Source organism: Adiantum capillus-veneris, chromosome 14 (genome assembly GCF_014529385.1).
Source record: "Adiantum capillus-veneris isolate H3 chromosome 14, ASM1452938v2, whole genome shotgun sequence".
In the NCBI taxonomy this organism is placed as follows: Eukaryota; Viridiplantae; Streptophyta; class Polypodiopsida; order Polypodiales; family Pteridaceae; genus Adiantum; species Adiantum capillus-veneris.
The window spans coordinates 34,346,724-34,490,902 of record NC_140944.1 but is presented as its reverse complement, the minus strand read 5'-3'; the positions used below and the strand labels follow the sequence as shown (position 1 = coordinate 34,490,902).

The following is a 144,179-nucleotide window of genomic DNA, read 5'->3' as shown; positions in this document are numbered from 1 at the left end:
ATACAAAGGCGCTACCATATACAGGCACTATGATCCGTTAAAATTGGTAGAAGCAGAAAAGGACACCTAAACACGGCAGACGAAGCTACCAGGCTCTCTACTAAGCTTGGGCCAATGGCAGAAACAGAGACGCCTTTTAAGACAGGTGAAGTTTCCTGGAAAATGAACAAGAATTGAGACAAGAAGCCACAGAAGAATCGTACCGTGCAGGCACAATATCTTTCCAGGCATCTTCAAGCATCGACCTCTTTGCAAAAGATTGGGGAGCAGCTAATTCCGAATAGCTGCCCTGGAACCGATGGAATCCTCTGCCGCCTGATTTTCCAGGAGTACCCCTGTTACTGCTTCCAGGGCTCTGCTTGAAGCTTCCCCAAGAGCGATTGCTGCCATGACTCTGCACACGGCTCTCATTCATCCCACCCACAGACCAAGGGGGTGACTGTGCTGAAAGACTGCCTCTCCCACCATTGTAATGTGAGAATGCAGGGGAGTTTGCATGGGAAGTCCCATTGTGACTGTAAGGTGCAGACCTGGGTCCGCAGGTTGCAACCATGCCAGAGTACGTGACGCACGCTGGGCTGATGATTAGGGCTATGCTTAGCAGGACTGCCAGGAGGGGTAGAATTAAGGTTAGGGTTCGAGTTAGGCGTCAGGAAAGCAGTGTGAATGGTACTACCTGGAGGGTACGGAGGCACAAAGCTTGGCTGCCGCAAGGGAGAAGCGAGAGGCTCACCAAAGAAAGATCTCGACTTCTTATTCTTCTGCGGACCACTGAAGGCCGTGCGAGGATCTGTGTAGAACTCGAAACATGGTGATGGCGGCTGGGAGGGATGTTGTAAATCGGGAAGAAGAGGAAACCCAAGAGATTTGGGGGTATCGTCAACCGATGAACTCCCTCCTTCATCTGCCAAGGACGCCTCCTCCCTCATGGCTCTGAGCCTCTCCCTCCTCTTTTCTGAGCTCTCTTCCATGCCTGCAAAAACCCTATTGCCACTCCAGTGGGGTGGTTACAAAAGCTTTAGTGAGATTTTGTTGGGGGTTTTATTCAGCCTTTAACACCGAGCTTTCCCTTGGTCGAAGAAAACCTTTTTCTCGAGGTATACTAGGGTGGGTTTACAATTGGGCGACGAAAGAGACAAAGGAGCGTCCAGGCGGAAGTATGCAGAGCAGGTTTCTTATCAAGCGACAAGTGTTACACTTGAATATGCATGGATAAAAGCATACTCAAATGATGACCAAGTGGAGGGTGAATACATGTGCACACCACATTTGAGAGAGAGAGAGAGAGAGAGAGAGAGAGAGAGAGAGGAATGACTTGGTCACTTGATAGCTAATCCAGGTTGATAACTTCAAATTCAGATGTCACATATCATATTTAGATGGAACGAATAGAATGAGAGTCCAAATGACTAGATGGAAAAGGTAGATAAACACCTTGATTGAAATAAAAAAATAAAGTTAGATGATAAGAATTGAGACATTTAGAATTCAAATATCCAGATTAATAACTTCATTGGTACAATTGATATTTCAATGAGTGTTGAATTACAAAGTAGTACAAGAGTTATAATGACTTGTGAATGATACAATAGAGCTCTACCAAAGACCCATTGATAGAAGAGATCTTCGAAATGCAAGTAGCAGGTCTACTTTATGGGCGTCGGTATTGGGTTATGATTGTTTGTATGACTATACGATTATTGACTAGTAATTACTATAACTATTTGTATATCCCTTATGTAGAAGCCACATTTAGGGGGAAGTTTATTGAGGGATGTTTGTCTCTCGAAGGAGATCAACGTAGAATCCATACCATTCGCCAAACTAAATGCTGCGGAGCTTGTGTGCATGTTTGAGAAACATTTTCCTACTACCATGCTAACCATTCAGGTGCATCTTCTTGTTCACATAGTTGATGAGGTGGAAATAGCTGGCATAGTTCATTCCAGATGGATGTTCTTCTTAGAACGTTTCATGAAAACGCTTAAGGGATATGTGCGTCAAAAGGCACGTCCGGAGGGTAGCATGGCAGAAGGTTGGTTGGTATCAGAGTCCCTAGTGTACATTGGAGAGTGGCTAGACGGATTTGATAAAGCCCGGGACACGCTATGGCAAACCATAGATGATGAGCGCATATCTGGGATTGTCATGTGCAATCTCGGTGTTGAGAAGAAGATGACGGAAGATCTAGAGGCTAAAATCAACCGATTTTTCATGCTTCACAATCCAGTGATGCAAAAGTGGATTTCAGAATATGAGGATGCAAAGCAAGAGCGACAGAGGGCACGAATCGAGTGGAGACGGGGAAGACGACCACCGATGCACTATCCGACGGGTCTGGAGAGCCTACCAACATTCATGAGCTTAAGATGGTTGCACAACCAATTGAAAAGCGCACAACAATGCGGTGACGCAGTGACTGAGGAAGAGTGGGAGTACTCTCGGGGTTGCGCGACCAATGTAAGTTTGCAATGTACGACTAGCTAGTGACTTTATTTCTAAACGTTTGAATGGCCACTCATAATCTTTGTTCGTTGTAGTATAAGTCATACACAACAGCATGGTGTAAAGGTCGACATTTTAGTGTGGAACGGATCGACAAAAAGCGTTTTACTCAAGATTGTGGAATCATGGCAAAATTTGAACAGTCTAGTCGACGACGTTCCTCTGATGCAGATCCTGTGGTGGCGGAACTCACTTACTTCGGCACGCTACAAGAGATTTTGAGGATCGATTACAGAGGATTTTTTGTCGACTTGTTCGACGTGCAATGGTTCAAGATAATCATGGAGGGTCGCAACGCTACTGTGCGTAGAGGAGAGTCACGTCTTCTTGAGGTGGATTCTACTAAGAAATGGACTGACCTAAGAGACACTTTCGTACTACCCGAGCATTGTGAACAAGTAAGTATGTTAATATTAATTTTCTTTGCATCATTGTCTACTCTATTCATTCAATATTAAGTTTAAATATTTGTGTGTTTAATGTAAGTATGGATGATGAGGAGTTTCTTTCTTCTTTGTCACCGAGCAGAGACAGTGGTACGTGGAGTGTCATCGCTCTGGCGCATCATCGCGCGTTCCTTCTCCATCCACATCTCCCTCTCTTTCGGAGCATTCGACGCGCTCCAAAGCTTTGGCGTCGACGAGAAGATCTTCACACTCGGCTAGACACCGGCGCTCTAGTGGTGGCGGTGGCGGTTGTTGTGGGGATTCCGCCGCCGATGCCTCCACACCGCCTCGTGTTCGACGAGGCTCTTTACCCTCCCCTTCTTTGCCCGCCCCCACACCAGCCACAACATCGCCATCTACGCCAGGTTTTGCGCGACTGACTGTTCCTAGCAGCTACACACCTCTACCTACTCCGCTAGGAGCCACCCCACTCGACACTCCTCGCTTCGGGGCCCAGACGCTGGTGGAGACACCTGACGTCCGTACCCCCATCGACACGCCCCTAGAGACCCCTGCCGGGACACCCAGGTTCACGCGTCATCGGCCAGAGGGCTTGCCTTACTCCGTCCACTTCAGCGGCGGCATCATCATGGATGATGACAGCAAGAAGGTGATCTCGCGCATGCGTGGTCTTTGCTCTCAGCTCTTTAGACACTACATACTAAAAAAATGGAGTGAAGTACCAAGTGATTTAAAAAACAGAGTCATCAGCATACTTCATGATGAGTTTCCCGTTCCAACACGGGATTAGTGCTTCAATGAAGACCTGATGAAGATTCGAATGCGCGAATACTGCAAACACAAGCGTTCCAAAGTGCAAAAAGCAATCAATCATGGGTGGAACAGGCCAGATTGGCTGGCCAAAGAAGATTGGAATAGTGCGAAGAAAGCAGCGCGCGAGAATCCCGACAAGTGGAAGCAACAAAAGGATGCAGCCAGAGCGCGAGTAGAGGCAGGGAGCTCGCACCACTTGGGGAGCGGTGGATGGACATCATTTGAGGCCGATTTTGTAAGTGTTTTCGCATTGCTCTTTATGTTCGATAGTTTAGGGTTTATGAGTTTTTTAATTCTAACATAATGAAATCTTTGTATGTTTTGACAGTGGTCGATGACAGGACGTGATCCCACACCGTACGAGCGCGAGTACGCAGGCAGGAAGGGCTTAAACGCCCTGATGGACATTCTCAGTTCTCGTGGCGGCATGGTTAGTATTAGGGTTTACTCTTTTCTATTTTTTGTATTGTTTTATAAATTTCGTTATATGTTTATACTTACTCAAAGCTGTCTTATTGTCTTTTTTTGCAGAATCCGACAGATACGCCGCTTGGACGCGATGAGACGTCTGACTAGACGACGTCAGTTTAGCCGTAGCTAGATAGCATTAGTTTAGGGTTTCTCATAGCTTATGTATCATGAGACGGATTTTATACGTTTTTTTGAACCATGTATATTATTACATTTGTCACCGCAGTTCATTTTGCCAATCAATTCTTTATGCCTATGATGTTGTACAATTGTCATTATTACATTTGCCAATCAATTCATTTTGCCTATGATGTGTACAATTGTCAATTTTACGCTTGTCACTTTTGCAAACAATGCGTCTTGTGGGTGACTATTTTGGGTCTATTATCTACCCTTGCACTTTTTTTAAAAAGTGAATCAAGTACCAAAAAAAAATTCTCTCAGGCATCGCTATAACCGTCGCTATTTATGGCTCTGTAGCGTCGCTATGAGCGTCGCTATAGACTTCTGTGTAAACGTCGCTATAACCGTCACTATGAGCGTTGCTATGAGCATCGCTATGAGCGTCTCTATATAGCGACGCATATAGTGACGCCTATAGCGACGCTCTCGTAGCGACGCTATTAGCGACGTCGGGGGTTATAAAAACCCAGTGTATTTCCGTCGCTAACAGCGTCACAAGAGCACACAACCTCTTGTAGTGTGTGTGCATGGTCAATGGAGAAGATGTGCAAACAAAGCTCACATAGAAGCATGGCAGTACTTGAGGATCATACCAACAAAGGCTGCCATAGATGAAGATGTTTCAAGTGAAGAGGAGATTGATGCACCTATGTATGTTGGCCATCATGATGATTTGAGTGATGCCTTACGAGTTGAAGATAACTTTGCAGTCAAAGCTGAGGAGGAAGACTCTAATTTTTATATACTGAGGTGTTGCACGGAGAAGAGGCTATCCTTTGAAACTTAGAAGGATGCATGGCACAATCAGATAAAGAAGAACTCCTTCTATGTTGAGGGACACTTTTACGATAAAGTTGAGGGACGATCCGATCTATTTGTGTTATTAGATGATAGGCCTCTTGCTTCCATGTACTCGCACGTAGTTTGATTCCTTAAGTTCCCCTTGAATCCTGAGAGAAATGAGCCCAGTATCTACACTTTGAGTGATACTGTGTATGAGCACATCTACAATAGCATGCCCTGTGATGCCAAGCCTATTTAAAACACATTGACCTCATAAAGTATAATTGGGAACCGCTTTCTTGTATTTGTTCCCGATAAACACTTTGATTGATACCGTGTATGAGCACATCTACAATAGCATGCCCTCTGATACCAAGCCTATTTAAAACACATTGACCTCATAAAGTATAATTGGGAACCGCTTTCTTGTATCTGTTCCTCATAAAAGCTTATGCTCCTCATCCAAAAATTGAAGCGTTTCTGACACTTTTTTATTCTTTTGAGTACATGTAGCTTACAACTTTCCATCCACTTGCAAGTTCTTTAAACTACCTTCAACTAGATTTTACAAAACTATCAAGCCCTTTAAGCCACCCAAAAGTTGTCAAGACACCCTTATATACGTAGTTTCACTATCATTGACCACCTACAAGTGCTATCTAAACCACTAGCAAGTGGTTCAAAACCTTTTCCAAACCACTTTCAAAGAACTTGCAAGTGGAGGAGAATACCTAACAAGTGATCTTGATGGCCTTTGCAAGTGCTTTGTAACCACTTTCTTGTATACATAGTGTCGATCTCATGGACCACCTGCAAGTGCTATCTAAACCACTAGCAAGTGACTCTGAACCAGTATCAAGTGCTATCTTAACCACTAGCAAGTGGTTCAGAACCACCTTTAAGTGCTATCTAAACCATTGGCAAGTGCTATCTTAACCACTGGCAAGTGGTTCAGAACCACCTTTAAGTGCTATCTAAACCACTAGCAAGTGGTTCTAAACCACTAGCAAGTGCTATCTTAACCATTAAAAAAAGGCTATCTTAACCACTAGCAAGTGGTTCTAAACCACTAGCAAGTGCGATCTTAACCATTAAAAAAAGGCTATCTTAACCACTGGAAGTGGTTCTGAACCACTGGCAAGAGGTTCTTAACCACTAGCAAGTGGTTCAAAACCATTGGCAAGTGCTATCTTAACCACTAGCAAAAGGTTCAGAACCACTGGGAAGTGCTATCTTAAGCACTAGCAAAAGGTTCAGAACCACTTTCAAAGTGCTTGCAAGTGGAGTAGAAGACCTAGCAAGTGGTCCATAAGGCCTTTGCAAGTGGTTCAAAACCTCTTTCAAGTGGTTCATGACAACTTGCTAGTGGCTACCAGTTTACATAATGCAAATGGATTTCAACCACTTGCATGTGGTCCACAGTTCACAAGTGGTATAGCTTGCACTGCTGCCCACTAGCCGCCGCTGATTTTTATCTTCTACAAAAGCCCTAAGAAGAACTGCTAAAACTAATTAAAATCAACTTATAATGAGAAATCTTGCAAGTCACACAACAAAATGTTCGATTAAATAGAAAATCATGTTCCTACATTAGAAATCGGTATTGAATTCTGCAATACAATGTCTGTTTTTTCTCCATCTTACAAAACAAAAGAAGTCCTCATCATGAGTTACACTATCAAACTCATCATGGGTATCTACATACATAATCACATGTACACAACTCTTAAGATTTATGTTGAGATCGGAGATCAGAAGGTGGCCTTTTATAACTTGGTTGTGGAGGCAGCACTGTGCCTTTGCTGCTTGATAATTTTTCCCTCACAGATTCAACTTTTTGAAGATTCTGCCACCCTCTTCTTCTAGCATCCAATTTACAAGTAGTGACTAGCTCCAATTAATTATCTGCTTTCTTCCACTCATAGACAAATGGAAAAACTTCATGATGCATAAACCTCTCCCATGGGTCTTCTGTCTAGTCCTCTAGAGAAGGCAAGAAGATAACATAGGAGTATTCATCGTTCAAGCAGCACCTGGGATGTCTGTCATCTAGCAGGAGGGTGTTATCTTTGTTGAATTGTGGAAACTCTTTCCAAAAATTTCCCAAGACTAGAAAGAGCATCTGTTTCCCTTACTCGTCAAGCCATGAGCTTCTACTGCATGCCTCCTTTTCAATCCACCCATTCAAGCACCCACGGGCCTGAGGCAAGCACAGTTCTAACCTCTTTTCCAAGTCTCGATAAGGGCTTGTGTTCAAGACATACACTTCAACAATCTGGCTAGCCCCAGGAACAAACCACTCTGCAAAATGGTGCACATATTGATTCAGATTGTTTTCCTTCTTCACCTTCCAAAAGTGCAGCATGTCCACGTTAGGCGGGCTTGGTCCCTCTCTCTTGTCGTGAGAGACAATAAGCAGATCATTAATATTAATGATCAAGGTAGGCCTATTATCCTTCGAAAGGTGAGGGACACGAAATTGAGTTACTAGGGGTGTCTCCCGATCAAGGTTCCCTACGTCTTCTTGAGCACAATGCCGGTGCCCAACATTACAAATCACTTGTATTTTTACTATTGCGCCCAAAAAACCACTCCTAGTAAATAGCACAAAAATCACATGGAACTTAAAGTTTTCGATGTGCGCGGGTTTTGGGGGGGTCTTGATTAGTACTTTTCTTTGGATCTGGATGATGCACTCCTTCCTTCTGCTGCCGCTTGCATTTCTTCCTCAAGGTATCTGCGAGGCTTAATCACAACCTTGTATCTTTTCAATCTTACCAACCAGCATCGTCGATTGACCACTTTAGTGCCTCTCTTGCTCAAGACTAGAGATTTACTATCATTTACAACCAAACCACCTTGACTTTAGTTCTCCACAAAGGCGGCATCTCTTAATGATTCAACTTCCTTCTCAGCTGCTACACACTCTTGGATGGTATCATCCTTTGATTCTCTTTCTTCTAATATGAAGTGGATGAGGTCTCCTCTTGTTTGTCACCTTTCTTGGAGAGCCCTCCCTCACCTGGTACTCCCAAACTATTATGAACCACCATTGCTTCAGTGCTTGATGCTACTTCCACTGTAGGTTCTACCTTCTTAGCTAGAATAGGTTGAGTTGTGGTGTATTCTAGACCAAATAACCATCCTTGTGGCCAAAAAAAAAGAGAGCACTACAAGTGAATCTCATTTTCTTGATTGCACTTAGTACTAGGGTAGTACTCATCATGTGTCAGCCTTCCTTGAGCTTGATTTGTTGGAAGGATCCTTCCTTTCTCTTCCAAGTGGGTTGTCAATCTTTCTAGTTGATTGACAATCTTCCTCAAGGTCCGATGATTTTCAGATGTTCCGTTGCACCTGTGATCCAGATGCAAACTCTCTAGGGTGCTGAATGCACAACCTTGCTCAACTTTCTTACTTGATGGTGTGGCCAAAATTTGTCGATTTTCCTCCATCCTTTGAGCTATTCTTTGCACCTCTTCAAATGTCCCAGGACATTTACTACACCTACTTTATCTTTGAAGGTAAGGTGCAAACCATCGAGGAGATAACCACTATCTACATCCTCCTCTCCTTTTTTGAATTTTGGCATGTTTGTAAAATTTCAAATTATTGGTCTAAACTCCATGCTTGCACTCAACACTTTCTTTGTTTGGGAATCTCTTCAGTTCAGCCTTTGGTATCTGCCGCTGCAAGAGATGGCTTGCCAGAGATAGTCACTCATATCAATGTTTTTTGGTATGGGCATTGGCCTCATACATCGATATAGCTGTCGATATTTGCATTGGTATAAATGTTGATAATTTGGTGCTTATATCAATGCTAAATCAACACAATGGAACCTCCAAATTTTTTAGATAGAGTGAAAGTTTCTCATTATAGGTGCTATTTATGACCTATTGACATCCATTTTTTATAGTTGTAACAAAAAACCCACAATCTATTCAAAAAAATTGAGTGACATCCAACTTTTGCTCTCACAATAACTTGATACTTATGGCATTGCGACAAAAAAAAACCATAAAAATTTTGCTAGCTAGTCTCAACAATTCCTGAATCAATTTGAAGGAAAAAAGTATACCATCATGCTACTTTAAGTAAATTACAAAAAAATTTGGTGATAGTTTGATTCAAAAACATGCCATGTCCTACAATAGACGGGAGCATAGAGGGCCTTCAAAATACAAGATATACCATTTTACGAGCAACACAACAACAAGTTTGTATACTTGAAAGATCGTGGGTATACATAATCCACACGAAGACTGATATGAGAGAGACAAAGATCAAGAGAGAGCATGATAGCATGTACAAGTGCACCTCCTAGAGCAGAGTGCTACACAGACACGTTGAGAGGAGAGGTGAGAGAGGAGAAGCAAGACATAGAGCACAAGGTGCAGCCAACCCCCCCCCCCCCCCCCCCCCGCGGGTGCAAGAGTGAGTATTTTTCTTTTGCAACTATTTATTTATTTATTGTTCAATGCCAAAAAAATAATTACAAATTGTCCACCCATACGTAAATTGACTATTGCTCATAAAGGGCACTTCAATAATGAAATATCCATAAATACTATCATATTTTATAATCTATAAGTAGGTCTTACTTTTCCATCTATCATCTGTAATAATTAATTTTAAATGCATCATAAATAAATCCCATTATATACCTCTCTGTAAGGAAGCAAGTGGCCTCAATTGCTATGTTATTATTTTGTAAACCATGCTTATAAAAGACAATGGTTAAAATTATGTGTTAAAATAAACACTCATAAACTTAATTAAATGAATATTTATTATGCCTACTACATCCACATATTATATATTCTTGTGTCCCATAGCATTAGAGTAGACAATATCTCATATCGTGATGTATTGGGATATCATTGGTCACACTCATCATTCAATAATCAATTCTCAAAAATTTCAAGTCCAATTCTATACCCAATGCAAATAACCAATTATCATAAACCAAATTCAAATCCAACTCCAATTCTAAATCCAAATCACTTTCATTATATACCCAAATAACAAAATCATATTAGGAACAGTGGTGCCAACCTTTGCAATATGATTTTGTGATCAGTGTTGCCTAAATCAGTGAATTGACACCAATGGGACATGCTACCTAAATCGACGGAGAATCTACACTTGTGCTACCTAAACCGTTAAATATGCACTTAATATTGTTTAAACTAGTGAATCTATTGTTTGTTAGTGTACTGCCTAAATCGAAAAATCTGGACTCGTACTGTCTGAATCAGTAGATCTGCACAATTAATTGGTGTTGCCCAAATTAATAAATGTACACTAGTATGAGTATTTACACACTACCTAAATTGGCGAATCTTTGTGCATACGACCAATGGACTGGGCATGGCATAAACGACAAAACATTTACTACCTCTTTGACACCAAATTGGAGTATAGTTGAGTAGCCAAGTGCTTACAAATTTTTGTTCACTAACCCAAAGCACCTCAGCTTACGTGAGTAGTTGTATAGAGCTCTTATAATCAAATAGTCTTAATAGCAATTCCATTCAATGCAAGTATAATCCATGACGTTAGAGATTGTTTATTTGATAGATTATAAGATAATGTAGGTAAGTAAAAGAGACTTGCCTTCTGAAAGTTTTTAGCGGATTCTAAATATGCTAGAATGGGGAATTGTCATATAAGAATATTTTGTAATTAGAGGTGGTGCAAAATTTGGAGATCTTAATATAAAGAAGGAAGTAGAATAAGCAACTAGGATGATATATTATACATGACATCTGGGCCTAAAGATACATAAAGAGATCCAAGTCATCAGAGATAATTAAAATGATCTTGTTAGATATATGTTATTATAATGCATCAAGAAATTGCATATCTAGAGGTTCTCTAAAGAAATATCTAGTAGTTAAACTGATAAGGAATCCATATAAGTTGATTTGGTATATCTTTGTTTTTGTCATTAAAGATGATCGGTAGATTCTTTGAGGAGTTTGACATGGTGGTACAACTAAAGTGAGACGATGCCAAGAAGAGAAAGAAGCGGGTCATGGGCATCTATAGGTGCATGCCTAAGGGATAAAGCATGTATAAAGATCAAGGGCACATAGGTGGATCCGGATGTGTATGCATATTAGGGCTATTTTGGCCAAAAGGGATCTACTATGGGGCTTTGCCAAGGAGGTTGTTTGGAGGGTCTAAAGTGAAAAAATGGAAGTGCAGCTGGTGGCTTTGATGGTGTTCTACACGCTTGTCCAAACGGCCTGTCAATAACAGGAGTATAGCTCGAGATATGGCAATTTTAAGGGAGGTGTGCTTTAAAAATACCAATCTAAATAGATCTGAAGTGATCAACATATAGACCATGTTAATCTTTTTGGATCGGCAATTGAAGTCCGCATGGTAACATATGAGCAACTGAAGGCCAGTTTTGCACCATTTTGACCACCCTGGTAAACATTCTCTTAGGTGTTTTTTCAAGTTTAGCATGGTTTACAAAGGTGATATGAAGCATTTGAAGCCATTTGGAAGTGACGGCTCATAAAAAAAACTTGCGAACACCAAGATACTAGAGTCTGAAGTTGGCACTAGACGGAGAAATGGCAGTTGCAAGTGACCTTTCCCCATTTTGAGGCACATTGTTCACAATCGTTGAGTTGCAAAAATGGGATGAGATCCTAAGGCTTCCAGGTTGGCAATATGGGCTTCTAGTGTTGATTTACAAGAGAAAAATCTTGACACTGGAGCAACAAGTGGAAGCAATTCCAAGGTGCATTGGAAAAAGTTTTTTTATCAAAGTTTTATGTGATTTTTGGGACCCTTGAAGGTATGCGCTTTGTGGAAGCGCCATGTGGTGGTCAAAAAGTCCCACATGCAAAAACTGGATGCTCGAGTGTGGGGTATAAAGCCTACAATGTAGAGTGCATTGGGGAATCTAAGAGGAAAAGAAAGAGAGCCATGGCTACCTCCCCCTCCTTGTCTGTGGGGTGTTGTGTGGGCGACTCTCCTTGCGCACGCACGACATTTGTCGCTGGTGCTGTGGCACCTGCTCATAGTGGTGGTCATCGGTGAGATAGCCTAGTGTCAGTGCTGATTGGCTGTGGTGGTGCCCAATCGAGGCAAGTTTACATGATGGGTCCCAAGGCGTTCCCCCTTTTTCATTGAGGAGCAAGAGGCTTTCCAAATTGGGACAAGGATAGGTGAATGCCCCCTTGCAAGTGGGGCGCCCCATGCAAACTCTCATGCAACAATTACTAGAGGGGGGCCAAACATGTGTCTAGTGGAAAAGACTTTACTAAAAAGGAAACATTTCCTCCTATAAGGGGACATGTTTTGAGCTGTCTGGGGGGTTATTCTTTTTTTGGGCTGCATGTGTGTAAGTTCTTGGTAAAGAAAGTAAGCAAGGAATGCCCCATTTCCATCTTTCATTCCTCGATGTTGATTCCCATTACCCCTCTTCTCTATTCTCTTCTGTGTGGTTAAATCGGTGGTGTGTGTGTGTGCGCTTGCCCCCCATGGTTCTTTGTGTTATACACACACACACACACACACACAGAGGTATTGAGTGCAATGGGAAGCAGGAAGCTAGGTATGTGTTAAGAGTTATTACTTATTAGTGTATTGCATGTGTTGATCTGTGTACAAACGTAAATTTGCAAGTGAGATTGTGTTCTTCAAAAGGTATTTTCTGAGGGGGAAGGGGTGTTGAGAGTAACCTGGGCTTTATAGGGGCCATTATTTGTGTTCTGATTGTGTTCTCTCTTCCCTCTTTCCATCTTGTGGTGCCCCCACTGAGGACCACACTAATCTCTTCTCGGTAGAAGTGCATTTTGTGGTGTTGCTTGACATGGCAAGATGGAGCTACGTGCCAATTTTCACTAGAGAAGAAGATCCAAACGAATGAATTGCAAACTCGAGATGTATATGTTATCACTGTGCGAATGCCAAATGTAGAAATCAAGATGAAAACTTTTACATTAATGATGCACGACGAAGCTAGGATATGGTTTGTGTTGTGGCCTTTACTCAACAATCTCCCACTTAAAGGCCAGTGTGGCCGTAAGTGGTGACTAAAGCTAGTATGTACAATCATGAAGCATAGAGCTTTACCCTTATACAAATCTGCTCACAGTCTACACCCATTAACTTGATGCAATGTGCAAACCACTCCGTAGCTAAGCTCTTTGTAAAAGCATTTGCACAATTGTCATCAATGTGGACCTTGACAAGCTCTAAGCACTTATCAGTCAACACATCCCAATGAGATGATACCTCACCTCAATGTGTTTTGACTTGGAATGAAACACAGAATTCCTTGCCAAAGCAATGGCACTCTGAATATCACAATGCAAAAGTGGAACCTGTTGGATGTCTAAATCTCCCAGTAAATGTGTCAACCATATAGCTTCCTTGCTGGTATCTGATACTGCAACATACTTATCCTCTATAGCGGAAGAAGATGTACAATCTTGGAGAGATGATATTCCAGAAATGGCTCCTTGTGCAAATATGAAAATGTAGCCAAACGCAAATCTTCTACTATCTAAGCAACCCTCATAATAAATCTTCTACTATCTAAGCAACCCTCATAATCTGCATCCGTGTAACCAACAATAGATGCATCACTATTGCCAAAGCGTAAACACTTGCTTGTTGTACCCTTCAAATATCTAAGGAAATGTTTCATCGCTATCAATGCTACTCGCCAGAATTAGCCATATACCGACTAACCACTCCCATTGCAAATGTAATGTCGGCACTGTAGCTACCATAGAATACATAAGAGTGCCTATAGCCGAAGAGTATGTCTTGCCATTAGGCTCTCTCATCATTTGACTTGGGAGAATCTTCCTTGCTAAGTTTCAAATATTATAGTAGTGGGGTACTCACTGCCTTCCCCTGTTGCATATTAAAATGTTGCAAGACTTTGTGGATAAGGATTCTTGAGATAAATCAAGAATGCCTCTTTTCCGGTCCCTCTTGATGCACATACCAAGAAAATGATTTAATTCGTCCAAAAATTTCATAGCAAAGTTTTTGCTCAACCTTTGCATCAATTTGGCAATCTCCTAAATGGAATTTCCTGTAATGAGTATGCCATCTACATATAAAATGAGAACGACCAAAGAACCATCACTGGGTTTCTTTGTATACAAGCAGTGATCCTCTTCACTCCTTCTAAAACTGTGGGACCACATAAAGGCATCGAGATTTTGATACCATTGCCTTGAACCTTGATTCAAGCCATAAAGTGCTTTCTTGAATTCGCATACAAGGTCCTCCCTGTTAGGCTATTCAAAACCTTCACGTTGCTGCATATAAACATCCTCTTCTAGATCCTTGTGAAGAAAGATTGACTTCACATCCATTTGGACAAGCTCCATGTCCTCTCTGGCTACTAGGTCAAGCAATGTACACAATGTAGTCATTTTGACCAGTGGCGAGAAGATTTTGTCAAAATCAACTTCCTTTTGCTAGCCTTGTACTTAGGCTTAGGATCATCAAATGTAAACTTCTACTTGTAAACCCATTTGCAAGGTAAGGCGTGCTTGCATTTTTGGCAATTCAACCAAGTACCATGTCTCATTATTTACAACCGAGTTGTACTCATATTGCATGGCCTGCTGCCACTTGATTTTGTCATCCATTTACATGGCTTCTTGATAACAAGATGGCTCACCGTAGTCAATCAACATAACATAATCCACCTTGGGTTGAAACCACTTAGGTGGATGTAAGGATCTAGTCGTCTCAAAGCCTGACTACTACTCTCTGGCCTGTCAATTGGATCACTGCTAGTGGAAGGTATATCACTAGGCTTTTGAGTTATCACAAATTCTGAGGCAATGTCCTCAAATGTGACCTTTCTGTATTCAAACTCTTCAATCGGTTTCTTATGCATCTTGGATTCATTGAAGATCACGTGTAAATTGAAAATTACTTTGCATGATTTTTGCTGCCATAGACGATGGGCCATCTCTCCATCTACAACATAATCAAGGAAATGCACTTATGTGACTTTGGGTCTAGCTTTTTCCAAATCTCTTTGGGCACATGTTCATATTTCTCGCATCCAAAGACACATAAGTGATCATAATGTGGCTTCTTGCTAGACCATAGCTCCTCTAGAATCTTGTAATCCAATGGTATGCTAGGTGACCTATTGATAATGTGTATCAATGTGAGTATTGCTTCTACCCAAAAACCTTGAGTCAGGTTTGCTATAGAAAGCATGGTTGTGAGTCACTCTTGAATAATTTGATTCATCCTTTTTGCAATTCCATTTTGATTAGGTCTGTAAGGTGTAGTAAGCTGCCTCTTAATGCCTCTTATATTGCAAAAATTCTCAAACTCCTTGGAGACGTATTCTCCACCATTGTCAGTCCTCAAGCATTTGGTCTTTGCAAGACTGATTCTCTACCAATGCTAAGAATTTTTGGAAAGTAGAGAAGACTGGATCCTTATGTCATAAAGGATAAACCCACACCTTCCTCATGGAATCATCTATAAAAGTCACAAAATAGCTAGCTCCCCCTAGAGACTTGGTCGGCATAGGACCCCAAACGTCACTATGGACAAGCTCTAGTGGCTACAAACACTTCCTATTTAGTGGACAAGCTCTAGTGGGATTAAACACTTTCTATTTAGTGGCGATGAGGTCATCCTAGTTTGCTTACCATAGAGTACAATGTTCACACATAGAAGAATTGGAATAACTTAACATCACAAGTACCCAAAACAAACTAGTGTTTTCATTTCCTTCTGATTCATATGGCCTAGCCGGCTATGCCACAACTCAGTAGACGACAGCTCGTCTACGAATATACAATCCTCTTTTACACACAAAACAAACATAGAGTAAAGTGTTCCATGTTTTTGACCCCTAAGAATCACAAGATTTCCCTTGCGTATTGACCATGAACCATTCCCAAAGGTTGTTGTGTAACCCAAATCTTTAAGCTGACCAGGAGATAACTTTTCACTAACTTGGGAACATGTCTGACATTTTTGACTATGAGTTTTGTGCCATTTTGGATGACTAGCTTGATGTCTCCCAGCACCATGTATCTCAAACTCATAGGCATCACCAAGCTTCACTTTTCCACTAGTTTGTGTGTATGAAGAGAAACATTCTCTATGAGGGGTTACATGGAAACTAGCTCCAAAATCTATAACCAAATTTTGATCAAAGCTAGCATCTCGTGCAATGAGAGCATCTGGACTAAGATCTGCTGTAAAAGTGAGAATGCCTGAGAAGCTATGGACCTCAAGCACATCTGCAATTTTAGGAGACTTTATCACATTGAGCTCCTCAATCTTAGCTTTTCCCTTGCTATCGATGTGAGACTTCTTGTTATCTTGAGACTTTTTCTTCTCTCTTTGCCATATGTGACAATATTCATTTCATATGTGACAATCTTTCTTTACATGTCCTTTCTTATGGAAATGGTAGCACTCAACATTGTGTAGAGAACATCTTTATTTGCTTCAAGAATTCCCACGATTTCTACTTTTGGCACGATTGTGAGTGCAACCTCGCTGACCTTTGCTACTAGCACAGGTGCAGAGTTGCTAATGGATGTGCAAAATATGTCCCATGAAGAGGGTAGAGAGCATAATAAGAATATAGACCACACTTCATTGTCAAATTCCAGTCCCTGGGATGTCAATTGATTGAAAAGTACACTAAAAGCATTTGAGTGCTCAAAGACTATTTCGCCTTCTTTCATAAAAAGCTCAAAAAGATTCTTCATCAAGTACACTTTGTTACTTGCACTCTTGCCCTCATACGTGTGTTACACAGCTTTTCCCACAAGGATTTGGCAGTAGGTTCATCGACTATGATGAGATAGAACAACTCAGCTAAGTGCAAGCGAATAATGGAGCTTGCTTTCGCATCCAACATTTTCCATTGTGCTTATGTATAGCCATCTCCCTCTACATGCTCAAAGGTTTGAAGCTTTGGAATGGGAGCCAAGGCAGGCATGGCCGGCTCTTCGTACAGATGCGATTTTTGCACCACTTTTTGAAGGAGGTGTATCCTGTTGATATGGATGCAAAATTAAAAGCTCTCAAGTAGGATGTAAGTGAAGATTTTGATGTTTTTCTTAATCATTTTGAGGCATGTTGGGCAGGTTTGGCAATGACTATGCAATTAGCCAATGATGAGTACTTCAAGATACAAGTTTATGGTGTGTGCTTGCATCCCAAGATGTGAGAATATGTGGATCTTAAAAGCCCAGAGAACAACAATAGTGTCCATCGTCTCGAGAGCTGAAGGATATTACGTGAGTGAACCTAGAAATCTGTTCAAAGCCAAACTCTCCTCCATCAAAAATCAAGCTTCGATGTTGTGACCAAACGAGCATATACTTTGACCAAAAAAATTGTAGATGTAGACGAGAGTCTAGCATCTATGATGCCATGGGTCTTGAAATCACAGAAGCTCATATCATAGGAGACCCATGGGATAGACAATATTAGGGCGACGATAATGCTATCTACAGCTTGACTTAGGGAATAATTTTTCATGTTTCACGGAGATACATAGAAAAATCTGTAGAAGGTTTACAGATGCAAATATCAATAGTGCTGCCCAAAGTGTGCCTTCACAATCTCAAAAGGTGAGACTAAACCAAATCCAAACAATTTTAAATTCTCATAATGGAGAAGGCTATATTGATCACTCTAGGAAGGGGGGAGCTGCAAATCCATGAAGATCAGCTCATGTACCAGGAACCACAATGATAGTTAGAAGCCCTAGAACTTCTAGCCAGCAGACCCCTTCAAAGAAGAAACCATTCAAAGATCATATGGATGTTGGAAGTTTCCAATTGATCCAGATTCCCTGAGAATCTATAGATAAATGTCTCTATGAAGATCATCAAGGACAGAAGTTTCAGCTGATCTCCATGAATCAAAGTCAAAAGCCGACAAATCCCATAGTGTTCAAACAATTGCATGAGACCAAGCTCTCATATGCATATCAAGATGCACATGGTAACCAAGATCAGCAAGATCATGACCTTGTACAAACCCCTATGGATGGTACGACTGAAATAGACTATTTGAAGATGATACAAAGACTCAAGCTACCAAAATAGGTGATAAAAGAGTATAGAAAAGTCAAAATCAATGAAAGCTAAAGTCCAAAAGGCTACACAAAGGTCACCACCAAAATCTCCTCCGAAGAGACAGATTCTGCCAGAAAGTACAGTGGATCTTCTAAGATCAAAATTTACTCAAATGAAGGCACACAATGATCAACAATTGCAGAAAGGTGCAATATTACGGCCAATGGAGCCAACATCGATTGAAGCAGGTGGTCAAAGCAAATAAAATGCAGATAAAGCTCAACTAGAGGACACAACCACTCTTGAGACGATCAAGTGCAACATTGTTGGTGAAAACGAAGAAAATCTGGCAAGTGAAGTAAAGCTAGATTTCGAGTTAGACAAGAACCTCATATCCTTTTGCACTTGGAAAAGATATGGCCAACCACAACTAGAAGATGCTCCTGGATTTGTGAGCATATCTGGAGACAAACAAGTAGAATGCTGGGGAATCATCTCCATCACCATTAAAGTAATTTCACAGATCATCATAGCTCAATTCCACATGATCACAACAAAATATATGCCAGAAGACATCATAATCGGAATGCCAATGGCCCAGAAGATGCTAGAGATATAGAATTCAAACATGACGGAGTCATCACAGACATCAAAGAACGAAGACCAAGACTGGTCACCCGAGGACGACATCACAAAGTCCTCAAGCACAATTAAAATGGAGACTTGTATCAAAGAAGATCTTATTAAAGATGATTCATCTCCATTGAATAGAACTTCAAAAGAGCTTAAAGAAAATCAGGCACTAACAAGAGCAGATCAAATAGAACAAAAAGAAGCCACGGAAGCTATTGAGCAGAGAATGCCACCAAAGCAAGAAGTTAAGAAGATCGAAATTCCAGAAAACCAGGAAGCAATAGGAAGTCCAAAGATTAATCACTCATTTCTAACTGAATCAACCGATGTAAATCAGATTGGAAGACAGAATCTCAAGTCACCCTCCATAGAGACACAGTTAGATCAAGATGAGACCATGGCAAAAGCAGGACATAAATCTTCAATAGAGCCAACAATGAGAATAGCTATAGTTCTTAGCAATACAAAGGGAGCAAGTGTCAGATGAAATTCTTTACTGGATAAAGAAGCAAATTGCAATATGGTTGCAGACAACATCCAGAGCATTCTAGAGATTACACAAGACAGGCGAGATAACAGAGAAATCATGGGTAGGGCTACAGGTCAAAAAAAGATGGTTGCTACCCTTAGCATCCAAAATCATGAAGATCAGGTAAAGTTTCAGGTGAAGGCTTCTATGAAAATGCTTACAGATGTCACCCTTGGACATCAGTGGTTAGACCATCACAAGGCCTCCAAAGAAGATAAAATACTAATACTCTCTTTTCCAAAAGGTAGCAAACAAAGCTTACAGGTACCATTAATGCTAGATTTAGAGTTGCAAAAGTCACAAGAATCAAAGAAAAATCTTGCAGACAAAGGTAAAGCAAAAGTGGAACTTCCACTAACTAGCAAAGAAGGTGTGACATCATGTGCCTCTACATCAAAGAACCCTCATGGATCATCTTCTCAATCAAGTCAGGCTTTCAAAACTTCAAGTCAACTACTCATCCAATTGAAACCTCTAAGGAGACACCCAACAAGTCCAAGGTATATCAGCCAAAGTACTCAAGAAAGCAAAGGAAAGTCAAGCAAGTGTTTGTGATGAGCTTTCCAATAGAGTTGAGAAGGAGACAGAGTCTTCTTTGCTTCACACATGAGATTGTGTGAGAGTGTGTGTGATAATTCCTTGACAAAATCAGCCCCCTCTCTCTCTTGGTCGACTGCTCTTGCAAATTACTCATGCTGGCACCCCGTTGGACCCTACAAAGCTTAGCCAATGAAAATTGAGAAGCAAAAGTGATAGCCTTGTTACAAGTGTCCCCCTCTCCCCTTTTTTGAGAGCTTTAGGTAATTAATTAATGCAATCAAAATCTCATTGGACCCCTTAGTCTTTTGGCCAATAGGAATCAGGCAAGCCATTGGGCTGTTGAATGCTCATTGGACCCTTGGAAGACTAGCCAATAGTCTTCTAGAGAGCTTAGTTCTTATTGGATCTTTTATTAAGTGTTTTTAAATGAATTAAACTAGATTTACTCTAGCCTAATTCTCATTGGTCCACCTCTATGGCCATCCAATAGGATTTGAATGCACCTTGTGGGCAATTGGCCTAGGGAGCTGACATGTGTCCACTATGCCCTTTGTGTAAAGGGGCTTGCATGAGTGTGTGTGTGTGTGTGTGTGTGTGTGTGTGTGTGTGTGTGTGTGTGTGTGTTTCTCTCTCATCCCCTACTAAAAGGGCTCGCCCCCTCCTATGTAGGAGCTTGCAAAGACTTTTTCGAACACTATAAAGCATCCAATTTTCGCTAGGGTTGGACCATTAGACTTTACATTGAATTTCGGAACCTTAGCTTTTTGGAAGTTAATATGACACTCTCATTGTGTGAAGTGCAAAGTGCAAGGGCCCCATATCCTTCTCCAAGCTTGTTGATAAGGTGAGAGCCTACACCAACACCCTTGGCTATGGAATGCAAATCCAACCAAGAGCCATGCTTCAATGCTTAGCTTGCCATCTTCTTCATCTTTGTTATTATGCGGTTATGCTATTGTAAGCAAGAAGAACATTTAATGGCCTAGTTACTCGTGTGTAGCGGAAAATAGCATAGACATGGTGAGCATTTCATTAGAATAGATTCCTAATGAGCATAGCAAGAGTGCTTGGATGGAGAGAGCAACAAAAAGCATAACACCTAGTTAGATAGGCATGAACAATACTTCAAAAGAGGGAGAAATTAAGCTATTAACATCAATTGAGGACCAGATTTATATGGAGCCCATCCCCCTTCAAAAGTCTTTGTATTATAGGTTTCACCCATCAAGGGAGACATTTTAGAATACAATACTTCGTGTTCCTTCAATATCTAGCTAGTGCAATAAAAAGGTGGAAGCTTCAAGCACTAAGGAAACACTTTAAAACACAACATCAATTCCCTAACGGTCTCATACCCAAGACCTCACACACCTTCGAAGATGGTGAGAGCCCGGGGCAGTCAATTATCAAAAGACCCCTATATCATGTGCGTTCAAGAGGTAATTAATAATACCCCAATATACATACTATACTTACACTGTGAGCCTATGTAAAAAACCCCCACCCCCCTCTCTATGTATACATTTTTATACATTTTGGTCTTTTAATAATCCTCTCCGGTTAATTCACGTGATATCATACACATTCTAAAAAGTGACCGCCCCGGGGGTGAGAGCTAGTAGGGTATGAGAGTAGATTGAGAGGAAGGAGTAGTCTTACGAGAAAGAAGTATATATCCTCTCATAATCACTCATAATATCTTAGCAGAGTTTATTAATTAGCATGGTAGAGGAAATGAGCATGCATTGAAGCTTGGCTCTTGGTTGGATTTGCATCACAAAGCCAAGAGCTGTTGGTGTAGGCCTCCCTTTTCACAAGCTTGGAGTAGGTGATGAGCTTTCCATTAAAGATTGAGAAGGAGAGAGAGTCTTCTTTGCTTCACACATGAAATTTTGTGAGAGTGTGTGTGACAATGGCTTGACAAAATCAGCCCCCTCTCTCTCTTGGTCGACCCCTCTTGCAAATTACTCATGCTGGTACCCTAGTGGACACTGCAAACTTTAGCCAATGAAAATTGAGAAGCAAAAGTGATAGCCTTGTGAAAAGTGTTCCCCTTTCCCCTTTTGTGAGAGATTTAGGTAATTAATTAATGCAATTAAACTCTCATTGGACCCCTTAGTCTTTTGGCCAATAGAAATCAGGCAAGCCATTGGAATGCTGAATGCTCATTGGACCCTTGGGAGAGTAGCCAATAGTCTTCTAGAGAGATTAATTCTTATTGGTTCTTTTATCAAGTGTTTCTTAAATGAATTAAACTAGATTTACTCTAGCCTAATTCTCATTGGTCCACCTCTATGGCCATCCAATAGGATTTGAATGCACCTTGTGGGCAATTGGCCTAGATAGCTAGCTGACATGTGTCCACTATGCCCTTTGTGTAAAGGAGCTTGCATGAGTGTGCGTGTGTATTTCTCTCTCATACCCTATTAAAGGGCTCGCCCTCTCCTATGTAGGAGCTTGCAAAGAATTTTCGGCACACTACAAAGCATCAAATTTTCCCTGGCGTTGGACCATTGGAATTTACATTGAATTTTGGAACCTTAGCATTGTGGAAGTCTTAATGGGCTGAACCTTAGTTTTGGAAGCCCATTGTCTGCACATTGCTCTTTTGCAGATGGCCCCCCCTTTGCATCCCTATTTTCCCTCCTTTGGATCCCTACTGTGGCCGATCTGCCAGCTTAACCAATATTCCAGCTTTTTCTCCCGTGGTACTTCCCCATAATAAATGATTAGTTTAATATGAGAAAATCATTTAGGAGAGTTACATATTAGTTAATATGACACTCTCATTGTGTGACGTGCAAAGTGCAAGAGCCCCATCTCCTTCTCCAAGCTTGTTGATAAGTTGAGAGCCTACACCAACATTCTTGGCTATGGAATGCAAATCCAACCAAGAGCCATGCTTCAATGCTTAAGCATGCCATCTTCTTCATCTTAATTATTATGCAATTATGCTATGCTAAGCAAGAAGAACATTTAGTGGCCTAGTTACTTGTGTGTAGCGGAAAATAGCATCGACATAGTGAGCATTTCATTAGAATAGATTCCTAATGAGCATAGCAAGAGTGCTTGGATGGAGAGAGCAACAAAAAGCATAACACCTAGTTAGATAGGCATGAACAATACTTCAAAAGAGAGAGAAATTAAGTTATTAACAACAGTTGAGGATCGGATTTATATGGAGTCGATCCACCTCCAAAAGTATTTGTATTATAGGTTTCCTCCATCAAGGGATACATTTTACAATACAATACTGTTAGGAAATAAGACGTAGCTAAATAGATAATTGAGTAGATTACTTAATGGAGAGAGACAGATTTATATACACGAGACTATAGAGTAGAGAGAGAGAGAGAGAGAGTACACACGATATACGTGGTTCACCCAATGTGGGCTACGTCCACGGGAAAGCAGCCACTCAATGGCTTTAGTACTTCAAAACAAGAAGTAGTTTACAAAGGGATTATACCCTTAATGGAGCTCCCGCCTTGCTTCACTCTCACCACCTCACACTCACTTTGTTGCATCAACTTCACACTATGAAATGTGTGTAGAAATGGCCTCCTTTTATAGGCCAAAAGGGCTGCCCTCTCTTATGAGAGACAGCCATGTGTAGCCGCCCTTGTGCGAATAAGTCTAAATCGGACCCTCCAATCCGACCATGTGTGGCTGCCCTTGAGAAGACAAGTCCGCTTTTGAATTCGGCCACCGGCCATTGACTTCCGACCACCGGCCATCGGCCATTGACTACCGGCCACCGACCAACCGACCGGTTGTTTTCCGACCACTTTTCGGCCGCCGTATGGCCATAATATTCCGGCGAAAAAGAATATTCCGGCGAAAAAAAAAGTCTCGAGGGCCTCCGCCCCCAAGGCCTTTAAAGTTGCCCCTGATTCTTGTCCGTGAAAATTTTGGTTTCCGGTGAGTGATTTTCGTTCACGCACGATGGCTTCTCCTCATAATGGGGGCCTTACAAATGTGCGCTTTTACCACAGAAAATTACAAGGGTAAATCAGGCTCCATACTTAACAATCTCCCACTTGGAGACTGATCTCCAAACCAAACCTGTGACTGCTTTCCATTCTGGCTTCTTATCCTTGAATGCCGATTGAAGATGAGCAAAAGCTCAACTTCTCCTTGTTGACCACCTTTGTAAACATGTCTGCAGGATTTTCACTTGTATGCACCTTTCCTAGCTTTAGCTGTCCATCTTTCAAAAGAGTGCGTATGAAGTGATATCTCACCTCAATGTGCTTTGTCCTTGAATGAAAGGCTGAGTTCTTCGCAAGATGGATAGCGCTTTGGCTATCACTGTACAAGACACAATTGTCTTGTTTGAATCCAAGCTCTTCTAAGAATCTGTGAAGCCACAGAATTTCTTTGCTTGCCTCCGGCATTGCTACATACTCTGCTTCCGTGGTAGAAAGTGAAACCACTTTCAGCAGCTTTGAAGCCCAGCTTACTGCTGTGCCTCCAACTGTGAACACATAGCCAGTAGTGCTTCTTCGAGTATCTTTGTCACCTGCCATATCTGCATCAGCATACCCTTCTAGAAAAATATCAATTCCTCCAAAATACAAAGCATTTGTTGTTGTCCCTTTTAGATACCTAAGTATCCACTTCACAGCTTGCCAATGCTCTTTACCTGGGTTTTCCATGAACCTACTCACAACTCCCACTGCATGTGCAATGTCTGGCCTTGTCCAGACCATAGCATACATTAGAGAACCTACCGCTGCAGCATATGGAACTTTAGACATATAGGCTATCTCCTCTTGTGTCTTCGGACACATATCCTTCGTTAGTTTAAAATGACCAGCCAAAGGTGTAGAAACTGGTTTTGCATTTTGCATTGCAAACCTTTCTAGTACCTTCTTGATGTAATCTTCTTGAGATAGCTTTATTGTCTTCTTCGTCCTGTCCCTTGATATTTTCATACCAAGTATCCTCTTTGCAGCACCTAAATCTTTCATTGAAAAAGATTTGGACAGCTCCTCTTTTAGGTCTTTGATGTCCTGCATGTTAGCAGTTGCAATCAACATGTCATCAACATACAACATTAGGATGATGGATTTCCCATCTCCCAAATTCTTCGTGTAGACGCAGTGATCCGAGTTGCATCTTGTGAATCCATGGTCCAACATCCATCGATCAAACTTCAAGTACCATTGTCTTGATGCTTGCTTTAAACCATACAAGCTCTTCTTTAATCTGCAAACCATTTTCTCCTTACCTTTTACTTCATACCCCTTTGGTTGAAGCATGTAGATTTCCTCCTCTAAGTCACCGTGAGGAAATGCCGTATTTACATCCATTTGCTCGAGATTTAGATCATGAGTAGCCACAAGGCTTAAGACAAGCCTAATTGATTTCATTTTTACAACAGGAGAAAATATTTCATTGAAGTCAATACCTTTCTTTTGAGAAAAACCTTTTACCACAAGCCTAGACTTGTACCTTTTCTTCCCACCTTCTTCTTCCTTTAGCTTGTACACCCATTTGTTTTGAAGTGCCCGCTTACCTTTAGGCAACTCAACCAACTCCCATGTTTGGTTGTGATGTAGTGAGTCCATCTCCACTTGCATGCTCTTCGTCCATTCTTCTTTGGATTCATGTTGCATAGCTTCTTCATATGATTCCGGCTCTCCAGAATCTGAGATCAAGAGATGGTTGAAGGAAGGAACAAACCTTTCTGGAGGTCTACTTGCTCTTGTAGATCTTCGGGGAATAGGTTGAGGCTCCTCATTTGGTTGACGTTGTTGCACATTGTCACCGTTTGCAGTCCTTGAGTCTTCACCCTCCTCAAGCTCCATGTACTCATCACCTGTTTCTTTTGTTTGTTTTCTTTGCAAGTAATCTTTGTACATATTTTGTTCGTTAAAAATTACATCCCTACTCCTTAAGATTTTACCATCTTTAGGATTCCATAGGCGATACCCAAAGTCTCCTTCTCCATAGCCAATGAAGAAACACTTTTTGGACTTTGCATCTAGCTTTGATCTTAGGCTTCTATCTATGTGCATGAAAGCCTCACACCCAAACACTTTGAGAAATGCATAATTCACCGGTTTACCTGTCCATGCCTCTTCTGGAACTCCCCCATCCAATGCCGTTGAGGGTGACCGATTGATTAAGTACACAGACGTACTTACAGCTTCCGCCCAAAGCTCAAGCGGTAGGCCTGCATGTAGCCGCATGCTTCGTGCTCGTTCCATGATTGTCCTGTTCATCCTTTCTGAAATCCCATTTTGTTGAGGTGTCCTTGGGGTTGTCCTTTGCCTCCGAATTCCATTGCTAGCACAAAAGCTTTCAAAAGCTTGGCTGCAATATTCGCCTCCATTGTCGGATCTGAGGCATTTAACCTTGGTACCTGTTTCATTTTCCACAAAGGCTTTCCACCTTTGAAATATGGAAAATACATCGGATTTATTCTTCATGACATAAACCCATGTTTTTCTACTCGCATCGTCTATGAATGTTACATAGTACAATGAGCCACCAAGTGATGGTGTACTTGCAGGACCCCAAACATCAGAATGAACCAACTCAAGTTTTTTATTTTTTCTTTCATTTCCTGATTTTTGAAATTTTACCCTCTTTTGTTTACCATAAACACCATCTTCACAGAACTCTAAGTCCACTTCTTTCAAACCTGGTAGAAGCTTCTTTGTTTGAAGGATTTGCATTCCTTTGGCACTCATATGCCCAAGTCGGTAGTGCCACACCGCACTGTCAACTTCTGTAGTTGCTGCACAGGCTGAAGGTTGCGTGCTAACAGTACACAAGTAAAGTGTACCGACTTTTTCTCCCTTGGCAACCACCAAAGATCCCTTTGAGATCTTCCACCGCTATGCTAAGCAAGAAGAACATTTAGTGGCCTAGTTACTTGTGTGTAGCGGAAAATAGCATAGACATAGTGAGCATTTCATTAGAATAGATTCCTAATGAGAATAGCAAGAGTGCCTGGATAGAGAGAGCAACAAAAAGCATAACACCTAGTTAGATAGGCATGAAAAATACTTCAAATGAGAGAGAAATTAAGCTATTAACAACAGTTGAAGACTGTATTTATATGGAGTCGATCCACCTCCAAAAGTCTTTGTATTATAGGTTTCCCCCATCAAGGGAGACATTTTACAATACAATACTTCGTGTTCCTTCAATATCTAGCTAGTGCAATGAAAAAGTGGAAGCTTCAAGCACTAAGCAAACACTTTAAAACACAACGTCAATTCCCTCACGGTCTCAGACCCAAGACCTCACACACCTTCGAAGATGGTGAGAGCTAGTCGGGTATGAGAGTAGATTGAGAGGAAGGAGTAGTCTTATGAGAAATAAGTATATCTCTTCTCATAATCGCTCATAATAGCTTAGCAATATAGTTTATAAATTAGCACGGTAGAGGAAATGAGCATGCATTGAAGCTTGGCTCTTGGTTGGATTTGCATCACAAAGCCAAGAGTTGCTGGTGTAGGCCTCCCTTCTCACAAGCTTGGAGTAGGTGATGAGCTTTTCATTAAAGCTTGAGAAGGAGAGAGAGTCTTCTTTGCTTCACACATGAGATTGTGTGAGAGTGCGTGTGATAATGCCTTGACAAAATCAGCCCTCTCTCTCTCTCTTGGTCGACCGCTCTTGCAAATTACTCATGCTAGCACCCTATTTGGCCCTGCAAAGCTTAGCCAATGAAAATTGAGAAGCATAAGTGATAGCCTTCAGAAAAGTGTCCCCCTTGCCCCTTTTGTGAGAGCTTTAGGTAATTAATTAATGCAATTAAACTCTCATTGGACCCCTTAGTCTTTTGGCCAATAGGAATCATGCAAGCCATTGGGATGCTGAATGCTCATTGGACCCCTGGGAGACTAGCCAATATTCTTCTAGAGAGCTTAATTATTATTGGTTCTTTTATCAAGTTTTAAATGAATTAAACTAGATTTACTTTAGCCTAATTCTCATTGGTCTACCTCTATGGCCATCCAATAAGATTTGAATGCAGCTTGTGGGCAATTGGCCTAGAGAGCTGACAATTGTCCACTATTCCCTTTGTGTAAAGGGGCTTGCATGAGTGTGTGTGTGTGTTTCTCTCTCATCAACCTACTAAAAGGGATCGCCCCCTCCTATGTAGGATCTTGCAAAGACTTTTTGGCACACTACAAAGCATCCAATTTTCCCTAGGGTTGGACCATAGGACTTTACATTGAATTTTGGAACCTTAGCATTTTGGAAGTCTTAATGGGCTGAACCTTAGGTTCTTTGAAGCCCATTGTTTGCACATTGCTCTTTCGTAAATGGTCCCCCCTTTGGATTTGTATTTTCTCTCCTTTGGATTCCTACTGTGGCCGGTCTTTAGCAATATTCTAGCTTTTTCTCCCTTGGTACTTCCCCATATTAAATGATCAATTTAACATGAGAAAATCATTTAGGAGAATTAGATATTAGTTATTATGACATTATCTCTCTCTTGAAATCATAGTCGTCCTTGACTATGGGATAGAGAAGAAAAATCCTATTCATTAGTCCTCTTTCTAGTAGGTAGAGGATCCCTATCTTACCCTATGACATCGTTCCAAAATGGATGACTAATCCATTTGGTGCTTGAGAGCCTAAGGCTGCCGCAAGCATGTCTGCGTGTTAGTCCTATCAATCTTGCATAGTAGAGTGACAAGCTCTACTTGGTGTTTGGAAGACATCGTCTCCACAAACTTGATTCTAAGCATGCATACTACTTAACATTTGTGCACAAATAACAAAAAGAGAGTCTTATAAGACAAAACAAACTTTGTGTAGTTTAAACATTTGTACATTGCTTACTCTAGGGAAGCATTGTAAGCATTGACAAGGTTTAGGATATCCTTTAATTATATGCCTTGCATCCATATAGCATCTTCAAAAGGATAATTCTTAAACTTAGTAAGATACTATCCAATAGTCTTACCGCCTCTTAATACCTTGTCTTCATGTCGGAGAATGGACTTGGGCTGCAGCACCTCTTCTTGGTCCTCGATCTCTGGTGTGTCTTCAATAGTTGGTTTTGAGGTGGCTCTCCTTTGTAAGGCTTTAGTAGGCTCACATGGAAAGCATTGTGTATGAGCCAATGGCTGGGCAGATTGAGTTGATAGGCCATGTCATTGATTGGTCTAAGAATCTAGAAGGGACCATAGTAACTTTTTGCTAACTTAGCATAGTAATTTTGGTGTCCCATAGGATTATTTCCCGTGGTGTGCCTTAATCGAGCCTTGGGAAATTTAAGCAAGACCCAATCTTTTTCTTTAAAGACTTGGGCTCTTCTGTGCTTATTAGCAACAGCCTTTTGCCTTTGCTGTGAGATAGAGATAGCATCCTTAATCTTTTGGAAAGATTCTTGTAGGTTTCGGCTATACTCATCTGCAATGAAGACCTTCCCGTGTACTTTAAGTAGCAGGGGACTTTTGGATCTTCTCTCAATTACCTCGAAAGGTGCTTTTCTCGTGGAAGTATGTACAATGTTATTGTAGGCATACTCCATTAAAGGTAAGTACTTCTCCCATTGGGACCTTTGATCTACTTGCTTACATAGGCTTTTAAGGAGATCAAGAATTTCTAGGTTATCTATTTCACTTTGGCCATCCGTTTACGGGTGATAGGCCAAAGAGAAGTTTAGCCTTGTCCCTAAATTCGCAAAGATACCCTTCCAAAAATTACTGGTCATTCTAGGATTTCTATCCGACACTATGGACATCGGCAAGCCGAGGTACTTGAAGATTTAGGATATGAAGAGGGTTGATAGTCTTTTTGACAGGTATAAAATGAGCTTGTTTGCTGAAGCTGTCTACTATCGTCCATATTCACGTATTCCCATGGATAGACTTGGGCAATCCAAAGATAAAATCCATGGATATGCTCTCCCATGGTGAATTAGGTATTGGCAAGTGTTGAAGCAATCCAGGTTGCTTCCCTCTATCAAACTTTGTCTTTTGGCATACCACACATTTAGAAACGTACTCTTTGTTGGGGTATAAAGCCCAATGTGGTCGCCCAGGTAAGTGGGCGGGCCGCCAGGTATGCACACATATTATTTTGTAAAAACCTAATAAGAACTCACTATGCTCTACACATTACAGTAGAGGGAGTTCACCATATCATCGTGATCTTCTTCTCGCACTCTCTCTCGTGTCGCACTTCCGCTCATACTCCTTCAATTGGTATCAGAGCTCAGATCGAGGCTCGGGACAGCACTGCAGGAGGCTAGAGTCACCAACTCAGATTGGAGTGAAATTCGACAGGCGAAGACATGGCCCCAAATCTCGTTGTCAGAATTTCATTCTGAGGTCATCTCGGCCACCGTTCGGCTTCGACAAAGGTCTGCGCAGGCCATTTTTGACTACGTGGTCTCGACGGGTGCAGATCCGACTCTGCAAATTTGGGGTTTTCGGCCTACGAATGCAGGTGCTAAGGATATCGACACTCCCAGAGTGTTGATTTGTGGTTGTCTACACATCGAAGGACGGCTCACAGTTCTTGGAGGCGTGTCACATACGACACGGGCGCATCTACACACAAACTATAGACGACATCCACTAGTTCATCAGGTAGCTTGTGTTTGCTGCTTGATATTCCAGATTTCATCCTGACATTGCAGGTACTTCCACATGGGATGTATTGTCAGAGATGATGTATGTCTGTTGAGGGTTTGCTGGCTATGAGTCACGCAGCAAACAACCGCCGCAACGGTTACAGCATATAGTGGGAAATTTGTGGATGTATGACTTTGTGGGAAGTCTATGTACTGTCAGATTTACTGCAGCCTTTGTTGAGGGTCGAGTGAGGTTTTATTGAGCTGGGGGATTCTCGAATGTTGAGATCCTTTCGGTGATACAGGTCTTGGAGCGATCCCTCAAGCACCCTTAGATAGGCAGCTAGGATGTATTGACTGTGAGTTAGATAGTTGGGATTGCATATTTGCTTTACTACCATTGAGGCATTGTCGCAGTCTATGCTTATAGGACAGTGACAGGACAGTGAGAGACAGTACAGGTGCAGGACAAATTTACCCGCAGCTTACAGTGTCAGAGAGACAGTGTTTTTTGAGTTGTTTTTTGGTCTGTTTTTAGTACACCAGAGCCATTTTACAAAGGAGACTCTGCCTAAATTTCTGCAGAATCTGAAGCTTTCTTGGTTCATTTGACAGGTTGATATTGGTTCAGAGGTCAGTTTACAAGGGAAACTCTGCCGAATTTTTCCCTGAAAAGTAAACTACTGTGAAGCGTAGCTATGGCTGGATCACAGGACACTGCTCTTTACAATATCAAGAAGCTGGATGGAACCAATTTCCCATTGTGGAAGAAGCAGATTTGGCACGTGTTGGTACAAAAGAAGCAGATAAAACCTATAAAGCTCAAGGGGATAAACCAGAAGATATGGACGAAGATGAATGGAGTGAAATGGATGAATTGGCACTTTCTACCATTATGCTTACTTTGGCAGAAAGCGTTTACTTCAATGTAGCAGACGAGATGTCGGCTTATCAAGCATGGTTAAAGCTGAGTGATCTTTATGAGAAGCAGAGTGCAGCTTCACAGGTATACTGGCTTAAGAAGCTTGTTGACTTGAAGATGAAAGAAGGGACACCTATGTCCAATCATCTGAATGAATTCAACACAATCTATAGTTAGTTGTCAGCTCAAGGTGTCAAGTTTGATGAACCTGTTAGAGCTATGTTCCTGTTGATCACATTGCCGGAAAGTTGGGACACTTTTTGCACAGCTTTGAGTAATTCTGCACCTCCAGATGGTTTGAACATAGCAGGTGTAGCAGGAAGTTTGCTTACTGAAGAAACCAATAGAAAGACAATGGACAAAGGCAAAGGAACAGCCTTAGTTGTCAGGGGAAGGACCAAAGAAAAGTACAAAGGTGGAAAGAGGAATCAGTCTCGTAGCAAGTCCCGCAGTGCTAAAGGCAAGAGTGACATAGAATGCTACCATTGTGGCAAGAACGGTCACATGAAAAGAGATTGCAGAGAATGGAAAGCAGAAAAAGGCAAAGAGAAAGCTGAAGACCATGGTGAGAAGAACAAGTCCTCAGTGAAGATGCAAGAAATAAATGTGACAAACACTGTTGCAGAGGATGACAGTCTAGTGTCAGGAGACATCTACTTCTTGAAGAATACAATCGACTCAGCTCTTCTTACAGCATCTGATGGAAATGCACTGAGTGACTGGATTATAGACTCAAGGGCATCACTTCATGTGTCTCCAAACAAGGAGTGGTTTACTTCTTATGTGACCACTAAAGATCATGTTCGGCTAGGCAATGGGCAGACATGTGAGATCTTAGGTGTTGGAGATGTTCAATTGAAGTTTCAGAATGGCTCTTCTTTCACGCTGAAGAATGTGAGACATGTTCCCGCAATTACAAAGATCTTGATCAGCATAGGTTTACTTGATGATGCTGGCTATGTCACCACTTTTGGACAGAACATGTGGAAGATATCCAAGGGTTCTATGACAGTAGCACATGGAGTAAAGTCTGGAGGACTTTACATGATTTATGTATCAAATGTCTCTAAAAATGTAATCAATGTAACCGAGTAGCCAAACGTTTCTTTGTGGCATAGCCGGTTAGGACATATGTCCAAGAAGGGAATGGAAATCTTGTCTCGTTCTGGTTATTTGCCTGGCTTTTCATTTAATGATTTTGAATTCTGTGAACATTGTCTGTATGGTAAGCAAACATAGCAGCCACATAAGCATAGAAGCAGTAGAAGAGATACACAGTTGGCACTTGTTCATAGTGATTTGTGTGGACCTATGCCTAACCTATCGCTAGGGGCAGCTTCTTACTTTATGACATTTATAGATGATTACTCGAGGAAAGTATGGGTTTACTTTCTCAAGCACAAGGATGAAGCGTTTAGTGTTTTCAAAACGTTTGTGACACTTGTGGAGAATCAGAGTGGCAAGAAGCTTAAACGCTTACACATTGACAATGGTGGAGAGTATGTTTCAAAGGCCTTTCAGGACTTTTGTGAGTCAAAAGGTATAATACATGAACTTACTGCTCCTTACAATCCTCCTCAAAATGGTGTTGCTGAGAGGATGAATAGGACCATACAAGAGAAGGTCAGAAGTATGTTGTCTAATGCACAGTTGCCAAATGGGTTTTGGGCTGAAGCTGTATCAACAGCTGTTCATCTTGTAAATAGATCTCCTAGCAAGGTTTTGCAGAAGGATTCAGTGCCAGAGATGGTATGGTCAGGCAAAATGCCCTCATACAAGCATCTCAGAGTCTTTGGCTGTGAGGCATATACTCACGTTCCAAAGGAATTTAGGAACAAACTTGAGCCAAAGAGTAGAAAGTGCATCTTTCTAGGCTATGGTAATTCTGGTGAGATGGGGTACAGACTTTGGGATCCCGAATCCAGAAAGGTTGTCCGCAACAATGATGTTCACTTTAATGAATCCAAATATCATTCTAAACCAGAGAGGGTTGAGGAGATTAGAAGAGTTGTCTTCCAAGAAGATGGACCTGCACGTGCAAGACAAAATGTCAGGGCTCAAGAGGAGCAAGGATAGGATAGAGTGGAACCACAGGTTGTGGCTGAGCCTGAGCCACCTATTGTGCGTAGATCTGGACGTGTCACGCGACCTCCTGATAGGTTTGTTCCATCTATGAACTATGTCATGTTGACTGATTGCAATGAGCCTTCATGTTACAAGGAAGCAGTGCAAATGAAGGACTCCGGGAATTGGCAATTGGCCATGCAGTCAGAGATGACAGCTCTGCATAAAAACAAGACATGGAAGCTAGTTAAATTACCACAGGGCAAAAAGGCTCTACCTTGTAAATGGGTTTACAGGTATAAGATCACCGCTCATGATAGTCAGCCAAAGTACAAAGCAAGGCTTGTTGCCAAGGGATTTAAGCAAGAACAAGGCATTGACTTTGATGAAGTCTTCTCTCTAGTGGTCAAGATGACTACATTGAGATGCTTTCTTGCATTGGTTGCCATATTAGATTTGGTGTTGCACCAAATGGATGTCAAGACAGCGTTCTTGCATGGTGATTTAGATGTGGAAATTTACATGCAGCAGCCAGAAGGGTTTGTTGAGAAAGGCAAGGAAGATTGGGTATGCCAATTGTTAAAGAGTCTTTATGGCTTAAAACAATCACCGAGGGCATGGTACCATAAATTCCACAAGTTTATGCTTTCTCAAGGGTACAAACGTAGTGAGTTTGATCACTGTCTATATACAAAGAAGGATAAGGATGGCAGTTGGCTGATCCTTATTTGTATGTGGATGACATGCTGATTGCTGGCAAGCACTTGGAAGAAATTTCAGATTTGAAGTCAAAGATGGAAAAATCGTTTGACATGAAAGACATGGGTGAGGCAAGTCATATACTTGGTATGCGCATTGAGAGAGACAGATCAAAGAAGTTGATTTGGTTATCTCAAACAGAGTATATTGACAAGGTTTTGCAACATTTCAATATGGAGAAGGGAAAGGCATTGCGTGTTCCATTGCCACCATATGTGAAACTTAGCAAACAAGATTGTCCTGTGTCTGAGGAAGAACAGGCTGAAATGGATAAGATTCCATATGCGTCTGCAGTGGGTAGTTTGATGTATGAAATGATTGTTACTCGCCCAGACATTGCATTTGCAGTGGGAGTAGTAAGTCGATACATGTCAAACCAAGGCAAGAAACATTGTGAGGCAGTGAAAGGAATATTGAGATACCTGAAAGCTACAAAGAGTATGCGTATATGCTATGGGATTCAGGAGCTAAGTGTAAAGGGTTTTACAGACTCAAATTATGCAGGTGACTTAGACAACTGAAGGTCTACGTCAGGGTATGTCTTTACATTGGCTGGTGGAGCAGTATCATGGCGTTCTAGATTACAAGATTGTGTTACTCAGTCTACTACAGAGGCTGAATATGTTGCAGCATCAGAGGCATGCAAAGAATCAATTTGGCTTAATCAACTAGTAACAGATTTGGGAATCAAAGAAGAGATGCCTGTGTTATATTGTGATAGTCAAACTGCTATACAATTGGCTCGCAATCCAGTTTATCACTCAAAGACAAAGCATGTGGATGTGAAGTATCATTTCATCAGGGAAATGCTCGAGGATAAGAAAATTCATCTTGTCAAAGCTCACACCATAGAAAATCCCTCTGATCTACTTACAAAAGGACTTCCCTCAGAGAGCTTTGCGCATTTTCGCAAGCAGTTAGGTGTAGGGTAGTACATCACTTCTCTGCATCTCTTGTATATTAGCTTGTATAGTAGCTTCTCTCACACTTAAAGTGCCACATTGGACTTTAAGTGGGAGGTTGTTGGGGTATAAAGCCCAATGTGGTCGCCCAAGTAAGTGGGCGGGCCGCCAGGTATGTACACATATTCTTTTGTAAAAACCTAATAAGAACTCACTATGCTCTACACATTACAGTAGAGCGAGTTCACCATATCGTCGTGCTCTTCTTCTCGCACTCTCTCTCGCGTCGCACTTCTGCTCGTACTCCTTCACTCTTGTATGTTTGCTTTCATGGCAAGCCAATAGAAATATGTTTCAATCCCTTTAAGGGTAGACTAAATCCCTCTTTGCCCCGCATGAGGAGGAGCGTGAGATTCATACATTACTTTGTCACGTAGTGAGTTAATAACACATAGTCTATTTCCATAGAGAAGATAACCATCTTGTAAGGTAAATGGTTCCTCTTTCTTCCCTAGTGCAAGGGCTGAAATCACATCTCTAAAATCGGATCAATTGCATACTCATCAATCATAGAAGATAGATCATTGTGAGTTGCTATGGAAACCGCATGCACTCTTGGCCATCTTGAGAGTGCATCGGCTACTTGATTATGCTTGCCAGCAATGTGAGCATTATGAAAATGAAATTGCAAAAGAAAATTTGCCCACCTCATTTGTTTGTTGGAGAGCTTGGTCTATGTCATGAAGTACTTAAGGCTTTGGTGATCCGTCCGCAGAATGAAATGAGTTCCCAGTAAATAGTGCTTCCACGAGTCTAAGGCATGTAGAACTGTGAGGAGTTCCTTTTCATATATGCCTAAAGCTTGCTTAATAGGGTTGAGCCTTCGAATTTCATAACGAGAAAGAGTGTGAGTGTTGTGTCCGCGTGTGTTTGCCCGAGCCCCATCATCTTCTAGCGATCCCACTGGGGAACGATGTGTTTTTTTGTGTCGTAAAGCTCCCAGACAAGTCTTCTAGGGCAATTCCAAAGATAATGCCGATCGAGCTAAAGTTTTAAGCTGCCAAGTGGATGCAAATGGCACAGTCCAAGATCGACAGGTGGTTTAACAGAGCACCAGGGCAGAGAATCCGACCTTGGATATGGCTGGTGGAGCTAGAGATGGAGGAGTTGCATATGTGCACATATGAAGAAAAGGTAGATTATGTGTGGCAAGGGCTTCGTGAAGCCGCATGGAGGGTCTATTGCAACCTCTTAACAAAAGAGCAAAGGAGCTGGTACTAGATAAAGCTAGCCTTACTTATGGCCTTTTGTGACGATCAAAAGAGGTTTATGGGATCAGCAGCCGCAACAGAGGCAGTATCTGATGATGGAGAATAATCAACATCTGTTGATAGCGGATATATGGGCGAGTCCGAGGACAATGGTAGTGGTAGAAGCTCAGATAATAATGCCAAAGATGTGGGAACCTCGAGCAGGATTTTGGATGCAGTGACTGGTGGAGAGCATATTGTAGATGAGCAAGACAGTGAGGAGGATGGTGCATATTCTGATTGTGCACCCAGTTCAATTGAAGGCTTCCAAGGGATATTAGAAGCTAATCTATCAAAGCACGTTGGTGGACAGTCTGACCATGATCAACAACATGTGGAGGCGCGTCTGGTTCCAGAGTCGGTGTGTGGCCATGGAGAGCTGTCTCCGGTAGCAGAATTTGTGGAAGCTGATGGAGATGCAGCCTTGGAGTGCAGGCCATCATGTGTTAAGAACCAGGAGATTTTACCTCTGTCTAATGGTGATGCAGACTTGGAGTCTGAGAAGGTATGGAATGAATTCATGTCTTGCTTGGTTGATGAAGCGATGGCTGAGCAGGTGCTAGAGACTCTGCCGGAGCAAGGGGTTGGGCAATCGCCCAATATCGAAGAGCAAGTGGTGATCAAGGTCGAAGCAGAGGTGGAAGAGATCTCTGATGAAGAGGATGAAGTGTCAGTTCATGAGCTTGCCGATGAGGACTTGGCCGCTCTTATTGCAGATTTAGAAGCTTTGAATGTGGTCAATGGTGAGAAGGTTGTACCCATCAAAGAAGGCAGCAGTATGGGTGAGGATATGGCACAAGTAGGGAGTTCTTTTGATGATGGAGATGATGATATGGCTTTTATCAATAGTCTCTTATCAGGGGAGGTTGATTACGAGCCTGCACCTTCTCCCTTTGATGCTGATATGTTTGAAGACCTTACTTGTGAGTACCTAGATCGTTTTCTTGATGAGGACATGCCTCTTGAAGTGGTCACAGATGCTCTGAGGGAGTTTTCACCTTCTACTGATGCCTCTAATATCTTTAAGGGCTTTGTATGCCTCTTTGTAGGGAAGTATGCTTTGCAGTGCCTCTTGAAGGTAAATGCTCTTGGTGGTCATGATGTGACAAGTGTTTCCCAGACGTTGGATATGCTGGATGACAAAGAAGAGGTGGATGCAGATGATGATTGGGGTTTTGATGACCCTGATGTTTTGATGGATCCTTCCCAAGCTGTGTATGTCAACAAGGCTCTTGATAGGATCAAAGATACGAGAGCCCTCAACAGTGTTCGGGAGTCAGAGGATCAAGAGATGCAACATCCAATGCTAGAAGAAGCCTCTCTCACAAAGGAGGGTGGCAATTTAGAATGGTTTTATGACGGTGTGATAGCTACAGGTCTGGAGCTTCCGATGGATGGTATGGCCTGTCTGCACACCTTATCTGTATGCTTGTGTTCTTGTGTTGAGGCTTTATGTTCAAAATGCAAGCCTCGAGAGTATGTGCAGTTTCTTTGGGATCGAGGCGGGAGTCGGTCTTCAAGTAGGGAGGCTCAGAGCTTTCCCTATGATCCAGGTGGGATTTCAGTTCGAATATCCAGTAGGAGAAGGCAGTAGAGGGAGTGGTATCAAAGCGGCCTACAATGTATATATGTTTTTTTTTTCATGTTTTTAGAGCTCTCAAGCATATTGTATAGGTTTTTTGGCGGCACGTGCTCATAGTTCTCCAGTGAAGCTTGGCTTGAGCATTAATGCTCAACAAGAGGGTTGGGCAAAGATGATGAATTTCAAATTCTCCTCAATCACTGCATTCGAGAGCCGCACAACCTCATGATCGACCACTTCTGACATGTCTATGTAAGTGCTATAGTGGATGCATAAAGTCTTTCTATGTAGGCTTTGGAGGCCAAGCTCGCTAGGGACAATCCTTTGATTGTTAAAGATGGCAATCGAGCACGAAGAATTTTGGCCATCATCAAGCACGGCGATCAAACCACGGCAACTCGCCTATAAGTTTATGGAGAACCTTGCTTGACGAGAGGAGGGTGCTTCAAAGGGGTCACTCGAAAGAGGTTTTTCCAAAGTCATGGCCTTGAGAGGCTTTCTGTAGGTGGGAACCACCCCCTTGCTTCATAAAAATAAAAAAAACGTGATGTAGGGTTCTTTTGGAGTCGCCTGCAATCATGGCATTGCAAGTGGAGCCGCCGCCATGAAAGGAAGGTAGCGCTGGAGAAAAGCCACAAGCTTGCCAAAAAGAACATGAGGGTGCCTTCTGAGGGGCAGCCCATTATAACAAGGGGGGGGGGGGGGGGGTTTCAGAAGCTATTTACAAGAGGCCAGGGCTTGCCAGCAAGCAACCAAGGGAGGCGCTGCAGAAGTTTGAAAGGGAAGAGCCAGGGACTGCAGCTTGCACGTACCTGGGGAAGGGGTGGGAAGCTCCGAGAGCTCTGAAAGAGAATGAGACTCAAGAACCAGAGTCGGTAGGGGGCATCGGTCAATGAGGGACGCGCTACAGGAGCACATGCCTAGGTTCAAACAGAGAAGGGGCTGGCCAAGTATAGCTCTGGAGGGAGCGCCGTACAAAGGACAGAGAGAGTTGAGAGGCTTGAGAGTATCGGCCTACAACAAGGGCATGAGAAGGGGGGAGGCCACAATAGGAGTTTCTGGAGATAGCAGAAAAGGGGCAGCCAACATAGAGAGAGCTCGTTATGGGCATCAAGCAAGAGCTATGCTTAAGGCCTCCAGGGAGGGTGTTCAGAGTCAAAGCAGAAAGAGAGGGATCAGGTGAGTGTTGCAAGCTTGAGGTGGCCGAAATAGCTGAAAAGCAAGGCGGCTTGCAATCCTCTTGAGAGTGAAACAGCTTATATAAGAGCGTCCCACTGCAGTGTCCGTTGAGACCTGGTCTTGATATGCTTTGGGTTCTAGTACCAATGTTGTTTTGTATAAAGCTTGAGCATGAGGTCCATTGAGGTTTGCAGCCTGTGGGTGTGTTCTGTGTGAGAGAAAGAGAGAGAGAGAGAGAGATTTCCATCTATCTGTGCTCAGAGTGAGAGCTCATTTTCTGGATGGGTTTTCTTCTAGATGAGCCGGTCAGTGTGCGTGTTTAGGTTACGAGAAAGAGTGTGAGTGTTGTGTCTGGGTGTGTTTGCCCGAGCCCCATCAACGTGAGTGGCCTAATTTCCACTTTTATTAGAGCCAAGATCATCGGTGGGGCCGTGATCATCATCATCATCTTTCTTGTGAGATGGTTTCCTATCTAGATCCTCTACATTGTGCTTGCACTCATTGTCATAATCATTATATTTATCATCATCCTTATTTGAGAAACAATTCTCATGGAATGTCTCATTTGCTATGGTATTGGTGTATGGTGGAGCTCTTTTCCTCCAAAATCATCCTTGATGATTACCACCAAGTTTTGTGATTCCTCCAAATTTAAGGCTAGACCCAACTCAGAATTGCTTATGTCCACTGATGACTCATAAATGTATTTTCCCTACATTGATTGCTCTAGTACAATTGGAATGATTTGGTCACTTCTAACAACTATTCTAGCTTGAAGTGTTAGTCAGTTTAGATCAGGCAAGCAGACTTTAGATACAAGATTAGACAATGATTGAACTAGAAATGGGAACAAGAGACTGAGACTGGAACCGGAATATGTATTCATATAATGAGAGTAAAACTGGTATGAAGTACACTTATGAAAGCCAAGTAATGCCCAAAGCAATTATCAAAGAAAGTACAAGAGTAGAACTAGACTCTAGAGTCACAACTTTAATAACAATAAAAGCCTGCAAAATGAGTAATGGCCCTATATATAGGCACCGGACTGACCTCTAACTGACTATCTATTGCACAATTACTGTGGTAGTTGGACACAATAATTACCAGTTCCTACTACTGATTTGATTCCCGATTAGGGTCTGTTCCCATTGTCTACATTTTCTTACCCCCTTTCTTGAATTTTGGAATATTTCTTAAATTTTAGGTATTCTTCTAAAAATGACTGATATCCTTGGAAGAGTGGTCTGAATCAACTCACTTTACTTCTAGCTCACACTTTTGTGAGACTAATCTCAAGCTGTCCTCAACACACCATACTTCTTGCCACTTGAGCTGAGGCCTCTCAACTCTCTATGCTTGTGTAGTGGCGTGCATATACATACACTCTCTAGGGTGGCATCATTTCCTCTTATATGAAGCCTTCTTTATTGTAGGCTTTGGTTTCTCTTTTTTGTCTTCTTTGAGAACTATAGTTTGTGCAGTTAATTGATCAATCTTCCCCTACTAAATGGACATTATCTGTGCATCATTCTCTTGATCAATCTGAGGTTGTAGAATCAAATCCTTGCAAAAAAACATTTCCTTTTTGTATCCTTCATCTTGAGATCTGGCTTGTCTAGTTCTACCTTTGGAGTCACCATTTCACAAGTTGAAGTGGAACCCTAGACTTCCATCATCTAGCTGATAGCATTTACAATAGTGTTCCATCCTGCTTGGATTGTCCTTAGACATCTATCAATGATAGTGTCAAGGTCAGACTAATCAACTTCATACACTATGAGACACGTCTAGTAGGGAACCAAAAGCTGCTCAAGGGTCTCAATCACCTAATTACCTACCATATGCTTATTCTGAAATCTCTCTGGCCGATCTTATAGTGGGATGTCAAATAGAAGTATGGGAATACAAGAGTCTTCTCTGAAGCACTTGCTGGTACTTGATCCTTCCCCTTGTCTATAATAGTCTTTGTCTTCTTTTTTCTACAGTAGTCTCTGGTGGAGTACAAGGTAGTTTAATGGCCTTATCAGTTGAAGTCTCCTAGGTCTGTTCCCCTCTACATTGTGTTAGATTCAGACAAGTTGATGTTGTTATTTTTTTGATACTAGCTTTCAATTTTGGGATGTGAGGTTCCCGCTTTCAACTATTCTACTACTCTTTATAAACTTGAAGGAGTTGTGACTAGAACTAGCTCCTGTCCTTGACCCTCTTGTGTCTCTTGTTCATTTGTTTGAGTACCTTCAGTGCCTTCTACCTGGGCTTTCTTCCAAGAAACGGTAGCATTGATGTGTGGTGGAATTGAGGTAGTACAGTTTAGGAATTTCTATGCATACCATGCTTTAAACAAATTCTGAGTTTTCATGTTTGCAATTTTTGCATCAGACTATTATACAAAAAAGTGCTTAAATTGATATTAGCTTTGGGATTCTTGATTCTGGCTGACAACATACTAAAACGCTTCTTAGACACACATGTATGGTTGTTCTTCAAGCTTATAGCTTCCGCTACAAACATGTATGCCGATTTGAATTCCAGAGTTGAAATTAGAATCCCTTAGCTTCCAGTCTCTCTTGGCAAAGGAAACATGTTTTTGATTGTTTAAGCATTTAGTATCACGTAGTCCATGCAGACCCTAAATTTCTCGTTCTTTTTTGGAACTACCACCATAGGAAAAAACCAATCACTATTGCTACTTTAGTGATGCACCTTGCCTTTAATAGATTTTCAACTTCTTCCTTAATCTTCTTTGCATAATCTTGATTTATCCTATACCTCTAGAGTCATACTAGTCGTGCATTTGGTTTTATTGTATCCAATGTTGACATACCTTTGAATCAACACCTTCCAAATCTATATTTTCCTAGGCAAAAACATCTCAATACTTTTGAAATAGTTATGGGACATTTTTTTTATACTCTGTTCCAAATGTTTATTGGTCTTTGCTATCTTAGGATCTGATTTGGAACCTAGATTTCACTCATTAAGACATTTCAGAGGTCTTTTGGAGGATCTTTTAGAAGAGAAATAAAAAAGAGCTCCTCGAATGAGAGAAGGACCAATGTTTCTTAGAAAAATATGTTCATATTACCAAAAATATGAAAAGAGTGCCACCCACTCATTCAGTAATTCAATGGTCCTTGGCAACATTCATCTTTTCATTCAATGCGAGCGTCGTTTTCATGAGGTGGGTGTCGCTCATTCAATATTACTTTCATCATCATTAAAATGAAAATAATTGTGAATGAGGGGTAGAATTTGAAGCTTTTGACACTTCCATTGTGTTTGAAATGTCCAAAAACCTAAAAATGCCTATCTACTTGCCTCAATTTGACACCCAAAGAGGGAGAAAAGGCCTCAGAACCCCCACAAAGGGGTTTTTACCGAATGGCGTGCAGAGATGCGATGGACATACTCAATAAGTGCAAATGCATTTTAAAAAGAACTTCTAGAGAGAGAAATAGAATTTCTTACAAGGACATCTAAAAGACCTCCAAAATGTCCTAGCACCATTATTTGTTGATCATTTGGTAAAAACTGATCCACCTCTATTTTTTGTTAACGATTCAACTTCTTTCTCTGTGCATATGCCTACTTCACATTCAATGTAAGAATGATTTGTGATGGCTATGGGAAAGATGTTCAATTATGCCAACATCCCATATTTTCTACCTAAGTCTTCTTGTTGCATTGCTCTTGTCCAGATTGTTGTGTTGTTTGTCTTAATCTCAATTCTTCTATTAGTCCCTTGGATTGTAAATATTTGGCCTACTACTGGCAGGTCACCGTGATTGAACATTTGCAACATAGCTATTTGGCACTAACATACTGTCAATACTTAGGGAAGCGACTCAGATGGGGCACAGAGACTCTTTGAGGGTGTCAACCTCAAGGAGTGAACCTAGGAACATTAGCACTAGCAAATCTATCACTCTCTACTCAGGCAGTTTTCCTATGTCTTTTCTCACCCCCGCTCTACGTTATCATGCCATTTTGGCACTTGAACGAGCTTGAATTCCACGATAACTTTAGGAGGAGGTATAATAGGTCTAGGGGAACTATCCTACCAAGTTTGGTCGCAATTGAGCAAGGTACCAAAATCACGGTCCATCATGATCAAGGTCCTCAAACTGCAACAAAATTATCCGAAAAGGTCTCCCTATGGCCTAGGAACACTCTCCTACAATCAAAACGTAAAAAACCAACCATTTTAGCACTCAAACAACAACAAATTTAGCTCACAGATAGGTAGTCATGAACCATAGAAAAATTGAGAATGATTATACTTAACTTAAAGATCAAGAGACAGGAAACACACTGCACTTTGCGAAATTAAATTTTGATCACCAAACTTAGCTTGAGAAAAATGGATTACAAGGTGCTTCAGAGTAGCTCTCAGTCGTACGCTTCGAGCTCTTCAAAACTTTAGATAAGATAGAACTTTTGTTTTTCAAACTTGAAAATTTGAACTTTATACCTAGGGATCATTTGACTAGTGGTTGTCTTGTAAGGCTAAAAGATCAGGACAAAAAGACTACAACTCAAATTTTATAATGGTGTGGCTCGATAATCATCTGGCTCAATAATCATAACTCCTCTTTTTAACAAGGATTTCTCCTAAAAATAATAGGATCACAAAAAATAATGGCCCTGCGATGGTGTGGCCGACTAGGAGGGTGCCCGTTGGGTCCATCTGCTAACATTTCCCCTTTCTAATTGTTGCACATCCTCATGCAAGCTTTCACTTTAGCTCCAACAATCAAATGTTCTCTTCTCCAGGGTCTTTGTAATTCTTATGGACTTCTCTGCTCGAGCCACCATATATGCTTGAATGGCTAGATCTTTGAAAGGATTTCTGAGTATTATGCTCTAATATGCAGTATGGCATGCCTGCTGATCCTTTGTAAGTGGGTTGAAGACGGTTGAGTCCATCTCAAAGAACCTGGTCATGAATGCCTCTTCACATGTCTGCATATAGTGTGAGGGTAGAAACATGATCTGAGCATACATTCCCATGACCACATTCCTGTTTAGGACCTCTATCTCCAGATTCCATGCTATGCCTTGTGTGCCTTCAGGGAAGACTTGCCATGGGTGTTCTGATGCTTCAATGTCTTGAAATGCCTATATGCATCTAATCATCATCATAGCCGTCTTTGTGAGCATCTAGGAGGAAGATCAAGGATATCCAACATTTAAGTAATCACTACCTGCATGGTGTGCACCATGTATGAATTTGCCGGCTTGTAACTATTCATTGGCTTCAGCAATACCAGATAGTTTAGCACTAAAGGACACCAACTTCTCCATATGCCATAGCTCTCCCAAGATTCCCATGTGGGAATTGAATAGAAAGTAGGGTTGATCCTGAGGTGCTCAGGTGCATTGTGATACAGTGTTTCATCTTGTGACCTCTTCTCAAACCACTTCTTATGCTAGAGTGGTTGGTTCTCCAATATTGTGAACACTTGATCTATAGAGATGGAAACATCTTTGTAATCTCCTTGTTGATTCAACTTGAGAGCTGGTAAAAGCGTTTTCTTCCATAGTAGAGCCTCTTCCTTCATCAATGGAAGGGGGATCATCTCGTGGCCAAAATTTTTGACCAAATTATATAGCTTTATCATCAATAAGGCTACAAATCCAAGACCTTGAGCTCATATAACATGAATTCCTTGTGACAATGGTCTAGAATCTTTGCAATCCATTTCTTTATTTCTTTCCTTACATCTGCCTGCTTTGCAGCTTCTATAAATTTTGGTAGCCCACCCTCAGTAGATGTACTGGGTAGGTCCACTGGGGGAAGGTCTACTCTTGCAATTTTTGGTGCTGATACTATTACTTTCTAAGCAAGTACCACTTATTTTCACTTTAAGGGCATTGATTGCCAGCTCTTTATTTTGTAGCTCTTGTGCATGCCTTTTAGCTTGGGTGGCTAGATATGCTTGAGCCTTTGCCAACTATTCTTTTATATCATAGATTTCCTTATCTTTTTGACTCTGAATGGCCATATGGCTTGTTATCATTACTTGTCTACCATACCTTTCTTGTGCCAATTCTACCTTTAATGCTTTGATTTCTTCTAACATGGCTGGTTGTGTCTGAGAGGTGGAAGCCCGAGTACGCCTTTCTTGCATTTTCAGGAGCTTGAAAAGCGTATGGTTCACAACATCATATGAGTCACTCAAATTGGCATTTCTTTGCTGCTCTGCTGCTAGCTTCTCCTCCAATCCTTGTTGCTCCAGCTACATCTCAATACTGACTGCAATTATTGTAGATCTTGAGTGAGGATTATTCTGTGCTTCTTTTCTTGCTCAAATTCATCTCGTAGATTGCTTTGGTCCTCTTGGAGATTCTCTATCTTCTTGTGAAATCTTGCATTTTCCACTTTTTCCCTATTTGCCTTGTTTTTGGCATCTTGTGCATCTATCTCCCTAAGATGGGACACTACTCCACTGACATTTAAAATGGATTTTGGTTGCTTCGAGATGTTGATCTAAGTCATACTATTGGATCAGTCTATCCGCATCTTGAATCATTGCTCAGAAGTGTGGTGACACTGGGCCTCCTTCTTGAGTAGTCTATTGTTGGGAGGTCTCAGGCATTGCCTCATTTATTTCTTGTTGGTCTTGTGCATGGTCTTTCCCTCCTTCTTTTTGGTGTTGATCATCTTTCACAAAGTCTTGTTGCTTAGTTTGAGCCTACTGTTGACCATCTTGATTTTTTTCCATCTCTTCTTTCTCTTCAACCGCAGGAGATGGTGTTGCCGGCTTGGGTGAGACCTGTTGATCAGTCTCTATCTCAATGTTTGGTTTCTAATTAGAAACAATCTCCTCTCTTGGTGGTTCTTCTCGATTAGAGTGATGGCATTTGGGAGAGCTCATCAAAGACCCTAAATCATCTTTTTTTGTTCTTAGACTCTTTTGCTTCTTGCTGTTCTACTTTCGAGTCTTGAGCACATCATGGACGTGCTATCAAAATGTCCCGACAAGCTCTAGAACTTTAACAACTATTTTTTGTCTATATTGTTGGATCTTCTTCATTTTCTCTGTTTTTCTTTTCTCTAGATTTTTATCTAGCTTGAGATCATCCTCATCAGCTGCATCCGAGCCGCTTTATCTGTCTTTTTCTTTTCTTGAGCCATCTTCTTCAGTCTCTCTATTTGCAACCACCACTGAGCCTCTTCCATTGCTCTCTAAGTTTGTGTCGTAGGTATCTGCTCGGCAAGTTTGCAATCGTTTTTGACTACATGGATTGTGATATCATCCTCTTCCTCCTCTTTTGCTATGGACTAGAATTCTAAAGGGGTATCTCTATTTCTTGGTTTAATCTCTCCACTAGATTCCATATTCGACTCTATCGCTTCACTGTCAAGAGTCTTTGCTCTTAAGATCTATCCTCTTGTCCATTCTTTTGTAGGTGTGAAAGTGGATCCTCCAACTGAGCAGACCGCATGCTTGGGATTTGTGGAATAGATCCAATTCAGACTCTACTGGTGGCAGCTGGTCAATCATGCCAAGGGCCTGATTGCAATCCTAGTGAGCACTGGACATGCATTCATGTGCATTTTTTTTTTGTTGGTACCCTTCAAGTTTTTTATGACCAGATTTTCAAATATGTAATTCCTGAGGTCACATCGCATGACCCTTTGTTCTACCAGTCCCATGGCCATTACCGCTGCTATGTGCAAGTTTGGCTCATTATAACGGGGTGGCACCGTTTGTTGTATTGTTCTCATGAGCTCGTGGGCTCTCTAGAAGTTAGTGCCCCATGACAGAAGCCAAAAGAATGTGTCAAATTGAAAGCATCTAGACTCTTCAATCACCTTTCTTTGCTAGTATAAGGTCCACAAATCCCTTGGAAAGATGATCATCTTTACTTTGGTACCATCTACCGCTTGAAACTTGCCGATAAATACGTTTGCTAGAATCTTGGCCAGTTCTTTCTCTGAGATGTGTGCCTTATCATTAGAGGATATGTCAATGACTTCATAAGGGGCTGATTCCCACTCACTTTGAGCTCTTTTTTGAGGAATTTTGGTATAAAAAAACCAATTAATTAGCTATTGAAATTTGTTGAGAAGTGGTCAAGAAAGTCAAAAAAATGCAAACTTGACCATAAAATGAAAAATGAGAATACTTGACCAAAAAGGTCCAAATTTGACCAAACTTCACCAGTGCATCTAGGACGACTACCTACACTAAGTCATGTGGTTACATGTCAGATTTGTGTTAGACGTACATGGATCACGATCCTTGTTGGAACACATTTTGGACTTTTGATGATACCATATGATAAAGCATGATATGGGGATGCTCTGTTCCAAAACTTTTTGAATTTGGATCAGTGGTTTGAGATTTATTCCGATTCTTGAAAACTTTCCTTAGACTTAGAGAATTATGGCACTTTGGTTGAAGTTCTGAATCCAAAGGAGATGATACTTTGGGATTAGTCTTTAATTGGCAAAAATTAGGACCTGATGGTGAGATTTTGGTTTGGAAAAATGAAAAAGGTACATGGATTGATGTTTGGTAGCCTTTTGGGGTGAAACTTGGTACACATGTTCCTATAGCCTATCCTAGTACACTAGTGAAATCTTCTCAGATTTGGAAAAGTTTTTCCTAAGTTTAATCAATTTTTTAATTTATGGCCCAATGCGGTCTGACTTTGCCATATTTGGTTGTTGATCCCATCTTTGATCTCTCCTTTGGTTGTATTATACTAAAATTTTACAAATGTAACAATTTGAAGTTAAAGTTCAATCTCCACTCTATCTATCTGTCCAGTTTCACCATAGTTGGAGTTTGTTTGAACCTTCCAGGCCTGCTCGCAAGTTTGGCCCATTTTGCAAGCATCTTTTGCACTACTTATGATACTCTGAGCTTACCACTCTTCTTACTTGACAAAAATCATAGACTTTTGTATCTACACTTTGCAATTGCTTTACTTTGACCAAGGCTATATCAAACTGTGTGTGCATAGTTACCACTATATGGCATGGTGGGGGACGTGAGTCGTGATCCATCTTCAACAACATTTTTTGATTGTGATTAGATCAGTATTTAGGCGCTTTCAAGGGGAGTATTAAGCACAAGAAATCTTTGGCTTGGGAGGTGGTGGGACATGGATCCCGATCCATGTTCCACCACATTTTGCAACTGTTAGCAGCAAGCTAACCCATGTAACATTTTTTCGGAGCTTCATTGTAAAAGCACTTAATCTTTTGATAAATTGGGAATATTGTTACTCCTTTTTGATGAGTGGATATTGTAATCTATGAGCCGGAGCTATAAGCTTCTATACTGTATAAGTTAGGCCTTGGTTAGAGCTCCTAGATGATTAGTTTTTTACCTCAGAAACCTTGGCTAAGGTATAAAATCCAATTTTGTAAAGTTATTATTAAATTTTTGGATAAGAAATACACAGCGTGAGCTTACGGTGCTCTCCTCTCTCCTTCTGCTGCTTCTATCTCCCTTGTCGGTTGTCACATTGCAGTGTCGTCTTCTGCATTGCAACCACGTGTAAGAGCTCTAGGCATTAACATAAACATATCATGATAAATTGTAGCTAGCATTTGACGTTGCCGACCCGCAGACTAATTTCATCATAAGTAAGAATTTAAGCTAGGAAATCACAAAGTAAGTATAGGCAGGGTATTGGGGCATCATTGCTAAGCATTTAGATACATTTGGGGTCAAAAACGACTAGGTCAAGATCTCACTACTACTGTTAATAATTTCCTTTTTTGCCACTCATTGAAAGTGATATTTGAGACCATAAGCATGTGTGCTTAGGCTTTATACACTTGTGCTAGAAGTTTCATAGCATTCGAATGTCGTTTGATGCTGTAACGATCATGGTTTGCTTGCCGATTGGCGACTAGATTTTGATGACTTTGGTCGTTTGAGTGTAGCTTGTGTTAGATGCGATTTGTCTGTTGTGTTCCAAGAGATTGACACCCTCTTGTAGCCTCCATGCACTAGTCGAGTCAGCTTTGTCCCATGGATTGACTATTATGTTCGTGGTTCTTGCTATGTCTGCAATAAAATAAGAGCGAGGTCAGGAAATCCATCCACATTTGGCGTCGTTGTCGGGGACAAGTAGACCTAAACTAGCAAAAACAAGAGAATCTAGTATAGTTGTCCTTTAACTTCCTCTAGTATCACCTAGAGTTAAACTTTCTCTTTTAATCCATATAGCTTAAGAGTGTTGTCTTTTGCTGTGTAGAGGTAGCTTGGGATTAAATTGTACTTGCTAAGTACCTTGTAGGACTAGGTTGGGATTTTGAGAATGATTGATGGACAAGACAAGTCTTAAGATCAATGCTTAGGAAACCATAAAAAATAAGTAAACAAGTGTTTGTGGACACCTTCCACAACCCAATTGCAGTAGAACCTAGGAGTAGGGTAAGTAGAATCCAAGGTGGGATCTCAAATCATTGCTCACTCCAAAAGAATCATCTGTGAGTTGTTTATGTGAAGTTAAAAATTTCAGGTCTATGGATTGAAACAGCATCAAAAGACTATCAACCATTGAAACCGGCTGGAGATTATGCTCATAATAGTTGTATGAACCAGTGGGTAGGCATAAGGATGCATTTGAGGTAAATTTTCAAGAGTTGGAAAAAGCTCAGATTATTTACATTTTCTTGAGAGTTTAGGCCAAATTAAGTTTTGACTTGATTCAGAGGCTTAAAACATGTCACAAAAAGACGGCCTATTGCAAAAATTGTTCATTTTAGGCGAAAAGTAAATAATCGTGATTATTTGCATTTGGCTCAAATTGATCAAGGTTGATACTAGAGACTCTATGCATGATTACAAACATCTTTTTTGAAGTCTCATAGAGTTTGGATCACAAAACAAACCAAAAACTTGGAAAAAACTGAAGTCTGTACTGTTTGTCAAGAAATTGTATCTGACTTGGATAATTTGCTTCAATTTGTGTGAAACTTGACTTAGAGGCTTAGTTTAAAGAGTTTAACATGTATGTATACTCAGATGATAAAAAACATGCTTAAATTTGACAATTGTAAATAATCATGATTATTAACTTTTGTCCAATTTTCAAGTATTTTTGGCCAACCACGCATACCACAGGTTTTGTCGTGTTATATTGAACACTCATATTAAATTTGGATTTTTAAAGTGAAAATTGTGGCCAGTTTTGTAAAGACAGGTCTACAGACACTAAAATGTTGATAACTTGGACAAATCTTGTTCAAACACATTGAAACTTTGCTAGGGAGGTTAAGTTACGCTGCTTTACTTGTTTGTATCATCATCTTCACAAAAAAACGAAAAAAAATCTAGGAGTAAATAATCACGACTATTTACATCTGCCATAGATTTGAGAGTTTTTGCACAATTGAGTATGCCACATAGTTAAGCTTATCAAGTAGAATACTCATATCAAATTTGGTGAAATTTGGATCACAGAAAAGAGACTTAAGCCAGATTTTTGAAAACTGAGTCTGCGGACACTAAACAATTGGTTAATAACTTGGACAAATCTTATTCAAACTCAGTGAAACTTGTCCAGAGACTACAACAAGGTGTATATATGGCAAAGCAAGCCTAAAAAGTGAGAAAACTAAGAAAAATACAAAATCTAGATTATTTATTTTTGAGCCCCTTAGACAAGATTTTGGACTCTTGAATTTGTAGAGTGTTAGAGCAACATAATACAAGGTCACTGGTCAAGTTTGGGTTCCGTCAAATCCAAATTAATACACGTTAAATTAGTTTCCAGGATGCAGATTAGTCCTTTAGCTCTTTGCAAGGGTAGAATTTGAAAGTCTTATTTGCTGACTCATTTAGCTTAGATTGAGGTGATATACATAGACTAATCACAATAGTTAGCAAAACTTGTACAGTCTTTGAGAGAGAAAAACTAACTTGGTTAAAACTGACACAGGAACCACGTTGCAGGCAAAGAATTGAGAGCTTGACAAGAGTGGAATTCAAGTCAAGTGGAAAAACGGATAACAATCCAATCCGTCGGTAAGTACTCTATCAAGGGCTTAACAAGTCTATATGAGCCTTAGATCTGGTCGTACACTAGCAAATCAAGGCATGCTTGGAGAGACTGCTAGTAGGGTATCCATCGAAGAAAGAGTGAATCAAGGTGATCAATTGGGCACATCTTTGAAGAATCCCAGACCGACTCAACATCTAAAAAGTCTTCCTATTCAACTCAGTCAAGAACTAGAACAACAATGCAATATAAGCACATACTCGCCTTTTATAAGACTAACTTCCATGTAGCTCAGGTTTTACCTGGATCCCAATGAAGAGTATGCCATTTGCATTGATGACCATGACATAGAGTTTGGAGAGGAAATAAGAGCAAACAAACAAGGAAAAATGTATATGGATAAAAACGGGACTCAATATGTAAAAGTTGAAAATCTTGATGTGATAGACAAATGGGGCTAGGAAGTGAATACAATAATTCCAGATATGGCAGCAGAAGAAGGTCCACCGCCTTAGAATTCAAGGGATACAGTCAAACCTTTGAAACGGCTTAGCACTGATAATCCTAGGATTGGAGTTTATTGTTGGGAGGATAAGAACTCCAAGGATGTTTTATGGACCTCTCATACCATACCAGGGTAATTAACACCCATGAAGTTCATCTACATCTTCAAGATCAAGGACAAGGGTTCATTAGATCTACCATCTTACCTATTTAGGGATTTTTATAACAATAACTTTGTTATGATGAGTCCTGAGGAGGTAGAACATACCAGATACCAAGGGTACTCTATAAGAGATTGGATGGTGGGGCAAGGACTTGATCCTATTAAAAGAGAGGAACTCCGCAAGAAATCTTTTGGGAGAAATGTTAAAAAACCCAAACCTATCTCATCACGAAGAAAACCAAGTGACATTAGAGCCAGTGCAGGTCTACATGAGTCATTATTTCCAACAGATTGGTTTGCAGGACTCGAGACAAGACCAACTGCCAGAAGAGTTGGGGCTGAGTCAAACAGATGTGTCAGACCAGCTGATTTTCAAAAATGGGTCAAAAAATACAGTGGATATGGGGATCCATATGACCATTTAGCTAGCTTCAAGCAAGTGGTAAGAGCAGAACACATATTTGATTTGCACACTCAATTTGGAGAATTTATAATGACTTTAGAAGGAAAAGCTTTGACATGGTTCCAAAACATTCCACCAAGAGCAATCATGGATTTAAATACGTTAGCTCAGGGATTTGTAGCTGCATGTTCCAAAATTGGGATCAAATATAACATGGTAGCTCAAATCTATAGCTTCAGATAGAAACAAGGTGAGTTTGTTAGGGATTGTGCAACAAGGATTAAGCAATACATTGCCTTCATGCTATACTATATAGTAAGAAGAATACGACCCTATAAGAATGTATAAGATGCTATTGACCTGGGAGACAATTGTGATATTTTCAATGAAGAAGATGTCCCTAAGGATACTCAAAGTGAGAAAACAACATCCACAAAACCAACACAAGTGGGAACATCTGCTGCAGCACCACTTACATCCATAGAAGACATGCTCAAAAGGATGAACAAAATGATCAATAATATGAAGAAAGCTCCTATGAGAGGACCTGGGCAAGGAATACCTCAACAGGGACAACCAATTAGACCACAAAAATGGTATGCTATTGAGGGTAAATGGACAAACCATGAGACCAATGAGTGCTATTACCGACCAAAGTACGACGGAAATGTTCAATATATGCCTATGAAACCACAAGGACAACCCATGTACAGATATCAGCCTAATATGGCCCCAACACAAAGACCACCAAGATGGGTGGCTTCATTATTAAGACTATAGTTCCCAATGGTGAACCTCGAACTAAGTCCTTCTCAACCAAGATAATAGATCCTTGTCCCACTTACCCTATACCCTATTGCAATAAATAGGCCCAACCTTTCATGGAAAACTTAAGGACCTCTCTTCTTAAGCAAGAAAAGAGAAACCAATAGCTATGATACCAATGTAATGGAAATGGCCTATTAACTTTAAGAATAACGGAAATTAGGAGAATTAAAGAGAGCATTTTTGTGAGACTACTTTGAGAACATAGAGGGTGAGATTTTTTTGGCGGTAGCAACTTAACCATGATACTTAATTAACTTGGTCTAAACAATACACTACAAGGGATCACTTGGTTACTGATGCCATTTTTTCGACGTCGATGGCTTCCGCCAGTATAGTCATTGATAAAGATTAAGGGAGACATTGCTCAATTCAAAATTCAAATTTTAAATTCCATTGCATATACCGATGCCTATACCGACGCTCATACCAACACCTATATCAATGTTTTTTTAAATTGATTCATGCATCGATGTGCATAATGATGTCTATATCAGTGTCTGTATCAATGACCTACTGCTTTACAATATGCGAGAGCTTAGTTTTTGTGTTTTCTCTCTTCTCCACACCGCGGCTGCCCCCATAGCTCCTCCCCATCTCCTCCTCCCTCCTTGCAGACCTTCATGGAGTTGCCTCTTTCGACTTCTCATCTATGCTTCCACACATTTCTACACAAAGAAGGTACATTATTTTGTTGTATGTGTGTGAGAAAATTCGTTTTTGCGTGTGTGGATAACAAAATGTTTATGCTTTATTTTTGCACGTATTTTCTTGACCCTTTGTACTTTTCGCACACTCACATTCTTTAAATGTAAGTGCTCCTTCATTTTATTTCATGCACACACACACATACACATAAATATTTGTGTTTCTATGTGTGGGTAAAAATGTTTATGCTTTGTTTTTGCAAGTATTTGCTTGACTCTTTGTACTTCTCACACACTCACATTCTTTAAATGTGAGTGCTTCTTGTTTTTTCTTCATGCACATACACATACGCATAAATATACATGCATAACTATACACACACATAATCACTATTTATGATTATGATTAAGCTTGTGATGCACATAATGAAAATGTTTATGGTTCTAGCAATACCTTTATTGTTATGCTTATACTTATGGTTATGGTTTATTTTTTGCTATGTCACTAATAATGGTTATTGTTTATTTTTTATTATGCTAGCAACAATGGTTATGGTTTGGATAACTCTTTTATGGTTATGGCTATGTTTATGTTTATGTTTATGTTTATGCTTATGCTTATGCTTATGCTTATGATAGTGCCAACGGTTATGGTGTTAACAACGGTTTTGGATATGGTATTTATATGGTTATGTTAGTGGAAATGGTTATGGTTTTGAGACCCTTTTATGGTCATGCTTATGCTTACGTTTATGGTTATGATAGTGACAATGGTCATGATTTTATTTATGATTATGTCATTGGAATTGGTTAAGGTTATGTGTTGTTTATGGTTAAGTTAATCATTATGTTTAAATTTAAGGTTATGATTTTTCTTATGGTTATCATTATGGTTATACTTATAGTTTTGTGTTTATTTATGGCAATGGTAATTATGATTGTCATGGTTTTGATTATTGCAATTTCTAGTTTTGTATTTATGGCTGTTTGCTTAGCACTCCTTTATTTTTTTTATGATTCACTATCAATCTATCTAATGCAAAGTGCGATTATATTTTCCTTCTTCTTTTGAGTAGAGAGGTTGTGCCTTTGTTACTGCAACACATGTAGCAACAAATGTCACTACTCTCTGCTCAAAAAACAATTGCAGGTGCAAATGTCGGTATGTGCATCTGTACAGGTGTATCTATAGGCGTCAATATAGGTGTCTGTACAGGCACCTATACAATCACTTGTATAGGCATCGGTATGAGCATCGATATCAGCATCAATACAAGCATCGGTATACCGTTGATATAGAAAGTGACTATATCGACACGTATACCAACGATACAAGTCCGACGCGTATAGGGATGCTTATTCAATTTTCATGCGATGTGTTGTAGTGAATACTTTTGCAAGAGAGAGATTCTAGAGAACATTACAACAGTTGAGGACCGGATTTATGTGGAGCCGATTTCCCCTCCAGTAGGCTTTTGTATTATAGATTTTCCCATCAAGAGAGACTTCATACAATACAACCTTTGTGTTACTTGTGGCCTAGGTAATGCAATGAAGATGGAAAGATTCATGCATCACAAGCATAGCATAGACTTTGTAAAAAGCATTAACACTCCCAAGCCTCAGTTCCAAGGCCTCAAACACCTTCAAAGGTGGAGAGAGCTAACGGGGAATGAGGGTAGAGAAGAGGAAGAAGAAACATACATAGGAGAAATAAATAATTCCTCACTTATCATCAATCTTCTTGCTAGCATACATAATAGCATAGTAATGAAGATGGAGAATATCAAAAGATTAAACATTGAAGCATGGATCTTGGTTGGATTTGCATTTCATAGCCAAGAGTGTTGGTGTAGGCTCTCAACTTCTCTACTAGCTTGGAGAAGGAGATGGAGCTCTTGCACTTTGCACTCACAAGTGTATGTGTGTGTGTGGGGGGGGGGGAGTATACCCCCCAAGCTAGCCCTCTCCTTGCTTTGGCTGGCCCGCTGTTCTAGCCCTATCTCGAACTTGATTGGACCTCCTCAAGCCTAGCCAATCACCTGCCTAGTGCATATCAAGCAACAAGGGTAGCCTTGGGACAAGTGTCCCCTTTTCCCCTTTGAGAGAGAGGACTTGATATATGCATACACAATGAATTAATTTAGCTAAATTATCATTGGAAACCTTGGGAGGCTAACCAATAGGCTTTAGGAACACTATGAGCGAAACATGAGGAGGAGCTCGACAAGTGTCCTATTTGCTTTCTTTGTACGAAGATTTCCTTGTGTGAGGGTTTGTGTGTTCTCTCTCTATCCTCTACAAAGAGGGCTCGCCCCCTCATGAGGAGGGATCGTGCTAGAATTTGTGGAACACCTTACCTTCAAGAACCTTAGTCAAGGAGTTACTTAGCACCTTATTCATTAAGCACCTCAGGCACCTTAGTCAACAAGTACGACAAGCACCTCAAGCATGGGATGGGTTCCCACCTGAAGCACATCCCTAGCTTGCCTAAGGTCAAAGGACTTTTAAACTAACCTTTGGAGGTCTTTAATGACTCTAACCCTAAGGTCTTTAAACTCCATCATCTATTTGGCTCTGTGATAGAACATTTCTCATTTGGGCCCCTTTACCATTGACCCTATGTTGAGATAGATCTGTAAACACATTTCTATATTCTAACCCTTGTTCCCCTTTATTCTCCCACATTAAATGATCAGTTTAATATGAGATAATCATTTGGGTTGGTTAGATATTAGCTTTTATACCACAAAAATACAAGTTACAAGTTGAAAAACCATTCCTGAAGTTTGTTTGAAATTTTAACCCAAAAATCACAAGCAGACTTTGGAAACGGCTTGCTCACTTTCCATTTGTGACCACAAATGGAAAATGGACAATCCGTACCTAAAGTTAGTTAGTATTTTTTTGCCAAAAAAGCACAAACGTACGTCAAAAAATGGTTTGGTCACTTGCCATTTGTGATTAGCCATTTTATTGTACTTATGATAGAGAGCAAGGTAAAATTTTGACAATTCTCCATTCTTCATTTGGCAAAGCATACAACAAAGTAGGAGAATCGAGAATAAATTCAATAAAATATATAATTTTTTTAAAAAACAATAGCATCTTTTTGAAAATTTGAATTAGGTGAAAGAGACTCTTCAGAGCCATTTCTTGTTCTCATAAGCTCATTTTGGCTCTGGATCCTCTACTGCTAGCAACGTTGTTTTCAAGCAACATCTTGGCTTTTTGATCCATGACATTGATGGAAATCTATAACTTGACCAACATAGCTTTGATCTCAACTCAAATATCTTTCATATATAAACAATTTTTGATTACCTAATAGGAATTCAAGTTGTAGTGCCAAACACTATAAGTTCCTTGTGGAAGGCTGTTCTAGTTTACGGTTGACTACAACATCATTATTTGAAATCATGTATTCTAGAATTATTTCAAGAAACTGAATAGTACTTGGATGAGGGGGTTATTTAGAAGTATTATATTCATGCTAGCTTTTTATCTATTGTACCATCGTCCTTGATCCTACATAAAGCATCTGAAAATGTTCTAAATTCGAGTACGTAGTTTCATCATGCAAGTACTCTTGGATTTAATTATCCTTTTCCTTCCTCATGTCCTTGTTCATACTCAACAATTAAAAAGAGTAATAAAAATGTATTTGAGTCCAAATCTATCAAAATTCCTATCCCTTTTTCCAATCTCTGAACCTCTTGAGCACTTTGTTGTCTGGTGGATTGTTGCTAGTTCCGTTGTTGGGTATGATCCTTCTAATTTGGAGTCTGGTCCTCAACTTCATTAGGAAATTTCGGAGGTCATTTGGAGGGCCTTCTAAGAAAATGTATTTTTTTCACTCTCTCTCTAGAAAAAATGGCAAATAAATGAGCTGGATCTTTCATAGTAAAAGTTCAAAAAGTGTACTTTAAGTAGATTCCTTACTCTTCTGAACATTCGTTCGTAGTGATTGAGGGATAATCCTCTTTTTAGTTGCATTGAATGAACCTCGTCAATATGGAGGGAATGAGGCTAACATGGAGGGACGAAGGCACAGCCACTGAGAGCGGATTTTTTGAGATGGGGCTCAACTCAAGGCTCCCACCAGACAAACACTCCGTGAGACCCTACACACACATATTTCTTAGGGGCACCACCCTCTTTTATGGAGAAAGAAGGAAACCAAAACAAACCATATACAACACACACACACACACACACACACACACACACACACACACACACACACACACACACACTCACACCTTCCTTATGTGCTTCAACACAAAATGCCCTTCAACCATTCAACACACACTCCTTAAGCAATCCCTTTGAACACTGCACAAACTCACATGCAAAGATTGACCTTCACCATATTAGTGCTCATATACTTCTAAGAAAAGCAAGCACAAAACCTCAAAACTCAAAACACCATAATGCACAAATACTTGACAAGTCCTTTCCTTTCCCAAAAGAAGAGACTACTTACACACATAAGGCGGCATGCATAGAGAGCTCTTCTCCATCTATGCAGCCCCAAGACTTACTTACACACAACATAAGGAGAGAAGCCAAGCAAATAGACACCATGGTGCACAAAAACTTTCTCAACAAACAAGCAACCCAATGAGCACAAAATATGAGAAGCTGCCAAGATATGCTTACCAATTTTACATGCATTTAGAGCAAAAGTGTGACGACGACACCCCAATTGCAACAATTTGTTGATCAAACCATGAGATAGATCATTGAACTTGATATCCTTGCTCTCATATAGAATCTATAATCCTTATTTAGGGATGAGTATGGTAAGAGAAATGTTTGCAAGAGAATGGTAGCAATAGCATATTGATGCTCTCTCTATGGTGCCGCTTATGATAGCGGGCTTAGGAAATGGATAGGGAGACAAGAGGAGAGAGAGATTAGGGCTTTCCTAACCTTAGAGGAGATTCTTTGCAGCAATGGAGTAGGTATGTGTATTTTTGTGCTTGCCAAAGGGCCTTTTTATAGCTGTACAAGACCTTGGGTTAGGTTAAACTTGACTAGGGTAGGTAATTAACCATAGTTAGGTTCCCTTTTGACCATTCCTTCAATTATGCAAATAAGGGACTTATTTTTTCATTAAAAATAGCCTTTTAAGTCGTGGAGGCTCCATAAGGGTTGATAATGTATGTGGGCCCCACCATGATGTCCCTCCAGTGGCTCCTGCAGAGTGTCCCCATCTTGTTTGTTGTGTCTCTGGAAGCATCTTGAGCCGACCCCTCCACATGCAAGTGGTTTTTAGCTCCCCATTGGTATTTTAGAATGTTGGAGAAGTCAAGAAAACTTTTCACCTTTGTGGTTTACCTGATTGTAACTTTGACCTGCAGTAACAGTGTCCGCAGCACCTTGTTTTCACCATAACTTTCAGCCTGTAACTCAGAATTGGGTGCTGTAAAAGGAAAAGTTGACCTTCTCAAAGTGTTTAAGCTGATTTTGGAGTGTTCCTCAAGTATACCCACGAGCTAAGGCGTTCAAGATGCATCCAAAACACCTTTTGAACCAAGTCTCCTTGTAGGGGGCCCTTTAGCATGCATCCAAGGTGTAGCATGCTTTTTTCAAAAGAGAATCCACATTAAACAAATGAGATAGGCTCCGATAAAGTTTGATTTATTGGGGATATACATTATATTTAAGATTTGTTGACCAGCACAAGTAAATGATCCAAGAGTTGGATCACATAGTGGTGGGGAAGGGAAGGCCTACAAGGTTAACCCTACCCTTGAGAGAAGATGGGTAAGATAAGTGCCCATAAATTATTTATTTACAAATTATGGGATGTAGATAGCTATTTAAATTAGTAAAGGTAATTAGTTAAAAGAATATGCAGTAAAAAAACTAGGAGAGTAGAATTAAGTTTACTATTTACATTTAGCATGAAGAGAGAAATATGATGTAAATGCATAAAGATCTAAGAAGGGTAAGGTGTTTGTATGGAAAAAGGCTATTACGGAAAGAGAGAATGAACACTAAGTTAAAACTTTGATAAAAAATATATACATTTGAGTAGAAATGTAGTGCAAATTCAAGGTTACCATTTAACGCTACTCACCGCTATTCACTTTCCATTAAACCTGCACATTTGGCTAATGGCGCACTCCTCAAATGGCACAAATGTTACCCAGAAATGAGCCAAATATCACCTTCACATTGATTTGGACAATGAGTACCAACCATTGATTAAGCGCAGTAAAACAAACACACATATACCTCCCGCTTCCATAGACACGCTCAGAGCTCATTGAGCTAAACACATAGATATCTGGACGAGAGGCTCTCTCTACCCTAAGAATCCAATGACTAATGCGTCTCCACCGTTTGTCAATCCTACAAGCTTATTGACCTTTGCTGGTGATGGAGAAAAGGGCCTTCTGGGTTATTGTAAATCTCTTACAAGAGAAGCTGAAACTTACAAGAGCATTCTCCAAGCTCAACAACGTGAGATTGTTCGCCTTTCACATTTACATTCTACAGATCAGGTTACCATTTTGCAACATAAAACAGAGGTACAAGAACTGAAAGGAAAGGTGGGAAGTTGTCAAATGAAGGACACCATCTTGGGTGGTCGTATCCGAAAGAAGAAATTGCGCAATCTTGAAACATTGCAGGTTGCATCAGGAGGTCTCAAGAAAAGAATCCGAGCATTAAGGTGATGCTTCTTGGTTGGCTACATTGTCTTAGTTAAGTAATCTTTTTGTTTTTTCTTGTTATGCATTGTTTTCATGTGCCTAAATAGTGTTAGTGAAGCAAATTTTCTGTTATTGACTTATGCATTGTCTTCATGTAGAGATTCAATCTATCCTGACAAGGAAAACATTGACCCCAAAGCCAATATAGGAAAGAGATTGAAGCCACTTATAAGTAGAAGCCTGGCAGCAGATATAGTACATGACAAGAAGTTTAAGGTCCTACAACGAAATGTAGTGGACCACTTTATTTCAGAGAACTCAGTGCCTGCAAAAGAGATACAAGGCACACTTGATTCACTTGGTGTAAGCAAAAGAGGATATTCGGCTATCCAAAAGTCTGTCTCATCCATCTTTGTTAGGAAGGGTATAAAATCCAAACTTCTACCATCAACCTCAAGTGTTTGGAAAGAGAGGCTTCAGCTTAACGAGGCACAGGGAGACTATCTTGGACAGCCCTTTCATATTAAAGCAACTTACAGTGGCCATGGAGCAAACATGGCATATGATGAGTTCAACAATATTTTTATGGACCTGCGGATATTACAGAAGAGAATGGTGGAGTTTTACAACATCACATTTGAAGAGTCACGAGGGGTATTACATTTTGTGTTAAAACTGGATGAGTGTGAGCTTGTTAAAGAGAAAAAGCTAGAGCGTGTTACTATTACTTTGATGAATAGAGCCCTCTCAAAGTGTCCCAGTGATGATCCTTTATATTTTAGTGTTCAATCAGAATCTAACATATGGTGGCTTGGTGCGTTTGAGGTAAGCGAGATTCTTAGGTAAGCTCAAATGTTCACATCTACTTAAGTCTCATTTATTTTGTGTTGCAGGTAAAGAAAGAAGATCATGAGATTCTATATTGGGTGTTCCATCGAACTAATATTCCGGAGGTGATTGATCGACAGACTAACCAGGGAGAGGTACTACGTCTAGATGGAAGGGGAGACTTTCAAGTTCAGTGGCATCTTGCAGGTGACCTCAAAACATTAAAGTGCATGTATAATTGTGGAATGGGTGCAATGGCAAAGTCGCCGTGTTTGTTCTGCATGGAGCCTGCAAAGGTCATGGACCCAAAGTGGTGGAGAAAAGCTCCAACACGTCACATTGAGGATCCTGCTTTTCGACCGGTTTTGAAAATACCACTTGTGAATGTCCACATTTGTACAATGCATGCCCTTTGTAGAATTGTGGAGAAATTGGTCTACTTATACATCGGGTTTGCTTGGAAGATTAAGAACTCCGCAGAACGACAAGTAGCCCTGCAATGCTTAGAAATGGTACTGTCGGATATGGGGCTTCATGGTGGCAATGTGAAAATCCAGCGGGATGAAAAGAGATCAACTGCTGAGAAGGATGTCCCATGCAAACCATCCATCGGTGGGGTGAAGGCACGGAGGTTTTTATCTAAGCCCCAAGGTACAAGAGATCCGAAGCTAACAAAACATGGAAAAATATATAACACATCTTATGTTAGCAAGGTAGAGTATCAGAGCTGGAAAAAGCTACATATTGCAGTCAAAGACCACGAACCAACTACTCGTAACGCGAAGGCTGAGGTTTGGCGATCAATAGACATCCTATTTTTGATGTACGACAAAGATGACTGGTCACAAGGTGATATGAACAAGTTCAAGGAAAATCTCAACCTTCTGAAAAAATCATTCAAGACAGCATGGACAGACACCCAGATTACTCACTACATGGTATTATCATGTATTTCTTTCTCTCTTATGTGCAAATATGTGACTGTAAAACATTCTAACTAATCTGTTTTCATATCCAGCACATCATCTTCAATCATTTACCATATTTTATACAAAATTATGGGAACCCGGCAATATGGAATACCCAAGGGATGGAAAAGTCTCATTACATGGCGAGAAATGCTTATTTCAGGCACACATGACATGGTGGCTCTCGAATCAAGGCTAACAGTTTGAGAGAACTATTTGAATGGTTCTATCGAATGCAGGCAAAAGAAGTCTTAGCAAATTCAGCAATAGCACAAGCCATCAGACATTTACAACAACAAAAAGTTAAAAGATCAATGGCATACAACAACTCCGGAGCTCGTGAAAGTCAACGAAGGTGGAGAGAGACAATGGTGTATGTAAATCACAAGTGGAGAAAGATACTCTGAGTGGATGACATTGTACAAAATTTATGTAATACATGATCTTATACAATTGCTACTTGAAGTGTATCAAGATTTTGAAGGTTCAATTTTTTTTTTTGGCACGTCACCCTTGTAACGAATCATGAGATGTTTGCCATACTCTAAAAGTTCATCTGGGTTTTGTCTACCAAGAGCTAGTGCCATTGCTGTGTAGGTGTAGTAATACGCTGCCCGACCACCTGTATAGCCCTGGCAGTAACCAAAACAATCTCTAGCAAACACTTTGTCCACAAGAATGACTTTATCTGCACTTTTGGGCAGCACCGGTCCACCCAAGAAGCGTGATAGTGTCTTGAATGTGTAAGTTGCTATTGAACCCTCTCGTGACATGGAATTGTGAAAAACTACTATCGGCGACTCGCAAAGCTTTGAAAGGTACTGCGCTAGGGCCACATCCCTTCCTCGATACTCTCGAGTCCGGCGTCAAAGGAAGTCATCCTTGTCAGCAATCCAAGACTACACATACCATGTCAGAAGTGACACAAAGAGAGAGAGAGAGAGAGAGAGAGAGAGAGAGAGAGAGAGAGAGAGAGAGAGAGAGAGAGAGAGAGAGAGAGAGAGAGAGAGAGAGAGTTACCATGAAGCTCTCATCCTGCAGAAAGAGGTTTTCTTGCCACAGGTCTACAGATGTAGTTGACCCCTGACCTAAATGGTTAAACCAATCCTCCACTTCTTTGTTACTTGTTGATGGTCTTAGGCTTTGTCTTATTGCTTGGAAGGTGGCTTCATCAGGTAGTGTCTCCTTGTATTTTTCAGCTTTCTCAAAGCATCTTCGAAGGCATTCCATTGGATTGCTGGATGTTTCCATTGCCTCATCATCACTACTATCCTCTGAAACAAATCCACTCCTCTCCTCTTGGACTCTGGAAATAATAGCCAGGGAGAAATCCTCCCTTAAATAAAAGACACTTTGCACATCATGTAAGAAGATATAGGTCCTGTCTCCAATCCTGAAGTCAGGCACAACAGGCAACATCATCTAAGCATGCTTCTCAGTGAAGTTACTGACATCCAATGGAAGTTTGATTTCTGTGGTTTTCACAGAGAGCATCTTACTTCTTTGTACTTCAATTGCCTCAACCTCAAGGTCGACTGTGTCTTCAACCTCCTCGACTTCTTGTATATGAGTTGTCTCCTCGCATTCTTCATCTGGTGCTGCATCCTGCTCCTCTAACACCTCATCAGGATTCTGCATGAGGAATCCAAACAGGCTGTTCAGGTAAATCATAAAGCCAAAGGCTTCCTGAATGAGTTTGCATTCTTTTTGATGCAAAGGGCAGGCTGAATGTCGGCAAGAAGGTGGTAATTCCCTATACTTCTTCAGTCCCTGTCCCTTTCCACCACAGTCATTTAAATGCACAAGAGTCATAGTAGGCAGAACAACTCTCCCTACCTGCACCATCACTTCAAACTTATCTCTGTAGGACTGCAAGAAATTACTGTGCTGAGCTAACAGGTCTTCAATGTCAAACTTTGGATTAAACATAGAATGAACTAGATCAAACTTGTCCCCAGTACCACAAGATGCTGCAAAATCAAACAGCCTCTCATCAGTTGCAGCTGGGTCTTCCAGAGAAGACACATCCTCTTTGGCTTTACATTTAGTTGCACAGGGACTACTTTCTAGCACATTTGCATCATCTGAGAAGTCTATATTCCTCTTTCTTGTATTTTTCTTCAGAAGTACTGTACAGGGCACCACAGCCTTGTAGGGTGAGGGATCCTCTTGCCCTGGTGACCTCTCTGATTGATCTTCACCAATTGACTTTTCTTCAGATATGTCCTGACAAAAGTCAACAGTTCTTTTGGCAGAAACATTAAGCAACTGAGCCTGCAAAGGTTGGAATCCTGGCACAAGCTCTGGGTCTGGTTTCAGCCTCTTCTGCCTACTGGACCTTAATCCTATTCATCAGGAAACATGACAAGTCTCACTCTCTCTCTCTCTCTCTCTCTCTCTCTCTCTCTCTCTCTCTCTCTCTCTCTCTCTCTCTCTCTCTCTCCAGATAGATAGATAGATATATATATATATATCTCTGTCTCTCACCAAAGCACAAATAAAAACACACATAGTCTCTCTCTCTCTCTCTCTCTCTCTCTCTCTCTCTCTCTCTCTCTCTCTCTCTCCAAAGAACACTAAAAAAATACACATAGACTCTCTCTCTCTCTCTCTCTCTCTCTCTCTCTCTCTCTCTCTCTCTCTCTCTCTTTGTATGTGTCTATTTGTACTCAAGGCACGCAAGGACGAAAACGTGCTTTTTGCAACTCTCTACGCGCGCCTTAAGTGCAATTGAGGGAAAGGCGCGTAAGGATGTAAACGTGCCTTTTGAGAGAGTCATAACTATACTATAGGCGCGCGGAGAGAGCTACAGCCAGTCTTTGGTTGGCTCTGCGCGCCGTTAGTAACGGGGACAGAGAGAGGAGGGAGAGAGAGAGAATGTGTATATCTCTGTGTGTGTGTCTGTGTGTATGTGTGTGTGTGTCTCTGCCTATGGAAGTATGTGTTGAGGTGTGTGTGTGTGTGTGTGTTGAACAACAGTCTGGGTTTTTCTTTGTTTACACACACACACACACACACACACACACACAATTTGTACCAACTGTTGGAAATACAGAGAGAAAGAGTGAGAGATCACCTTTTGTTGGTGGGGTTTGCAGGAACTCCAAGGGAGGTGTCTCCTCCATTGCTTTTTGTGTGTCAAAATGACTCTGTCTCTCTCCCTCCCTCTCTCTTTCTCTGAGAGTAAGGAGTCCCTCTCTCTATCTCTCTCTCAATCTGTGTCTCTCCCTCTCTCTATCTCTCTCACAATCTGTTCTCTCTTTCTCTCTCTCTGTCTCTCTATCACTCTCTCTCTCTCTCTCTTTATCACTCTCTCTCTTTCTATGGCTCTCTCTCTCTCTCTCTCTCTCTCTCTCTCTCTTTATTGTTCTCTCTCTTTCTCTCTCTCAAAATCACATTATAACGGATACACACGGCGGCGCCCCACGTGTCACTATAAATTAGAGTATAATTGCATGTTGTCACACGTGCGGTCATTATTGAGACCGTATACTTTTGTACGTCATATATAGAGGTCAAGAGAGAGAAAAACCACACCTCGTGAAAGAGAGTGAGTGAAAGAGAGAGAGAGAGAGAGAGAGAGAGAGAGAGAGAGAGAGTGCAAGAGCCGTCGTCTGCGTCTCCGACAGCAAGCCGACCCATCGACATAACGAAGGTCTGCCTCTCCCTCTGCCTTTGCCTCTATCTCTCTATCTCTGTTTCTGTCACAGTACCAAGCTCAGTCTTAACAAACAACACACACAAATAGTCACAAGCACAACACACACACACACACACACACACACACACACACACACTCACAAACACACAGACACACATATAAAACATACACACACACACACACACAGACACAAATATAACATACACACACACACACACACATAGAGAGAGACACACACACACACATAGAGAGAGACACACACACACAAATATAACTTACACACACACACACACACACAAATACAGGCACACACACACACACATAGCCTCTCTCTCTCTCTCTCTCTCTCTCTCTCTCTCTATACCAAAGGCGCGCGTAGAGAGGCATAACCGGTGTGCATGTCTCTATGCGCGCCGTTAGTACTGTGCATTGACCAGTGTATGTCTGAGTGTTATAGAGAGAGAGAGAGAGAGAGAGAGAGAGAGAGAGTATTTCTTTTACCTTATACTAACGGCGCGCGGAGGTGTTTGTTGAGGTCAAAACGTGCTCCACGCGCGCCTTTAGTAATGGGCTCTCTCACACTCTCTCTCTCTCTCTCTCTCTCTCTCTCTCTCTATTCAAATATGCTAAGCTATAGAAAGGAGAGAGAGAGAGAGAGAGAGAGAGAGAGAGAGAGAGAGAGAGAGAGAGAGAGAGAGAGAGAGAGAGAGAGAGAGACTCTTCTTTTTGTGTACAGTGAAATGGCTAGAACAAAAGCCACTGCAAGGAAGGCAGGCAAGGGACTAGGATTAGCATCTAAAGCAAGTAGCAGATCTGCAACCCCAAAGAAAAGACCTGGAAAACCCAATAAAATTCTGAAAGGGCCAAGGGTGAAGAAGTTACAAACCTGCATGGGACTTTTCAGAGAAATCAGAAAGGCACAGAAATGTGTAGATATATGCATACCAAAGCTGCCCTTCCAGAGGATGGTGAGGTCCATATGTGAAGAAGCTACCCGGGGCACCAAAAGGTGGAAGGTGGTGCCATTAATGGCTCTACAAGAAGCAACAGAGGACTTCCTACTGGAGTACTTCAGTGACATGACCATTGTTGCAGCCCATGCCCACAGGGTTACTATAATGGACAAAGATAGTGAGACACTGAAAAGAATAAGGTGGAGGTATGACAAACTACTGGTCCCCAATGTCTGCAAGGATAAGAAAATGAGGGAAATTTTTTTATACCCCCCGGAGCTAGTGCCACAACTCACAGTTGTAGATGTCACACATGATGTGAATACAAGGGCAAGGGCAAAGACTATTGCTCGCCAAACAGAGGACATGAGGGAAGCAGAGCTTAAGGAGAAAGCAAAAGTAGCAGTGGAGTCCCAGAGGCAAACAGAATACAATGTGACCCTGTCCATAGACGCAAGCAATCAAGAAACTTTACCTTCAATGAAGGATGGTTTGCTTGCAGAGATACCATTTGTAGATGGAGCCAGAAAGCTAGCTCTGGAAAAAGTGGACATTAATTTATTGCAGAATCCAGATGCTCAGATTTCAGACACAATTATCTATGCTTGTCTTAAGTAAGTGTTACTATCTTGCTAGCTTTGAAAACTCATATAATAGGTTTGCTAACTCAGGTAAACTCTCTGCAGCCTGATCAAAAGTCAACTCCCACTGCACACCCACACAGAGGTGTTTCTTCTTGATCCACAAATGTCAGTGATTATTAGACAAAAGAACAGTCCATCTGGGACCTTTGAGAGTTGGTTTCTCCACTGTGCTATGCTGGAAGTTACTGTCATCATCTTTCCATATGAGAACAACCATCACTGGAGTCTCATATGCCTTGATGTTGACCAACCAGCAGTGTGGGTGTTCAATTCAATAAAAGGAACCCACCCTGAAATTAGGCTGTAAGTGTTTTGTATCAGAAAGTGTTTCTTATAGATATCCATGTAAATTTGAAGCCTCATGCTAACATCTTGACATTGCTTTGTGCAGTTGTATAAAGAGTTTGTTGCTTGCCTATGGCAAGCTATGTGGAAGGTATGAACTATACAAGGCCCCAATCAAAGATGTACCTGTCCCAAATCAAACCGATGGAAATTCTTGCGGCTGGAGATGTCTTCTCCATGCAGAATATGTCCTGCAAAGCTACTTTGCATTAAAACCTTTCATGACTAAGGTACCCATTTGGCAATGCATTCAGTTAGTTTTGGTTTAGTCTATAAAAGAATTCTCACCATGTGGTCTTTCAATTTTGCAGAGTGCTTTAAAAAACTACACATATGATTATTTGCAAAGATACCGGGTAAGTTTAATACAACACCTGCTTACTATGTCTAGCCCCAGAGAGCTTGAAGATAGCGGCTTGGATGACCGCACTATTGATCTAACAAAACATGATGTGCCACCATGACAAACCCCTGCATCCGATACAGTGGAATCACAACGGGCCGAGGGGGTCATATCAGCAGAAGATGAAAGAGCCGAGGATGAGGAAAGGTCAAATGAGCATATGGAAGGTGCTAGTGTACAACTAGAGGAGACAATGAAAGAGCCAAGTCATCCAGTGGAGGAGCCAAAAGAGCCTATGGCTGAAACCCAAGATGAGGAAAGCAGGCCTATAGATGAGCAAAAGGATATGGATGAGGAAAGCAGGCCTAGGGATGAGCAAACTGATATGGATCAGGCAAGGATGTATGAGGCAAGCCGATCAACCGAGGGAGAGGAAAAGACCTTGGAGGAAACCTTGAATGAGGCAGAAAGAGCCATGGGGGAGACCCCTGTTGAAGATGTGAATGATGACTATGAAGATAAAGCAGAGGAGAGAAACAACGACATGAACACTACAGAGACCCAGTATGGACCCTTGCTACCTGTAGATAAGGTTGTTCCGGTAATGTCTATTCAAGTATGGAAAAATATGTTCAGCTTTTAACTACTTATATGTACTTGTCAACTTTTACAGAGGTTGATTATCTTGGACGTCAATGGATTGCTACTGATGCGGGTGCCTCTCGGTGATAGAGAACCCTTTGAGGATTTGCAAACGTTTCGGATGGGAACTTGTCGAGTCGTGGTTCGTCCAGGAACCAAGGAATGTATTCAGTTTCTTCTTCCGCGCTTCAGATGCAAAGGCAAAACTTGTCGCCACTAGTTAGAATAGTTTGCAGTGTATGCCACGCTCACACGTCAGATTTTGCCTTTTTGTATGATCAAAGAAAATGCGTTACCGTTGAGGGCCACTACCACCCTAAAAAACCACACTTACCTCTTTTGTACAAACCGTTTAGACAAATCGGTGTACCCTTTGATGCAACTAATACACTACTGATTGATGATACTCCTGAAAAGGGAGAACTAAATCCGCCGGGAACAACTATCTCACCACCTTCTTTCGAGGGGCATTCCTTCGATTTTTACCTTGAAGACATTCTGATTCCATACTTACAAAAATTGTATCTCAGTCCATTGTTCACGGACGAGTTTGTACTTTCTAATGAATTAAGATGACTCTTCTATCATGTCTTTGTCTTGTCTAACATTGAGAGAGAGAGAGAGAGATTTGACATGGTAAAGAAATGTATTTGAAGCACACTTTTTCATAGGGCACAATTGAAAAATGAGCTCAATAAACTTCATGTCTTGAAAGTCATTTGTATACACTTGGGTTCACAAGAATATCTGTTACATTGACACTACTTCAACCCGACCATCCAACTCTTTGCACAAAATATCTTTTTCCCTTCGCCGCATCACCTTACGGCCAGCTAGGAAAAAGGAAAAATCTGATAGGTCCTTGTCCATTGACTCTTCAATTATGTCATGCCGCAAATGCTGAAGACTGCATAGCTCCCTTATTGTAACCACCAACAGTAGGCCATGCTCTTTATCAATCACTTCCACATCCACAACAGGATTATCTTCCAAACCTGCAGAAACCTGGTCCATAGGAATGTACTTACCATTGAGCATTTGTGATCGCATATACCAAAACGAGAGTAACAGTGATTGGCTTGCAATCATGTACTTGACAACTAGAGTATCAAGCGCGACCTCGCACCGTAAACCAATCTCTTCCTTTGCATACCATCCTCTGTCAAGAAGTTTGTCACAGGATGACTGCTGAAATGACTTGCACATGAACATAGTTTTCGTAACACGGATGTTGTAGCTATGAAACAGCTCTATGAAGAGTGCAACAGGACAGAAGTTTGCAATTCTAACCAGTTTGGTGGGAATAGAGCTACGTAGAGACCTTTGTATATCCTTGTAGAGCTTACTTCGCATTGCCTCCACCATTGTTTCCTCGGGAACTGGCCAGTCCACAGTGTTCCAATCCGTTGGTAGAGGCACTTTCACCAACATGCCATTCTTATTCCCTGAGCTGAGTTGGTAGAAGTGGTCATAAAAAAATATTCCCTCATCAGCCAGTCTTTTGCTGCTCCTCCCTGAATACTGTAGAGAACCAATGTGGGCATGAACAACATGGAAGAGGCCTATTATGCACTCCACAGGCTCCCATTTTTCATAAGAAGAGGGATAAACATCTGCAATATATATAAGAAGAGTTAAACTAAGAGTATCAATAAGTACAAATTACAAATCTAATGTAATTGAGCTGTGAAGAATGGAGACATTGCTCATAACAAGCGGGAGAAACATTGCAAAATATATAAGAAAAGTTATAATGAGAGTATCAGTAAGTTCACATGTCAAGAGTACTTACAATTGCAACGTGGTTGATGTATATCTGATACATTTCCACCGTTTGCTATCACCTCTGGATGGGTAAACACATGCTGAACAAGAACTTCCTTTACAGATCTTTTGCCGATTTCAACTTTGAAATCCAACACTCTGGCCTTCCATGCTGAGCGGTAAACGTTGATACCACTAGACCTCTTGGGTCTTCTTGGTTGCATGAGGACCCATGAATCTTTGTTTATCCTTTGTCCAACCCATTGGTTCTCTGCACTTATTGAAGCTGATATTGTAATTGAGGATATGCTACTACTTGGCCTTCTAGGCAAAGTGCAGTTGTTGGTTGTTGGTGTGAGAGACAGTAAACACCTGGAGCCTCTTGGGCGAGAAGACGTGGAAGCCATAGCTCTCAGAGAAAAGCTTTAGTGGAGGGAGATTCACTTTGAAAGCATTCTAATGGAGGGAAAGTGTTTTAGAATTCCAATATCTTGTGCGGGCTTAATGGTCACCCTCCAGTACGTTAAGAGAATATCAGAAGTGGGACCACATGCAAGCACCTAAAAGCTCGGTAAAAGGAAGGAAATTACGATGCTACAATCCTAGATTCGTGAAATTTTTATGCTATTTTCTTATTTTTTGAGTCTTTCCATGTACTTTCCTACGTAACGTAGCCTTCGTGCTCATTGGACGCGCTCTATTATTCTCTCTCTTCATATGGCCCTCCAAATGACCTCTGAAATTTCCTAATGTACCATCCTTTCCATTTGCACCTTTAGCATTTGTGGCCTACCAGCCACCTGTTGTTAAACTTGGTGCTAGAGGAGAGGGCTCATAGATTTCTTGATCTTTTTGACTTTGAATGGCCATATGACCAGCTTTGTCTATCATACCTTTTGTATGCCAATTCTACCTTTAATGCTTTGACTTCTTCTAGCATAGCTTTTGGTGTCTGAGAGGTGGAAGCCGGAGTAGGCCTATCTTGCATTTCCAGAAGCTTGGAAAGTCTATGGTTCACGGTATCATACGAGTCACTCAGCTTGTCATTTCTTTGCTGCTCTCCTGCTAGCTTCTTATCTAGTCTTTTTTGCACGACCTACATCTCACTGTTGATTGCAATTTGATATTTTAGATCTTGAGTGAGTATTTTTGTGTTCTTCTCTTCTGGCTCAAATTCATGTCATAGATTTCTTTGGTCCTCTTAGAGGTTCTCTATCTACTTGTGGAGCCTTGCATTTTCCACATTTGCCTCATTTTGGCATCTTGTGCATCTATCTCCTTGAGATGGGACATAGATTGCTAACATTTTAACTTTATTTTGATTGTTTCTAGATGTTGATCCAAGTCATACTCTTGGTTGACTCTATCAGCATATTAAATCATTGCTTTAGAGTGTGGTGACATTGGGACTCCTTCTTGAGTAGTTTGTTGTTGGGAGGTCCTAGGCATTGCCTCCTTTCTGTTTGGTGTTGATCATATTTCAAAAAGTCTTGTTTCTCAGTTTGAGCCTGCTCTTGAGCATCTTAATTCTTTTTGGTCTCTTCTTTCTCTTCATCCGCAAGAAGGTGGTGTTGCCTGTGTTTGACGAGCAAAACTCTTGTGTTTATATGTGGTACAAATGATGATTTGAGCTGATCTAAAATTGAGAAGCCTATCGGTCACTCTGAAGTGAGAGGTGTAGCAACATCCCTACTCAGGCAACACCACACAACCACTAGCAAACAGTTTGACAATCTCAAACCGTGGTCAAACATCATACATTTTTACATGCAAGAGAACACCAAGTCATCTAGTGATGAGTGGCATATCTATGGATCAAAAAGTACAAGGGCAAGACATGTCATGCTAAGATGAAGAGGGCATAGGTATGCATCTCTCCACTCTTAGGTAGACAAATGTAACCCTCATACTTCTATGTAGTAAGAACGATGATGTAAATTAATCTAATACCTAATGAAGTGTGTGTCAATGACTGGCACCCCCTCCTGCACATTTTGAGACGTTGCGCTTAGCAGCATTTTTCCACGCAGCTAGGCAACAACACCCTCCGCTCCTCTGTGCATGTTGAGACACACTGCACGTCAACGATCTCCCCCTCCCTTGTGCGTTTTGAGATGCTATGCTAAGCATCATTTTTCATACTCAATCAATGGCGTCAGTTTCCTCCTGTCCTCAACAAGCATATCCAAACATTGAGAGGCGGCTTTGCAGGATAGACCCGGTGGCCTCAACACAAGGTCTAATGCATGACGGCCTCATTCATGAAATGAAAACAATAGGGGCACCACCTAGCTTGAAATGCGGTGAGGGCGAGCTTTTTGAAATGGGGCCTCTAAACCCAAACCAATGGGCCTACCCTCACAAAATGTTCATAAAGAGGTACGCACACTACTTGGGGCACCACCTTCTTTTGGGAGTGGAGAAGTAAACCAATCAAAATAACACTTGCACTCACCCACTCAAGCAACACACTTTGAAAACCCCCTTACTCTATATACACTTTGGACACTTGAACACCATCAACGATTGTGCAACCCAATGCCGTGCATCAAAATGAAATATGCAATTTGTGGAATAGCATTCACCTTCTCCCCATAAGAATACCCATGATACATCCAAACTCCTCTTCTCTCAAGGACTTATCAAAAAATCATGCACACAAGACCTGCCTCTCAAAAAGCACACAAGAGAATCACCTACATCGAACTAACACACTTTGCATAGAGAGCTAGTCTCCATCTATGCAATGCCGTGACAAATAAAATCACCATGAGAGGTATCCACATGCATATGTAATGAATAAAAAGAGAGTTGGAGTGAGAATTTTCTTTAGACCAATTGATTAAGTGTGGAGAAACAAACCAATGGTAAATTGAGAATAGAACATTTACTTGATTTCTCGCACACCTTTTAAGGGGAGGATAGACGCTGGCTAACCATCACGAATTGCGACACTTGAAAGTTTTGAAGACGATTTAATGATCATTAACATAACCATGAGAGAGATCATGATGTATTTACAAGTTATTGAGGGGCTACAAATGATTTATTGGGCTGATGGAGTAAGAGATTGTAGAATAGAAAGAGTGGAGGATAGAGTTGCACTTCCTCCAAAGAGGAGGGTTAGGAGGGAGGTTAGGAGGGAGGATGTGCAGGAGGGAGAGTTGGGGTTTTCTCTACTATTGATCAAGAAACAACATGAAGTTGAAAATATAGGTGTGTGTCCTTGAGTTTCTCCAAGGGGGACTATTTATAGTTGTGTAGGAGTGGGATTATGCTACACTTAATTAGGGTAGGTGATTAGCCCTAATTAAGTGTCCTTTGACCACTCATTGAATATTGGACATAAAAGGGACTATTTACTCACCAAAAATATCATTTTAGACCGTGAAGGCTCCATAGGGGTGCATAATGTAGGTGGGCCCCACCATGAGGCCCTACGGGTGGCTCCTGCGGGGTATCTCAACTTGTCTGTCTTGGCAATTAGAAAGCATCTTTAGGTTGGTCCCATCACATGCAAGTGACCTTGAACACTCATTGCTCTTCTAGAAGATGATAAGGGGAAAAATAAGATCTCACCCTCTTGATTTACTTGATTTACAGTTTCCTTTTGCTTCGAATCTGATAGCTGATTTACACTATTTTGACCATAACTTTTTACCTGTAGCTCGGAATGACATGCTTCAAAAGGCAAATTTGACCTTCTTAACATGTTTGATATGAATTTGGACTATTCTTCACGCCCATTCACCAAGGAATTCGGTTTGGAAGGTCCACACTAGGCTAAGGAACCTTTTGCTTCCAAGTCTTCTTGTATGGGCCCTTTGCTTGTATGCATCCAAGGGGAATCATGCTTTTTCAAAAGGCTATGATGCTTAAAGAAATAGAGGAGGGCCCAATATTATTTGCTTGTGAAAATAATATACAATTGGAGTCTTTTTTAAAGGAGAAAAACTATATGTATATTCTCAAGAGATATTGGGCCTCCTATGTAGGGGGCATAGAAGACTTGTAGAGATGGACCATAATCTTTGGTAAAGACAAGTGGAGAGCTGATTTCCATGGTAATTTATCTACTACTAATTCACAAGAGGTAAGAAACTTTGGGGGTAGATAGTTGGTTATTGTATGCTTACTTTTATTTACAAAGCAAAAAAAGAAAAGGGTGGTAATATAAATATATGACTAAGGTGACATTTTTGGGAAGAGTACAATGTATGTGTCGCCACAAAGGTGAAACAAAGAGGGGGAATTTACTCTAGATAACTTAATAGCGTAGAAAAATATATACACATATGAGAAAGAGGACGTTGAGTAGGCTGAAAAATGTTGCAAAAAGATGGTTACCATTTTATGCCACTCATATTAGCCCTCCCCCAAGCCTAGAGATATTCATATCTTTAGGAGGACGGTGTTGTTTCTTTTTCTTTCTTTTTTTCTCTTTTTTTGTCATTTTTCCTTTTTTATTTTTTCAATAGGAGGAGTGTCATGCACTCTTTTACTCCATTACACCTGCTTTTCATTACCTCAACCCCATAAATCGGAGATGGGAGGGTTGCCTTGGGTATGTTCAGATTCCAAAGCTGGTTCTTCTTTGCACATCAAAGCTTTAAAAAAAGGTGGAGCATTTTCCAAGCCGAAGGGAGCCATGCCAATTTGGAGCTTAGACGATGTAGGTAGATGACTGCCTATCAACGGATTGATACGTTGAAAGTAGGGATTTAATCTCCATCCATTGACTCTGGTCTTGTGGAGTTTTCCTGATAAATCTGCTAATCTGTAACTACCATTCCCAAACTTTGTTTTTATCATGAAAGGTCCCTCCCATCTTTGCAAAAACTTTTTGTCAAGTCGAGTATCAAGTCGGTTATCATAGCGAAGAACCAACATACCTTCCTTCAATCCTTTCCCCTTGAGCTTCTTGTTGATTTTGTCCCTTTGGCTTGTCGCTTTGGTGATGTAGTGATCAATGGACTCTTCTCTATCTAGTTCAAGTCGTTGGAGATCTAAGATCCTTTCATGTAGAACCTCTTTTGGTTTTTTTGCCACTCTTGCAAGAACGCGCAAGATTGAGAGCTCTACCTCAATGGGGAGAAGTGCCTCCTGTCCATAAACTAGATGAAAAGGGGTGAATTGGGTAGATACCTTGAAAGATGTCCTATACGCCCAAAGAGCAGCTGTCAAATGGTGATCCCAATCATTAGGCCGGTCCACAACCTGCTTAGAAATGATCTTACATATCATTCCATTCACTTTTTCTACCAATCCATTGCATTGAGGATAGTAGGGTGTGGAATGCAGGTGTTTCACTTTTAACCTCCTCAAGAGATCATTCAGAAGGTCAGCCCTAAAACCCGGGCCTCGATCTGATAAGATTTCTAGGGGTGTTCCAAACCTACTACAAATATGATCAAAAATAAACTTTGATACCTCTTCAGTTGTGATTCGGGTTGTGCTTGTTGCTTCCGCCCATCGTGTCATGTAGTCAACGCCCATGATGATGAAAACCTTCCCTGTAGAAGTACGAGGTAGGGGACCTATTGCATCCACACCCCACTTTTCCAAAGGGCCATAAGATATTATTGGGACTCGAGGCTCATATGTTCGTCGTCTATCCCCAGCAATTTGGCATGGCTTACATGCCTTACACCAATATTGGACATCACGATGTAAGCTCGGCCAAATAAACCCTGCTTGTAAAATCTTCCTACTTGTAATATCTTGAGAAAAGTGACCACCATAGACATCATCGTGACATGAAAGAAGAATTTTCTCTATCTCTTGCACATTTGGTACTCTCCTCAAGACCAAATCTTTCCCTTTGTGATATAAATCATCCCCGATCAACTGGTAAGGTGTGGCCTTCTTAACTAGTCTATGTCTTTGCACCTTGTCTAAGTGTTTGGGACACTCACCTGCTTGTAGAAAGAAGATAATGTCTTTTAGCTCCTCTTGACCTTGATATTTGGGTTCATATAGTTTCACACCTCCTACCGCCATTTGAATCTTTTCATTTGCGAGTAAGTCTGCTTCCTTGTTATGAGTTCTCACAATGTGTTGTACCTCACTACAAGAGGTTGTGTGCTCTTGTGACGCTGTTAGCGATGGAAATACACTGGGTTTTTATAACCCCCGGCATCGCTAAAACCGTCGCTAATAGCGTCGCTATGAGAGCGTCGCTATATGCGTCGCTATAGGTGTCGCTATATGCGTTGCTATAAGCGTCGCTATATAGAGACGCTCATAGCGACGGTCATAGCGACGGTTATAGCGACGTTTACACAGAAGTCTATAGCGACGCTTATAGCGACTCTCCAGAGCCATAAATAGCGACGCCCGAGAGAATTTTTTTTTGGTGACAGGGCATTGAATGCCCTGCCACCCATCAACCATATTGTACTTGATTCACTTTTTAAAAAAAGTGCAAGGGTAGATAATAGACCCAAAATAGTCACCCACAAGACGCATTGTTTGCAAAATTGACAAGCGTAAAATTGACAATTGTACACATCGTAGGCAAAATGAATTGATTGGAAAATGTAATAATGACAATTGTACAACATCATAGGCATGAGGAATTGATTGGCAAAATGAACTGCGGTGACAAATGTAATAATATACATGGTTCAAAAAGAAAATCCGTCTCATGATACATAAGCTATGAGAAACCCTAAACTAATGCTATCTAGCTACGGCTAAACTGACGTCGTCTAGTCAGACGTCTCATCGCGTCCAAGCGGCGTATCTGTCGGATTCTACAAAAAAAGACAATAAGACAGCCTTCAGTAAGTATAAACATATAACGACATTTATAAAACAATACAAAAAATAGAAAAGAGTAAACCCTAATACTAACCATGCCGCCGCGAGAACTGAGAATGTCCATCAGGGCGTTTAAGCCCTTCCTGCCTGCGTACTCGCGCTCGTACGGTGTGGGATCACGTCCTGTCATCGACCACTGTCAAAACATACAAAGATTTCATTATGTTAGAATTAAAAAACTCATAAACCCTAAACTATCGAACATAAAGAGCAATGCGAAAACACTTACAAAATCGGCCTCAAATGATGCCCATCCACCGCTCCCCAAGTGGTGCGAGCTCCCTGCCTCTACTCGCGCTCTGGCTGCAACCTTTTGTTGCTTCCACTTGTCGGGATTCTCGCGCGCTGCATTCTTCGCATTCTTCCAATCTTCTTTGGCCAGCCAATCTGGCTTGTTCCACCCATGCTTGATTGCTTTTTGCACTTCGGAACGCTTGTGTTTGCAGTATTCACGCATTCGAATCTTCATCAGGTCTTCATTGAAGCGCTGATCCCGTGTTGGAACGGGAAACTCATCATGAAGTATGCTGATGACTCTGTTTTTTAAATCACTTGGTACTTCACTCCATTTGTTTAGTATGTAGTGTCTAAACAGCTGAGAGCAAAGACCACGCATGCGCCAGATCACCTTCTTGCCGTCATCATCCATGATGATGCCGCTGCTGAAGTCGACGGAGTAAGGCAAGCCCTCTGGCCGGTGACGCGTGAACCTGGGTGTCCCGGCAGGGGTCTCTAGCGGCGTGTCGATGGGGGTACGGACGTCAGGTGTCTCCACCGGCGTCTGGGCCCCGAAGCAAGGAGTGTCGAGTGGGGTGGCTCCTGGCGGAGTAGGTAGAGGTGTGTAGCTACTAGGAACAGTCAGTCGCGCAAAACCTGGCGTAGATGGCGATGCTGTGGCTGGTGTGGGGGCGGGCAAAGAAGGGGAGGGTAAAGAGCCTCGTCGAACACGAGGCGGTGTGGAGGCATCGGCGGCGGAATCCCCACAACAACCGCCACCGCCATCACTAGAGCGCCGGTGTCTAGACGAGTGTGAAGATCGTCTCGTCGACGCCGAAGCTTCGGAGCGCGCCGAATGCTCCGAAAGAGAGGGAGATGCGGATGGAGTAGGAACGCGCGATGATGCGCCAGAGCGATGATGCTCCACGTACCACTGTCTCTGCTACGGTGACAAAGAAGAAAGAAACTCCTCAACATCCATACCTGCATTAAACACACGAATATTTAAACTTAATATTGAATGAATAGAGTAGACAATGATGCAAAGACCATTAAATACAATGACGTAATGATGCATATAAATACAATGACGCAATGAATTGAGTGATAGAAGAGGCAAGTCGAAAACTCAGAATTTTCAATCAAAAGATGTGAGCGCGAGTAGAAAAGAGCGTTATACACCATGGAAGGTACTTAGAGAGCCAGAGCTTTTACAACACGGAGCAAAATTGTTCAAATACAATATTTGTGGCTTTAAGAGATCTCTCTCTCATCCTCGCATAACTCAGCATAACTTCCTATATCTATATAGAGCTCTCCGTTTAAACACATATCCTCTGTTTCATTTTGTAGCTCCTCTACATGCACCCCATATAGAGTAGTAGCATCTTGATGCTCTTCTGGCACCACCGCAGCGGCTTCTGATTGAGCATCTTCTCTGATCTCCTCCATTGATGCCGTTGTGATTGGCACATGGTAGCCTTCATACGTCCTTGCACTACGAGGGGCTACCTCTATGACGTACCACCAATTTGATGTAGACTTTGTAGGATGAAATATTACATGCCAGAGCCACATAACTTACATGAGAGCTTTCAAGCACATAACTTGTAAAAGGGGGATGTTAACTATTTACATACTTACTTGTTCACAATGCTCGGGTAGTACGAAAGTGTCTCTTAGGTCAGTCCATTTCTTAGTAGAATCCACCTCAAGAAAACCAGACTCTCCTCTACGCACACTAGCGTTGCGACCCTCCATGATTATCTTGAACCATTGCACGTCGAACAAGTCGACAAAAAATCCTCTGTAATCAATCCTCAAAATCTCTTGTAGCGTGCCGAAGTAAGTGAGTTCCGCCACCACAGGATCTGCATCAGAGGAACATCGTCGACTAGACTATTCAAATTTTGCCATGATTCCACAATCTTGAGTAAAACGCTTTTTGTCGATCTGTTCCACCCTAAAATGTCGACCTTTACACCATGCTACTGTGTATGACTTATACTACAACGAACAAAGATTATGAGTGGCCGTTCAAACGTTTAAAAATAAAGTCACTAGTGAGTCATACATTGCAAACCTACCTTGGTCGCGCAACCGTGTCATTTGTAGTGGTTGTAGCTGAGTGCCTTTGCGATTGCCAGAGTGGTAGTCACTTCAATGAAGCTGTTTGCCAAATTAATCACGTATATAGGAGAGCATGTGCATCTGTGCAAAGGATGGTGGCTCTAATTTGAGTATTTTGAGCTTATGGGCTTATTTGTGAGAGCGTTTGCTGGTGATTATGAGAGTGGGATGCGTGTTGATGAGTAGGTTGTGTGTGTGTGTGTGTGTGTGTGTGTGTATGGATGAAAAACAACAATTTTCAGCTATGGAGAGCTTGGGAAAGACATGAGAGTGAGAGAGAAGAGTGTGTATGTGGGTGTGTATGTACTCTATGTGTGCTGAAAATTGGTTGTCTTCAGCTTTGTGTGTGTGTGTGTGTGTGGGAGGGAGGTAATTTTTTTGTTGATCAGAGAGAGAGAGAGAGAGAGAGAGAGAGAGAGAGAGAGAGAGAGAGAGAGAGAAGGGACAAAAAAGTGAAAATTTCAGCCAAGAGAGAGAGTGAGAGGGAGAGAGAAGACAAGGAAAGGGAGGGCTCCATGGATGGAAGATGACAAAGTGGAGAGAGGTGATAATGAGAAGGAGGCCCCCTTTATTTTCTTTTGTAAGAAGGTGGTGGCCATGGTTGTACAAACCATAGAGTACCCTTTTATTTTACTAATATAGTCATCAATTATTTTGAAAGTGGAGCGTATTGAGGGAAAAATAATGGAGGGAGAAAAATTATTACCTGTGGCTCCGCCGGTACTTGGGGACAAAGGCTCCTTACCATGCAAAATTTGCTGGTTCGGTGAAAACTTTTATTGGAGTTTTTGTTTATCTTGATTGTCAACTGGTCGTTCACATGCCAAGCTTGCACTTGAGAATTTTGGAGAAGAGGGGGTTTTCCATAGAGAAAGATATGTTGAGTTCTAAAGACGGCCCTCATTAGCCCTCCCCTTTAGGCTAGAGACATTTATGCCTCTAGCTCCATGCTTGATTCTTCTTCATTTGAAGTGGAGGAGCCTCCCTCCTCAGGTATATCCATCATAGGTGCTTGATCAAACCTTGAAAAGTACTCTTGAACCTCCATCCATTAACACGTGTTTTTGTGAAGTCTACCATCTATATCCACAAGTCGATAAACTGCCCTTGCTGTAGTGCTTTCTAATGACAAATGGCCCCTCCCATGTAGTTGAAAAATTCTTATCCTTCCTAGTGTTAAACCTGTTATCATAGCTCAGAACCAGCATACCTTTCTTGAGACCTTTCTCCTTGGAGCCCTTTGTTGAAGGTGAGGCGTTGTTGCTCAACCTGAGTTGCGTAGTAGTTGATAGCCTCTTCTTCGTCTAGTTGGAGCCTCTCTAGATCCAAAATGTGGTTGTGGAGATGAGTATTAGGGCGTTCCATGTGCCTAGCTAGCACTCTGAGACTAGCCAATTGAACTTCAATGGGTAAAATGGCCTCCTTACCACACACCAAGTGATATGGTGTGAATCCAAGGGATGTGCGAAATGAAGTGCGATAAGCCCAAAGTGCAGCCATAAGGTGCTTATCCCAATCACTTTTGTGATTTTTTACATTTTATAGTGATGATCTTGTAGATCATACCATTTACGTTTTCCACCAAACTGTTGCATTGTGGGTAGTAGGGAGTTGAGTGTCGTCGTGAAATGCCCAGCTTTTCCATCAGCTCTCCTAGTAGGTCCCCTCTAAAACCTAGTGCCCTATCAAAAATTATCTCAAGAGGAGTTACAAAATGGCAGAAAATATTTTCAAATACAAACTTTGTTACTTTCCTAGCTATAATTTGGGTGATAGCAACTGCTTCATCCCACCTGGCCATGTAGTCTACATCCATGATGATATACAATTTACCTGATTGGGACCTTGACGAAGGCCCAATAGCATCAATTCCCCATTTCTGGAATGGTCCATAGGAGTCTGTGGCTCGTATGTGAGTCTCCTATCCAATTTGAAAAGCAGCCTTCATTAGCCCTCCCCCTGAAACTAGAGGCATTTATGTCTCTAGATCTCTACTTGATTCTTCTTCAGTTGAGGTGGAGGAATCTCCCTCCTCAGGGATTTACATCGATATCATAGCTGCTTGATCAAACCTCAAAAAGTACTTTGTCAACCTCCATCCATTGACATGTGTTTTGTGGAGCCTACCATCTGCATCCATCAATCGGTAACTAACATTGTTGTAGCACTTCTAATGACGAATGGCCCCTCTCATCTGGGTGAAAAATTTTTATCCTTCCTAGTGTCAAACTTGTTATCATACCTTAGGACCAACATACATTTCTTCAGACCTTTTTCCCTAAGTCCCTTGTTGAAGGTGAGTCGATGTTGCTCTCTCTGTGTTGCATAATAGTTGATAGCATCTTCTCTGTCTAGTTGAAACCTCTCTAGATCAAGAATGTGATTATGAAGATGAGCATTAGGGTGTTCCATCTGCCTAGCTAGCACCTTGAGACTAGCCAATTGTACTTCAATGGGTAAAATGGCCTCCTTACCATACACCAAGTGATATGACGTGAACCCAAGGGATGTGCAAAATGAAGTGTGATAAACCCAAAGTGCAGCCATAAGATGCTTGTCCCAATCACTTTTGTGATTGTTTACATGTTTAGTGATGATCTTGCAGATCATATCATTTACCTTCTCCCCCAAACCGTTGCATTGTGGGTAGTAGGGAGTTGAGTATCGTTGTGAGATACCCAGCTTCTCCATCAGCTGTCCTACTAGGTCTCCTCTAAAACCTGGTCCCGTGTGAGAAATTATTTCAAAAGGAGTGCCAAAACGGCAACAAATGTTTTTAAATACAAACTTATCCAGTTTCTCAGCTATAATCCAGGTGTTAGAAACTGCTTCAGTCCACCCGGTCATGTAGTCCACACCCATGATGATATACAATTTACCTGATTAATCCTTGGCAAATGCCCAACGACATCAATTCCCCATTTCTTGAACGGTCCCTAAGAGATTATAGGAGTTTGTGGCTCATATGTGAGCCTCCTATCCCTAGCCTTCTGACACTCTTTTCATGTTTTGCACCAGTGATGCACATCTATCTTTAGACTAGGCCATACAAACCGGGCTTGTAGAACCTTCATACTAATTATTCAAGTGCAAAGTTCCCTCCACAAAAACCATCATGGGAGCTTGAAATTATTGCTGTGATTTCTCTTGAGAGAGGTGCACGGCTAAGAATTTGATCCTTACCCTTGCAGTAGAGGTCATCATTGATAAGGTGGTATTTTGTTGCCTTGCGCACAAGCCACTGCTTTTGGCCCTTAGTGAGATCTTTACGAAACTCTCCTCTGTCCAAGAAACTCATGATGTCAAGCATAATATCCCTACCTTGGAAGAGAGGCAGCTTCAAGTTTATAGCACCCACCACTGGAACATCTTGTAGCTTCTCTCTAGCTAGAGCATCTGCTTCTTGATTTTTTGCTCAAGGGACATGATGTAATTGTACAACTTGAAACTTCCCTAAAAGTTCCTTAACCTTGAGCAAATGGCCTAGCAAGCTATGATTTTTACAAGCCCTAGTTCCTTGTATTTGTTTTATTAATTAAAAGCATGGTATCACCAAATACATTTAACCGTTGAATACCTTGTGTCACACACAATTCTAACCCAAGAGTTAAGGCTGCATATTCTGCCTCATTGTTGGAGTGGGAATCCAAGAGATGCCCAATGGAGAATACCTTTTCCCTTTGTTTGTGGAAGATGACAATGCCCGTAGCAGCTTTGTCCAATGTCCTCTTATAGGCTCCATCAAAGAAAAGAGAGTGAGCCCTCTCTATCTTAGGGAATTCCAACACAGGAGCTACTTCCTTGTCACTGGTCTTGACTTTCAGCTTCTTTTCATAGTGGTGATGGGTGAAAATGCCCCCTAGACTGGATCTTGTGGAGCTCTCCACTTGCATTGTGTAGTCAAACTCTTGCAACCTTGTGAGCCATTTGGAAATACTAGAACAAACATCCATGTTATGCATTACATAAGGAAATACTTCTTCCATTGTTAAGATTATGAATGTTCTAGACAATAAATAAGAATGAAATTTGGTGGTAGCAAACATTGATGCAAGCACCATGTGCTCCACTATCGTGTATCCCTTTTCTGATGGAGTCATGATCATCATGCGACTAGAGAAGTAGATAGGACACATGAAAGAAGTTTGAGGATCCTTTTGCATCAATACCGGCCCAAGTGTGTCATTGACCACACTAGGGCTTGCATAAAACGGTTTGTCCCACTTTGGAGGTGCAATTGTGGGAACTGAGGCTAGAATTTGTTTTACCTCATTGAAGCAGTGATGTCTTCTGCCTTCTTGCCACTGAATGTGGGAAAAGAGACACTTGTCTTGGTAATAAATCAATGAGTAGACAATTATATATATATATATATATATATATATGGAATGAGTTAGTGATTCATAAAGGTTTATACATGGGTGGAAAACCTGAGCAGGAGCTAAGAAGAGCACAAGGATAGAATAGAATAAAGATGCTTACATCAAAAGAGTGGTAGTCATCAAGAATGGGCAAGATGATCGGACATGGGGATCAAGTATTTCATCAAGCATCTCTGCTTGAAATAGGAAAACGATGTTTTGTTGGTAGAGTATCTTCCTATCAATGTACACGTTTACATGCATGTGCTGCAAGAAACGGAAAGGAAAGACTTTCGGCATATTGTTATTATCCATGTTGGCCGTAGGTCAAGGATTTAACCACTAGAGTTGCATACCTTAAGTTTTGACAAGGGGGCACCTTCATCACAGGCCTCTACCTCTGATTGAAGTCCACATAATGCTCCATATTGAGTTCAAAACAGATTGGGCAAGACGAATCTACCTCAATTGGCTTTCCATTTTGCATTCGGCGGCGACGCTTGGGTGGTCATACTTGACTTGAACTCTTTAGGCCTAGAGAGAGCGTAGGCCCACTTGCTTTCACCAAATGGTTTAGGCTTTGTAGCTTGGACTTTGTGGTTGATGTAGTTGACCACTCTTCTCTGGCTGTTGGAGAGAAAACACTTGGTGCTCCTCTATCAATACTCATTGGAAAAATTCTTTGGTTGACAATCGTGATGACATTTTGTAGCCCTCACTCTTGATGCTCTTGATTCGAGATCAGCACAAGCAATATGAGATGGGGAGCTTACCTCTTGGATATGGACAACACTACAATTTGGCAAGACCACTTTGATGAAGGCCTTGAGTGATTCTATAGTCTCCTCTTCTTCATTCCTCCAATTTGAAAAATCTTGTAGCCACTCGTCCATGACTGATGGCATGCATCGCTACTCTTTGTTGATTGAAGATCTTTGCAAAGCCCTCCTCAGTGGGGGCACCAAATGAGAGTCGGAAGCGCAAAATAGACTGAGTGGACTCTACACCAAGACTATGCACGATGGCCTCATCATGGGAGATACACAATAGGGGGCACCACCTAGCAAGATATGCGGCTAGGACACATATAATGGTTTCTAGATTTGTGATGGTGCTATCACATTTCGGATGTTGATAGCCAACATGCATTTACATAGTTTATGTCAATAGATTAGTTAGATTTTGGATGATTAGTTATAAATTTTGTGAGCTCATTACAAGCAATGGCTATTTTATGTCCAAGTAGATATTATAGCTAGTCTGATAATGGACTTGTTCTGTCCATAAATCAATTACATGCAAGAAGGGACATGCTCATCTTGTGCAAGGAAACATATACATTGAATCCATTTCTTGTATTCTCTCTCTCTCTCTCTCTCTCACACACACACACACAAATCTCTAGCAATTGTGTGTTGTGATGTCTTGCAAGGATGTCATAGCTACCACTGTTGCTAGGATATGCTACTAATCACCTCTCTAGCTAGGATTCACTTTGATAGAGTGTTATTTGTAAAAGCAAATAACAACCTATAACATGGAAAGTTTTCAATCGCGACAAATTCACTAGTACCTTTTGTATGGTGACACATGAGTGCAAAATTAGGGGGGGTCTAGATTTCCCATAAGAGTATACAATATGGGATGCCCCTTAATTTGGGGATGCATATACAATACGTAATAGGGGGGGGGGGATTGGGGGGGAAGAAGGGGCTACAGATTTACCACCCTATAGTTTTTTTCATAAAAGTAAGGATTGTGAACATAATTTTGATAGAAATAGATGTTTATTTACATGAAAAGAAAAATATTCAAGAAATTACATATTTGCTACTCAATCCATTGAAATTTGAGGCTTATTTATGTTTGCAATGCCTAAAATTTCATGAGGGGATCTTAGATAATAAGTGACTTGTATTTGTTGACCAATAGTATAGACGTTTATTTGTTGGAAAAATTTAGTGAAAGATTGCCTATTTTTTGTTCAAGATGGAAATAGGGTTAGTACATGTAAGGTAGAGGAGATTTTAAAATACTTAAATCCATATGTAGGCGTTTATGTAAGTTATGTGATCTTCGTAGATAGGGATTGCACAATTTCATATATAGGGGAGTTTTGGATCGAGGGTTGCTCGCAGGTGACGTCCACTCATAGGTAATAGTGAATCCTTGGAGTTTTCAAGACCAAAACAAAGAATCTTTTCACCATGTGAAAAAGACATCAATGCTTGTGGTGCTTGGGAAAAAAATTCATGGATGTGAGGTGACAAAAACTGCTACTACACAAATCTCCTTTTGGAACTCCTAATGATCCTTTGGATGGTTGAAGAAGTTTTAGTATATTGTCTTCAACAAAAATGTAAAGATGGCCTACCCCAAATTTGTTCAATCCAAGCTTATATATGTCACTCAAGAAAACTTAACTGTGTACAGGATGATATTACTAGAACATGATGCAGAGAAAGAGATCCAAACCATCATTCAAGAGGGTGTATGAACCAGTTGGTGAGGAAACAATCACCCCCATTTTTAGCAACACCGTCCTTGAAGAAATTCACATGTCAATTTTAAAAAGTATAACCCTACTCCTCGCATAATTACTTACACACAATCATGTCCAACCCCCTTTTCCATCAAAATCAATGAGACAAGTACACCTTTACTTAATGCAAGAATATAACCTAAGCCATGCATCCTCTCTTCCCATGTCAAATAGAAATAGGGAATGGTGTCACTAGTACAAGCACTTCAACAATAACCAACAAGCAGAGTGCCCATAGCTCACATGAAAGACATTGAGGACCGTTAATAGTTTGATGACCACATCCATTATGTCTCCGCTAGGTACAGGTTACACATCTATGGCATAAGCAATGATGTATAGGGCATGCACCTCCTCTATCTCTTTCTAAGATTACTCATTGTAGATACAAATAAGTGGAATAATCACGTTAATTATGTGCATCAACACTCTCTTTCCGCTGTGCTTAGTCTCTCATCAATTTTCACGCATGAACCATGCAGGATTCATTCATACTCTTGCCTCAGTTCCTTACAGCTGGTTTGAAATTATGCATAACCTTAGTTTCTTTCTTGATTATCTTGAAGGAAACCATCTAAAATCGAAAAAAATCTAGCTATATAGGAGTTAAAGTATCTACAGGTGGTGGCAAGTTGAAGCGGTAGTACTCTTCCAAGAGATTGATCAGCTCTAGAATGAAACTTCCTGGGAGAGTGCGGGGAGGTAGCTGCTTTTGCTTTGCAGCATCCGGATTAGAGCTCGGCGTGTCTAGGTTAGCGTTGGAGAAGATGGGAAACACATAGGTTTGGTTGAAGGGTTGGCCACATTGAGGACAGTAGACTGTCATAGAATCAATTTCAGTGGCATCATAATTACTCGCATTAATATTAAGCCTTGACTTGGATTGGTCAAGAGCAGTCTGGAGCAGTTGTACTGCTGGAGAGTCAGCGGTGAGTTGCCCCTTGCTGCTGAAGCATAAGTACTGCAGCGGCAAGCAGAACAGAATGCTGTCGAGCTGGTCGGCCGTGATGCAGGCGGCCAACATCTTGGAAAAGCAACCGGCGGCCGCCGATGCAGAATCGGCAATGCAGCAGCCTGCATGTACTCCAGCCGTATTCGAGCTCCAATCGGCTGACTGCTGATCAAGGAGACGCTGCAGACGAAGTGAAGGCGCCGGCAGCATAGACACCATGCAGGGCTAGCAAAACACGTGGCCGCAGCCGGCCACCGCCACCGGAAGTCGAGCGTTTGGGGCTCTGCATTTCTCACACGAGCTGCTGCCACCGTTCAGCTCCACACACAAATATCCCATTATATCGTCACCTGCTGACGGACTAGTGACTGTACTACCGGCGGTACTCCCCAGCACCCGCAGAATACATTTTCGACGGCATCCGGGACACGAGTCCTTCTCACCGAAGAACCACTTGTTCAAGCAGGATTCGTGAAACGCATGACCACACTCTGTCAGCACGACGGAGTCAGGGTCCTTAATCACGTCAGCCATCTTCTGCATGCAGATCGCGCATACGAAGGCCGGCTTCATACTCCTCTTTACAGTCTATTCTACCGCCGGCAATACCCGTGGCCTAATTTTCTACATACTCTCAACGGCATTGGTAATTGGTTGTTTTGTGCACCAGCTTCACACCAGCCCGTCTCAGCGATTTCAATCGGGTCTCCTTGAGAAAACCACTTGTTGGAAACCCCTAAAGAATTATATATAACTAGCGTTCTCTGGTGCAAAGAGCTTTGTAGGCCATGCATGCCTGGAAACTATATTATCTTTTTACACAGGGAGCCATTTTCAAAAACTTGATTGCTAAGAGATACAGGGGTGCCAACTTAGATAAATTCAAGTAGAAGAAGAATAAATGGGAGATGCTTTGTGCGTCTCTCTCTCTCTCTCTCTCTTCCTCTCTCCCCCCTTCGAGTGCTCTCTCTCAAACTCCAAGACAAGGAACTCTTGGAACACATTGTGTCCATAATCTGACCAACAACAATGAATTGGTTAGCACATCCATAGTATTTTAGACGTTTGATTGGTTCCTTGCCAGATGCATGTGCATTGAAATACGACCTACGAGTCCAAACACCAATAACTTGAACTAATTATAGGGAGCATGTGGTTGCGCCTCTCTGCCACTCACAAGCCTCTCTTTGGCTGAAGCTAGTGGTGACACCGATTTTCACGTGACTAGAAGGCGGGAGTCCGTGGCAATGTAGTCACCACCACACCAGCAGCCTCCTTGTTGTCTTTCTCTGAGTCACTATCACTGCTTTCCTCCTGTTTCTTACTTTTACCTTTGTCCTTTGTAGAATCTTTGTCTTCGCCTTTGGATTTGCAATCCTTGGCAAAATGACCACACTTTCCACATTTATAACAATGGTACTTTGTCCTCTTTCTGGAATCCGAAGCAGCAAGTGCTTCACCATGTGCTTCAGTATCTCAAAAATCTAAATTTTGCTTTAAGTTACCAACACGACTTCCTCCTCAATGAGAAAAGAGCTGAGATCACTATCCAAGACTCTGACAAATAAGTAAAATAAATAGTTAAAAGCCAAACTAAATAATGGGATCACATAGGGCAGTTTACATGAGATGCCTAAACTTTAACAGTTATGTGCGTTACATAATACATGTAAATGCTTGGAGCGTACATGTGAACAACCTAGCTTGTGTGAGATATGTTCAACACAAGTCTTGGAGGTTTTTGTAATGTTGATTAATAGTTTAAGCAGTCTAATACCTGATGAAGTGTGTGGAACACACAACACAACCATTAGCAGAAAGTTTAACAATCTCAAATTGTGGTCAGACATCGTACATATTTACATCCAAAACAACACCAAGTCATCTAGTGATGGGTGGTGTCTCTATGGATCCGAAAGTACAAGGGCAAGTCGTGTCATGCTAAGATGAAGAGGGCATAGGTATGCATTTCCCCGCTCTTAGGGAGACAAACGTAACCCTCATATTTCTATTTAGTAAGAACGATGATGTGACTTAATCTAATCCCTAATGATGTGTGTGAAACTCACAACACAAACATCAGCGGAGACAACTTAAAAATCTCAAATGCAGGTCAAATAGCTTATGTATCTATATCGAAGGCAACACCAAGTCATCTAGTAATGAACAATGACGTGTCTTTGGAGCTAGAAGCACAAGAATAAACAGTACGTCACACATAGATGAAGAGGGAATAAACTATGCATCTCTCCATGCTCTGTTTGATGAGAAAAACTCTTGTGTATCTACGTGGTACAAACAATGACTTGAAGTGGTCTAAAATTGAGAAACCTATAAGTCACTTTGAAGTGAGAGGTGTAGCGTCATACCTAGCGCACTCCAAGAATCTAAGTCTGTCCTAAAACCCTTCCCTGCAATGAACCAAGTGGATGCAAAACACAAGAAAATCGACTAGATTCTACTTACGTCTGGAGTGAGTTGGATGGTTACACACTACGAAGTGGCCTATAACCTACAAGCCAACCCTATGGTGAGAGAGAACCTACTACACCACACGAGTATAGCACAACACAGAAAAACAAGCTAGTACACATTTAAACAAGTTTAAAAGTATACCTCAATAGTCTCTAGCAGTCTATTTCTCTCCAGCTATAGTCGTTGGTTTTGATCCAAACTTGTGATTGCCTTTATTTAGACATATTTTTTGATCGAAAAAAAATACGGCTATTCGGTGATAAATTCAAAATTTTGGCATATAATGAGGTTTTATACATATATTTTTCCGAAGAGATGTTTAGTTGCTTCCCTTTCATTGACAAAAGCTAAATACAATCTCGAGCAGTAGCCAAACAGTCCGCCTCTTCCATCTCCAATAAAATGCAGAAGCTTAGTGACATTACAAAAGGGTAATCACCTGGATAAATGTGGCCATCAACCCATAAGTTGATTGCCTTGCATCCAATGCTTCGTAGCTGATCTGCAACATTGGGATTCGATGTGCCAAGTCGCACAGTCGCATACTCCTGCTCCAAATCAGTGTTTAATCGATATCGTTGTGGCCTGTTAGTAATGTCTTGCAGTGGAGGGAGATTGAATGACATTTTTGTTAGATAATCAAGAAAAATAGTGAGAGAATGTGTAATGGTGACTACTGCAAGCAGAAAATCTGGCTATGGAGGGAAAGTGGAAGGTACTCAGAGATAGTAGAGAAGGATTATGTTGTGGAGGGAAGAAATAGAGGAGTGTAACTCAATATCTTTTGAATTCAAAATATTGATCATGAGGGATTTAGAGAGAGAAATGCAACTGCACATAGAGGTAATGGAGTTCTCCATTGCTCTCACCTGAAGCTAGAATGGGAGGAGAGAGAGCCTGAGAGAGAGAGAGAGAGATACAGAGAGAGAGAGCCTTAGAGAGAGAGAGAGGGAGGGAGTGGGGGAGAGAGCGAGAGAGAGAAGGACATAAAGGAAGAGAGTGAGAGAGAGAAAGACATAAAGGAAGAGAGTGATCAGAGAGAGAGAGTAGATCTGCAGCCTTGGAGGATCTGCACTTTCTGTCAGATGTAGGCAGCATAGAATGTCCTCTTCATGATTGGGAGGTGGAAGTGACAAGAGAGAAAAGAGGGGGAAAAAGAAAGAGTTGGCTCACGTTTTAGAGAGAGAATATTAAAATTCTGCTTTTTGGATAGGAGGGCTGAAAAGTGCTTCTTTTAATGAGAACTAAGTGAGAGAGAGTGTTTTATATGTTAGAGAGAGAGGAGAGAGATGGGGAATGACATTTTAAAATTTAGTTACCCACCTCTCTTTTGTGTTAAAGTAGCCTATTTTCAAAATAAAAATATACAAATGGTATTTTTAAAAATCTCAACACAGGCCTTTTTCCCGTCTCTTTTAGGCTTGGTCAAACATGACTTAAGCTTTAAGCATTTCCTTAAACTACCAAATAAAGAGGCCCTCCTATACCCCATTCCCTTCCTAATGCCACTTGAAGGTGATTGAAAGTGGTCAAGTGGTTTGATGAACTTTTTCAAACACCTTAAGGTGGTTTTAAGTGCTTCAAGTGGTTTCAAGTAGTTCAAAGCCACTTTCAAACATGCAAAACCACTTCTAAGTGGTAAACGTTCCTCTTGAGTGCTATAACAAACCCAAGATTTGGGTGTTATCCAGCTGAAGGTGATTGAAAGTGGTAACAAACCACTTGAAAGTGGTTAAATGACCAGTTTCAATCACCTATAGGTGGTTTAAAGTGCTTAAGTGAGAACCTATGGAAGCACTTGGAAGATTTTAAACCACCTGAAGGTGATTGAAAGTGGTTAAATGACCACTTTCAATCACCTATAGGTGGTTTAAAGTGCTTAAGTGAGAACCTATGTAAGCACTTGGAAGATTTCAAACCACCTGAAGGTGATTGAAATTGGTAAACAAACCACTTGAAAGTGGTTTGATGATTTTTTTCAATCACCTATCACACATGCCTCTTTCACACATGCAAAACAACTTCTAAGCGATAAATGTTCCTTTTATGTGCTTTCACAAACACGAGAGTGGGTGTTATAACTTGTGGGTGATGGTACTAACCATTTTGGTTATTTATTCTCACATTATCTCTTTATTGCCTGCTTTTTTGTGCAGGTGGAACTTTACAGACTGTTTCAGGAAATGCATCCGACGGTGCACATTTCACCGAGATGCTTTGAGAATTTGAAGCCCCTTTTGTTCAAAAATTGCGGGACAGCAATACCTGCTGCTACGAATATCATGTGCAAGTTGTCTACTTGAAAGATGCTTTCAACCAAATGTGTCAAGGTAGGTTTGGAGTATAATGATAATCTTGTCGTTGTGCTTGTGATGTTTGTGACCGGGCAGTAAGTGGCAGTATATGTGTGACTGCAAAGACAACATTTGAGAGCCTCACAACACTATGGGAGTCCTTTTTGTGTCCTAACCCAGAAAATTCCATGTTTCATTTACACATCTTCTTGACGGGAAAACAATCAGTGCGGTGCCAAAAACAACTCAGATGTTCTCCTCTTGCAGCACACAACGACAACTTTCATGTGGCTGCAAAGGTTTTTGGTGGTGTGGAGACACAATCTACTCATGAAGACGGCCATCACCACAAAAGGAAAGATCTTGTTATTCAACAGATTGGGTGCTCCACTTTCATTTCATTCATGAAAGACAAGCTGACCAAGTTTATCAAACATAACTACATCTATAGATGGTAGGCCAACCAATTCAAAGAGTGTCTACAGAGTTTTCCAAGAGATGTCGTTTTCTCTGTCGTGGACTTTGCAAGAAATTACAGTTTAAAAATTCAGAATGAGATCCAATTCCATGCATTGTATTCTACTGAGGTGAGCATTTTGGTCCACATCTACTATGTGTGCTCGACAATGGGCGAGACCATAAAAATTATCCATTTTTATATATTCGATGACAATGTGCAGGACACATTGTTCATTCAACATTTCTTTCTTTTGCATAATCAGTGGTTGAAGGACCATGGTTTTTGTTTGAAGCAACACTAGATATGGTCTGATGGTCCAACACCACAATTCAAAGCACGAAAACCTTTCTTCTTTGTTGCAAGGTTTTCTCAGCTTACTGGGCTTGAGATGATATACAACTATTTTGGGTCAGATCATGGAAAAGGTGAATATTACGGTGTTGGTACAATCATAAAGAGGGAATCAACCCATGAGCAATTGAAGGTGGATTTACACCCCTTGTATATTGCAACAACAGTAATCAATTACCTCACCCTAATGAACAAAAGGAAAGACTTGTTGATCATCCACAAACAAGGTCGATAGGGTCTTCTGGCAAATCAAGGTGGGTGATGTGCAGAGAGATATAGAATGGGATTGCAAGAAAATGAATGGATCATGTTCAATGCATTGTGTGAATGGTTTCTCTTCAACAAATAAGATTGCATTGAGGTGTAGAAATATGCCATGCTTCTGTCATACCTGTGTGCATGGTCAATGGAGAAGATGTGCAAACAAAGCTCACATAGAAGCATGGCAGTACTTGAGGATCATACCAACAAAGGCTGCCATAGATGAAGATGTTTCAAGTGAAGAGGAGATTGATGCACCTATGTATGTTGGCCATCATGATGATTTGAGTGATGCCTTACGAGTTGAAGATAACTTTGCAGTCAAAGCTGAGAAGGAAGACTCTAATTTTTACATACTTAGGTGTTGCACGGAGAAGAGGCTATCCTTTGAAACTTAGAAGGATGCATGGCACAATCAAATAAAGAAGAACTCCTTCTATATTGAGGGACACTTTTACGATAAAGTTGAGGGACACTCCGATCGATTTGTGTTATTAGATGATAGGCCTCCTGCTTCCATGTACTCGCACGTAGTTTGATTCCTTGAGTTCCCCTTGAATCCTGAGAGAAATGAGCCCAGTATCTACACTTTGAGTGATACCGTGTATGAGCACATCTACAATAGCATGCCCTGTGATGTCAAGCCTATTTAAAACACATTGACCTCATAAAGTATAATTGGGAACTGCTTTCTTGTATTTGTTCCCGATAAACACTTTGATTGATACCGTGTATGAGCACATCTACAATAGCATGCCCTCTGATACCAAGCCTATTTAAAACACATTGACCTCATAAAGTATAATTGGGAACCTCTTTCTTGTATTTGTTCCTCATAAAAGCTTATGCTCCTCATCCAAAAACTGAAGCGTTTCTGACACTTTTTTATTCTTTTGAGTACATGTAGCTTACAACTTTCCATCCACTTGCAAGTTCTTTAAACTACCTTCAACTAGATTTTACAAAACTATCAAGCCCTTTAAGCCACCCAAAAGTTGTCAAGACACCCTTATATACGTAGTTTCACTATCATTGACCACCTACAAGTGCTATCTAAACCACTAGCAAGTGGTTCAAAACCTTTTCCAAACCACTTTCAAAGAACTTGCAAGTGGAGGAGAATACCTAACAAGTGATCTTGATGGCCTTTGCAAATGCTTTGTAACCTCTTTCTTGTATACATAGTGTCAATCTCATGGACCACCCTCAAGTGCTATCTAAACCACTAGCAAGTGACTCTGAACCAATATCAAGTGCTATCTTAACCACTAGCAAGTGGTTCAGAACCACCTTTAAGTGCTATGGCAAGTGCTATCTTAACCACTGGCAAGTGGTTCAGAACCACCTTTAAGTGCTATCTAAACCACTAGCAAGTGGTTCTAAACCACTAGCAAGTGCTATCTGAACCATTAAAAAAAGGCTATCTTAACCACTAGCAAGTGCGATCTTAACCATTAAAAAAAGGCTATCTTAACCACTGGAAGTGGTTCTGAACCACTGGCAAGAGGTTCTTAACCACTAGCAAGTGGTTCAAAACCACTGGAAAGTGCTATCTTAACCACTAGAAAAAGGTTCAAAACCACTGGGAAGTGCTATCTTAACCACTAGCAAAAGGTTCAGAACCACTTTCAAAGTGCTTGCAAGTGGAATAGAAGACCTAGCAAGTGGTCCATAAGGCCTTTGCAAGTGGTTCAAAACCTCTTTCAAGTGGTTCATGACAACTTGCTAGTGGCTACCAGTTTACATAATGCAAATGGATTTCAACCACTTGCATGTGGTCCACAGTTCACAAGTGGTATAGCTTGCACTGCTACCCACTAACCGCCGCTGATTTTTATCTTCTACAAAAGCCCTAAGAAAAACTGCTAAAACTAATTAAAATCAACTTATAATGAGAAATCTTGCAAGTCACACAACAAAATGTTCCAATAATTAGAAAATCATGTTCCTACATTAGAAATCGGTATTGAATTCTGCAATACAATGTCTGTTTTTTCTCCATCTTACAAAACAAAAGAAGTCCTCATCATGAGTTACACTATCAAACACATCATGGGTATCTACATACATAATCACATGTACACAACTCTTAAGATTTATGTTGAGATCGGAGATCATAAGGTGGCCTTTTATAACGTGGTTGTGGAGGCAGCACTGTGCCTTTGCTGCTTGATAATTTTTCCCTCACAGATTCAACTTTTTGAAGATTCTGCCACCCTCTTCTTCTAGAATCCAATTTACAAGTAGTGACTAGCTCCGATTAATTATCTGCTTTCTTCCACTCATAGACAAATGGAAAAACTTCATGATGCATAAACCTCTCCCATGGGTCTTCTGTCTAGTCCTCTAGAGAAGGCAAGAAGATAACATAGGAGTCTTCGTCGTTCAAGCAACACCTGGGATGTTTGTCATCTAGCAGGAGGGTGTTATCTTTGTTGAATTGTGGAAACTCTTTCCAAAAAGTTCCCAAGACTAGAAAGAGCATCTGTTTCCCTTACTCGTCAAGCCATGAGCTTCTACTGCATGCCTCCTTTTCAATCCACCCATTCAAGCACCCACGGGCCTGAGGCAAGCACAGTTCTAACCTCTTTTCCAAGTCTCGATAAGGGCTTGTGTTCCAGACATACACTTCAACAATCTGGCTAGCCCCAGGAACAAACCACTCTGCAAAATGGTGCACATATTGATTCAGATTGTTTTCCTTCTTCACCTTCCAAAAGTGCAGCATGTCCACGTTAGGCGGGCTTGGTCCCTCTCTCTTGTCGTGAGAGACAATAAGCAGATCATTAATATTAATGATCAAGGTAGGCCTATTATCCTTCGAAAGGTGAGGGACACGAAATTGAGTTACTAGGGGTGTCTCCCGATCAAGGTGCCCTAGGTCTTCTTGAGCACAATGCCGGTGCCCAACATTACAAATCACTTGTATTTTTACTATTGCGCCCAAAAAACCACTCCCAATAAATTGTAGTGAAGATTGACACCATGAGACAAAAAAAATATCTTATTATTCAAAATAAGTAAATAGCACAAAAATCACATGGAACTTAAAGTTTTCGATGTGCGCGGGTTTTGGGGGGGTCTTGATTAGTACTTTTCTTTGGATCTGGATGATGCACTCCTTCCTTCTGCTGTCGCTTGCATTTCTTCCTCAGGGTATCTGCAAGTCTTAATCACAACCTTGTATCTTTTCAATCTTACCACCCAGCATCGTCGATTGACCACTTTAGTGCCTCTCTTGCTCAAGACTAGAGATTTACTATCATTTACAACCAAACCACCTTGACTTTCGTTCTCCACAAAGGCGGCATCTCTTAATGATTCAACTTCCTTCTCAGCTGCTACACACTCTTGGATGGTATCATCCTTTGATTCTCTTTCTTCTAATATGAAGTGGATGAGGTCTCCTCTTGTTTGTCACCTTTCTTGGAGAGCCCTCCCTCACCTGGTACTCCCAAACTATTATGAACCACCATTGCTTCAGTGCTTGATGCTACTTCCACTGTAGGTTCTACCTTCTTAGCTAGAATAGGTTGAGTTGTGGTGTATGCTAGACCAAATAACCATCCTTGTGGCCAAAAAAAAAGAGAGCACTACAAGTGAATCTCATTTTCTTGATTGCACTTAGTACTAGGGTAGTACTCATCATGTGTCAGCCTTCCTTGAGCTTGATTTGTTGGAAGGATCCTTCCTTTCTCTTCCAAGTGGGTTGTCAATCTTTCTAGTTGATTGACAATCTTCCTCAAGGTCCAATGATTTTCAGATGTTCCGTTGCACTTGTGATCCAGATGCAAACTCTCCAGGGTGCTGAATGCACAACCTTGCTCAACTTTCTTACTTGATGGTGTGGCCAAAATTTGTCGATTTTCCTCCATCCTTTGAGCTATTCTTTGCACCTCTTCAAATGTCCCAGGACATTTACTACACCTACTTTATCTTTGAAGGTAAGGTGCAAACCATCGAGGAGATAATCCCTCTTTAGAAAATCCAGAGCTCTCTGACCTTTAGCTAGTGAGGTTGACCACCTTATCTATAGCTCTACACTACAAGAGGTTGTGTGCTCTTGTGACGCTGTTAGCGACGGAAATACACTGGGTTTTTATAGCCCCCGGCGTCGCTAAAACCGTCGCTAATAGCGTCGCTACAAGAGCATCGGTATATGCGTCGCTATAAGCGTCGCTATATAGAGACGCTCATAGCGACGGTCATAGCGACGTTTACACAGAAGTCTATAGCGACGCTTATAGCGACGCTCCAGAGCCATAAATAGCGACGGTTATAGCGACGCCCGAGAGAAATTTTTTTTGGTGACAGGGCATTGAATGCCCTGCCACCCATCAAGCATATTGCACTTGATTCACTTTTTTAAAAAAGTGCAAGGGTAGATAATAGACCCAAAATAGTCACCCACAAGACGCATTGTTTTCAAAATTGACAAGCGTAAAATTGACAATTGTACACATCATAGGCAAAATGAATTGATTGCCAAATGTAATAATGACAATTGTACAACATCATAGGCATAAAGAATTGATTGGCAAAATGAACTGCGGTGACAAATGTAATAATATACATGGTTCAAAAAGACGTATAAAATCCGTCTCATGATACATAAGCTATGAGAAACCCTAAACTAATGCTATCTAGCTACGGCTAAACTGACGTCGTCTAGTCAGACGTCTCATCGCGTCCAAGCGGCGTATCCGTCGGATTCGGCAAAAAAAGACAATAAGACAACTTTCAGTAAGTATAAACATATAACGACATTTATAAAACAATACAAAAAATAGAAAAGAGTAAACCCTAATACTAACCATGCCGCCGCGAGAACTGAGAATGTCCATCAGGGCGTTTAAGCCCTTCCTGCCTGCGTACTCGCGCTCGTACGGTGTGGGATCACGTCCTGTCATCGACCACTGTCAAAACATACAAAGATTTCATTATGTTAGAATTAAAAAACTCATAAACCCTAAACTATCGAACATAAAGAGCAATGCAAAAACACTTACAAAATTGGCCTCAAATGATGCCCATCCACCACTCCCCAAGTGGCGCGAGCTCCTTGCCTCTACTCGCGCTCTGGCTGCATCCTTTTGTTGCTTCCACTTGTCGGGATTCTCGCGCGCTGCTTTCTTCGCATTCTTCCAATCTTCTTTGGCCAGCCAATCTGGCCTGTTCCACCCATGCTTGATTGCTTTTTGCACTTCGGAACGCTTGTGTTTGCAGTATTCGCGCATTCGAATCTTCATCAGGTCTTTATTGAAGCGCTGATCCCGTGTTGGAACGGGACACTCATCATGAAGTATGCTGATGACTCTGTTTTTTAAATCACTTGGTACTTCACTCCATTTTTTTAGTATGTAGTGTCTAAACAGCTGAGAGCAAAGACCACGCATGCGCGAGATCACCTTCTTGCCGTCATCATCCATGATGATGCCGCCGCTGAAGTCGACGAAGTAAGGCAAGCCCTCTGGCCGGTGACGCATGAACCTGGGTGTCCCGACAGGGGTCTCTAGCGGCGTGTCGATGGGGGTACGGATGTCAGGTGTCTCCACCAGCGTCTTGGCCCCGAAGCGAGGAGTGTCGAGTGGGGTGGCTCCTGGCGGAGTAGGTATAGGTGTGTAGCTGCTAGGAACAACCAGCCGCGCAAAATCTGGCGTAGATGGCGATGCTGTGGCTGGTGTGGGGGCGGGCAAAGAAGGGGAGGGTAAAGAGCCTCGTCGAACACGAGGCGGTGTGGAGGCATCAGCGGTGGAAAGCCCACAACAACCGCCACTGCCACCACTAGAGCGCCGGTGTCTAGACGTGTGAAGATCGTCTCGTCGATGCCGAAGCTTCGGAGCGCACCGAATGCTCCGAAAGAGAGGGAGATGCGGATGGAGTAGGAACGCACGATGATGCGCCAGAGCGATGACACTCCACGTACCACTGTCTCTGCTACGGTGACAAAGAAGAAAGAAACTCCTCATCATCCATACCTGCATTAAACGCACGAATATTTAAACTTAATATTGAATGAATAGAGTAGACAATGATGCAAAGACCATTAAATACAATGACGTAATGATGCATATAAATACAATGAGGTAATGATGCATATAAATACAATGACGCAATGAATTGAGTGATAGAAGAGGCAAGTCAAAAACTCAGAATTTTCAATCAAAAGATGTGAGCACGAGTAGAAAAGAGCGTTATACACCATGGAAGGTACTTAGAGAGCCAGAGCTTTTACAACACGGAGCAAAATTGTTCAAATACAATATTTGTGGCTTTAAGAGATGTCTCTCTCATCCTCGCATAACTCAGCATAACTTCCTATATCTATATAGATCTCTCCGTTTAAACACATATCCTCTGTTTCATTTTGTAGCTCCTCTGCATGCACCCCATATAGAGTAGTAGCATCTTGATGCTCGTCTGGCACCACCGCAGCGGCTTCTGATTGAGCATCTTCTCTGATCTCCTCCATTGATGCCGTTGTGATTGGCACATGGTAGCCTTCATACGTCCTTGCACTACGAGGGGCTACCTCTATGACGTACCACCAGTTTGATGTAGACTTTGTAGGATGAAATATTACGTGCCAGAGCCACATAACTTACATGAGAGCTTTCAAGCACATAACTTGTAAAAGGGGGATGTTAACTATTTACATACTTACTTGTTCACAATGCTCGGGTAGTACGAAAGTGTCTCTTAGGTCAGTCCATTTCTTAGTAGAATCCACCTCAAGAAAACCAGACTCTCCTCTACGCACAGTAGCATTGCGACCCTCCATGATTATCTTGAACCATTGCACGTCGAACAAGTTGACAAAAAATCCTCTATAATCGATCCTCAAAATCTCTTGTAGCGTGCCGAAGTAAGTGAGTTCCGCCACCACAGGATCTGCATCAGAGGAACGTCGTCGACTAGACTGTTCAAATTTTGCCATGATTCCACAATCTTGAGTAAAACGCTTTTTGTCGATCCGTTCCACCCTAAAATGTCGACCTTTACACCATGCTGCTGTGTATGACTTATACTACAACGAAAAAAGATTATGAGTGGCCGTTCAAACGTTTAGAAATAAAGTCACTAGCTAGTCGTACATTGCAAACTTACCTTGGTCGCGCAACCCCGAGAGTACTCCCACTCTTCCTCAGTCACTTCGTCACCACATTGTTGTGCGCTTTTCAATTGGTTGTGCAACCATCTTAAGCTCATGAATGTTGGTAGGCTCTCCAGAACCGTCGGATAGTGCATCGGTGGTCGTCTTCCCCGTCTCCACTCGATTCGTGCCCTTTGTCGCTCTTGCTTTGCATCCTCATATTGTGAAATCCACTTTTGCATCACTGGATTGTGAAGCATGCAAAATCGGTTGATTGTAGCCTCTAGATCTTCCGTCATCTTCTTCTCAACACCGAGATTGCACATGACAATCCCAGATATGCGCTCATCATCTATGGTTCGCCATAGCGTGTCCCGGGCTTTATCAAATCCGTCTAGCCACTCTCCAATGTACACTAGGGACTCTGATACCAACCAACCTTCTGCCATGCTACCCTCCGGACGTGCCTTTTGACGCACATATACCTTAAGCGTTTTCATGAAACGTTCTAAGAAGAACATCCATCTGGAATGAACTGTGCCAGCTATTTCCACCTCATCAACTATGTGAACAAGAAGATGCACCTAAATGGTTAGCATGGTAGTAGAAAAATGTTTCTCAAACATGCACACAAGCTCCGCAGCATTTAGTTTGGCGAATGGTATGGAGTCTACGTTGATCTCCTTTTGTGAGATCCATTGCACCAGCTTTGCAAGTTTGTAGATTGTGTTACGGATGTCGAGAGACAAACATCCCTCAATGGCAACCGGTAAAATAAACTGTAAAGTATGTGCAGCAATGATATTAAAGTCCACATTTTATGCAATGATATTAAAGTCCACTATGAACGTACCTGACACATTTTATGCCAATCGTGTGACTTCAAACCGGTAAGCTTTCCTTCTTTAGTAAAACACGTTCGGAGCGAGTGCATTACGCCAGTGGGGGTCCGCAAAGATCGAATGGTCTCTTTTACTTTGAGTTCTTGGGCTCCTGTGAAAATCCATGGTGCTTTAGGGAGTTTTATCGATCCATCAGACGCTGTTTGCGGCCAATATTGCTCCATACGATCCACATTTCTAAGGTCAACTCTGGCTCCCAAAGTATCTGTCTTGCCGGTCAGATGGTCCCATAGTAGATTACCCACATTCTTGAATATGTGCATTGGATCGAGCAAGTGATTGATCATGAGTCGGGGCCAGTATGGTAACTCGTACCATAGAGATAGTCTCTTCATCCCTGGAGGCAATCCGTCATCGCAAATCTCCTTCTGCTCTAACCATGCTTGTGCAGACATCCTTGGTGGCTCTCTTCCCAAAAAGCCGTCGCGTAACACATGATTCTCTGGAAGATACGCTTGGTGACCTTTGTAGATTTGCTTCTTCAGTGAGGGTGCCCTACGTGCATTCAGTCTAGGTCCACATGTGACACATGCTCTGTATCCACTTGTTTGAAGCCCTGCATGTATACACATGATAATAGATCAACTATGGGAAAAAACAAGGTTTACAGTGTCTGATTGAGGAGTGTCAATAGATCACCTGAGCATTCTGTTAGCCCGGGATAGTCATGCATGGTCCACATTAGAATGCCTCTGATCAAAGCATTCCGTCGTCCTGTGTGTCGGCTCATATCCACCACCTCTATGCCAATCCACAATTGTTGTAGCTCTTCCAATAGTGGACGAAGATACACATCCATATTCTCCACTTTATATCGCCCTGGCACAATCAAGCTTAGCCATAGGTGCCCCTTCTTCGTAGTCAACCACGGGGGAATGTTGTAGTTGACGATGACAACGGGCCATACACTGTAAGATGTTGATCTTTGACCAAATGGATTTACGCCATCCATAGCCAGGCCTAAGCGCAAATTTCGAGCTTCCCTGGAAAAACCCGACCATGTTCCATCTATATGTTTCCAGGCTGCGCAATCTGCAGGAATTCGTAGCACGCCATCCGAAGATTTATTCTCTTCATGCCATGATGCTAGGGCGGCCATGGACTTACATTCGAAGAAATGCTTGATGCGAGGAAGTAGAGGAAAATGTCGCAAAACCTTTTGTGGAATTTTTGTTCCGTGGAGATCTACTCGATATCTTTCGGAATCACATTTCGGACACTTCTCCATGTCTATGTATTTCCCTCTGAAAAGAATGCAGTCATTAGGACAAGCGTGGATAGAATTGTAATCCATCCCCAAGTTTCGCAAAATCTTTCTTGCTTCATCTCGGGAATCTGGCATCACATTGTCAGCTGGTAGTATGTGCTCTTTAAGCAATCTACACAACATAAAAATACGATACAGTCGTGTAAAAATCTATCAGATCATTATACATTTAGAGTTTTATTAAAGTAAACTAATTGTAATAGATCACCTGAAAAGCGTTGTGACGCTAGTGTCACTCCATCCAAACTTTGCCTGCATGTTGAGAAGAACCAGGAGTGCTTTCAATCTAGACATACGTGCTCCATTATACAATGGCATATCGGCTTCACTTTTCATATCATAATAGATAAGCCTTTCTGAATCTATGATCGTCTCGATCATTTCATCAGTCTCGGGCTCAAACATTGGCTCGTTGGGAATGTGCTCTGCATGATCATCCCCCAAGCTGTCAGAGGCTACATCTTGTGGCCTCACATATGCTGCTTGACCAAAGCGCCTGCGAACACGTCTATTGGGTTGCAAGATTGCTGCTTGTTGGCCAGCGTCAGAGTCCGACGAGTTATAATTGGCAACAACTCGATCTATAATAGATGGATCGAACTCGCCAAATTTGCGAACGTGCTGCAAAGAAACACGTCTTGTCCGTCGCACATCATGCTTGCATTGCCCATTACCTCCAAAGAAGACTCCTCTTCACTGGTTGATGCACTGGGTGATGCTTCCTCATCACTTGAGTAAGGACTCTCCTCCTCGCTCTCTTCATATGCCGTGGTTTCATAGTTGATATCTAGTTGCTTTCCTTCTCGCCAATCATACACCACCGGTTGACCCTTCTTAAGAATCAAACGACCACTTCCCCATTTTTGATCTGCATTCACAGCAATGAGACAAGGCCTCCCTAGGATGATGGGATAGCCCTCCCCCTTAGCTGGCATGACATACATATCCACTCGTGCATCTATGTTACATACAGAGACTTTTACATTTTCAATGATCCCCAAACACTTCACACTTGAGTTGTTGGCTAGCCTAGCTTGACAATTAGAGGACTTTGTAATTTCAAGCCCTAACCTGTTCATTGATTTTTCCGTGATCACACACATTTGAGCTCCACCATCAACATATACATTAGACACCTTTTTACCCCTTATGTAAGCATCCACAATGGGTTCCACATCTTTTTGTAGCTTTGAGGCCACAACCTTAATGGAAAGATTTGCTTTCTTTTTTGGAATTCTTGTACTTACCAACTTTGGCCATTGCCTTCTTACTTTGGCTGATAGGTGTAGAAGATGAGGCCATGAAATGTTTGGCTTTTGGGTTTGTAAATCCTCCAGGATGTTGTAGGGCTCTAGCTCCTTTCCCAATGGGAAGTCGTTGATACCAATTTCCCTTCGCCTTGATCTTTTCTTCCTGCTACTTTCAGCTTCTTCCATCTTTGACTTCTTCTTCTTGTCCCTTCTGGCTGAATTTGTTCCTTCACTTCTCATGTCTTCATCCTTATGATGTGCTCTTGTGCGTTTTTCTGACGGCATAACATCAAAGTTTAGAGTATGCTCATCTATTACCTCTTCTAGCTTGATGATGTTGACTCCTCTTTCTTCCTCCTCATGTGGGATGGGAGGTATGTTTGCTGGTGGTGGTGGTCGACGAAGGATTTTTGGGCCTTGAGCTAGGTCTTGCTGCATAGTGAGAGGAGGCGGTCTGGGGGGATATATGTCTCCCGGAAGTCGCCTTGGATGTGGACAATTGTACATGCCATGGCCCATTTCATTGCAATTCCAACATCGCAACTCCTGAGCTTGTCTTCGTTGATTGCGATTCCCTTCTCTTGGTTGTCGTTGTTGAGGTAGGCTCTGTACTAGATTCAGAGTGAGGTTCTCAATCTGTTGAGTTAGCCTTTGTAAAACCTCTTGTTGAGAGTTATCTCCTATTTGTTAAAATTGTGCAAGAGGGGCCCTAATTGGTGCTTCCATGGTTTGTGAAGACTCCCTCTCACTCACTTCATTCAAACCCCTTACTCTATGTGCTTGGAAGTGTAGTTTTCTAAACTTGATGATGGCTACCTCACGTGTTTCTTCGAAGGTGGATGGGAATTTTAGCTCTACTTTAGCCTTTAAAAGTGGATACAAGCCAACCATGAATCTCTCGATCTTTTTTTAGAAAGTTAGGTGCACCACCATGATTTTCTAATGTAGCCTCCCCACTACCCCATAGATTGACAAAGGTTGCTTCATAAGAGGGATAGTCTTCAAGTGATACCTGCTTATGTCCAATAAGACATTTCCATAGTCCTTCAGAAGTATCACCTTGCCCGAACTTGGAGAGGAAGCTTGCTCGCAGTCTCTCCCAGTTGGACTTGATTTGGGGTTGCAAGGTCTCATACCATGCTTTAGCTTCTGCTTTTAGAACCAACGGGAAGGCTCGTAGCTTTACTTCCTCTTCATCTCTCCCGGATATGAGATGTGCCATCTCCAAGTTGTCAAGAAACTCTTGCGCATCTTCCCCACTTCTTTCATAGAACGTGGGAAAAGAACTTGACATTTTGTTTAGACTTTTTGAAATTTCTTTTTTTAAAAGAAACTTTTCTCTTACGGGCCGCACAAGATTGTTGACACTATAAATCTGATTACATTAAAATGAATATGTACACATCCATTGTTAATTCATACTTTATCATAGGTATAATAAATGGATTAATTGAAGCATTGATTTCATTGAGGCGAGTGGATCCAAATATCCTCCTTATGATAGATTGAAACCTAAACTTAGTTGCAATGATTATATGAATGGATTGCCGAGCAATAGGCCTAAAAGGTTCATTGTTTTGATCATGATTCATGTGCTACTCCTCGTTGTTGGTTTGAAGACCTCATTCCTTCATATGGCCCTTGAGCACCCCTTCACCACTCCTTGTTCCTGCCTTTAAAACAAAAAGAAAATGTGAACATCAAAAGAAGTTTCATAATTGATGATTGGAAGTATAATTGGATTGGGTGATGCCAGTATTTCTCTAAGTCTTTCTGCACCAAACATAAAAACAATGCGTTGCTGGAAAAAGACTTTTCTATCTATGTGAACATTTACTCTAATGTGTTGTGCAAAATGAAATGGATAGATGGGAACTCCATTGTTCATCACTAAAAAATTTGAAGGTAACTTGGAAATATGTTCCTCAGTGGGGGCACCACTTTATGAGGGCGAGCTTTTTGAAATGGGGCCTCTAAACCCAAACCAATGGGCCTACCCTCACAAAATGTTCGTAAAGAGGTACGCACACTACTTGGGGCACCGCCTTCTTTTGGGAGTGGAGAAGGAAACCAATCAAAATAACACTTGCACTCACCCACTCAAGCAACACACTTTGAAAACCCCCTTACTCATATAACTTTGGACACTTGAACACCATCAACGATTATGCAACCCAATGCCGTGCATCAAATGAAATATGCAATTTGTGGAATAACATTCACCTTCTCCCCATAAGAATACCCATGATACATCCAAACTCCTCTTCTCTCAAGGACTTATCAAAAAATCATGCACACAAGACCTGCCTCTCAAAAAGCACACAAGAGAATCACCTACATCGAACTAACACACTTTGCATAGAGAGCTCATCTCCATCTATGCAATGCCGTGACAAATAAAATCACCATGAGAGGTATCCACATGCATATGTAATGAATAAAAAGAGATTTGGAGTGAGAATTTTCTTTAAACCAATTGAATAAGTGTGGAGAAACAAACCAATTATAAATTGAGAATAGAACACTTACTTGATTTCTTGCACACCTTTTAAGGGGAGGACAGATGCTGGCTAACCATCACGAATTGTGATACTTGAAAGTTTTGAAGACGATTTAATGATCATTAACATAACCATGAGAGAGATCATGATGTATGTACAAGTTATTGAGGGGCTATAAATGATTTATTGGGTTGATGGAGTAAGAGATTGTAGAATAGAAAGAGTGGAGGATAGAGTTGCACTTCCTCCAAAGAGGAGGGTTAGGAGGGAGGATGTGAAGGAGGGAGAGTTGGGGTTTTCTCTACTATTGATCAAGAAACAACATGAAGTTGAAAATATAGGTGTGTGTCCTTGAGTCTCTCCAAGGGGGACTATTTATAGTTGTGTAGGAGTGGGATTATGCTACACTTAATTAGGGTAGGTGATTAGCCCTAATTAAGTGTCCTTTGACCACTCATTGAATATTGGACATAAAAGGGACTATTTATTCACCAAAAATATCATTTTAGACCGTGAAGGCTCCATAGGGGTGCATAACATAGGTGGGCCCCACCATGAGGCCCTACGGGTGGCTCCTGCGGGGTATCTCAACTTGTCTGTCTTGGCATTTAGAAAGCATCTTTAGGTTAGTCCCATCACATGCAAGTGACCTTGAACACTCATTTCTCTTCTAGAAGATGAGTAGGGGAAAAATAAGATCTCACCCTCTTGATTTACTTGATTTACAGTTTCCTTTTGCTGCGAATCTGACAGATTTACACTATTTTGACCATAACGTTTTACCTGTAGCTCGGAATGACATGCTTCAAAAGGCAAATTTGACCTTCTCAACATGTTTGATATGAATTTGGACTATTATTCACGCCCATGCACCAAGGAATTCGGTTTGGAAGGTCCACACTAGGCTAGGGAACCTTTTGCTTCCAAGTCTTCTTGTATGGGCACTTTGCTTGTATGCATCCAAGGGGAATCATGCTTTTTCAAAAGGCTATGATGCTTAAAGAAATAGAGGAGGGCCCAATATTATTTGCTTGTGAAAATAATATACAATTGGAGTCTTTTTGAAAGGAGAAAAACTATATGTATATTCTCAAGAGATATTGGGCCACCTATGTAGGGGGCATAGAAGACTTGTAGAGATGGACCATAATCTTTGGTAAAGACAAGTGGAGAGCTGATTTCCATGGTAATTTATCTATATGGGATGGAAGATGGATATATTATTTTTCTACTACTAATTCACAAGAGGTAAGAAAGTTTGGGGGTAGATAGTTGGTTATTGTATGCTTACTTTTATTTACAAAGCAAAAAAAGAAAAGGGTGGTAATATAAATATATGACTAAGGTGACATTTTTGGGAAGAGTACAATGTATGTGTTGCCACAAAGGTTAAACGAAGAGGGGGAATTTACTCTAGATAACTTAATAGCGTAGAAAAATATATACACATATGAGGAAGAGGACGTTGAGTAGGCTGAAAAATGTTGCAAAAAGATGGTTACCATTTTATGCCACTCAGCGGTGAGGATGCAATGACAATACTATACAACACACCATGCACCATGTCACGCAGCTAAACATGTTATGAATTGTGGTATGAGGTGGCAGAGAAATAAGTGGAGATAGATAGTGAGAGTTGTGAATGTAGGTGCATTGACTAATATTCACATGAGAGGTGGCGCCGTGGCAAACCCACATATCAATACATGCAAATCAAGAACAAAACAACCCTAAGGTGGCGAACCCGCACACCTCTACATACAGAGCAAAAGAAATAAACAACTATGTGACATACTCACAAATCCAGCACAGTAGAAAATGTCATAACAAAAAGAGTAGATTATTTGTGGGGGGAGAGATATAATGTATAGAGAGGGCAAGAGAGGGAGAAGGAGACCATGGGTGCCTCGTTGCTGGGTGGAGATGGTGTCAACAAGTATCATGAGGGTAGCCTTGACTCTTGTTGAATATCGAATCCTCCACTTCAAATTGCGCCAAGGCATGGCGGTTGATGATGATGGAGGTGGGATGCGTGTTGATGAGTAGTTTTTGTGTCCATAACCTCCTTACCCTTGTGGTGTGATGGTGTCTCCAATTGCCTTTTACATAGACTAACACTTCTAGCTATATTAGAAGTGTGGAGGCATGGTTCCTATGCCTCAAAATGCTTATAACCTCTAATAAGTTAGAGCTTGTGTTGTGGTGAGAGCATTGTTGTTTTGGTGATAGAGACCCCTCCTTATATAGGAAAAGAGGGTGGAATTTTCTTATATTTTTATTGGGACGTGACCTGCACCATGTGATCGTGGGTCGACCATGTCAGATGCAATGATGCTTGTAATAGAGGTCCATAGAGAGAAAATAGTAGGGGAAGGGAGAGATGGAGGGGACATGAGGGTAGAGGAATAGGGTTTTTATAAGGTATACTAATTATAGCTAGCTTATTTAAGAGACGAGAGAGGTTTCCGAAGGTGGTTTGCCATTGGAGAAGATAAATCCGCCACTTATAGCGGTAGTGGCTCTAACTTTGACCAAGACTTCATTTATTGTGGCTTTGTTTCTTTCACCCATGCCCTAGATTTCAAATCTAGAGTAAAAGATATACAATGATCTTGTGTTAACATACAAAAGAGAGATTATGAGGGGCGTAGGTGGAGTAAAAGATGATTATGAGGTTGATAGTGTTGTTTGAAACTGATGAACATAGGCATGGCCCAACTAATTGGCGCTTCCATAACTTGATGCTTTGCTCGGACAAGCCTCCCTTGCATCGTGGCATTTGTAGTGGTTGTAGTTGAGTGCCTTTGTGGTTGCCAGAGTGGTCGTCACTTCATTGAAGCTGTTTGCCAAATTAATCGCGTATGTACAAGAGCATGTGCATGTGTGCGAATGATGGTGACTCTAATTTGAGTATTTTGAGCTTATGGGCTGATTTGTGAGAGTGTTTGATGGTGATTATGAGAGTGGGATGCGTGTTGATGAGTAGGTTGTGTGTGTGTGTGTGTATGGATGAAAAACAACAATTTTCAGCTATGGAGAGCTTGGGAAAGACATGAGAGTGAGAGAGAAGAGTGTGTGTGTGTGTGTATGTACTCTATGTGTGCTGAAAATTGGTTGTTTCCAGCTTTGTGTGTGTGTGTGTGTGGAGGGAGAATAAGTTTTTTTTGTTGATCAGAGAGAGAGAGAGAGAGAAGGGACAAAAAAGTGAAAATTTCAGCCAAGAGAGAGAGTGAGAGGGAGATAGAAGACAAGGAGAGGGAGGGATCCATGGACGGAAGATGACAAAGTGGAGAGAGGTGATAATGAGAAGGAGGCCCCCTTTATTTGCTTTTGTAAGAAGGTGGTGGCCATGGTTGTACAAACCATAGAGTGCCCTTTTTTTTTACTAATATAGTCATCAATTATTTTACCAGTGGCTCCGCCGATACATGGGGACAAAGGCTCCTTACCATGCAAAATTTGCTGCTTCATTGAAAACTTTTATTGGAGTTTTTGTTTATCTTCATTGTCAACTGGTCGTTCACATGCCTTGCACTTGAGAATTTTGGAGAAGGGGGGGTTTTCCATAGAGAAAGATGGGTGAAGTTTTAAAGACGGCCCTCATTAGCCCTCCCCTTTAAGCTAGAGACATTTATGCCTCTAGCTTCATGCTTGATTCTTCTTCATTTGAAGTGGAGGAGCCTCCCTCCTCAAGTATATCCATCATAGGTGCTTGATGAAAACTTAAAAAGTACTTCTTGAACATCTATCCATTAGCACGTGTTTTGTGAAGTCTACCATCTATATCCACAAGTCGGTAAACTACCATTGTTGTAGTGCTTTCTAAGGACAAATGGCCCCTCCCATGTAGGTGAAAATTTCTAATCCTTCTTAGTGTTAAACCTGTTATCATACCTTAGAACTAGTATACCTTTCTTGAGACCTTTCTCCTTGAGCCCTTTGTTGAAGGTGAGGTGTCGTTGCTCAACCTGAGTTGCATAGTAGTTGATAGCCTCTTCTTCGTCTAGTTGGAGCCTCTCTAGATCCAAAATGTGGTTGTAGAGATGATTATTAGGGCGTTCCATGTGCCTAGCTAGCACTCTAAGACTAGCCTATTGAACTTCAATGGGTAAAATGGCCTCCTTACCACACACCAAGTGATATGGTGTGAATCCAAGGGATGTGCAAAATGAAGTGCGATAAGCCCAAAGTGCAGCCATAAGGTGCTTATCCCAATCACTTTTGTGATTGTTTACATGTTTATAGTGATGATCTTGCAGATCATACCATTTACGTTTTCCACCAAACCATTGCAATTATGGTAGTAGGGAGTTGAGTGTCGTCGTGAAATGCCCAGCTTTTCCATCAACTCTCCTAGTAGGTCTTCTCTAAAACCTGGTGCCCTATCAAACATTATCTCAAGAGGAGTTACAAAACGGCAGAAAATATTTTCAAATACAAACTTTGTTACTTTCCTAGCTGTAATTTGAGTGGTAGTAACTACTTCAACCCACCTGGTCTTGTAGTCTACACCCATGATGATATACAATTTACCTGATTGCGACCTTGACGAAGGCCCAATAGCATCAATTTCCCATTTCTGGAATGGTCCATAAGAGTTAATAGGAGTCTGTGGCTCATATGTGAGTCTCCTATCCAATTTGAAAAGCCGCCCTCATTAGCCGTGCCCCTGAAACTAGAGGCATTTACGTCTCTAGCTCTCTACTTGATTCTTCTTCAACTGAGGTGGAGGAATCTCCCTCCTCAGGGATTTGCATCGATATCATAGGTGCTTGATCAAACCTCAAAAAGTACTTCGTCAACCTCCATCCATTGACATGTGTTCTGTGGAGGCTATTATCTGCATCCATCATAGGTGCTTGATCAAATCTCAAAAAGTACTTCATCAACCTCCATCCATTGACATGTGTTTTGTGGAGGCTATTATCTGCATCCATCAATCGGTAACTACCATTGTTGTAGCGCCTCTAATGACAAATGGCCCCTCCCATCTGGGTGAAAACGTATCCTTCCTAGTGTCAAACTTGTTATGATACCTTAGGACCAACATACATTTCTTCAAACCTTTTTCCCTAAGTCCCTTGTTGAAGGTAAGTCGATGTTTCGCTCTCTGTGCTGCAGAATAGTTGATAGCATCTTCTGTCTCTAGTTGAAACCTCTCTAGATCAAGAATGTGATTATGAAGATGAGCATTAGGGTGTTCCATCTGCCTAGCTAGCACCTTGAGACTAGCCAATTGTACTTCAATGGGTACAATGGCCTCCTTACCATACACCAAGTGATATGACGTGAACCCAAGGGATGTGCAAAATGAAGTGCGATAAGCCCAAAGTGCAGCCATAAGATGCTTGTCCCAATCGCTTTTGTGATTGTTTACATGTTTAGTGATGATCTTGTAGATCATACCATTTAACTTCTCCACCAAACCGTTGCATTGTGGGTAGTAGGGAGTTGTGGTAGTGGCTCTAACTTTGGGCAAGACTTCATTTATTGTGGCTTTGTTTCTTTCACTCATGCCCTAGATTTCAAATCTAGAGTAAAAAATATACAATGATCTTGTGTTAACACAAAAGAGAGAGATTATGAGGGGCGTAGGTGGAGTAAAAGATGATTACGAGGTTGATATTGCTATTCGAAACTCATGAACATAGGCATGGCCCACCTAATTGGCGCTTCCATAACTTGATGCTTTGCTCAGACAAGCCTCCCTTGCATCGTGTCATTTGTAGTGGTTGTAGTTGAGTGCCTTTGCGGTTGTCAGAGTGGTCGTCACTTCAATGAAGCTGTTTGCCAAATTAATCACGTATATACGAGAGCATGTGCATGTGTGCGAAGGATGGTGGTTCTAATTTGAGTATTTTGAGCTTATGGGCTGATTTGTGAGAGCGTTTGCTCGTGATTATGAGAGTGGGATGTGTGTTGATGAGTAGGTTGTGTGTGTGTGTATGGATGAAAAACAACAATTTTCAGCTCTCGAGAGCTTGGGAAAGACATGAGAGTGAGAGAGAAGAGTGTGTGTGTGTACTCTATGTGTGATGAAAATTGGTTGTTTTCAGCTATGTGTGTGTGTGTGTGTGGAGGGAGATATTTTTTTTGTTGATCAGAGAGAGAGAGAGAGAGAGAGAGAGAGAGAGAGAGAGAGAGAGAGAGAGAGAGAGAGAGAGAGAGAGAGAAGGGACAAAAAGTGAAAATTTCAGCCAAGAGAGAGAGTGAGAGGGAGAGAGAAGACAAGGAGAGGGAGGGCTCTATGGATGGAAGATGACAAAGTGGAGAGAGGTGATAATGAGAAGGAGGCCCCCTTTATTTGCTTTTGTAAGAAGGTGGTTGCCATGGTTGTACAAACCATAGAGTGCCCTTTTATTTTACTAATATAGTCATCAATTATTTTGAAAGTGGAGCTCATTGAGGGGAGAATAATGGAGGGAGAGAAATTATTACCGGTGGCTCCGCCGGTACTTGGGGACAAAGCCTCTTTACCATGCAAAATTTGCTACTTCGGTGAAAACTTTTATTGGAGTTTTTGTTTATCTTGATTGTCAACTGGTCGTTCACACGCCTTGCACTTGAGAATTTTGGAGAAGGGGGGGTTTTCCATAGAGAAAGATGGGTTGAGTTCTAAAGACGGCCCTCATTAGCCCTCCCCTTTAAGCTAGAGACATTTATGCCTCTAGCTCCATGCTTGATTCTTCTTCATTTGAAGTGAAGGAGCCTCCCTCCTCAGGTATATCCATCATAGGTGCTTGATCAAACCTTAAAAAGTACTTCTTGAACCTCCATCCATTAACACGTGTTTTGTGAAGTCTACCATCTATATCCACAAGTCGATAAATTGCCATTGTTGTAGTGCTTTCTAATGGAAAATGGCCCCTCCCATGTAGGTGAAAATTTCTTATCCTTCCTAGTGTTAAACTTGTTATCATACCTTAGAACCAGCATACCTTTCTTGAGACCTTTCTCCTTGGAGCCCTTTGTTGAAGGTGAGGCGTCGTTGCTCAACCTAAGCTGCGTAGTAGTTGATAGCCTCTTCTTAGTCTAGTTGGAGCCTCTCTAGATTTATAATGTGGTTGTGGAGATGAGTATTAGGGCATTCCATGTGCCTAGCTAGCACTCTGAGACTAGCCAATTGAACTTCAATGGGTAAAATGGCCTCCTTACGACACACCAAGTGATATGGTGTGAATCCAAGGGATGTGCGAAATGAAGTGCGATAAGCCCAAAGTGCAACCATAAGGTGCTTATCCCAATCACTTTTGTGATTGTTTACATGTTTATAGTGATGATCTTACAGATCATACCATTTACGTTTTCCACCAAACCGTTGCATTGTGGGTAGTAGGGAGTTGAGTGTCGTCGTGAAATGCCCAGCTTTTCCATCAGCTCTCCTAGTAGGTCTCCTCTAAAACCTGGTACCCTATCAAAAATTATCTCAAGAGGAGTTACAAAACGGAAGAAAATATTTTCAAGTACAAACTTTGTTACTTTTCTAGCTGTAATTTGGGTGGTAGCAACGGCTTCAGCCCACCTGGTCATGTAGTCTACACCCATGATGATATAGAATTTACCTGATTGGGACCTTGACGAAGGTCCAATAGCATCAATTCCCCATTTCTGGAATGGTCCATAAGAGTTAATAGGAGTGTGTGGCTCATATGTGATTCTCCTATCCAATTTGAAAAGCGGCCTTCATTAGCCCTCCCCCTGAAACTAGAGGCATTTATGTCTCTAGCTCTCTACTTGGTTCTTCCTCAGTTGAGGTGGAGGAATCTCCCTCCTCATGGATTTCCATCGATATCACAGCTACTTGATCAAACCTCAAAAAGTACTTCGTAAACCTCCATCCATTGACATGTGTTTTGTGGAGCCTACCAACTGCATCGATCAATCGATAACTACCATTGTTGTAGCGCTTCTAATGACGAATGGCCCCTCCCATCTGGGTGAAAACTTTTTATCCTTCCTAGTGTGAAACTTGTTATCATACCTTAGGACCAACATACATTTCTTCAGACCTTTTTCCCTAAATCCCTTGTTGAAGGTAAGTCGATGTTGCTCTCTCTGTGTTGCATAATAGTTGATAGCATCTTCTCTGTCTAGTTGAAACGTCTCTAGATCAAGAATGTGATTATGAAGATGAGCATTAGGGTGTTACATCTTCCTAGCTAGCACCTTGAGACTAGCCAATTGTACTTCAATGGGTAAAATGGCCTCCTTACCATACACCAAGTGATATGACGTGAATCCAAGGGATGTGCAAAATGAAGTGTGATAAGACCAAAGTCCAGCCATAAGATGCTTGTCCCACACTTTTGTGATTGTTTACATGTTTAGTGATGATCTTGCAGATCATACCATTTACCTTCTCCCCCAAACCGTTGCATTGTGGGTAGTAGGGAGTTGAGTTTCATTGTGAGATACCCAGCTTCTCCATCAGCTCTCCTACTAGGTCCCCTCTAAAACCTGGTCCCGTGTCAGAAATTATTTCAAAAGGAAATAATTATTTCACAAATGTTTTTAAATACAATCTTAGCCACTTTCTTAGCTGTAATCCAGGTGTTAGCAACTGCTTCAGTCCACCTGGTCATGTAGTCCACACCCATGATGATATACAATTTACCTAATTAATCCTTGGCAAATGCCCAACGACATCAATTCCCCATTTCTTGAATGGTCCCTAAAATATTATAGGAGTCTATGGCTCATATGTGAGTCTCCTATCCCTAGCCTTCTGACACTCTTTGCATGTTTTGCACCAGTGATGCACATCTATCTGTAGACTAGGCCATACAAACCGGGCTTGTAGAACCTTCATACTAATTATTCAAGTGCAAATTGCCCTCCACAAACACCATCATGGGAGCTTGAAATTATTGCTGTGATTTCTGTTGAGAGAGGTGCACGCCTAAGAATTTGATCCTTACCCTTGCAGTAGAGGTCATCATTGATAAGGTGGTATTTTGTTGCCTTGCGCACAAGCCACTGCTTTTGGCCCTTAGTAAGATCTTTACGAAACTCTCCTGTGGCCACGACACTCATGATGTCAAGCATAATATCGCTACCTTGGAAGAGAGTCAGCTTCAACTTTATAGCACCCACCACTGGAACATCTTGTAGCTTCTCTCTAGCTAGAGCATCTGCTTCTTGATTTTTTGCTCAAGGGACATGATGTAATTGTACAACTTGAACTTCCCTAAAAGTTCCATAACCTTGAGCAAATGGCCTAGCAAGCTATGATTTTTACAAGCCCAAGTTCCTTGTATTTGTTTTATTAAAAGCATGGCATCACCAAATACATTTAACCGTTGAATACCTCGTGTCACACACAATTCTAACCCAAGAGTTAAGGCTGCATATTCTGCCTCATTGTTCGAGTGGGAATCCAAGAGATTCCCAATGGAGAATACCTTTGCCCTTTGTTCGTGGAAGATGACAATGCCCGCAGCAGCTTTGTCCACTGTCCTCTTATAGGCTCCATCAAAGAAAAGAGAGTGAGCCCTCTCTATCTTAGGGAATTCCAACACATGTGCTACTTCCTTGTCACTGGTCTTGACTTTCAGCTTCTTTTCATAGTGGTGATGGGTGAGAATGCCCCCTAGACTAGATCTTGTGGAGCTCTCCACTTGCATTGTGTAGTAAAACTCTTGCAACCTTGTGAGCCATTTGGAAATACTAGAACAAACATCCATGTTCTGCATTACATAAGGAAATACTTCTTCCATTGTTAAGATTATGAATGTTCTAAACAATAAATAAGAGTGAAATTTGGTGGTAGCAAACATTGATGGAAGCACCATGTGCTCCACTGCCGTGTATCCCTTTTCTGATGGAGTCATCATGCGACTAGAGAAGTAGATAGGATGCATGAAAGAAGTTTGAGGACACCTTCAGCCCAGGCCTCTACCTCTTGTTGAAGTCCACATAATCCTCCATATTGGGTTCAAAACAGATTGGGTGAGACGAATCTACCTCAATTGGCTTTCCATTTTGCATCCGGCGGCGACGCTTGGGTGGTCGTACTTGACTTGAACTCTCTAGGCCTAGAGAGAGCGTAGGCCCACTTACTTCCACCAAATGGTTTACGCTTTGTGGTTGATGTAGTTGACCACTCTTCTCTGACCGTTGGAGAGAAAACACTTGGTGCTCCTCTGTCGCTACTCATTGAAAAAATGCTTTGGTTGACAATAGCGATGACATTTTGTAGCCCTCACTCTTGATGTTCTTGATTTGGGATTAGCACAAGCAATGTGAGATGGGGAGCTTACCTCTTGGATATGGAAAACACTACAACTTGGCAAGAGCAATTTGATGAAGGACTTGAGTGATTCTATAGTCTCCTCTTCTTCATTCCTCCAATTTGAAAAATCTTGTAGCCACTCGTCCATGACTGATGGCATGCATCGCTACTCTTTGTTGATTGAAGATCTTTGCAAAGCCCTCCTCAGTGGGGGCATCAAATGAGAGTCGGAAGCACAAAATAGACTGGGTGGCCTCTACACCAAGACTATGCACGATGGCCTCATCATGGGAGATACACAATAGGGGGCACCACCTAGCAAGATATGCGGCTAGGACACATATAATGGTTTCTAGATTTGTGATGGTGCTATCACATTTTGGATGTTGATAGCCAACATGCATTTACATACTTTATATCAATAGATTAGTTAGATTTTGGATGATTAGTTATAATTTTTGTGAGCTCATTACAAGCAATGGCTATTTTATGTCCAAGTAGATATTATAGCTAGTCTGATAATGGACTTGTTCTGTCCATAAATCAAATACATGCAAGAAGGGACATGCTCATCTTGTGCAAGGAAACATATATATTGAATCCATTTCTTGTATTCTCTCTCTCTCTCTCTCTCTCTCTCTCTCTCTCTCTCTCTCTCACACACACACACACACACACACACACACACACACACACACACACACACACACACATCTCTAGCAATTGTGTGTTGTGATGTCTTGCAAGGATGTCATAGCTACCATTGTTGCTAGGATATGATACTAATATCTTCTCTAGCTAGGATTCACTTTGATAGAGTGTTATTTGTTAAAGCAAATAACAACCTATAACATGGAAAGTTTTCAATCGCGACGGATTCACTAGTACCTTTTGTATGGTGACACATGAGTGCAAAATTAGGGGGGGTCTAGATCTCCCATAAGATTATATAATATGGGATGCCCCTTAATTTAGGGATGCATACACAATACGTAATAAGGAAGGGGGGGGGGGGGGGGGGGGGGGGGGGGAGAAAGGGCTACAGGTTTACCACCCTATAGTTTTTTTCATAAAAGCAAGGATTGTGAACATAATTTTGATAGAAATAGCTGTTTATTTTCATGAAAAGAGAAATATTCAAGAAATTGCAGATTTGCTATTCAATCCATTGAGGCTTATTTATGTTTGCAATGCCTAAAATTTCATGAGGGGATCTTATATAATAAGTGACTTGTATTTGTTGACCAATAGTATAGACGTGTATTTGTTGGAAAAATTTAGTTAAAGATTGCCTATTTTTCGTTCAAGATGGAAATAGGGTTAGTACATGTAAGGTAGAGGAGATTTTAAAATACCTAAATCCGTAAGTAGGGGTTTATGTAAGTTACATGATCTTCGTAGATAGTGATTGGGTTAGTATGCACAATTTTATATATTGGGGAGTTTTGGATCGAGGGTTGCTCGCAGGTGACGTCCACTCATAGGTAATAGTGAATCCTTGGAGTTTTCAAGACCAAAACAAAGAATCTTTTCACCATGTGAAAAAGACATCAATGCTTGTGGTGCTTGGGAAAAAATTTCATGGATGTGCGGTGACAAAAACTGCTACTACACAAATCTCCTTTTGGAACTCCTAATGATCCTTTGGATGGTTGAAGAACTTTTAGTATATTGTCTTCAACAGAAATGTAAAGATGGCCTACCCCAAATTTGTTCAATCCAAGCTTATATATGTCACTCAAGAAAACTTAACTGTGTAAAGGATGATATCACTAGAACATGATGCAGAGAAAGATTTCCAAACCATCATTCAAGAGGGTGTATGAACTAGTTGGTGAGGAAACAATCACCCCCAGTTTTAGCAACACCGTCCTTGGAGAAATTCACATGTCAATTTTAAAAAGTATAACCCTACTCCTCGCATAATTACTTACACACAATCATGTCCAACCCCCGTTTCCATCAAAATCAATGAGACAAGTACACCTTTACTTAATGCAAGAATATCACCTAAGCCATACATCCTCTCTTTCCATGTAAAATAGAAATAGGGAATGGTGTCACTAGTACGGGCCCTTCAACAATAACGAACAAGCAGAGTGCCCGTAGCTTACATGAAAGACATTGAGGACCTTGAATAGTTTGAAGTCGAGCATTTGGGGCTCTGCATTTCTCACACGAGCTGCTGCCACCGTTCAGTCACCTGCTGACGGACTAGTGACTGTATTACGGTGGTCCTTCTCACCGAAGAACCACTTGTTCAAGCAGGATTCGTGAAACGCGTGACCACACTCGATCAGCACGACAGAGTCAGGGTCCTTAATCACCTCAGCCATCTTCTGCATGCGGATCGCGCATACGAAGGCCGGCTTCATATTCCTCTTTACAGTCTATTATACCCGTGGCCTAATTTCTACATACTCTCAACGGCATTGGTAATTGGTTGTTTTGTGCACCAGCTTCACACCATCCCGTCTCAGTGATTTCAATTGGGTCTCCTTAAGAAAACCACTTGTTGGAAACCCCTAAAGAATTATATATAACAAGCATTCTCTGGTCCAAAGAGCTTTGTAGGCCATGCATGCCTGGAAACTATATTATCTTTTTACATAGGGAGCGATTTTCAAAAACTTCATTTTTAAGAGTTACAAGGTGCCAGCTTAGATAAATTCAAGTAAAAGAAGAATAAATGGGAGATGCTTTCTCTCTCTCTCTCTCTCTCTCTCTCTCTCTCTCTCTCTCTCTCTCTCTCTCTCTCTCTCTCTCTCTCTCTATCTATCTCTCTCTCTCTCTCTCTCTCAAACTCCAAGACAAGAAACTCTTGGAACACATCGTGTCCATAATCTGACCAACAACAATGAATTGGTTAGCACATCCATAGTATTTTAGACGTCTGATTGGTTCCTTGCCAGATGCATGTGCATTGAAATCCGACCTACGAGTCCAAACACCAATAACTTGAACTAATTATAGGGAGCATGTGGTTGCCCCTCTCTGCCACTCACAAGCCTCTCTTTGGCTGAAGGTAGTGGTGACACCGATTTTCACGTGACTAGAAGGCGGGAGTCCGTGGCAATGTAGTCACCACCACACCAGCAGCCTCTTGTTGTCTTTCCCTGAGTCACTATCACTACTTTCCTCATGTTTCTTACTTTTACCTTTGTCCTTTGTAGAATCTTTGTCTTTGTCTTTGCATTTGCAATCCTTGGCAAAATGACCACACTTTCCACATTTATAACAATGGTACTTTGTCCTCTTTCTGGAATCCGAAGCAGCAAGTGCTTCACCATGTGCTTCCAATATCTCAGAAATCTGAATTTTGCTTTGAGTTACCAACACGACTTCCTCCTCAATGAGAAAAGAGCTGAGATCACTACCCAAGACTTTGACAAATAAGTAAAATAAATAGTTAAAAGCCAAACTGAATAATGGGATCACATAGGGCAGTTTACTTGAGATGCCTAAACTTTAACAGTTATGTGCGTTACATAATACATGTAAACAATTGGAGCGTACATGTGAACAACCTAGCTTGTGTGAGATACGTTCAACACAAGTCCTGGAGGTTTTTGTAATGTTGATTAATAGTTTAAGCAGTCTAATCCCTGATGAAGTGTGTGGAACGCACAACACAACCATTAGCAGAAAGTTTAACAATCTCAAATTGTGGTCAGACATCGTACATATTTACATCCAAGACAACACCAAGTCATCTAGTGATGGGTGGTGTCTCTATGGATCCGAAAGTACAAGGGCAAGTCCTGTCATGCTAAGATGAAGAGGGCATAGGTATGCATCTCCCCGCTCTTAGGGAGCCAAACGTAACCCTCATATTTCTATTTAGTAAGAACGATGATGTGACTTAATCTAATCCTTAATGATGTGTGTGAAACTCACAACACAAACATCAACGGGGACAACTTAAAAATCTCAGATGCAGGCCAAATAGCTTATGTATGTATATCCAAGACAACACCAAGTCATTTAGTAATGAACAATGACGTGTCTTTGGAGCTGGAAACACAATAATAAACAATACGTCACACATAGATGAAGAGGGAATAAACTATGCATCTCTCCATGCTCTGTTTGACGAGAGAAACTCTTGTGTATCTATGTGGTACAAATGATGACTTGAACTGGTCTAAAATTGAGAAACCTATAGGTCACTTTGAAGTGAGAGGTGTAGCGTCATTCCTAGTGCACTCCAAGAATCGACCACTAATTTCTAGCTCAGCTTTGGGTTGAGAGATATACTACTGCACCACACGAGTGAGAATCTAAGTCTATCCTAAAACCCTTCCCTGCAATGAACCAAGTGGATGCACAACACAAGAAAAGCGACTAGATTTTACTCACTTCTAGAGTCTGTCGGATGGTTACACACTAGGAAGTGGACTATAACCTGCAAGCCAACTCTATGGTGAGAGAAAAACTACTACACCACAGAGACAATCAAACGATCATTGAAGGCAAGGGTGCAAAGACCAACAAGTCAAAGGGTGGAAAAGTTGCAGCCAACTCTATGAATGGTGTGTCCATGAAAAAAATAGTGAGTAATGTTGTGACTAAAGTATACACCCTAAATTAGGACACAAAAGATCCAAATTGGGATCCTATTTTTCACATTTCATGCACGTTTAAAAATACCTGATAAGTTGCTAGTGCTCCACATTAATTATAATTGGAATGTGGAGCCTAAAAGAAGAAGGAAAGAAAGTATAATAGAACTTGAGGCTATCCTATCAAGTGTCGGTATCCATGGTGGTACGAGTGAGCTAACAAAGGACAAGAACAAATTGAGAACTACACAAGCATAGTCCAATAGATTATAGTATAATAATGCATCTTATTTTTAACTATTATGAATTTCAAAGTCCTAGTGAGTTTTAGTTATGGGAAACGATGTTTGACATAACCAGCTATAGAGGTAAGGAAGAAGTCCTTGGAATTAAACGTACTCATATGTGATAGTCTGTTAACAATATTTTTAGTCTCTTTAAAAAGACAAAGCTAATCTCTAATAATCTCTCCACCTCAAATTTTTCAATCAATAGTTTAACAACTCAAATGATTGACCCGGCCTTGGCATGAAACTAATGTAATATATGGTGGGAAAAACACATAGTGCCTATAGTCGAACTGCTTGTGTGTTTTGATTGAAGTCATTTATATTTTTTCGTAGCACATCCTTTTTGCACATGATGCATTTTTCTCAATATCTATGGCTCATTAGGAATTTGGAGTAGCCAAGGAATGAAGTGCTCACACTATCAAGTAAAAGCAGTGTACTTCAAAAATACATGTTGAGGTAGTCCAAGGCATGCAACAAGAGAAACGACCTTTAAACACTCTTCAACCAAGAAAAGGCACAACAAAACACACACATGCAATCTTATGCAACCACATACATCAATTGGAGAAACAAAGATGTAAAGAAAAGGGAGATAGAGAAATGGAGCTTGTGCAAAACCCTATTTGCAACTTACAAAGTGATGTCCTTTGTTATCACGCTATCATGAATCTTGAATAAACTAAGAGAATGTATAGTGAATGCTAAACATTGCCACCACACACACATTATCTTAGGGTTGTGGACACCTCTCACCACAATACCCTCTCATGATGGATAAAAACTAGGCAATAAAAATACACTAAAACGCTTTTCAACAAGCTTAACTGACACAACTATGAGATACAATCACCTTGAATTTACCAAAGCATGTTGCAAAAGTGGAAGGATGAATATTCAAAATCCAAAACCCACCGTAGACAATGTTTTCAAGGGTCAATGTGAGTAGCATTGGCCAACTCATGTACGCTTGTAAGTATTGTAGATATTATATGGTTCCTGTATATATTTGACTCGACGAGGTTGATAAATTGACAGTACATCGGCCATGTTTTAACTAGGGAGCAAGGCTCTGTGCAAGGATGCTCACAGACCCATCTTGTGTATTAATTTGGCCATTCTCTCTTTGCTCTTTCTTCTCTCATGTGGAGGGGAAAAGCAGGCTTCCACGAGAATGGCTCCATATATATGTATATGCATTGGGTGCATAATCACTCCAAAGAAATTACAACTTGCTAGAGTGCAGGAAAAGTAGGCTTCTAGGAGCATGGCTCCATATTTATGTATATGCATTGGGTGCATAATCACTCCAAAGAAATTACAAATTGCTAGAGTGTAGGAAAAGTAGCTTCCACGATCATGGCTCCATATCTATGTATATCCATTGGGTGGAAAATCACTCCAAAGCAATTACAACTTGTCATAATGCAAGAAAAATAAGCACAAAAAGTACATTGAAAACACAATCATGTCACAGGATGCTACGACTTTCAATGCCAAGGGTACTGGTTACAAAAACTTGGTAAGTACCTTATATTTAAGATTCATTTCTAAACTTACTCCATCTTGCAAGATTTTCTACAATTCCACCTTGACAAGCAAATGTTGCTTTGTTCGAGTGGAGTTTGGAAATTACGTTACATTTATAGATAAACTTTAGGAGCTTATATCTCTTTCATATTGGGCAATCATGATACTCAATAAGCTGCATGATTTGGCAAGGTTGTTCCTCTATGAAAGGTTGACAATGTCAATTCTCTTTTTCTTTGACATTTGTATGTCAACTCAAGCACCCATTAGTTAAGAGAAATCATGCTCAATTCTTTCTCATCTCCTTTGCAAAGCAAGGCTTATTTTTGGGAAATTTTGGCTAGAAGCTTCAAAAGTTCGGAATATGCTAGTAGTAGCATACGAACTTGGGCAAACTTGGCAACATGTCTACCTGATATTACCTTGGAGGTTGATATGAACCAATCCACAATGACATGTGCGGTACATCCGATAGCTCTGCATTTCTTAGCATACATAGCTATGAGTCAAATTCAAGCGAAGGAAACTACTCTCAAAGAGGTGACAAGGTTAGCCACTTTCAAGTTCTTCTTGTTTTTTGTGTTTCATCTTTAAATTGGACATTATCTTCTTGTTCTGAAAAGCAAGTTTTTGGAAAAGTTTCATGGGAAGAAAGGCTTCTATTCCGTGCTAAAGTTATATCCAATGATTTAGGATCAAGGATAATGGCACACAAATTTGGAAAATTGGTAACAACAAGATATGAGCTCATAGTAATGTTGGACAACAACAAACTATGATGCATCCATGCCATTACAAATCCTGCAAGGCACGATGGCACAACTCAAATTGTTGGTTTGTTGTGTAAGCAAGGGCTTAGTACTCTATTTTTCTTATATGCATGGCCTGGCAGTATGGTGGGATTCTTTCCATCCATTGACTCATTGTTTATGCTTCCGCTATAACATCAACTACTCTTTTCAAGAAAAATAGAGGTTGGTAGATTAGCTTGTGATTTTTGTCTATGTCTAATGTGGTGAGAACTATACATTATTGGCTCTATGCACAAGGTGCAACCAATGTAGAACTCTTTACTGTGGTAGCAAGTAGGCATGGATTACCTATCAAGCAACTAGTTCATGCAACGACATGAATAATCTAAGAGAGCCTCGAGGTAGGGGATCTCTTGTTTGGAAACCCAAGAAAATATAGCATGGCTACCTTCTTGGGGGTATTAGACATCTTTGTCTTATGTTCAACACCAAGGATGCATCTGATTTAGTTTTATTTCATTTATGAATTTTCTTTATTTGATTTCTCAAGTAGGATGTAACACTTCACTTCTTTCATCCACTTTGATCTTCAGAGACATGACAAGGTCATGTAGGAGCAAAGACTTTTGTGTTGTAGTGTCCAAAATACATTTTTGCATTATGCAATTATGGACCTACATTTAGGGGCTTGTTTGGTACATGTTGTCATACGGGATACAACATGGTCTAAGAACTGATGGAGTTCAGTTTAGCCAGTGTGGAGAAAATTTTATGAGGGTCCCTCTCACTCATGTTGTTGAATGTTTATAGTGACCTCCAGACACAAGTACACCTTATATTTGATGGATGTCATTCTTTTGAAAATCCTTATATGAGACATATTCCATAAGTGGAGAATATGTGTCTCTGGAAATAACATTGGTGCCTGTTATTTCAAATCTGTGTCACCACAAAGTCCCTAGGTGCCGGTTGGATCCGTTGTGAGCGGGATGGAAACACACACAATGCCTCTATAATTACCCGACACACACTCTTGGGATGATACACACACACACACACACACTATGGGCCACCACTCGGCTTACACAACCCGCTTGGCCGAGACAAGAAACACACAGACGGAGTGAGAAGAGAGAGATTTCACACTTGCCCACTCCACACACACACACACACACACACACACACAAAATCAGCTCAAAAGAGGAGAATTTATGATGTTTAGATACAATTGAGCTTAGGCCAACACCAATGGGGCAAATAGCTCACACAATACGGGCAAAATATGCCAGATACAATCACAAATTGGAGCAGAAGCTTCGCCTATAGAAGAAACTTACACAACCAAAAATAAATAAATAGTGAGGAATTTGGCAAAATGGACAGTTCCATCACGTCCGGAATGGCCCAAAACCCTAGTCTACAATGTCAAAGCTCAAATCCGACCTCGAATGAGCAGTTTATGGCCAAAACAGGCTCCGAAATCAGCAAAAACTCACTTGCGACTGTTCTTCCTCCTCTCTCCACGTTTTTTATGGTCTTCTCTCAGGTTTTCCAATTCCCACACTTAGATTTATTACTTGGGCACCTTTGGCCTTTTGCTTGACCTCAAATGGACCCCGAACAAGCCAAAAAGTGACTCCGTAGTGCATAGTTGTCACCCTTCTACAGCCATCCGCACACCTGGCACTCAACTTTTTCCAATAATGCATCCCGCAACCATGTGAAGTGGATCCCAAATACAGTTCTCATGATGAAATTTTTGCATAATTATCACAAGAAAACACCCATGTTGTATCCGTATTTATCCACGTGCAAATATTGACCCCATTCAACCTCCTGATGCCACTAGATGCCATCTGACGCGCCTGCTTACCTCATGTCATCGGCCCGTGGATAGCTTCCTCAAGAATTTTTACATGCTACCAACTCCTCATTATTATAGAAAAAACACACTGGTACTGGTGATAGTGAAAATCGATGCACTACGTACATGCTGTCCTACATGTACACATGTGGGCCCCACGCAACCACCTGACTCTGGAAAATCCTTTATTCGATGCACGATGCATGTGTATGTACATATGCGTAATCCCTTGCTCCAAAAGAATCCTAACATAATTTTTCCATCCCGTCGCCTGCTAGATCATTCATGATGAGTAGCAACAAAAAGAGAAATGAGACTCGCGGCGTCACAAGTCTCCTGATCCCTCACCAACATTACTTGGTCCACAGACAGCTCATCTTGCTCCACCGTCATTAACCTGGCATGATATAATTTGAGATGCAATCCATTTACCCTTGAATTATGTAGAATCCCATCTAGGTTAGCCAACTGATATGTACCATTTGAAAAACACTCTACCTTGAAAGGGCCTTCCCACTTAACTTGAAACTTCTTTTGGAAGGTGTTGTCCAGCTTACTGTTGTAGCGCAAAACCAAGTCATGTTTCTTGATACCCTTACTTTTGACCTTTTCATTTATCTTTACCAAAGTCTTATCTTGCATTTGCCCATAATGTTCCAATGCACTCATCCTATCCAGTTGAACCTCTTGTAACTGTAACAACCTCTCTTTGAATGTATCACTAGGCGGGCCAAGCAACTTCTCTAGCATCTTGACCGCAGGCAACTCTACTTACACAGGCAATAGTGCTTCCTTTCCATATACCAAATGAAATGGAGTAAACCCTGTACCTGTCTTCACCGAAGTACGGTAAGCCCATAATGCACTAGGCAATTCCAAATCCCAATTTTTTCCTTGGTGCTCTGTCACTTTTGAAAGAATTTGTACCAACTCACCATTGAATCTTTCATTTAATCCATTACACTGTGGGTAATAAGGAGTGGTATGCTGGTGCCTAATCTTCATTTTTGCGCATAAAAAGTCTAGCAGTTTAGCTCTAAATCTGGCCCCTTATCTGAAAGTAGCTCCGATGGCACCCCAAACTTGCAACATATGTCATCATACATAAATTTTTCCACATCCTTTGCAATGATTTGTTTTACTGCTATAGCCTCTGCCCATCTAGAGAGATAGCCCACTGCAGTCAAAATATAGCTTTTGCCCCTGCTTGTGATAGGTAACGGGCCTATTGCATCAATCCCCCACTTTTCAAACACATCAAAGGCCATAATGGTTTTTTGTAGCTCCGGCTTCAACGCTCTCTTCCCAAATGCTTGACACCTATTGCAAGACCTACACCAATGATGAACATCCTTGTGCAAACTAGGCCATACATACTCCTCTTGCAAGATCTTATGCAAGGTGATATTTAGAGCAAAATGGCCGCCACATGCGCCTTCATGATTCTCTTCCAACACTCTGTAGAGCTCCTCCCACCAAGGTACACGTCTCAACACGAGATCAGCCCCTTTCATGTACAAAACATCACCAATTAATTTGTACCTGTATGCTCTACGCACAAAGCCATACTTCTTAGACTTCTGAATGTCCTTCGGAATGATTCCTATTAGCAAAAACTCCTCTTCTTGAGCCAAACTTTCCCGGCCATGATAAAGAGGTAAATTGGTCCTCAACACAAATAGCTCCCTAATCATGCTTTGAGCTGCTTCATGTGCCTCTCCATTTAGAGCATGTTCAATGTGTATGATGCTCCATGCTTCGAACTTTTTTAACAGGCCTTTAATTCTGAAGCACATTTCCTTCAATAAGGTGTTCTTGCTCTTCCACACACCCAACACTTTCTTCACAACTAACAAGGCATCACCTTTTACACTCAGCCTTCTAATCCCATACTTCAAAAAAATGTGTAAGCCGGCTTCCAATGTAGCATATTCAGCCTCATTGTTACTATGTGCATCCAATTCGAACCCTCTCTTGCATACTAGCTTCCCCTCTGGGTCATAAAGTGCTATACCCCTTGAAGCGGCATCATGGCTCTTTCTATATGAGCCATCAAAGATTAAAACATGTGCATCGTTGATCTGTGGCACTTCTTCGACTACCTTTCTCACCACCTCTTCCTTAACAATAAGGGGATTCTCCTTGTAGGTCAACAAATCGGCTAGAGTAGCTCTTGTACTGTCTTCCACTAAAAAAGAGAACTCGAACTCTTGCAACTCAATTACCCATTTCTTGACCACATTTGACATGTTAGTGCCATTAATTAATTGTGGCAAAAAGGCATAACTCGTCAAGAAAACAAAAGGTTGTGGTAGCAAGTAATGACGAAATCGTCGACAAGAAAATATTACACTGGCCATCACTAGCTCTACTTCGGAGAATTTTCTCTCTGCTACCAGCTTCACTTGGCTTGCACAATACACTGGCCTCATATAATGGCTACCCTTCCCCTTTTGCAACAGCATGGCTCCAATGGCATCATCCCCTACTAATGGATTTACATAAAATGCTTTCTCTCAATCAGGAGCCTGCATGGCTGACAACCCCCCTAACACCTCTTGAAACACTTCTTCACACTTGTCATCCCATTGCAATGGATCATGCTTTGCCACCTGTTGTAATGGATAAAGGAGCTGCAAAGACAATGGAATAAACCTCGCCATGTACTTCACGTTGTGTATAAAGGTTGCCAATTTCTTTGTACTCATAGGTGATGGAAGAAGAATAATAGATTTAACCTTGTCTGGATTAGCCTCAATGCCATTCTCTGACACCATATGGCCCAATAACTTCACCGGCTGTGCTGGATGACATTTCTTTGGATTTAGTTGTCCTCCACATTCATCATATCGAGCCAATACCATCTGCAACTTCTCATGATGTTCAGCCCTACTGTTGTAGACACAGAAGTCGTCCATAAAAGTTTTAACACAATTACCAATGAATGGTTCCAATACCCAATTTGCTCTCTCTTGATAGAAAGATGGTCCATTTGACAACCCAAATGGCAATACCATGTAGCAATAGCAAACCCATGGCGTAATGAAAGTTGTATTTGTTCGGTCTTTAAGAGAAATCTTTAATTGAAAATAGCCTAAAAAACCATCACACACACTGTACCTCTCATTACCTGCCATTGAATCCAAGATCTGATCAATGAATGGAAGAGGATATGGGTTCTTCTTAGTGGCTGCATTTAAGGGTTTAAAATCTACAAAAATCCTCCACTTTCCATCCTTCTTTGGACTGGCTACTACTGGACTGACCCATTCTGTGGTCTCCACAGGGACTATGAACCCTGCCTTCAATAACTTGTCCACATCTTCCCTCAAGGCTTCCATTTGCTCTTGACCCATCCTTCTTAGCCTTTGCCTCATTGGCTTAGCACCTTCTTTCAACTCTATATGCATCTCTTCTCCTTTGAACCCTCTAATCTCTTCATATGAAGTAATGAACAAATTAGGAAAACTAGCCAGCATGTGCAAATATATCTCCTTCTCCATAGCTGAGAGGTCTCCACTAATCATTTGTGTCATCAATTCCTACTTCTTTGACATTTCAACCTTGGTTTGCATCAGCCCTTCAATCACTTCATAAGGCCCTTCACTTTCATATTCAACCTCATTTGCAAATCCAACTAAACCAGACTCCTGGATTTCTTTGTCCATCAAAAGAAATGCAACATCAACATCCTCATCACTGCTGGTAGTACTATCGTTGTTCTCATCAGTCACTGTGGAATAGTCTTCATCACTAGACTCATCTTCATCTTCATAAAGCTCTTCCAATTGTTTCCTTTTGTCCATATTATATAGCTTCTTGGCCCCTGTCTTTCCATAGAGGCTAATCGTACCACGTCGCCAATCTTGAACAACTCCCACTGCATGTAACCATGGTCTACCCAGCATAATAGGATATGCTCTCAACCCCACTGGCATCACATGAAAATCAACCACCACCTTTGCATCATACGCCTCCACTTCTAATCTCTTTACAACACCCAAACATTTTACTTTTTGATGGTTTGCCAATCTGATCTGAAACCCTGACACCCCAGTCACTGTACGACCAATCTTCTCAATGCATGAGTGTGTTATGACACGTATTTGGGCTCCACCATCAACATAACCTTGTCCTAGATTTTTCTTTTGTGCCACACATCTACTATTGGGCAGATGTCTGGTAGCTCATCCATCACCAACACCTTTACTGAACCTCTCTGTGGCTCTTTCTCCATTGGGTTAACCATCCTCTTCCACTGTCGCTTTAGCTTAGGCACCATCTCTATAAGCTGCCCAAAAGTAACATCTATGTTCTTGCTTGTCAGATCCTCCTTCAAGTCATAGCTTAATTGCCCATCCCCTAGCTAGTGGAAAATCTAAAACATGAAACTTGCAACGAGCCCTCCTTTTCCTCTTGGCCTTGACATCCTCGCCTTCATGGCTCTTTCCCTTCTTCTTACCAGGACCTGGGGCACTTCTTCCTTCCTTGTCCTCTGTGGTCCTCTTCCCAATAGGCATCAGTAATGTATCCTCTAGCTTGGATGCCTTCTCCACGGTAACCACACTTATCACTTTTGTCTTTCCCTTTTCCTCTTGGGTTAATCCACTGGTTCCTTCCTCTTCCTTAATTTCGATGCCATAATCATTTGACCTAGTTAGCACCTGTCTTGGTAATGGATACATGTCTCCACCCATCCTTGGTGGCTTATCACATTGCAGACTGATGTGACCCAACTCTCCGCAATTATAACATGTGGGTGTCTGCCTCCAGAACCTACCATTACTTTGTCCAACACCATTCCTAGGCCTTTCTTCACCTCCTGGCTGATTTGCAAACCTCCCTCGACCTCGATTATTTTCCACTTGACCTAGTATGTTTAGGCTGAGATTCTTCATTAAATCTACCACTTGCCTCATGTCTTGCCTTAGCCCATCATCTTACACTACTGTAGTGACCACTGCTGGCATAACCTGAGTAGTAACAGAAACCATTGGTTCATGATGAACCCCTGGCATGCGACCTTGTAAAGAGTCCATAGGCTGAAATTTAGACCTCATGGGCAAAGACTCCACTCCTAGCCGGCTCATTTTCCTCAGATTCCATGGACTCTTTGTTCCTTGCCACCTCCAATGCATCTTCATATGTCCTAGGCTTCTTTAGCTCCACTCTCCAACGTATATTCTCCCAAAGACCAGCCAAGAACCTGTCCTTCTTCATCATGTCAGGTGGGGGTACCTGTGGTGCTAAGGCCTTGCACATCCACTCCCATGCCAATGAAAACTTACGTATGTATGCATCTACTGGCTCACCTTCCTTTTACACCAAGCCTTGTACTTCTTGCCACACTTTGTCAGGATCTTCTGTCTTCACAAACTCCACTTCTAATCCATGCCGTAGATTGTCCCAACTCAGTCTTACAGGTGGATCAACCACACACAACTCCTCTTCAAATGCTTTGGACCAAATTCGTGCATCACTCTTCAAAAAAATTGGAGAAGACGTAACATCTGTGCTAGGTCATGAATCTGGTTGCTAATGCAGGCAACCTCCATATTTTCTAAAAAGTTTTCCACATCCTCATCACTTCTTCCATGAAATTTCGGATAAGAGAAAGCCATGGCTACCCAAGTTACAATGCTTTGAGAACCCCTTCAAACACACGTGCAAGAACCCAAAACTTTTGACTGACTCAATCCCCAGAAACTTCAAAGGATCTCAACTTTAGATAAGGACAAACACATGCACATCAAATAAGTTTTCATAGTTAATCATCGGAATTACAATAGGCAAAGGACATTCCATTATCTCTCTTAATCTTCTTGGCCCGAACATAAAGACTATGCGCTGCTGGAAAAAAATCTTCCTGGACACATGAACATTTATCTGGATTCTTTGAGTTAAATGAAAAGGAGTGAATTGAGGGCCATTTTGATCATCCATTAAAGTCAACCATGCAGCTCCCAAGAAAGCACACATGTCTTATCCTCTGATTTTGCCAAAATTTTAGCAGCATAAATGGCTTAAAAGACAAAAAAACCAGCCATCATAACTTGGAAACATTTTGGTAGAGTTTCCCCAGAAGTAGAGCAGTAAGAACCCAAAATATAGACTGTATATGTATGCATAAACTGCCAACAATGGAACCCGAGTATCAAGTAGGAATCACTAGTACATAGCCTATGGCAAGGTCATGAAAAGGGTGCTCTAGCCACCTGTATCACCGAAAGGATCTCACATTTGAGAATCCCCCAGCTCAACAAAACCTCACACTATCGACCCTCTCACGAAAGCTTATGCAAATCTCGTATAGTCAAGTCTCAAAAATGACTATCTTCCAAACCAAGTCTCAAAAATGGCTGGGACTGCCAAATAAAACCAAGCATGGCTCCACAAAGGTGTACAATGGCAGTTTCCACAAGTAATGTACAATACCAGCAGACAATGCGCTCAAACAGGTGCCGAATGATGCATACCCACGGCAATTGCAAGTGACTTCCACTTGCCAGTATATCACTCTACTCCAGCTACCTGTAACTATGTGAATCACCTGTACTTGTACCTGTCCCTATCCTTGTAACCTGTAATCTGCAATCTCTACTCCCGAAGCTGAAGGTACTCTAAGAAGATCCTCCGTGAGGGCGCCAAAAGAATGTGAGCGGGATGGAAACACACACAATGCCTCTATAATGACCCGACACACACTCTTCGGATGATACACACACACACACACTTTGGGGCACCACTCGGCTTACACAACCCGCCTGGCCGAGACAAGAAACACACAGACGGGGTGAGAAGAGAGAGATTTCCCACTTGCCCACTCCACACAGAGACACACACACACACACACACACACACACACACACACAAAATTCATCTCAAAAGAGAATAATTTCTGACTTTTAGATACAATTAAGCTTGGGCCAACACCAATGGGGCAAATAGTTCACACAATATGGGTAAAATATGTCAGATACAATCACAAATTGGAGCAGAAGCTTCGCTCATAGGAGAAACTTACACAGCCAAAATAGAAACAAAACAATGAGGAATTTGACAAAATGGACAGTTCCATCGGGTCCGTAAAGGCCCAAAACCCTATTCTACAATATCAAAGTGCTCAAATCCGACCTCGAATGAGCAGTTTATGGCCAAAACAGGCTCCAAAATCAGCAAAAACTCACTTGCGACTGTTCTTCCTCCTCTCTCCACATTTTTTCTGGTCTTCTCTCAGGTTTTTCAATTCCCACACTTAGCTTTATTACTTGGACACCTTTGGCCTTTTAGTTGACCTCAAACGGACCCCGAACAGGCCAAAAGGTGACCCCTCAATGCATAGTTGTCACCCTGCTGCAGCCATCCGCACACCTGGCACTCAACTTTTTCCAATAATTCATCCCGTAACCACATGAAGTGGCTCCCAAATACAGTTCTCATGATTTAACCTTTTTGCATAATTATCACAAGAAAACACCCACGTTGTGTCTGTACTTATCCACGTGCAAATATTGACCCCATTCGACCTCCTGACGCCACTAGATGCCATCTGACACGCTTGTTTACCTCATGTCGTCGGCCCACGGATAGCTTCTTCAAGAAGTTTTACGCGCTACCAGTTCCTCATGATTATAGAAAAAACACACTGGTACTGGTGATAGTGAAAATCGATGCACTATGTACATGTTGTCCTACATGTACACATGTGGGCCCCACGCAAGCACTTGGCTCTGGAAAATGGGCAATCCTTTATTCGATGCACCATGCATGTGTATGTACATATACGTAATCCCTTGCTCCAAAAAACTCCTAACACCATTTGTTAGACCACTTTTTGCACGTTGTATTAGGAACAATTTTAGTGGTAGAAAATTATTGGATACATAGTAAGATTTGTTAAGGTTACAAGTTATTGCTAAACAAATTCAACAGATGGTTGTTCACATATGCAATAAAGTTATGTTCTATTAATAAACTAGTTCATTTGGTACCTAGATGTGATGGATTTTCACATTCTATTATGGTCCAAATATGTTAGCACGATTTTCTCATGAAAAGCGTTTTTTCATTTCCCCATGAGCCGTGAATATAACATCACCCATAAACATTGTCAAGTACGGTTATGGATATGCAGGTTTGGATCTATTTTTGCTAAATGCATGCACACTCAGTGTTGTGGGTCCTAGCGTTTAGCAAAGGCTGATTTGGAGCAGCATGCACATTCATGACATTAGTAGCTTCTTTAGCATTTTGCACTATATGTGCAATATCCCTATAAGATTAATTGTAGAACTACTAATCACCAATAGAGGTCATGGGTTGGTTTGGGTGCTTGTGATCAGTTCACTAAAGGTAACCAAGATGGTTGTTCTTAACATTGTTGATTAATCAACATCATTACAAAGAATTGTGATCCCTATTTACCAGTCATTTTGGCGGCCTTTAAACGATGGGGCCAGTCATCGAGAGAGGATAATCAGATAACAAGTGTTAGTCTTGTGCTACAGGATATAAGTACGTACGTTAGCACCAAACAATCCAATTGGAAATTTTATCTCTCTAGTTGGAGTTTGCTTACCATACAACAAAGCATGTTGGTGACTAAGTTTTGCTTCTTCATGTTTAAATCAGGTTCTCAACCTTGAACACAGGTTATGGTGGGGTTATTAATTAATGAAAAATGACATTGAGTCATGGACTTATACTTTGCTGCTGAGTTACGCCAACCAATTACTTTCATGGAGAGTGAAAAGCGAGACTCTTTTAGGTACATCTTAGTTGTGATAACTCAATTAGCTTACTTAAGTGACTTTTAAATGGAGTCCATACGCTATGTTGGTAGATAGGGGCTAGTTACACGAGACGATTGCCAGATATGGACCGCTTACACAAGACGATTGCAAAGGGATATGAAAAATTTAAGATGCTTGTCTTGATTTCATTAAACCTCTTACTGAATTGTATTCTGGTCAAAAAGGCAGTTGTATCCATGAAGGATTCCACTGTTGAAAAAAATAATGTTCTCTATGACACTATCACCACTTTTCTTCTTGAGGACAAAATGCTTCTCCAAGGGGGGAGTAATGTAATGTCAAGGGCAAACCCAAGGGGTCACGGAGCTAGGTCAAGGATTGGCTACTAGATGTGGATAGGGGATTCTAAATCTGGATGGCCAAGTGCCTATATAAAGGGTGGTAGGGTGGAGAATCCTGAAGGAAATTCCCCTGGGTCTTTTAGTACAAAGTGATGTCCATTGTTATCAAGCTATCATGGACCATGCATAAAATAATCCAACACTTAGTGAATGATAAACATTTCCATCATGCACACACATTGTCTTAGCATTGTGAGACACCTCTCACCACAATTTTCTCTTACAATGGACAAGAATTAGGCAATAAAAACACACTAAAACACTTTCTCAACAAGATTAATTGACACAAGTATGAGATATAAATCACCTTGAATTCGCAAAATCATGTTGCACAAGTGGAAGGACAAAGATTTTAAAGCCAAGCACATTTTTGAAGCACCAAAACCTCAACTTGTTGATAATGTAAGAGCATGTATTGTTGAATTTTCATAAGGCTGTCTCCTCTTTGCATGAGAGCATGACCTAATAGATTCTTAAGGGTTTGAAAACATTCACAGATATGTATTATTCTCAAATATAAATATATTATACATGATGGAAAAAAATTTAGTCCATAAATATTCATGAAATGTAAAATAATGGCACCTCTATATAGATATAAAATGAAAGTATGAAATATATAGAAATCTAAATTAATCAAGTGAGGGGGCCCTCATCTATATCTATTGATGTAATTTTATTTACTTGAAGTAATAAAAAAGTATATAGAAAATACTATGCATAGCAAAAAAGGAGTGACTAAGTAAAAATTATTATTTTTGTATTTTTTTAAGGCTGGGTTCACAAAATCTATAGAAGGCTCGCATGAATAATTCTATTTATAAAATAGGGGATATGCACAATGGTAAGGGAAATATGTAGCATACTTAGGCAAATAACGTATACCTTGATATAAATATTTTAAAAAATATAATAGTAATAATAATAATAAACACCTATATTTAGGCCCTCCATACAATGAAAAACTTACACATAAATGGGCCATAATATATTTTTTATTTTTAATTTAATTTATTATTTTTCCTCAACTATCTCAATGACTAGCTAGTTGAGTGTTTCAAGGAGATATGGGGAAAGTCCCCTAACTCACACATGCCTATGTGCAATGAAAAGTGAGGATAGCCATAGTGTTTATGTGATTTTTCTTGGGTGAAATAGCTCACTATGACAAATATAGATAGCCAAAAAATGGTTATCAATGTCATGGAGATGGAAGAAAAGGACAAAAAATCTATATGAGCTGTTCAATAGAGATTTAATATGGTTTTAGTGGGAAGAGATAGAAATAAAATGAAAGTGAAAATTAGTTTAAAATGCATGATAACAAAAGTGATTAACACGAGGTGATAAAAAATGTATCATGTCTTAGGCACAAGAGATCATTTTTGTTGGTGGTTAGAAATAGGCAATGAAATGGTAAGTATTTGATAGAGAATTGATAAATTTGTATTAGCTTTACCATCTCTATTGAAAACATGCATAGTAATGTCAACAAGTGATGTTTTGGCAGCAAAATTAGTTATTCCTTGCATGAAGTATCATGTCTTCTTTAATATTTCTTTAAATTTTAATTTCTCTATTTAGTTTTTAAACTTTTTAAAACTTTCAAATACTATATAGCTCAAATTTTTCATTCACATGTTCTAGGAGATCCTCTTGAGTATGTAAAATAACAAATTATATCTTGCACCCCATGGATGATACACAACACCAAATCAGTATGCACACCAATGGCACTACCACCACTCATACCACAATAAATCCACGACCATCAGCCCATGCGGAATCCACCACATTAAATCCACAACTTTAACTGCATGTAAAGAACCAACCACCATCAACCACTCCTGAATCCCCACATCCTCCCTAACCATCAACTACGGAGGATCAAACAACTCTGTGTATATGTGTGTGTGTGTGTGTGTGTGTGTGTGTGTGTGTGAGAGAGAGAGAGAGAGAGAGAGAGAGAGAGAGAGAGAAAACATTGGATATGGTTGAAGTACCTCACCAAAATATGTGAGAGAAAGCCCCTTATTCTTCTATCTAGTAAAGCATAAGGGGTTGTACAAGTGATCGGCAATCGAATGCCTTTGGAGTGCCCGGTCGAGGTAAGAGGCACAGTGTCTTTATCTCAACCATATCCCACTTAAAGATAAATGTATCAATAAATGGTATTAATATAGGACCTAGTAGTATGTACAAGAGATATAGGAAGGAATCTTGTCTCAACCTATGCCCGTTGTCAAGAAGTGCGCAATGCGACTAGGAAAGCGTCTGACTATGAGGATTCGTAGCAAAATCAAGCAAGGTATAGAGGATTTGAAGCCAAAAATACACTAAAAAAGAAAAAAACTCCATCCATGAAAGCTCCACTTTGAAAAAGAACCAATACTAACTCAAAACTCTTGTGTGTGTAAAGATTAGGTGTAGCCTCACTCCCAACTGCACAGATGCAGTGCTCATTTGACCTGTTAAAAACCCTTAAATGACTCTTTGATTCCTCGTTGTGACCATTTCATGGAAGCTTCAGTACATCATTGGAGAATCCCAAGTAGTTATTTGAGGAGGGGAAACCTTAATTGGAGGCCTCACATCCTCAACCATATAGTGGAAGCAGCACGGGAATGCACTAGCACCCTGTAAAGGAATGGCTGTATCGCCTTGCTCATGTGCCCAAATGAGCTCATTATTGGCTCTAAAACTTCCGACACAACTTAGGCAATGATGTCATCTTCATTGATGTGGCATTTTGAGCTATTTTTAGGCTATTTTATACCATTTTAAGACCATTTTTTGCCCAAAAATACCCATTTTTGTTTGTAAAAAGCCCAAACGAGCTGGGAAAATCCCTAAATTTGTGGCAAAAATCACATTGGACTCAAATTTAATGTTGAAACTCATTTTCGACTTGGTAATCACTTTGGACACGTCTTTTACACCCGTGTATGAAACCTGCTATTTTTGGTCGAGATTGGCCGCATTGAAATTTCTAGGCAAAATGAGAGTGCCACTTCAAAACAGTTGACATGTACATTCCTAAAGAAAATTAGGAATGCTGTAATGTGTTAAAACATGTGACGGTGCCACGTCCCCGGCCTCGCCTGCCCGGCAAGGTATGTACACGCCTGCAACCATGGCATCTGTTTTCGCATATATCACACTATGTACATTGTAGCATTTGGTCCCACAAATCAAAGAGAGGTAGGTATTCTTATTTTCACATTATGCACGTGCCATGACACGACACCAATTGGCTAGGATGCAGTTAGAACGTAATAGAAATATTTGATGACTTTGGCATAGAGTGATCAATTCAAAACAATCTTGAATGTGTTAAGTATGGAGCCTGATTTACCCTTGTAATTTTCTGTGGTAAAAGCGCACATTTGTAAGGCCCCCATTATGAGGAGAAGCCATCGTGCGTGAAGGAAAATCACTCACCGGAAACCAAAATTTTCACGGACAAGAATTAGGGGCAACTTTAATTAAAGACCTTGGGGGCGGAGGCCCCCGAGAATATTCCTTTTCACCGGAATATTATGGCTGGACGGCGGCCGGAAAGTGGTCAGAAAACAACCGGTCGGTTGGCCGGTGGCCGGTAGTCAATGGCCGATGGCCGGTGGTCGGAAGTCAATGGCCGGTGGCTGGTGGTCGGAAGTCAATGGCCGGTGGCCGGTGGCCGAATTCAAAAGCGGACTTGTCTTCTCAAGGGCGGCCACACATGGGCGAATTGGAGGGTCCGATTTGGACTTATTCGCACAAGGGCGGCTACACATGGCTGTCTCTCATAAGAGAGGGCAGCCCTTTTGGCCTATAAAAGGAAGCCATTTCTACAAACATTTCATAGTGTGAAGTTGATGCAACAAGGTGAGTGTGAGGTGGTGAGAGTGAAGCAAGCCGGGAGCTCTATCAAGGGTTTAATCCCTTTGTAAACTACTTCTTCTTTTGAAGTGCTAAAGCCATTGAGTGGCTGCTTTCCCGTGGACGTAGCCCACATTGGGTGAACCATGTATATCGTGTGTACTCTCTCTCTCTCTCTACTCTATAATCTCTTGTGTGTGAAATCTATCTCTCTCCATTAAGTAATCTACTCAAAAATCTATTTAGCTACGTTTTATTTCCTAACAGAATGTGCTTCTAGGTGAGGTGGAAAACATAGAGCATTATCTATAGCTCTAGAAATATCTAGCCACGCTCCTAAGAAGAGGAGAGACATTAGAGAAGAAAAACAAATTTTACATCCCTTAATTATAACACAATCCAAAACTTATGTGTCACAAACTTGATTACCATGGATTAAACCATATGAATTTCCACAAAGAGATAATGATAGCTTTCTCTCCCAAAAAAGGAAGTACACAACAAGGGCTTGAAGTACAAGATTGGGTGTAACATGTAGCAAGGATGCCTTTACCTAGAAGAAAGTGACATATTGGACCAAAGCAAACCAAATGAGTCTCCCAATGGTGATCACCTAAGATGTCTTCCATACATTGAATGAATTGTGAATACCTCCATCAATAGTGACCATCACGAGGTTAAAAAAGCTAGGGTGAACTCATTGCATATTAAGTGTGAAGCACTTGGATGCCTTGGTGCATATGGAATATATGTGTATTGCATGCATTAGTGAATAGATGTCCCTTTGCCTTGTAGCATGATGGTGTGGATGGTGAATCTGAATTCCGTCCCCCTTGTTGAACTTGTGATGAGAAAATTCATAACCTTTTTATTCAAAGACTCAATTGTTGGCCATTTGGTAGAATGAAAATGCTTGATAAGATGTATAAATCATGTAGATGAGACTGTATGCATTGGTCATAGAAAACGACTTGCAAAAATTAAAACCAAGTTCTTGTCAAATCTTCATTATTTCCTAAACATAGTGGCACAAATGATAGAATGCTCAAATTTCTATTGACTTTAATGATGTCATAATCCTTTCAACTTGAAAATTTTCTTGTTTGTAAGTATTCCTCCAAGCCCTTTTAGATTGATAATATGGTACCTAAGAGGTTTCTTGTATGTTTTTAGCACATTTTTGTAATATAAATACTTGAATTTTCAACCCTCCTCTCTTTATGCCTCATTCTCTCTACCGCTATTTATAGCAATGCTATGGGATATAAGTATTTTCAAAGTTCTTTAATACATTACTATAATATGACCACTCCAAATTTCAATCCTCCTTTTTTTCTAATGCTAAGCTTAGGTTTCCTTCTCTTTGTTCTCCAACTATCTACCTCTCCTTAAAGAAAGCATTGAAAGGCCCTTATTATAAATCTTATAAAAACTTACAAGTAACAAACATTGTTAAAAACTAGAGTACTGTGTATATATTGAGTTCAAGTAAATGATAAAAGTCATTGGTATTTCTAAACACTATAATAAGTCGAGAGGTCTAAGTACAACCTTGAAATATAATTTTCATGAATCTACATTTATATGTGGATGTGAGGACACATGTTTCTTTTGGAAGCGAGTTAAAACTACCAAAATATTGTGAATGTTTTTGAAGGCAATCATCACATTTAAAGCTATGATTGAGTCAATCACTAAAGCACACATTCATGTTATGTATCACACATTTGCAACAAAAAGAAACGCATGTTTTAGGAACTCTCTACTTTGGATTTTTAAATGATATTCTCTTGGTGTTTCTAAACACCACCATTGTTATGGAGAAAATCTACTCATTGTGCCTTTTCTTGTAGAAGTGTATCTTGGCTTTGAAGAGTGATTTACGAGTGCTTCAACTCAAAGTTTGACATCAAACAAGCACTATCATGTATTAAGCCTTTTTTTGGTGACCATATGTTTGTGGAGAAGACAACGAGGGGTCTTTTTGAAGGGAAAGTAACAAAAGGTTTAAACATATGGCATGTTTAACATCTCTTAGTCATTAAAGCAGACAATAAACTTTTGAGAATTCAAGTTTCATAGTAGCAGTGGTACATGTCAAGGTATTGGCCTATGTGTAAAACAATATCTATTTGATTCTAGTCACATTCTTCATTGTGATAAGACTCAATCTATTGAAACAATGTAAGCTCACATTTAACTTCAAGTTTAACATGCCTTATGCTTCTCTAATCTGAAAAATATTCATGCGAGCTTGGAAAAATCTTAAATTGTGTCCTATCTTGACATTAGCTCCATGCATCTAAGATTGTAGCTGTGTGTAAGTGTTTATTGAAATGAAAAATCATATGCAAACTGAAGCTACATGAGTGCACATAGATTTTGATTTAACAAGATCACTATCATTATGAGTGGCACATTGGCATCTCATAATATAAGTATAAAAAAGCATTTAGATACTTCGTGTTTTAAAGTTGTTCTTTGAAATTTTTTATTATGTAATACCATACAACTTTAGTCATCACATATACAGTGAAGTAAGGCCATATAGCAATTGTAGAAACTAAACATTTTATCGACTTGATTGGTTAAGTATCCTTTCTATATTTGACTGTTGAACACCAACTACTATAATAAGTTTCTCTTGTGGCTATGAAAGTCTACCTTGTAGAATTGAGACCTAGAACAAAGGAAGTTGTCACCCAAATTTGTAGGTAGTGGTATTTGCACATCTTCTCAAGACCTAGTATGCATTATATAGCATGTGATATTCCAAGTAAATGGTTTGTGGTACAATTTTTTGGGAAAAGATTCAAATTTTTAATGTAAATTTATCAGTGTGCTATAGCATTGGAGCTAACCAAGGAGAAGGTTTGATTTGTATACATGAACTCTAAAATATACAATGTTTATTCCACTAGGACTATGATATGTGTGAGAATTTAGGGTTTTTGATTTGTTCACGTTATATAAGTGCATTTCCTTCTTGTTGGGTAGGCATACTACTTTTTCAATATTCATTGTCAGTAACAGTGGATTTTTATGCATAGAAATCATCACATTTGTGACAAAAAATGGTAACAACTCATGTTCTCATGGTCAAAACTTCACCCCAATTTAAAAGGTGGGAATTAGGAGATTCCCAAACTCTCCAATAAGGTGTTTATTATTGATTTAACTTTCTTGGGATGCATCATGTAGGTTTTCTTAAATTGTTTCCAAGGAGAGGAAGAGTCAAGGTGTTGTAGTTGGGGATGAGAAACTATGTTTTTTTCCTTGAATTTGTTATTTTTTTTAGCTATCACTGATTTAACATTCTTGGGATGCATCATATAGGTTTTCTTCAATTGTTTCCAAGGAGAGGAAGATTCAAGGTGTTGTAGTTGGGGATGGATATTATAATATTTTATTATTTCAAAAAAAGTGCATGTTTCCTTTTTTCCATGGGAGTAGATTTCTTGGACAGGGCAAATCGGATGATAAGTGATTCCTATTTAAAATGTCCACAAAGGGAGCAGCAGGTTCTGGGATTGATCTAGTAAATCGAATGAAATGAACGGGAACGGGTGACGTAAGAAATGTGTCGGTGCATTTTGATTTTACCCATAGAATAGATGTTGGGCAACAATGTCAAGCTCAGTTTATGATTCAAGGTAACCTTCAAGTATTTAAGATATCTCATATTTCTTTTGCTTCATTAAATATGAGATGATATGTGTGAAACTATTTATGTTGAATATCTTGCAGCATACGGTCACTGTAGATAATTGCTATATATGAAACTAAAGAGGAGGAGCCGAAGACTCAAGTTAATTATTTTTTGGGAGAAACTTAATTCAACAATGGAAGAGTATGGACATGGTGCAACTGATTTTGTAGGTCTTATGTCTGATGAGGCTGGTGCAAACTGGAATGCTATTCAAATAGTCTTCAATGGCGGGCCGAATAATATTACAAAGGGACGTGAACGATCATGTCTATTTCATTGGAAGCAGAGTCTACACAAATATGCTAGCACAAATATGCTAAAAAGTGGATACCACAAAATCTAACAAATCACCACCTTGATCTGTGTGAGGAATGGAGAGCTTGTAAGACCATTGAGCTTGAATCTCAAAAGGCGCATTCCATTCAAAAAATGTGGAGATAGAATCTAACTACAGAGAGCATCATTGGAGTGAGAAAATGGTTTAAATGGTGGGAGAAACGAATTTCTCATTGGGGAGGAATTGCAACTGATGTAAGTACCTTTATGAAAATTTATATTGCTAGAAAAAATTATAAATTTTGCATACAAGAAATCTATAAATTTTTATGCATGTTTTTTTGAGTTTCATAGGTTGATTTAAGTCCATGGGAGCGGGCACAAATTCCCAATATTAATTTATTAGAAAGTGTGCATGCTAGTTGGTTAGTGGGTGAAGGTGGAAAGAGAAACATTTCCCTGTATGATGCCTGTGTAACATATGTTATAAATTCATATATTCAATGTGCAAAGCATTTTGGATATACAATTGGATGATATATACGACCGGGTCCCACAATGGAGACCTTGCTTTCTCGAGTTGAATCTCAATACACTCCAACTCTGTCCAAGGTCGCCCATCTACAACAGTAAACACCATCGATTTGGTGTACCTCTACACACGCACATGACACCGCGGATTGCGCAAGAGAGGTCAAAAAAAGAAGGGGGAACGGGAAATGACACAAAACATGACAACGATGGCTTTCCTTGCTCACAAAAATAGTTACACAGCCAGTGCGTCCGGTACCATAGCCTTCTTCCTCTTATCTCGGCCCATCCAACTCGCGTTTGCCAAAAAAAACCTCTTGGCCTTGCTTCTTCTCTCCCATATGGCTTCCAAAAAAAAGAAGTTCAAAAAAGGCCCCCACAAAAGGTTTTTTTTATTCCTTATAGAGAGCCTCCTTCTCATTTAGAAGTTCGCACTTGATTGGTCAACTTGGGCACCCACATTTGAAAATTTTAGGAGGTGGTTTTCCCTTCTTTCCCAGCACACATGAGTTTCATCTTACCCATGGGGGGGCAATGATGGCATTGTCGTCGCTCCCTTGAGCACTTTTGCCTTCAATAAAAGTTTGGGGTGGGGGGGGGGGGGGGGGGGGGGGGGGGGGGGGGGGGGGGGGGGGTTAAACCCTTCATGTGAACACGCTCGGCAGGCTGCACTGCCACATTATCATCTTGCCCGAGCTCGATCGCCGCCCAAAATTGCTGGCCTTTCGCCTGTGTGCACCCAATGCCGCCGCATGCACCACCAAGGGAGCGTCCCTTGCGGGGCTCCATAGCTTCACGCAGCAAGAGCTCCAAGATATCCTCTCTCACTTGATACACATACGAGGTGATGCATGCTTTTTGTGACCCTACCTTGAAAGGGCCTTCTGTATGATCACCAGCTAGAAACGACTCTAGACCAAGGAGGCTCCCCCATGGGTCACACTTATTGGCACTTTAGGATTGGGTAGGACACTATTAGAAAGTGCCATGGGTAAGAAACTGCATAAAGACCATCTTCGTGG

General features: G+C 41.1%; 1 protein-coding gene across 2 annotated transcripts in view; it reads right to left on the bottom strand.

The window, feature by feature from the left end:
- Positions 1-1,005, bottom strand: part of LOC147442203 (protein SICKLE-like) — a 1,397-nt gene extending 392 nt beyond the window's left edge. Inside the window, exons 1-2 of one of the 2 annotated variants that reach the window (XM_086529617.1) lie at positions 677-1,005; positions 204-606 (exon numbers count right to left, since the gene is read on the bottom strand). In XM_086529617.1, coding sequence (XP_086385743.1) covers positions 204-606; positions 677-971 — 698 coding nt within the window. In that variant the 5' untranslated portion in view covers positions 972-1,005. Of the gene's footprint in view, positions 1-4; positions 607-676 lie in introns of those variants that run through there. The other variant, XM_086529616.1, reaches the window with a different exon arrangement.
- Between the last annotated feature and the right edge of the window lie 143,174 nt (positions 1,006-144,179).